At 42.6% G+C, this 126,770-nt stretch overlaps 3 protein-coding genes and 1 long non-coding RNA gene across 5 annotated transcripts; 2 read left to right on the forward strand and 2 right to left on the reverse strand.

Annotated features, from left to right (window-relative positions):
* Positions 1-12,292: 12,292 nt before the first annotated feature.
* Positions 12,293-31,298, forward strand: LOC119483625 (obscurin-like protein 1). The gene is given in 24 exon segments (XM_037761884.1): positions 12,293-12,704; positions 13,967-15,162; positions 19,141-19,410; positions 19,597-19,857; positions 19,956-20,261; positions 21,186-21,452; positions 21,542-21,817; positions 22,871-22,985; positions 23,580-23,734; positions 23,840-24,112; positions 24,197-24,472; positions 24,553-24,828; positions 24,936-25,211; positions 25,299-25,534; positions 25,536-25,575; positions 26,367-26,636; positions 26,727-26,993; positions 28,218-28,484; positions 28,910-29,022; positions 29,151-29,304; positions 29,488-29,649; positions 29,919-30,023; positions 30,107-30,373; positions 30,474-31,298. Coding segments are annotated over 23 exon segments (6,033 nt in total). The 5' UTR covers positions 12,293-12,704; positions 13,967-14,039; the 3' UTR covers positions 30,752-31,298.
* An 11,797-nt stretch (positions 31,299-43,095) lies between these two features.
* LOC119483754 (double-stranded RNA-specific editase 1-like) lies at positions 43,096-112,797 on the reverse strand. Of its 2 annotated transcripts, XM_037762163.1 has the most exons (11): positions 112,661-112,797; positions 90,495-90,544; positions 64,268-64,342; positions 57,836-58,770; positions 53,996-54,110; positions 53,283-53,451; positions 52,649-52,803; positions 49,728-49,896; positions 48,256-48,437; positions 47,677-47,855; positions 43,096-44,774 (listed from the first exon to the last, which is right to left on the reverse strand). In XM_037762163.1, exons 3-11 carry the CDS (start codon positions 64,269-64,271, stop codon positions 44,598-44,600), a joined length of 2,085 nt encoding a protein of 694 aa, XP_037618091.1. In that variant the 5' UTR covers positions 64,272-64,342; positions 90,495-90,544; positions 112,661-112,797; the 3' UTR covers positions 43,096-44,597. The 2 variants fall into 2 exon arrangements, with proteins under 2 accessions (XP_037618091.1, XP_037618090.1); XM_037762162.1 differs by lacking the exons at positions 90,495-90,544; positions 112,661-112,797 and adding an exon at positions 85,922-86,084.
* Positions 64,347-86,705, forward strand: LOC119483755. The gene is made up of 3 exons (XR_005205790.1): positions 64,347-64,362; positions 70,389-70,390; positions 86,402-86,705. It is a non-coding gene; the product is annotated as an uncharacterized LOC119483755 (long non-coding RNA).
* On the reverse strand, positions 101,188-102,534 carry LOC119484037 (protein TsgA homolog). The gene has a single exon (XM_037762596.1). It carries the CDS (start codon positions 102,532-102,534, stop codon positions 101,188-101,190), a length of 1,347 nt encoding a protein of 448 aa, XP_037618524.1.
* Positions 112,798-126,770: the final 13,973 nt, after the last annotated feature.

The raw sequence follows: 126,770 nt of genomic DNA on the forward strand, positions 1-126,770 counted from the left end.
ACTCTGTGCACAAGGTGGATTCCATCTCACAAAATGGGTGAGTAACAGCAGAGATGTTTTGGCTTCTATACCCAAAGAAGACAGAGCAAAAGAAATAAAGAGCTTGGACTTGGACTCAGAAGACCTTCCCATCGAACGAGCTCTTGGAATCCAGTGGTCAGTGGAAGATGACAAGTTCACATTCAAGGTTGCACTTAAGCAGCAAGCCTGTACTAGAAGAGGCATTTTGTCGGTCGTAAGCTCTGTTTACGACCCTCTTGGATTTATAGCACCATTCATCTTCACTGCAAAGCTAATCTTGCAAGAGCTCTGCAAGCTAAAATATGGATGGGACGAAAAGGTCCCAGATGGTTTCATTCAACCATGGCAAAGGTGGCTTGCAGATCTTCATACGGTTGAGAACTTCAGCATTAGCAGATGCATTAAACCACCAAGCTTCGACAAGATAAAATGGGCACAATTGCATCATTTTTGTGACGCGAGTGAGCTTGGCTATGGAACAGTGTCCTACCTGCGGCTCACCAACACACAAGATCAAGTGCATGTAGCATTTGTGATGGGAAAAGCCAGAGTAGCGCCCCTCAAGCAGATTACCATACCACGGATGGAGTTGACTGCAGCCATGTTAGCAGTACGTATGGAGAGGATGTTAACCTCAGAGCTACATCTGCAGCTAGAAAGATCAGTGTTTTGGACTGACAGCACCGCAGTCTTGAAGTATATTAAAAATGAGACCAAAAGATTCCAGACATTTGTGGCCAATCGAATTAGTGCCATCAGAGAAGTGTCAGATGTCAAGCAGTGGAGATACATCAACACTAAAGACAACCCGGCAGACTTTGCCTCTAGAGGTCTAACTGCTGAAGCCCTCATAAGATCAGATCTTTGGAAGAATGGACCGATCTTTCTCCAAAGAGCAGAGCAGGAGTGGCCCATCTTGACAACTGAACTAACTTCGATTTGTCCAAATGACCCTGAGATAAAGAAGGAACGAGTAATTGTCAATACAATAATGAAAGAACAACACAACAGCACTAGTTCTCTGATTCATTACTTCTCATCTTGGCACCGACTTACAAAGTCAGTCGCCTGGCTTCTAAAACTCAAGAAACTGCTTCGAGACCTGCATGTGAAAAGAAAAGAAGTTGTTGAAACAGTCCAGTCACAGGAAGCAAGCCAAGCAAAATGGAATGGACTAATTAAGGAAAAGATGGACAAGTTTAAAAGCTCCATAACATCTAATGTCAGGAGTGTACTGCTGAAGACAAAGACCAGCACTCTACAGCGGCCAATCAGCAAGATATGCCTTTTAGTAGAAGCTTCAGATTAAATCGAGATTTCAAGTGCACTCAAACACATAACACAGTTATGAGGTAGTACGATAAGAAACATATTTATTTATTTTTAGTTTGGCTCCATTTTTTTGTTTAGTTGAATTGTTACGTTTTGCACTTAGAACAATAGGGGCCGGTATGTAGGAGCCAAATGTTAAGAAAGGAGTAGTTGAATTCCTTATTATAAGAGAAACATTATGTTGATAGTAATTGGTATTTTTGCCCCATGTGGCCAACCACAGCATTGAATTGTTTATAAATTTGGCACCAGTTGATGCCGTCATCCTGTTGCCATCATCCTGATTTAGTATCAGCTGTGGAGAGCGCAGCTGTTTAAGGACGCCAAGAGCCGAAATAGTTTTTTAACGGGCTTTAATATAGTTTGTTCATTTCAATAAGACAAAGTTTAAGTTAATCTTTTTTCTTTACTTTGGGTTGCCGCGGCATATCCTGTTTTGGGTTGTTTGGGTTGGTTTATGTAGTTTAACACACACGCACACACACACAAAGGCTGCAAATCAATCATATGCATCCAATGACAGAAAGGACATCTAACCGTGAGTAAACCCATGAATGAGCGCAACTTTATTTAGTAGATGCCTTGTTGACACGTTTTCTTGGCGAAAGAAATATGGCTTAGAATAGAAATTAGAAGGAAGCCATAATAGCAATAATGATGACAATGTGCAGTCAGACACATATTGTGTGTGTGTGTGTGTGTGTGTGTGCACTATCCCCTAGGAGAAGTTTCACGCTATCATTATCTCCTCATCGGAACAGCACGCTGCAAGAAGTGGGCCAACTTTAATGAAACAGCGAGGAGGGAAGTATGAAGAGAAAGTTAAAAAGTGTGACTATATGTATGTAAAAAATATAATATGTATAATAATATGTCATTAATTTGATTCATTTTGATTAAATATCAGCAGGTTCAATCTTAGGTCCTGTCCTTACTTTAAATCTATAACCAAAACTGGACGCCAATCACTGCATGTACGCAGATGATACAGTGTTGTTCCTAGATGGAGTTTTGCAATGTTAAAACCCAGGACAAAACAGGCCATTTCATAAACTCACACTGAAACGGAGACCTGTAACGTTACTGGCTAGTGGCACCGAAAGCCCTCCGACAGGTATCGAGTCCAGCTGACCCAGCTCTCCTGTCCTCTCCCGTCTCTCTGATCACCTGTCTCTCCTCCTCTGCTGTCTCATTCAGACCGTTCAAAGACAAACAAAATAAACGCCAAAAGCACTACTTTATTCTGAAGCCCACGTTATAGCGTTTGCTTACGTAACTTGTTTTTGTACCAAAACTGACGCCACAAGTAAAACATATCTCCAGAGCAAACACTAGAGATATTATCGGCCTAATGTTACCTGTGTTCTCCTTTAACTGACTTCAGCATGTTTACATTTGTCATGTTTGCTATATACTTGTTCATTAGAGTGGAAATCCTTTTAGTAAACCGGCTGAACTTGGTTGACTGCTTCATTTCCACTTTAAACCAGAAGGCAAACTGTCTACTTTGCTGTTAAATCCACAGACATTAATATCTTCCGTTTACTGTACATTCTGAGAGATTGTCTTCCTTCCAGACTCTGCCAGCGTACCCACAGGATCTTTATTAGTCTCATCTGAAGGTAGAAATCCCAGATCTGGATCACCACCAGCAGGGAATCGATTGTTCCTTGGCTCAAGGCCGATCCATCCCAAAAAAAAAAAAAAATCATCGAAAATTGTTCAGATATTTGTGAGATATTCTGCTGACATATGCACTAGTGGGCAGTTCATCTAGTCCTGCATATTACAAAACTTCAGCATTACAGAATGGGAGTGACAGCTTCAGTTAAGTATCTGGCTCTCAGCAAGGATATTCAGTGAATAATGTAGCAGAATTGATGTTAACAAAAACAGCGCTTTAGGTTGTCGAGATCCTAGAGTGTGTGTCTGGATTTACTCAGCGCTAGACATTAAAACATATTAATTAGCTCAGAGTTAAAAGATGAATTTTCTTTTTACAGTTACAATTGAATTGTTTATGAATTACTTACTCTGTTAACTCCATCACCTAACATTTTTGTCAGTGTGGGAGGTAACACAAGCTGGCAACTTGAGTGGAAAAAAACATAAAAGCCTGTAATGTGACTATTTTTACTCAGGATAGGAGCAATACGTGAATCTGTGAGGTGTAAGTGTGAAGCAGTCTGATCAGAAAGTAACCGCGAGAGGGTTCATGTTGAGGACACTTTTGCTATAGCGCGTGCACACACAAATGGATTGCCATGGTAACAGCAGCTCCGCCATCAGCCTTAAATAACCCTTGTCTATATCCGACTGTCTGCCTGTCTATCAATTCGGAACTAAGCACCTTTATCCGTCCAAACAAGACAAGTTTCAGCTCTACGGGGAAACTTTTTCACCTCGTAGAGATCATTTCCACACTTCAACACGCTGTGTATGTAACAGGCATGTTTGTTGGAGCACACGCACGTTGCAGCAGTCACATTTCTCCCCGTCTTACACACACTCTCATTAGATAACCTGCCACTAATTAGAGACATCGGTTCATTAAGGCCAACTAACCGCATGGGCTTCACAATGAGCAGCTGTGTGTGTGTGTGTGCGAGCACATGATTGACATGCTGCCCAGTGGCACACATATAAGACTCCTTTACAAAAAAGCTCTATTTAGACACTTTTAAACTACAAGTTCTTGTTTTGAATTGTGAAAAAAAACACAGTGTTGCCACCGTCTCAAAGAGAGGAAGTGAGAGCGCGAAAGAGTCAGAGGAGACCGATCATCTGAAGCAAAGGGTCAGCAGATGGTTTGCCAGTGGCGACCCGGTGATGTGACGGAATGTCTTCCTCTCCGCGCATCTATCATAACGTCCCTCTGAGTGATCATATGTGATTTACATCCACATCTGCCGCTAAAGCCCTCTGTACGTTACGTGACTCCGCTTAAGCGCAAATGTCAGCGTGGTGTAAATCGCTATCGTCTCTGCTGCATCCAGGGCAGCTGACCTCCAGTAACAACACGTCACATTATTCACAGGGCTGGCGTGACAAATGTCATCAGTGGAGCGCAACAATTTACAGCGATGGGAACTGTAAAGCAACATGCAGATGGAGAGATTAATGCAACGGCGTTCATTGTGTAACTGAGCTTTCATTTACAGTGATACGATGCAAGGATGTATAGATTAGAAGGGTGGTTTTACTTCCAAATAATTTCATCAATTTTAGATTAGTGATGTAATTAATGGACATATAAGGCTAAACAAAGCACAAGGTATATAATGTATAAGTGTATTCCGTTATGGTGTCAGTACTGCCTCTATTTGAGATTAAACCAGATTCGGTCCAAACCGAGTATATGTCTGGACCGTGTACGGTCAGTCTGGGAATTTGTGGCTAAATTGTTACACGAATAGTCCACAGTCATCTGTATAATGTTAACTCCAACGGTACATAACCACCAGGTCCGGCGAGGACGCTAGGGGACGTGCTGCTCAAGCGGTGACGTCCCCTAACGTTGAATGCACCTGATTGGTCCCTGGTTTTCTGCTCTCCGTTTCAAAGAAGAAACAACATGGCAACAAACTTTCTGTTATTCCGTCGAAACAATCCACTATGGATGTCCATAATTAACCGTTTAACCGTTAACTGACATTAAGCATTTTAACCGATTAACGCTATCGGTGCAAACGATTAAAAGAAATGTTAATAATGAACTCAAAAGCTGAGCGGCTCAGAGGAGAGAAAAGCTGGTCCATATGGGTCTCCACTGCCCACTTGTGATCAGATCTCACTTCCCTGCTCCATATGCAAATAAACACGTACATCATTTCCGTTTGCAAAGACCAAACGCAGAAGAAAGAAAAGAAGAAGAAGGAGAAATCAAAACAGTACAGACTAGGTCAATTCCTTGGCGTGTTCCAGGCAAACTAACTCGCCCAAGATGTTTGACGCACTCGTAAAAATCAGACGTTGTGGACAAAGCCAGCTGAGGCGATGGAGAAAAATGGAGGAACAAAAGAAGAGCCGCGGGTTTGATGACGCATTTACCTGATACGTCCTTGTCATATATCTCAGAAACGCCTGGAGGGAATTTCTGCAAATTTGGCACAAACGTCCACTTGGACTCAAAGATGAAAGGTCACTGTGACCTCACAAAACACCTTTTTGGTCATAACTCAAGGATTCATGAGCTAATTATGACAATTTCACACAACAAGATGATGAAGAGATGACATTTTAGACAGACATGACCGCAAACTGCAACTTGACTGGTCGGCGGAGGCATTACAACCACACGGCATTAGGATGTATGTACTGTATGTCATTTGACCAGCGACCGACAGACATACAGCCACTCTAAACAATTTGTGTCATTAACTTTGATTGTCCACAACACACAAAACTCCAGCTAGAAAAAGCCATATTGCAAACTTGAAAACTGATTGATCCATCCAGTTATTCAAAGTGTTCAGAGGAGACGGAGTGCAGTCCTCCTCTGCCCTCTATCAGCTGTTTTCTCATCAGGGAGCCCTCTCTTTCACATTGCTCCACATCTGCTTCTGATCATGAAAAGTAACGCAATATTTATCCAACAAAACATCTGACTTTCATTATTAAAACAAATACAATATGGAGCTGAGTTAAAGGCCAAATCCCCAGATCGGAGTGTATCGGCTGAACGCGGCCGAACACTAAATACAGGTCGGAGTTTACACACAATACAAACTGTTGAGAGCTTCAGAGTTTAACGCTGGTGCTGCTCTGAGATCTTAACCTGCCTGCTGTGAGCTCAGTCAATAAGAGCAACTTCTGATTAAAAGTAAACAAGAGAATAAATCTACACTTGAGTTTCAAGTCCTCTTAATAATGCTTGTGAATACAAACTTTACAGACTGAAAAGATTAAGAGGATTTATTATTTTTAAAACAAACTGTTGCTCTGCCAGCGCAGCCCAAATCATGATAATGGAACATCTTGAAGGATGCAAAGGCTGGCAGTTTGAGATGGGAATATGAGAAGTGCTGGCACAGATTAAAGAGACTGTTCTGTAACCTGAAGGTCACATGTTTGCATGATTGTTATATGCCCAAGGTCAGAAGATAAAGGCTGAGGTCGGCATTATTCTACATTTTCTTATAAATTTCTTACCGTCCAATGAAAACACCAACAATGTGTCTCTGTGGCACTCAGTTCCAAACCCATTCGTTCCTAAAGATGCATGCATTATGTACAATCCTGAGGTTCAAAGTTCATTCTTGACCTTGGAAACAGCAGCTGACAAAATGGACCTTGAGGTGAAATTGTCTTGTCAACTGCTATTTCCAAGATCTAGATTGAAGTTGGAGCCGTACGGCGCCTTTAAATGAAACTCGTGAGCTCAAGTTTACGACATGGGAAGTCGTGTACAAGATATGCTCGGCGTTCGAGTGGTTAAGTCGTGAGAACACCGCTGCTAAGCAACGGCAATAGCCACTGAGGCTAACAATTTAGCAAGCTAGCAAGTGGGTAACATAATGCAGTAGGCATAATGACAGAGGAGAAAGATGAGGCCGTTGGGAATATCAACATTTTCCTCAGACATATTATAAAATTGCAGAAGAAAAGAAAATTACAATATATTCACTGATTATGCACCGAAAAATGGACTTCCAAGGCCTCCGCCATTTCTGACAACGTCAACAAACGTGTCACAACTCGTGAACTCTGAGCGTTCAGTAACGTTCCACTTACGAGGAGGGCGCTCATATGGACTCTTCTTGTGAACACCGTAAACACGACAACATTTGAAGGCACCATTCAATCAGTATGGACAAAAAGTCTTCCAAGTGCTTACAGTAGGAAAAAAATCTTAAAATCTACATTTCCTTGACAACTAGAAAACTCCTGCTGACCCAGAACAACTACTAAATGGAGATCGAGATGAGAAATCTTTAGTCTATAAGTACCATATTAATGCATTTAACCTTTATTTTACAGATTGTTTGATTTTATTAAGAGCAACTGGCTGCTATACCTCATAGTCCTCCGTCTCTACTAGTAGAAAATGTCAGTTTTCCACAGGAATAAAAAGGAAACTAAGGGTGCTTTCACAGGCCAACATTTAGTCGGTTTTAATCAAACTCTGGTAGTTTGGGCAGTTGTGAACGCAGACGAGAGGTGGTTTGGGACCGTTTCCAAGCGAACCTTAGTGTGGACTGTAGGGAGAACATAATTGCAGGTAGTGAACCAAACACAGGGGATTAGATCACGTTGTTTGTTGAGATGGACACAGGTAGACGACAGGTTAACATGAGAGGGAGAGGACTGATTTGGACTTCTGCAGAAGACCCATGTTTGCATACAGACATGCAGAATATGCGAAATTAAGTCCACAAAAATAGTGAGGTTTATAAAGTCATTTGAGATAAAGTGGAGGAGAAGGGATTCGTACGCACATCAGCAAATTATTAAAAAAAAAATCTAATAATAATTTTAAAAAAGGTGTGCTTGAAAACACGCACTCCCTCCATCATCCTCGCACACATACACACAGATGTTGTTTATATTTAATAAAAGCCCTCCTCCTGTCTTTCCCAGAATCCCTTGTTGTTTCTCCCAGCATGCTTGCTGGTTTGCAGGGAGACGAAGGAGGAGCTAAAATGTCAGAGGTCACCTGACAAAAATGTATCTGTCTTCCCTCTCTGCACGTCTCTATCATCTACCACCTCTCTACCTCCCTCTTTTCTTCCCGATATACATTCACTCACTTTAACATGGAGGGATGGGGTTTAAGCTCAAGTGTGTACGTGCGCTTTAACAAGCTTCTTCTAGTCTCTGGGGTCAGAAACCATTTTAAAAAAACAGCCAGACTTTTCCATTTGATAAGATCACAATGACAAGTAGCAATTTCATGGTGGAATCTGCACACTGCTCTCGGTTTCCATTTAATGCAATTCAATTCTTTTTTTAAAGAATGTCATCTGACTTCCCTTTCCTTCATCAAACTGATTGATAAAGGACATTTAAATTGAATTATGGTCTCAGGTCAAATGATTCGTCCTCTTAAAATAAATCTCTAGCTCCATCTAGTGGACTATAATGTGCGGGACAGTTCCACCTGTACACATGAGCATCTGTGTGTGAATTTTACATTCATCCTTAGATACAACTTTCATGAATGGATTATCCTTCCTCTCCTTTCCTCGCCAAAATTGAGTTTGGAGCATTATTTAGCCTCCTTCATGACAAGCTAGTATGACATAGTTGGTACCGATGGATTCCTTAGATTTTCTAGTTTCATATCATCACTTTAGCTTTAAAACTGAGCCCTCTACAACCTAAAAATTGCAAGTTGCGTTAATGCCTTAAAGAAATTAGTGGCGTTAAAACAAATTTGCATTGACACGTTATTATTGCGTTAACTTGGACAGCCCTAGTTCAAACACACGCACCACTAATTGAAACCCAACCTCAGGACAAAGAGCAGCCCTGTGCTTTTGATTCCTGGTGCAGTCATTGTACCTAACAGCTGCAGGGATGACTGCACGGATGAGAATGTCAGGAGGTACAGCCGCCTTAAATGGAGCCCCTAGTGTGGTGTGAGTCCTCCAAATGACTCCGCTATTCATTTAGCAAATTGTTTACTGACACATGCTCATTAGCTGTGTTTCTTTTACCTTTAAGATGACTCTGTTTATTCGTTCAAGGAAGTTTTAGAGGAAATCTGTTTGAGATGGTATGCCATACTTGCCATCCTTCCCGATTTTCCCAGAAGACTCCTGTTTTCCATTCCCCTCTCCCAGTTTCCTGTATTTCTCCCAATATATGACACATTTTCACCCCTTTTTTTCCTTGTTTCTGGTACTATACAGCGTGTTTAAGCTCTATTGTTTCCACCTGGATGACAATACAGCTCCAACAAATGTCTTTTTTCTGGCAGAAGAAAGCTGCTTGCGCTCACAGCACACGGCGCCCAAAGTTGGGCATTGCTTGACGCAACCAAAAGCCATCGTGGCGCGGCGCAAGCCGTTGGAAATAACGGGTGTCAGAGCGCAGTGGTGGTGTTGTTGCGTTGTGTCTGAAAAGACTTTCAGTCAGAGACGGGGAGAGAAATGGAGAGTACTAAAAGTAAGAAATACTTCAGCAGGGGTGAAAAATGAATAAAGGAATGAATTAAAACTGATTTTATGTCAGATTTACTTAAGTTCACGCCAGAAGGGTGAATTATTCTGTATTATTTCCTGGTAATTAAAAGTAAAATTATAAGTATCATGCTGTTGCAGTGTACTTTTCATTCTTTAAAAGTCTCCAGAATGCAGGAAACAGTCTCTGAAACTGAAATATTTCTGTGGGAGTACCACCAGATCCCCCCCCCCCCTTGGTTTCTAAATCCTCCCTATTTCTGAGTTCTCAAGGTTGGCAAGTACAGTATGTGGTATGCCAGGCACATTAATCCAGCAACCGCCACGAAGCGATGGAAGCTCTGTGACCAGCACTGAAGGTCAAATATCCATGACGACACTTTGCAGTGTGTGTGTCAGTTGCAGTGTGTGTGTCAGTGGCTTTGGCCGTCCAAAACACTCCACATGAAGAGATAACCTGGAGAGCTATTGTCTGAGAATGCAGGGGACGAGTGTCCACACCGGAACAGGCCATTGTTAACTTGCTAGGGGAAAAAACAAGACATTTTTAAAGGCTGTGTGTCCATCTATCCTTCCTCTCATATATACCTTCACACATACACAACTTGGAGAGGTGACTGATTCAGTGATCACAGTATCACAATACTTAAGTCACGATACGACCTTATTGCGTTTTTAAACATTTTGCGATATGCTGCGATTTATGACTTTTTTTTCAACTGAAAAATTATGCCTTTTGTCAACATCTGTTTCATCTAAAAAGATCCAGTCTTCACTCTGCTCATCTCAGAGTTTTCATTCACATATCTGGAGGTCAGAGGTCACCCCTTTGAAAATGCCAGTTTTTCCTCGCCAAAATTTAGCGTAACTTTTGAACATAATTTAGCGTATCTTACTGACAAGCAAACATGACACGGCTGGCTACCGATGGATTTCTTAAGTTTTTTAGTTTCATATGATGCCAGTATCTTCACTCTAGCTTTAAGGCTGAGGCCATCGAACTGTTAAGAGGTTAATAGTTTATATAATAAAAAATGTATACTTGGCATTCGTGTATCAATACAATATTGCCACGCAAAATATCGCGATACTATGCTGTATTGTTTTTTTCCCCAGCCCTCATTTTAAACCAGGGGTCAGCAACCTGCGTCTCTGTAGCTCCTCTCCAGAGGCTCCCTGTGGATTTATAAAAATGGAAATGATGAACTGTTTTTTGTTTACATTTTCATTTTTATTTATCATTGTTGTAGGTCTATGGTACGACGGTACGACGGAGTATTAGGGCCACATTGAGGAAAAAAAATAAATCGGAGATTTTGAGAATAAAGTCATAATATTATAAAGTAGTAATTTTACGTTTTATTTTCTTTTTTTCTCGTAAAGTTATGACTTTATTATCGTAATATTACGACTTTTTTTCTCGGAATATTACGACTTTTTTTCTCGTAAAGTTATGACTTTATTATCGTAATATTACGACTTTTTTTCTCGGAATATTACGACTTTTTTTCTCGTAAAGTTTTGACTTTATTCTGGAAATCTACTATATATACTATATACTTAGACTATAAACTGTGTTACCTTCATCACAATGATCAAATGTTTTGCGGCTCCAGACAGATTTTATTTTATTTTTTTTGCTTAAATTGGCTCTTTGATAGTAAAGGTTGCTGACCTCTGTTTTAATACATACATTTTAGATACAACTCATCCTTTTTTGATGTTTGCTGTGTTAAAGGAATACTTCACCAACAAAATGACCATTTGTATATCAATTGCCTACCCCGTGTTACCTTGAATTCTTGGAAGAAAACGTTTGTTCTTCTTGCACGCCTCCATGGTGAACAAACAATCAAAAAACGGCTTGTTTAAACCTGGACCTCATTTACTTCACTATATCAGGACTTTTCTCCGCTTTTTGATTCATGGTTCACCGTGGGGGCATGAGAGAAAAACAATGACTCCTTCAAGAATTCAATGGTACACTGGGTGAGTAATTGACATACATTTTATGGATCAAGTATTCCTTTAAATCATTACACAAACAGGCCACCTTCTTTCATGAAAATCTAAATGATAAATTCCCCGTCTGATTTTGATCAATCTCGGATTGATGATCTTTCTTTCCTGCCCCAAAAGAGTCCTGCGTCATCTCTGGAGTAATACATCTTTCACTTGTATTCCTATCCACATGGATTTTTCAGCTACCTGTTCAGACCTGCACCATCTATCAAAGTAAATGAATTAAAGGATGAGCTTTTTATCCTTCTTGTTTGAAATGCTGATCAGACATTAAAACTGTTTCCTAACACTCTGATAGTGAGGATTTCAGTTGTCAGATTATAATGGGTTTAAATGCCTCCAACACTTGGGCAATCTTTTCCTTATCAGTGTCCCATACATCACCGAGAAGAACCGCCTCAGTCTACACATTTCTCTTCATTTTTGTAATGCTGTCTTAAACTCTTGTTGTTTCTGTTCACTCTCCATTAGATCGCTGCTCTATAGAAATCATTTTCTAACACTGATGTGACTCTAACTTGACCTTATTTAGCATGACTCATGACTCAAGGAGCTCCGGCAGGTGGGGTGTTCTTTCTCTTCTGAGGTTTAACTGTGGATGTCTGAGTGATCCGTGGCAGAGCTCGGCCTCCCCTCTATCTTTAGTGAGCCACGCTCTGTGAATGGAGAGCCTAACTTTATCTGGCCCCCTGTCATCGAAGCTGTTGGTATTTTTAGGCGGCGGCTTGCAGTGGCAGCAGCTGCGAAAGCATTTAATGCCCCCCCCACCCCCCATTCCAACTCTCTCTCTCACTCTTTAGCTGTTGGACAATGACAGTATCGAAGCTGACGTATAAACCAAGCTCTGGGCTGATAGACCGCGGCCATTTCCTCTCTGCCACCTGCAAACGCCAAACCGAAGACATGCTACCTGTGACTGTAGGCCACCAAGTGTGACTGGAGGATTTACTTTTTCTCATTTGACTCTAAGTGACCAGGATTTGTGCCGAATGTGAGCCAGAATCTAAAAACAACAAACCAGAGAGACAAGGAACAAGAGCTGAGGAGTCTCACCGAGCAACAAAAGGAATATCTGCCGTTTCTACCAATCAAAGAATCATTTAAAGAAGGGCCAAAACTCATATGAATGAACATTTTGAGGACGTCGTTTTTAAGTAAACCTCACATCGTCGACAGAATGCTTTAAAGACAGCGACTCAGAAAGCGGTAAGTTTATCCTTTGACATTTCTGGTACGATGTTTCCTGTCTCACTGCGTCTCTTGACTCAGCTTCTCGACATTCAGGCCTGCTTAAAGGCAGGGTTGGTAATGTTGGGAAAGTAGCAAGAGTACACTAGATTTTGAAAACGATTCAACCGTAAAACCCAACCCAACTCTTTTCCAATGAAAGTAGCTAGCAGCACCAGCTCCAAAAGTCCCTAAAAGTCCCCCAAAATTATCATTAGAAGCATAATCATATTATAATGAACGTAAACAACATATCATTCGGGCCGAATGAAGTGATTGGACGGGCTTATTACAGTCCTGTGACAGCCACAGATAACAGAAATTTTTCCCATTTTTTTTGTCAGAGCATTTGATTTATTGATTGCTGTCGGGATGTGATGAGAAATTTCAACAAATATAACGAAAAAAATTATTTGAACAGCACTGCTAACCCTACCTTTAAGTAGAATAATGTCTACCCATGTGTTGACACAATGCTCGATGAGTAGTCATGTGTTTACTGAAATATCTGACATGCTACCCGAAGAGCTATTTTCTAGCCGTGAGCACATGACTACATGATCCATGCTGTTCAGAGCATCAGATGTGAGGGTGTGGTGGTGCGTCACACAGTAGAAAGATGGTGACAACATGAGGGAAACAAATGAGCCACATGAGAGAGACTCATGTTTTCTACTGGCAGCTACACGATCAAATCACGAGCTGTTGATTATCAAGAAAGATGAATTTAGCTTTAAATCATGAGGGGAGAAATGTCAACAATGCAAAGAGACAAAGACAATCCATCAGGAAGAATACAGCTGGCGTTCATGCTCCATACTAAACTGAAGAGTCAGTTTAGTCTGCGTTAGACTGCACAGTTTGTGTGTTGTGTGACACATGGGTCTTTTTTTGGACAGACTACTTTATAAATACACTCTTCAATGAGTTACAGCACCAGCTGAGAGAGACGACCGAGAGCGGTTTGCTCAAAACCTACTTTACTAAACCACCAAGCGTGTGATAAACACCTACACTAAACATGCTCAGTTAAGCCTTGGTGAATTCACAAACACTCCTCGCTGCACTGAATCATCTAGATCAGATTCTTAATCATAAAATAGTCATTTATATAAAAATATCACATTTGACATCATCTGGTCGGGGGTCAGGTGTAAACAGAAATGAACAGAGGACAATGTGTCCCTCCAGTCAAAGCAAGAAAACTGATTAAAGTCTGAAACATGTGCTTTATCTTACAGCTCCTTCACCAAAGATAAGAGGCTCTAACTGACGCGATCCCGCACCAAAAGAAAGAGAGAGGGTGACTTCATCATGGATATTTTTGGAGGTGCTCCTAGAGTTTTGGGCTACCCGCGCCCCGTGGTGGCACAGTGCGGCACGGACGCCACACTGAGGTGCCAGATTGGTGGGGACCCTCGTCCTGATGTGATCTGGGAGCGTAAAAACATCCAGATCTCGTCTGATGGACACTACGAGCTCTCTGAGGAAGGAAACGCGTATCTGCTGACCATTACTGGAGTGACTCTGCAGGATGCTGGCCAGTATATTTGCAAAGCCAAAAATAGCATAGGTGAAACTTGTGCAGCAGCTTCTCTCAAAGTGGAAGGAGAGGCCCAGCCACAGGAAGGGGGGCAATTAGGCGTGAATGGTATGCAGCAACCAACGAAAGAAAATGGAGAATTTGAAGGACACCAGAACGGCTACTGCACAGTGAAAAATGGCGACTGCGGGAAAGAAAATGATTTAACGTCTGATGATAGGCCGCGGTTCCTCATCAAGCCTCTCTCTCTGCGCGTGGATCGGGGAGAAGATGCTGCCTTCTCCTGCAAAATGTGGGGCGCTCCTCTGCCCGAGGTAACGTGGGAGAAAGACGGGAAGAAGCTCAACGACATCTTCGAGAGCGCACACTTCAGCGTGAGCGATCAAGACGGCGGCTGGTTCCAGCTCAAGATCTACAGGACGCGCATGCCAGACAAAGGCGTCTACACCTGCAGGGCCGTCAACTGCCACGGCGAGGCCTTGGCCGGCGCCGTCCTTCTCGTGGAGCCCGTACCGGAACGAGAGGAGAGTAAAATGTCAAACGGTCACACTAACAGCCAGTGGTCGCCTAAGCACAGGGGCGGAAGGCTGAGTTTGTCGAGGGTCATAGACGAGCCGCCTGTCAGAGCGTCTAAAGCCAAGAAGTTTGCAGTGGCAGAGGGGAAACACGCCAAGTTCCGCTGCTTTGTGACGGGGAAGCCCAAGCCAGAGATCATTTGGAGGAAAGATGGAGTTCCCCTAGAGCCCGGGAGGCGTCATCTGATATTTGAGGACAGAGAGGGTTACTACACGCTGAAGGTTCTGTACTGCAAGGTGCAGGATACAGGACTGTATGTGTGTGCAGCATCAAACGCTCTTGGAAACACGCTCAGCGCTGTTCACCTGTCTGTCAAAGGTAGGAGATAGCTCCCTGCTTTTCGGGCAACCAAGCCCCTAAATTTGGTACATTTTTGGTGGCCCAAATGTAAACGTATGTAAAAACCATACAGAAAAGGCAATTCAACGCCACACATAAAAATATATAATTATCTATTTAGATTGAAAACTCAAGTTCTTTTACTCTGTCACAGTCTAAATAAATGATCACATTTTTATGTTTATTATTATTATTATTTATGTTATATATTTATTTATTTTACTTTGTCTTCTTTATTTTTTTATGATTTTTTAATATTTGCTTTGATTTAAAAAAGTACAATTATGTATTTTAAGCTGCGTAGAGCTAACACTAGAGTTAGGAAGTTAAACAGGTCATAATTCCCTCTCTAACATGTATTTTATATTGCTGTGAAAACATCTCCTTCAAACTGTATTTATTCAGGCTAAAATACATTTTACAAGGTTACTGAATGCTAAAATCTAAATTCGCATTAGCATACATATGAACACATTATGATAACATATTATACACATATTATAATTTACCTTCGCTCAATATTAATTTTATATATATATATATATATATATATAAAGTCGTAGGTTTACGAGAAAAAAAGTTGTAGTATTATGAGAATAATAATAATATTATGACTTTCTTTTCAACCCTCGAACACCGTGGTGGACACCGGTGGTCAGGGAAGCCGTCCGACTGAAGAAGGAGGCCTTCCGGGATATGTTATCTCGGAGGTCTCCGGAGGCAGTTGCAGGGTACCGACGGGCCCGAAGAGCAGCAGCCACTGCCGTGACGGAGGCAAAGCAGCGGGTGTGGGAGGAGTTCGGAGCAGCCATGGAGAAGGACTTTCGGTCAGCACCAAAGTGCTTCTGGAAAACCATCCGGCACCTTAGGAGGGGGAAACGGGGAACCATCCAAGCTGTGTACAGTAAGGATGGGACACTGTTGACCTCAACTGAGGAGGTAATCGGGCGGTGGAAGGAGCACTTTGAGGAACTTCTGAATCCGACCAATACGCCCTCTATGGTAGAGGCAGAGCTGGAAGCTGATGGGGGACCATCATCAATTACCCTGGTGGAAGTCACTGAGGTAGTCAAACAACTCCACAGTGGCAAAGCCCCGGGGATTGATGAGATCTGCCCAGAAATGCTGAAGGCTCTGGGTGGGGAGGGGCTGTCTTGGATGACACGTCTCTTCAACACCGCGTGGAAGTCGGTGACAGTGCCTAAGGAGTGGCAGACCGGGGTGGTGGTTCCCCTTTTCAAAAAGGGGGACCAGAGAGTGTGTGCCAATTACAGGGGTATCACACTGCTCAGCCTCCCTGGTAAAGTCTACTCCAAGGTGCTGGAAAGGAGGGTTCGGCCGATAGTCGAACCTCAGATCGAAGAGGAACAATGCGGATTCCGTCCTGGCCGTGGAACAACGGACCAGCTCTTCACTCTCGCAAGGATCCTGGAGGGGGCCTGGGAGTATGCCCATCCAGTCTACATGTGTTTTGTGGACTTGGAGAAGGCATATGACCGGGTCCCCCGGGAGATACTGTGGGGGGTGCTGCGGGAGTATGGGGTGAGGGGGGCACTTCTCAGGGCCATCCAATCCCTGTACGCCCAAAGCGAGAGCTGTGTTCGGATCCTCGGCAGTAAGTCGGACTCGTTTCCGGTGGGGGTTGGCCTCCGCCAGGGCTGCGCTTTGTCACCAATCCTGTTCGTGATATTCATGGACAGGATATCGAGGCGTAGTCGGGTGGAGGAGGGTTTGCAGATCGGTGTGCTGAGGATCTCATCGCTGCTTTTTGCAGATGATGTGGTCCTGTTGGCATCATCGGTCTGCGACCTCCAGCACTCACTGGATCGGTTCGCAGCCGAGTGTGACGCAGTCGGGATGAGAATCAGCACCTCTAAATCTGAGGCCATGGTTCTCAGCAGGAAACCGGTGGATTGCCTACTCCGGGTAGGGAATGAGTCCTTACCCCAAGTGAAGGAGTTTAAGTATCTCGGGGTCTTGTTCGCGAGTGAGGGGACGATGGAACGTGAGATTGGTCGGAGAATCGGAGCAGCAGGGGCGGTATTGCATTCGCTTTACCGCACCGTTGTGACGAAAAGAGAACTGAGCCAGAAGGCAAAGCTCTCGATCTACCGTTCAATCTTCGTTCCTACTCTCACCTATGGTCATGAGGGTTGGGTCATGACCGAAAGAACGAGGTCGCGGGTGCAAGCGGCCGAAATGGGTTTCCTCAGGAGTCCTTGCTCCTTTGCGTCGAAAGGAGCCAGTTGAGGTGGTTCGGGCATCTAGCACGGATGCCTCCTGGGCGCCTTCCTTGGGAGGTGTTCCAGGCACGACCAGCTGGGAGGAGACCACGGGGAAGACCCAGGACTAGGTGGAGAGATTATATCTCTACTCTGGCCTGGGAACGCCTCGGAATCCCCCAGTCAGAGCTGGTTAATGTGGCCCGGGAAAGGGAAGTTTGGGGTCCCCTGCTGGAGCTGTTGCCCCCGCGACCCGATCCCGGATAAGCGGTTGAAGATGGATGGATGGATGGATGACTTTCTTTTCATAATATTACGACTTTTTTTCCCATAACATTATGACTTAATTCTGTAAATCTCAGATGTTTTCCCTCAATGTGGCCCTAATACTCCGTAGTACATTGTCTTTTTGGCCCTCACTGCATTAGACTTATATTCTATATACTTAGACTATAAACTGTGTTACCTTCATCACAATGATCACATGTTTTGCGGTTCCAGACAGATTGTTTTTGCCTAAAATGTCTCATTTGATAGTAAAGGTTGCTGACCCCTGCTCTAGAGAGACCCCATTAAACTTGGGGGCCACCTATAGAAGATATTTGGTGGCCACAGAGTAACTTTTTGTGGCCAAATGGTTAACGTCAAACCCTGAAATGTATTCTAATTATTCAAAATGCCAAAAGATTGTTAAATGGATGGAAAAGCGATGCAAATATAATTAACAACGAAAAAAATGATCTAATCTAAAAAGTTCAAACTTACAAATAAAGATGCCAAACAACAGCAGAGAGCAAATAACACATCACATATCAAGAGATTCTGTACCAGTGTCATTGTTAGTGAATATTTTAAAGAAACAACTAACGGTCCTAATGAATGAATCGCTGTGTCACTGATGCGTCCAACCACAAGCTGCACTTGTGTGTGTGTGTGCATTGTTGAAATGCATGGCATCACCCTTTAAAGTGGCTAATCATTTTGTCCTAATCCCGACATAATGGGCAGATAATTCTCAGGGTCACATGCCTTTTCATATGCACAGTCCTGCACTGGGCCAGCTGCCCTCTATCATTAAGTGTCAGTTTAGTCTTGGGGTCAACATGCCAGTACTTCATGGACAGATAATATGGAGTGGTATTACAGCAACTGAGCACGGCTTACAAAATATTCACTAGTGGCACGAGAGATTCCAGAGAACTGAAAGAGTACAACCGAATGAATAAGACATTTTTCAGGCGACCAATATGTAATAATTAACATTCATGACCTGAAAACACACTGTGAAAGTTGTAAGACGAAAATAGGGACAACTCCCAGACTGGACAACGCCGTGGTAGCGACCTGTCAATCACAAGGTAGCCCCGCCCTAAAGCATCCCCTGCTTTATGGTCTATCTGACTCTAAATGGGACCATCATTTACTAAATGAACATCATGCTGTATTGAAGAACACTTGAAACTAGTGATTGAGACCATAAACTCATGTTTACAATGTTTACTGAGGTAATAAATCAAGAGAGAAGTAGACTCATTCTTTCATAGACTTCTATAGAACCAGAGGAGTCGCCCCCTGCTGGCTGTTAGAGAGAATGCAAGTTTAAACTTCAGCATGATTGACGACTATATGTACACTCCTTATGTTATTACTATTACTATAACCATCCAAATCTGCAACTCATCCACTTGTTGTGAAGTTAAAATATCAACACTTACCCATTGCCCTTGTTCTTCAGGCCCAGCTGTGCGGTTCAGGCGTCCGTTAAGAGACGTCGAGGTGAGGGAGAGGGATGTCGCTGTGCTGGAGTGCGAGGTGCCCGACGAGTCGCTCCCGTCCGCCTGGTACCTGGAGGACCAGCGGCTGATGCCCAGCAGTAAATACGGGATGGAGCAGAAAGGAGCCACGCGAAGGCTGACCATCCATGATGTTGGGACCGACGACGACGGGGTGTATCTCTGTGAGATGCCAGATGGAGCAAAGAGCATTGCAGAGCTATCAGTTAAAGGTATGTGGGTATGCAGCATTTTACATTTGTGGAATAAAGGTCATTTATCATGTGCAATAAGACAGATATATGTATATATTAGTTGGTACATTTTCCAGCAATCAAGATTTTAAGGTACACCATCAAAGTTTAGCGAAAAAAATTGAAGTACAAACACAAATTAAAGTAAATAAAATAATCTTACAGGTACTATTGTTCGTAAACTTCCCCGGAAGCTGGAGGTCCTGGAGGGTGAGAATGCCGTGTTCTGCGTGGAGGTGGAGAGCGACGACATGGAGATCCACTGGTTCAAAGATGGTTTGAAGCTGCACGAGACTCAGCAGACCATCCTGAAGTCTTTTGGCAAAACTCACATTCTGGTCTTTGTCAACGTGGCCTATCAGGACTCAGGGATAGTGACCTTTGTCGCAGGAAGATCCAAGACCTCATCACGTCTCAAGGTCAAAGGTACATTTAGGAAATGTTTGTTTCACAGTTTCCAGAATTGATTTGCAAGACTTTGAGTTTTCTTATACATTCTATTCTTTGTCCTTTCCCACTTGTAGCCACAAGACATTGCCCTCCTATCTGTCCTGGGGGAATCAAAATGGACATGGATCAACACAACAGCGCCCTGCTCACCTGGGTTCCTGCCGCCAACAGCCAGACCTCCACCCGATCCATCTTTGTCGTGGAGAGACAGGAAGTGGGCTCCCAGGAGTGGCAGAAGTGTTTCACCTCAGAGACCGCCACTTCAGCTGAGGTCGGCGGCGACAGCGTGCCGTGCGAAGGCGACTACCGGTTCCGTGTCTGTTGCATCAACAAGTACGGGCGAAGCGGCCATGTGGAGTTTCCCAAAGCTGTCCATCTGGGTGAGGAATTGTTCATGTGTTATTCTATGTATTTCATTTTGAATGATCTGATTGAGTAATGGAAATATGCCAAATTGATCTTCACTTTCTCCAGACATAGCAAAGGCTGTCTTGAGATCTTTTTCTTGGTCATGAAATTTGAGTCATCTGCGTGACGAGTCAAAAGTATTTAGTGAAACCAGTAGTTTCTGGGGTTTAACCCTTTGAACTCAACAATAGAAATGGTCTGCCCTGTGCCTACATTGGTATTTTTGCTTATTGTGATGTCATTTCTTGGAGCATCTTCAAATTCTTCATATCCCTAAAATCTATCTAACCTAAGCCAAAAGGTTATAGAAGTAAATAAAGAAGAATAATTGACAAAAGTATTGAAATTGTGTCATCAATTTAAATAAAAAATACAAAAATCAGACTTTTTTTTCTCATAAAATGTTACTAAATAAAGACAAATTCCTAAATGTAGAAACATGAACAAAATATTTCTTCACACTCCAAAAGATATTTGCACATTTTTTAGTTTTTAAAATATATGCTCATTTTTATGAGCCGATCGAGTGCAAAGGTGTTTCGATCGTTTCGTTACGTTCTACACGTAACGAAACATAATGATCATGTTGTACCCTCGTGATGACGTGGAAGACAGAAGCCTCAGCTTTCTGCTGCAAAAAGAATGAATGCTCTCGCTGTTATGGTTTTTATTTCATGATTATGCAAACAACAGGTCCGTTTTTAAAGGGTTAAAGGTTGCTGTTCAGCAGCTGACTAAAGTCTCAGATGATGGACTGTCCTTGAACACACCAACGGGGAAAAGTTTGTATTGTAATGAGTGGAAACCAGTGACTACCAGGAAGGTAAAACTGCTTTAAAAACGAAGAATGAGAATATTTTGTTAACTTGTACTTGTACTTTTCCCATTTTCCTTAGTTCCTGGACCAAAGATTTGCAGTCGGCTCAAAGGTTGTGACGTTGTGGAAGGAGAAGACGCTCACTTCTCCATCGAATTGTCTGCCACGATGGTTGGAACCTGGTTTCTGAATAGCGCTCAACTGCAGCACGGTGGACGATATTCAATGAAACAGTCCCAAACGCGCCACTCATTGGTTATCTGTGAAACTCTCCCTACAGAGGACACAGCAGAGGTCACGTTCATAGCCAATGGAGTCCGGGATTCAGCTGTGCTCCGCGTTAAACGTAGGTGTAACAATCTGCTATTTCTGTTAAATTCAGCATGTGATGGATGTATTTCTTTGGAGTTTATTTGTGTGTTTATTTCTTTGCAGCTGCTGTGGTTAAATTCAATCCTCTGTCAGACGTAGACAGCAATAAGAAGGTGGACACTAGTGACCCCATTGTCCTCTACTGTGAAGTCTCCCACCCCTTCGCTAAAGTATCCTGGTTCAAAGATGGCGAGGAGCTCCAGGCGACCGACGGCATCAACATCCAATCAGATGGGAACATGAGGAGGATTGTGATTCAATCAGCAGATGCATCTCACTCTGGAGCTTATACATGTGAAACTTCAGGAGATGTCATCAAATTCAACGTGGACGTTGCAGGTAAAAGGTTTTGGAAAGTAGAACGATACGAAAATGCATATGTTTTTAGTCGATCGACTTCTTTTTATAGTTTTATATTGAATTAAGTGTTTAATAATTCTTTTATCCGGAAGAATTCTACACATTTTAAACTTCTCAAAAATGCTTTCCAATTCTTTTATATCATTATAAATTGAATGAACAAAATTAAATTGTGACGTCTGGCTCTTGTTAATCCATTTGGTTTTAGGATTTAAAGCTGGAGTGTGGAACTTTTGTCTCCCCCCTCTGGCAGTGAGAGTAATTACACATACACTGAACGGAGAGTTTTTTTTTTTACTCCAGAAACTTTACTTTGACGCTTCTTAGGATTTACTGCAATAGTTTCCCGCCATACTCCTAGCTGCTGCTCCACCGCTATGGTTTCTCCCTGGTTGACGCAAAATGCATCACTGGTGCACCAGTGCGTGAAAGTCGCCACAGACACCACAACTGTGGTGTACTTTCGGAGCTGCGGTTTTCGCAATTTGCTGCATCTTTTTTATTTTATATGTTGCTAGGCAACCACCAATTGAGTGCTAACGTTACCTTTTTACAAACCATGAACTGTAAGGGACCCAAATAGTTAATAGTACAGTTTAAATTAATGAAAACTTTCCCGAAATCTCAAGTACCGCACTAATGGGCCTCCTGCTGTTTTGTGTGTATCCAGCATAAGTCACCAAAATGAGAAAAAATGATAATGCAGTTGGCCGCTTTTCTGCTCTGAGTTGAATTGTTTCAACTCGAGACGTTCAGGGTGCTCTTGCAAAAAACGCGAGGCCCTCAGCAATGTTAAAAACGATAACGGAAAGCCGTCCCAGGCTGCTAAAATGCACTCTGTCTGATCGGGACATAAGCATTGTTTGAACTTGTTTGGCAAGGGCTTGAATGTAACGTATGTTCATTTATATGTACAATTCCCGCGCTCCAGCTTTAACCAGATTGTGTAGGAATATGTTGAATTTTAAGGAGGCATCCTCTGGTACCTTGTGTTCCAGCTGTTGACATCCCTCCCTCCTCCTGTTTGTTCAGGTCCTTCTGTGGAGTTCAGGCCAGTCCCAGAGGAGGAGCTCCATAAGAGCAGCATGGAGCTGGACCCTGTAGTGCTGCTCTGCCACGTCTCCATAGACGATGCCAAAGTCGTGTGGTAAGACGACAAGGAGCTAATTCCTGTTAGAAAAAAATGTTGTTTAGTTTTAGTTTTGACTTTTCGATTACATTTCTGTTTAGTTTTAGTGAATTTTCAGAGTGTGTTTGCTGGTTTTAGTTTAGTTTCAGTTTTTCAGAAAGGTTTAGTTTTTATATATTAAGTTTTACAGTAGTTTTAGCTTGTTTTTGTTAGGGCCAAGTAGAATGTTTCAGAAGTATGTAGCTATAAAAACATACATAGCGCCATCTCCTGGAATGTCCGTTCAATTTCTGTGGTTAACCGAGAGTTGACGGAAATTCATGCTACCTCCTTTTTTTCGGTTGTGATATAGTATAGCTAAAAAAACTCAAATGGAAATGAGTTTACCTTCATTTTTATTTCATTGTTATTCATTTTTTACCCAGGCAGCATCGTTTCAGCTTAGTTTTTTCTTAAAGGATAAAGTTTTTAATTTAGTTTCATTTTACTAACAATATTTTTCACAGCTTATTTTCATTTTCGTTTACTATTATAACCCTGGTATCTACATGTATTTTGTTATTTGAAACCCTGTGTTTTACAGTTATCTGTGTGTGATTTGGTGCGTCCCAGGTATAAGGACGGCTGTGAGATCCAGCCCAGTGACAACGTGCAGGCAGAGGGAACCATGAGGAGGCTGATCATCCGCTCGGCAGAAACCTCAGATGCTGGCAGCTACACCTGCCAGGCAGGAAACAACAGCATGGAGTTCACTGTCAATGTCAGAGGTACAAGGACCTTTCTGACTTCATCGATTTACATTTTTACACACATATAAGCATTAGAAATATAATTAATTAATATCACTCCTCTACCTCTATTTACAAACCCAGAGCATCCAGTGATGATTGTGGAACCTAAGGATGATGTTGTGATGGAAAGCTACATCTCAGAGGAGATCCAGCTGCAGTGCGAGTTGTCTCGTTCAAGTGGGAAGGTGCGCTGGTTCAAGGACGGCCAGGAGGTGGAGGAGAGCGACAAAGTCCAGCTGATATCGGAGGGTCCTTACAGGAGGCTGACCATCCTCAACGGCTCAGCGGAGGACGGCGGAGAGTATGTCTGCGAAACAGATGGAGACTCTGTCTTTTTCCAGCTTAGTGTCAAGGGTAAGAGCTCAATTTTGTGTAGAAATTCCACAAATTTATATTGTATTTAAAAGGTTACATTTAACTATCCTCCTCCTGCACCAGAGCCGCTGGTAAGAATCATTTCCCCCAGTGAATCGGAGCTGGAACTGACCCATTTGGCCCCCGAGAGGCTGGAGCTCAGCTGTGAGATCTCCCAGGCGGACGCCCCAGTCCGGTGGTACAGAGACAGCCTGGAGGTAGAGGAGGGTCCTAACTTGATCCTGGAGGTGGACGGCACCAAACGCCGGCTGGTTATACCCATGACCACTGTGGACGACACAGGGGAGTATATATGTGACACTGAAGATGACTCTGTGGCCTTCCTGGTCACTATTGAAGGTAAGCATGAGGACATAAGGGTAATTATTTAGCAACATGATAAAAGGATAATAATGACTTTATTCCTCCTTTTCATTTAGAGGCACCAGTGGCGCTTACTCGTCCCCAAAACACGCCAGACCAACTGGAGAGTATTGCAGGCAAACCAATCGTGCTGGAGATCGAAGTGTCCCGGCCAAGCGCTGAGGTCAAGTGGTGGCGAAATGGTAAAGAAGTAGAGGAGAGCAGTAACGTCACCATCACAGAGGACGGGCTCATCCATCGTTTGACCATCCACTCTCCCACCCCAGAGGATTCTGGGAAATACACCTGTGACGCTGTTGATGATAAAATTGATTTCCAGGTCAAAGTTTCAGGTGAGAGGCAATGTCAGGTCAGCTTTGGAGATGTCCCAAAATGCCATTTTAAAGAGCACAATAATGTCATAATGGCGCTCAATATAAATGTAATTCTGCATCATCAGAGCCTCCAGTGAAGATCCTAAGAAAGACAGAGATGAAGACGAATTTGAAATCCCTGATTTCTGATGACATTGTGCTGGAGTGCGAGCTCTCCAGAGCCAATGGCATCGCCAAATGGTACAGGAATAACTGTCGCATTGAGGGCGATGAAAGGTTCTGCGAAGAGGAAGAAGGTGCTTTCCGCTCGTTGGTCATCCTCAACGCTGAACTCGGAGACTCGGGAGAGTACTTCCTGGATGTCGGCGATGATAATATCAACTTCCAGGTTACGGTAGAAGGTAGGGTTAATTTAGTACATTTTATTGATTATGAATGATGCGGTTTAAAAACTGTTCTTTAAATAAATCATTTCCCCTTTGCTTTAGAGCCTCCAGTGAAAATCGTGGGCAACTCAAATGACACTGACTGCCAGGATATGGTGGCTGGGGAAGAGCTGATCCTGGCCTGTGAAGTGTCCCGTGCCAACGCCCCCGTCCAGTGGTACTGCAATGACGTGCTGCTAACCAGCGACTCCCGGACCTACATAGAGAGCCACGGCACTCTGAGGAAAATCATCATCTCAAATGTCCAGCCCTCAGATTCTGGGAAGTACGTGTGCGACAACTGTGGACGATAAGATGATCAGCGTTGTCAGGATTCAAGGTAAAAACTCACAGTGACGTCTCCAGAGATATGATTATCCAGAAGATCACCTAATATTTTGCTCTCTTTCCTTTTCCATCAAAGAGACTCCAGTTACGTTTGTGAACAAGGAGGATGATATCGTCGTGACAGGTTACGAAGCAGAGAGCGTGACCTTGACGAGCTACGTGTCCAAGGAAAGCGCTCAAGTGCGTTGGCTGAAAAACTGGACGCCTGTTGAAGACGAGCGTTCCCGAGCACTCATGGAGGGCCATAAGCGCACCCTTACCATCGAGCCTTTGAGGCGCTCGGATGCTGGAGAATACACCTGCGATGTCAACACGGACCAGATCCACTTCAGCTTGCTGGTGAAAGGTTAACATTTCAGTTTCATCTTGTCAGCTGATAAAATTGTAGAGAAGTTTGGACTGAAAAGCCATATTAACTTAGTTTTTTGGTATCACAGAAATGAGAATCAAGTTTGTGAAGCCACTGCGAGACACCGTGGCCCATGCCGACGGTATGGTGACCCTTTGCTGTGAGGTGTGCAAGCCAAAAGCAGACGTCCAGTGGCTGAGGAATGGCGTGGAGGTGGCTCCAAGCAGAAGGTTCTCCATTCGGGCGGATGGAGTTGAGCGAAGCTTGACCATCCACCGTTTAATCAGAGAGGATGCTGGCGAGTACGCCTGTGAGTCCAGAGATGACCGGACCGTGGCAAAGCTGAGAGTAGAGAGTAAGTACGCCTGTACTCAGATTATCTGTCTTTTCTTACGTGGGGTAGCAGGTTTGTGAACCTTCTTATGTCTCTTCAGTGCCTCGAGTGGTGGAGTTCCTCACAGAGCTCCACAACACCACCGTGCTTGAAGGAGAAGATGCCACCTTCAAGTGTGTGGTTTCCCCTGAGGATGTCCAGTTGGTCTGGCTCATGGACAATGAGGCGATCACCCTGGACGATCGTTTCCAGGCAAACCAGAACGGCCTGTGCCACACATTGGTTATCAAGAAGTGCCAGATGTTGGACTGTTCGAAGATTACAGCGGAGGCTGAGGGACAAATAAGCAAAGCCTGCCTCAAAGTTCAGGGTAACCATTTAATTGAGAAGAGAGGATGTGTTGTATTAACATAATTACCTGCAGTTCATTGTAACCGTTATCTCTCCTCATTATCTCCAGAGGCTCAGGTCATGTTTACTAAGAAAACGCAGGCTGTCATGGCGGAGGAGTTTGGCGACGCCACCTTGGAGACAGAGATCAGCCTTGAGATGGGAGAGGTCCAATGGATGAGGCAAGGGGTGGTCATCCAGCCAGGTTCCCGGCACACGCTGGCTCAGAACGGCTGTAAACGCAGTCTGATCATCCAAAACCTGACTCTGTCAGACCGGGGAACCTATCGCTGTGAGACTCTGCATGACCGGACGCAGGTCAAGCTCAATGTAGAGCGTAAGTCATCGGAGGTGGGGCGTGGATGATGCGTAGCCAGAGATGCTGAGACATGAATAGACATTAGCATCATAGACTGTATATAAGAAGTGGACGTAGTCACCTTGACGTTTGTGACTGCCATTTGAAAGCCTTGAGTTCGGCATTTTGGCCGTCACCATCTTGTTTTTTTGCGACTAGAAGTGAAACGAGAGGGCTGAATAAGGCACTTTTAGGCAAGCAAAATGTTACAGTTAACTTTCATGAAGTGAAAACACACTGTGAAAGGGTTAAAGTTGTAAGACGAGAACATGGACAACTCCCAGACCGGACAACGCCATGGTAGCAACCTGTCAATCACCAGGTAGTCCCGCCCTAAAGCATCCCCTGCTTTATGGTCTATCTGACTCTAAATAGGACCATCATTTACTAAATGAACATCATGCTGTATTGAAGAAGACTTGAAACTAGTGATTGAGACCATAAACTAATGTTTACAATGTTTACTGAGGTCATAAATCAAGAGAGAAGTAGGCTCATTTTCTCATAGACTTCTATACAACCAGACTTCTTTTTGCAACCAGAGGAGTCGCCCCCTGCCGGCTGGTAGAAAGAATGCAAGTTTAAGGCACTTCAGCATTGGCTTCACTTCTCAGAACCGAAGGTAGCTCACTGATTTGCATGTTTAATTGATAAATGACTTATATGATTTATCAATTTTCAACATTGTTATCAATTAATTTTCTGTGGACCCACAAACAGATTAATCAACTAATTATTTAAGCTATAAAACACACAGTGTGTACTATCCAAATACCTTTTTTGTATACTTTCAAATGTTTGGAGGCTTCTCCAAAGCTAATTCAAGTCAGTTCAGTGTATCACTTTGCGACTGGCGTCTCATCAAACACAGTTCTGGGTAACCAAAGAACAGTACATATTGCTGGTGTCTTTAACAGTATGTCACAAAGATACTAAGAATAGCAGGGCTAGACATGTACGTGTGAAATTGTACAACAGCCATGCTGTTATACAATAGTGCACTGAATGACACTGGGACGATGGACCATGGAGTTCCTGTAGGTGTTTGTTTTTGTAATGCGATAAACTGAGCTGGGTCTATATTTGAACCACCTTTTGTTGTCCTTGAAACACAGTGTTCTTTATCTGGATGGAATCATTTAATCCTGATAGTAAGAAGATGTATTTATAAAACATTCCTCTCCCTCATCTCTTCCAATCCAGCCCGTAAAATCTCCGTCCGTAAAGGCCTAACTGACCAAGAAACCGTTGAACGAGAGACCGCCTCCTTCGAGGTGGAGCTCTCCCACACAGATGTAGAGGGAATTTGGCAGAAGGACGGCATCCGGGTGAAACCGAACAACCAGTGGCGGGTGAGCACCAACGGGCTAGTCCATGGCCTCACCCTGTCCAACCTAACCCTGGAGGACACAGGCACTATCGTCTTCTCAGCCGAAGGGGTGCGCACCACCGCCAGGCTCACTGTCAAAGGTAAATACTGGCCTGTGGACTCGCTTATTAAGGGTCGTTTTGGATTTTGCATTGAAAAGATATTTAAATTCTACATAAGGGAGATGATGGTGAGAATGAAACCAAATCTATTTAGTTCGTTTAGTTGAAGTTATTATATAGACAGAGAAATATAACCATATGAGTGACTGATTTTTAGTCACTGATTATTATGTTTTTAATTTGTATAATTGTATTAATGACTTCTTTTACTGTATTTAATTTGTCTAATTTTAATATATTTTATTGCTATTTTATTGATCTAGTTTTTACGTCACACTGTTTTACTGCTATTGCTGTCACTACAGCTTTTAATACTATTTCAGGTGCTATACAAAAAGCTTGATTGATTGATTTATTAGGTTGTTGATTTGTTGGTTCATTGATTGGATTTGTTAAATTGACAGAGACTCCGGTGTCTCTCCTGAAAACACTGACTGATGTCCGTATGGAGGAGGAACTTCCAACCACTCTGGAGTGTGAATTCTCCAGACAAAACATCGAAGTCAGATGGCTTAAGGTAAAACAAACCAAAAAAATACTCTCATTTCTCTTGATTATGTTTTGGCTTATTGTAGAAAAATGCAAGATGTGATGGTTATAGACCCGTGAGGAGTTTCCTCTGTTCCTTTTGCTGCTGTGAATTAGAACGGGACGGAGCTGAAGCCGGGGACGAACTGTCGGATCTACTCCATGGGCCGGAAGCGGTTCTGTCAGATCATGCAGTGCTCCCGGGCTGACTCTGGCACCTACAAATGTGACACGGGGGAAATCAACACTTCCTGTTCACTGGAGGTTTATGGTAAGTATTTGAACACACATTAAACAACAAAGTTTGCACATAAAAATTAACATTTGTGTTGATAATTATGATCTCAGGGCTATTTATGATCATATACTGTAACTCCACCTAAAGGTCGCAATGAGAAAGATGCTTCTTCTGTTTTTAATGTTGCTGATCTAAACCTCTTTACTAACCTCACAGAGCATAAGTTGGAGATAGTGCATGACCTGGAGGACCTGGACATTCAGGAGGACCAGAATGCTGTCTTCATGTGTGAGGTTTCTCTGGAAGATGTTACTGGAGAATGGTCCAAAGACGGCCACAGGATCCGGCCCACTAGCACCATCAAGATCCGCACTGAAGGTCAGAAAAGGAGAGAAAAATAAATTCACTTAAATAGCAATTAGCTCAGTAACAAATGTACCAGAGGTGTAGAAACATGCAGCACATGTATTGTGCTGAAGGTAGGAGGATCTCTGGTGGAGACCTGGGAAGGAGCAGAGAGCTAAGATGTACATTGTATGAGTGAAAAAACAACAGATAAAAGTACATAAAGTGTCTTAGTAAGGTGCTGGACCACCTCGAGCCTCCAGAAAAGCAGATTCTACAAGTCTGTTGTTGTTCTCCTTCAGGGACCAAACACTTCCTACTGATGTGTAACGTCAAGGCTGAAGATGCTGGGGAAATCCGCTTTGTCGCCAGGGATGTTGAATCTACAGCTTACCTTGAGGTTGAAGGTAAGTCCATTCTTACCTCTAGAAGATCTTCAGCTTTCCGGATGTTAACAGCTTGAATCTAAAAACGTTTCTTCTCACTCCAGAACTCCCTGTTTCCATCGTGAAACCCCTGCGAGATCGAACAGCCCTGGAGAAACACCGCGTGATCCTGGAGTGCACCGTTTCCACGCCTCGCTCCAGCGCCACCTGGTACAAGGGCGAGGAGGAGCTGGTGGCCTCGGATCGAGTGGAGATCCTGGCCGATGGCTGCTCCCACAAGCTGGTGATCCGGCAGGTGGTTGTGGAGGATGAGGGCACCTACAGCATCGAGGTCGGGGAGCATACATCCAAAGCCAAACTCATGGTGGAAGGTAAGCTTGAGGTGGTTGGGTGTGGTTGGGTGTGATGGGTTGAAAGCAAAAGTCTCTCTTATTCCCCTTACCAAGATAACACTTCTTTCCCTCTGTGCAGCCCAAGCCCTTATAATGGTCAAAGAGCTAGAGGACGTGGAGGTAACTGAGCCTGAGCCAGCATCCTTCCAGTGTGAGGTGTCTGTTGCCATAAACAAGCCTCCCCTTTGGACTCTGAATGGAGACACCCTTCAGCAGGGCCCCTCTGTCCGCCTGGAAAACCACGGGACGGTCCACAAGCTCACCCTGAAAAACACCAGCGTGGACATGAGCGGGGTGATGAAGTTTACCACGGGCAAGGCCAAGAGCAGTGCCACGCTCAGTGTGATGGAAAAGTAGAGGAAAGAGAGAGAAAAGCAAGTGACTGAGAGACAGAAAGAAACTGACTGCAAAATTGCTCATGACATTGCATAACCTGCATTTCCCTGTTCTCAATTTATTTCAAATTGTGGGTATTGAGTGAAGTAAGAAAGCATTTAAAACCAATTCAAATAAGTTATTCCTTTTTTTACTGTGTAGATGATATTTACTTGCCTATAAAATATTTCTAATTGACTTTACATTCTTGTATTCTGATGAAAATTCCCCAAAAAATAAAACACAAAGCAACAGTGGTTAATTACATGGCTCACACAATGTTGTTTTATCAATCCATATATCAATGCTAAATAAACTGATACTTTTGCATAATTATTATAACTTGTAAAATAACGGTACGGGGCCCTCAACTTGATGAATTTACTGTTTATCAGACCACAAATGAGACATGGATTCACCTCAGGAGAGACTTTAACCAACCAGGGTAGTAAAGACACTCAATGACTTTAATGCCATATTTGATTTGATCTTTGGAATTAGCTACAATAAAATTCAAAGATGACTTGTGTTGAAGAGTAAGTGCAATGTGTGCGTGTGTGTGTGTGTGTGTGTGTGTGTGTGTGTGTGTGCGCGCTATTGGAGTCATTTTTGAGTCATTTGCTATCTAATTCCGATATTTCCCACAGTACTTGAAAGCGGCATGTGGTGTTTATTATTATTTCAAAATGACAGTATCCATAGTAACAGCAGAAAACATTAAAAAAATGTACATACAAAAGAAGCATAGCGAAAACATAATCAAAGAGCTGTGCCAAACATAAAAGGACAACAGAAATGAAACAAAACCAACATAAAAAAAACACAATAAAAATAAATAAATAAATAGATAATAATGATAAAAAAAAGACCACGCGAGAGTAAGACAATAATTTCCCTTAAAAACTTTAAAGATATTGCATACATTCATTGTTTTCGTTGCTTTTTTGTTTTGTGAGGAAGAAATTGTTGACAGATATAATTCCATTTCTCTCATAAATGCAAAGAAATTAGGCTTTTTTTGGTAAATTTACACTTGTGAATGTGGAACTTTGTGAGAATTAAAATTAAATTAATAAGAAAAAAATGCATTACTGTCTTTGTCACTGTAATCATAGCAACCAAATATAATATTTCTATTGTACAGTGCAAATCTGAGAAAATGTTAACAAGTATAAAATTATTGCCATCTTTCCACAATTCACATGTACATTTACAGGACCAGAATAAATGAGAGCAAGTTTCAGGATGTGATTTGCAGAAGGAACAATTTACATCTATGTCAATCTTTAACTTCTCTAAGAAATGTTTCACTGGATAGAATCTGTGGATCAATTTAAATGACACCTCTTTTACCTTATTGCAGTCGAGATTTAAAGCGTGTCTTGTAAAGACATCATCATCATCATCATCAAGCTCGTTGTTTTACCTTTCTATTGTACCTCTGCCTTGTGTGGCGCTAAAGTAGCCTACGCCGAACTTCATTTAAAAATCCACTAGTTTAATGTTTAGGTAACGTTAGGTTCACGCTAATTTGGCGCCTTTAACAAATAAACTCATGTACTTTTTGTTCCAGTAAACGATATTGTGAATATTTCTGCCATGCCGAATTGAAGAAGAGAACCTTATATACACTTTTAAATGCTATGGTTGAACTTCTGAACGTAATTGACAAAAGACGATGTTGAAGACATTATTAATACTAATGTTCAGAGGGGAGTTTGGTGGCAGGCGTCACACAGGCATCAGGTGCTAAAAGGACAACAATGAAACAACGTTCCTAACGTTCCTTTAAGAGATGTGGATTATTTCTCTGTTGTTACAATGCGAATTGGCATTATATTTTACATCGTTGGAAAGCCTGTTTATTTACCTTCACAATGATGTCCAACTTGTAAGGATCATGCATTTGTGGGATGAGCAGCACAGCTGATTATGTGGGGAGCGCCCAAGTAAAATTTGCCAAAATGCTCTGCCAATGGTAAACAGTGTATTCTCATAAGGCTACCAGGAAGCCTGCAATGACTGCCCTTCAGAAAAAGAAAGTTGTAATATTACGAGAATAAAGTCATAACTTAACGAGAAAAAAAATCGTAATATAACGAGAATAAAGTCATAACTTAACGAGAATAGAATGCAGGTTTAAGGTTCTTCAGCTTTTGGCTTCACTTCTCAGACCCGGAGGTTGCCGCCTGGTTTGAAGTCCTTGCTCCTGTTTCAGAGAGTGGGATTAGTGAAAATTCTGAGTTGGTTAAAGGTCTCATATTGTAAAAAGTTAGATTTTCATGTCTTTTACATTATAAAGCAGGTTTAAGTGCTATATAAATACTGTTAAACTATCAAAACGTTCAGTATATGGAGAAATACACACAGCCTGTATTCAGAAATTGTGCGTTTGAGACAAGCCATTAGGATTTCTGTCCATTTGTGATGTCACAAATATACAATATTTAGACCATTACACGGTTTAAACATTCTAAATGTGTCCCAGTTTGTTTCCTGTTGCAGTGTATGTGAATGACATCAGCTGACAGGAAGTAAACATGGACCCAAACTGTTGCCTAGCAACGCAATTCCGTTGAAATGCACTAAAACGGAGCGTTTCAGACAGAGTGTAAATACAGATATATTCAGGCAGACAGTATGAGGAAAATAAAGTTGTTTTTGAACATTACAGTATGTAAACATGTTCTAGTAGAAACACAAAACACAAGTAAGAACCTGAAAATGAGCACGATATGGGACCTTTAAATCTAAACTCAGTTACCATAGGAACCGAGTCTGTGAATCTAACTTGCTCTCCGGCAGGTAAAAATAATGCTACCGGTCTCTCAACCTCTATTGAATCTCCTGCTCATCATACCACCTGCAGCACCACATGCTGAACACGACAATACCACCCTGTGTGGAGTTAATGTGGTAAAATGAGATGGGTTGATGTTTCATCTGTGTTCTTGCAGTGATGCTGTACATCCAGCAGAGGGAGTGATCTGATTTTAAATGGACTGACCTTCCACCATGATGTGTGAGACATTTTATTATTTTTATAACATTAATTGTCTGAAAATCTTCTTGGTAAATCCAACATGCAATCAAATCAGAAATTAATCCCACCTGAACCAGACCTGAACTACAACCTTTCACAAAAGAATCTACAGCTTTATTTGGAAAAGACTTTGGTGACTTTTCCTCTTGCAGCACCAGCAGGTTGACGTTTTGGCTGTTGGATGGATTTCACCAGATATCCGTGGTCCCTAGAGGACAGAGGTCAGCAACCTTTACTATCACAAGAGACATTTTACGCAAGAAAAAAAAAATCTGTCTGGAGCCGCAAAACATTTGAGCATTGTGATGAAGGTAACACAGTTTATAGTCTAAGTTTATAGTATATAAGTCTAATGTAGTGAGGGCCAAGAAAAAAAGTCGCAATATTACGAGAATAAAGTTATAACTTTACGAGAAAAAAAATCTTAATATTACGAGAATAAAGTCATAACTTAACTAGAAAAAAAGTTGTAATATTACGAGAATAAAGTCATAACTTTACAAGAAAAAAAGTCATAATATTACGAGAATAAAGCCATAACTTTACGAGAAAAAAAATCGTAATATTACGAGAATAAAGTCATAACTTTACGAGAAAAAAAGTCAGAATATTACGAGAATAAAGTCATAACTTTACGAGAAAAAAAGTCAGAATATTACGAGAATAAAGTCATAACTTAACTAGAAAAAAAGTTGTAATATTACGAGAATAAAGTCATAACTTTACAAGAAAAAAAGTCATAATATTACGAGAATAAAGCCATAACTTTACGAGAAAAAAAATCGTAATATTACGAGAATAAAGTCATAACTTAACTAGAAAAAAAAGTTGTAATATTACGAGAATAAAGTCATAACTTTACGAGAAAAAAAGTCAGAATATTACGAGAATAAAGTCATAACTTTACGAGAAAAAAAGTCAGAATATTACGAGAATAAAGTCATAACTTTACGAGAAACAAAGAAAATAACACGTAAAATTACTACTTTATAATATTATGACTTTATTCTCATAATATTATGACTTCATTCTCTAAATCTCAGATATATTTTTTTTCCTCAATGTGGCCCTAATACTCCGTCGTACCGTCGTACCATAGACCTACAATAATGATAAATAAAAATGAAAATGTAAACAAAAAACAGTTATTTATTTCCATTTTTAAAAATCCACAGGGAGCCACTGGAGAGGAGCTACAGAGACGCAGGTTGCTGACCTCTGGTTTAGAACAATAAGGTGATATGAAATAAAACCACATACAGTATGAGGTTCATTACGCAATATAGAACATTTTGACCTATAGTATATTTTCCTAACATATCACTAGCAGCTGAATAATGATTTTTACATCTATTCAATGAGAATAAAAAGAGGATTCAAGTGTATTCTAAAGGCTATTATGAAATGAATGGTTATGAGTTGGAGTGCTGAATGAGCTCAGTGGTCCAGGTAGCACTGAGGTGATGTAATCACCTGTCATAAATCATACAGCACAGGTTAATGGGACCCTCGACTCCGTTCAAGGCCTAAATTTCCATTTTAATTTTCTGCTCAGTGGAGTTGATGTATGTGGGGACACAGTGAGTAGCCAGGCTCTCCACTCCCGTCTATTCCCCATTAGATGACCATGACCTTTCCTTTCTGGATCTGTAAATACTAGACTCTCTCACATGAGGGGACAGGCAGGTGTGCACTACAGACGTTTCCCATCCAGTGAAGACAAATGTCAGACAGTATGTAGGGTGAGAGTCACAACAGTGACTGAGCTTTAAGCCGGTCGATTCTTTCCCAGAGTTTCAAACAAACGGAGCCATAATGTTGGATCCTTTCAAAGCCATAAATGCATTCAAGAAAGTTTCAATATTTGAGGTTCGGCAGCTGAAGAGCATTGTATTGATTTGATAGACTGCTGGAAAATCAAATCCACAAACAGGAACTGGTTCTATGAAAATGATTATTTGAATTTTCTTGTATTAAATCTCAGCGGCATTCCTGTTTGCAACAACACAAAGAGAAAAGGCTAACTGTTCCCATTTATTTCCAGTCTTTGTGCTAAGCTACAGATCTGTTCTGGTTTTAGACATGAAGTTGATAACAACGTTCTCATCAGCTTTTAAATATATGCAAACCAAAGTGCACACTACAACCAAAGCTCAAAACACAGGTGTTAAGTCTTAAACTAAGATGTTGTTGCCCCCAGTCTCGTCCAGCATTGTTCAGTTGGTCAATGAGCCGTTTCTAACAGAGGTTACATGGAACATGGTAAAACCGTCCGAACATGGACAGGAAGTGGGTTGGCTTCATGCACTTCACAGCAGGTGTGGAAACAGTCCACTGCAGCAGCATTGTGTGTGCAGCCAGGAGAAACTGCCGCTCAGCATGAAAAGAACTGTGGCATAAAATCAAGTGAAAACAGACCTGTTTGTGTCTGCTGTCTTCCATGTTTACAAGCAGGTGACATGAATATTACTTTGGGAAAGTCATAATTTTACAAGAAAAAAAGTCATAATAATACGAGAATAAAGTCGTAATATTATGAGAATAAAGTCAGAACTTTATGAGAATAAAGTCATAATAATACGAGAATAAAGTCATTATAATACGAGAATAAAGTCGTAATATTATGAGAATAAAGTCAGAACTTTATGAGAAAAAAAGTCGTAATATTACGAGAATAAAGTCATTATAATACGAGAATAAAGTCGTAATATTATGAGAATAAAGTCATAATTTTACGAGAAAAAAGTCGTAATATTACCAGAATAAAGTCAGAACTTTACAAGAAAAAAGTCGTAATATTTTGAGAATAAAGTCAGAACTTTACGAGAAAAAAAGTCGTAATATTACGAGAATAAAGTCATTATAATACGAGAATAAAGTCGTAATATTATGAGAATAAAGTCATAATAATACGAGAATAAAGTCGTAATATTATGAGAATAGTCATAATTTTATGAGAAAAAAGTCGTAATATTACCAGAATAAAGTCAGAACTTTACAAGAAACTTTTTTGTAATATTATGAGAATAAAGTCATAACTTTACGAGAAAAAAAGTTGTAATATTATGAGAATAAAGTCATAATAATACGAGAATAAAGTCATAATAATACGAGAATAATGTCGTGATATTACGAGAATAAAGTCAGAACTTTACGAGAAAAAAAGTCGTAATATTACGAGAATAAAGTCATAATAATACGAGAATAAAGTCGTAATATTATGAGAATAAAGTCATAATTTTACGAGAAAAAGTCATAATATTATGAGAATAAAGTCATAACTTTATGAGAAAAAAGTCTTAATATTATGAGAATAGAGTCATAATTTTACTGTCATTCATAAAGTCTGTTCCATCAACCAAACAACACCACTGAAGCTCCATGGAAGGAATTAGAAAGATCAATGTTTGGGAAGGGAAGGATTGGTTACAGGACAGTGACTTGAGGCAAACCGATCACTAGCCATGGCTGTGCCAGGCGTCCTTCACTGTTAATGAGGCCAAGCGTCTTTGTGCCACATTAGATTCCAAGGATTCCTCATCACCATCACAGCAGCTTTTATGCTTTAATTGTCACTGACTTAGTGCAGATACCTGCTGTTTCTTTATTTCTGTCTGTTGGTGTAGTCCACAGCCAGGCGCTGTAAGCACTACGTTATGAATATTGAGTTGTTTATTCATCATCCTGAACAAATATCTTAAAGGAACAGTTACATGTTTGGGAAATACACATATTTGCTTCCTTTGTGGGAGTAAGATGAGAAGATTTCATGTTTTTTTTTTTCAAAATTTACGCGATAATAATTTAAGTGCACAAGACCTGTCGATTCAAATAGAATCAAACCATGCTGCGGCGACGAGTTAGCGATATCGGAAAAGGTGAAGCAGTCTGACACTGCCTGCTCACTGTCATGTCAGCACTGAAGAGCCTGTGTGCTTCTTCTGCAACTGAAGTGCTCCATGAGCAGGGGTCAGCAACCTGCGTCTCTGTAGCTCCTCTCCAGTGGCTCCCTGTGGATTCTTCAAAATGGAAATGAAGAACTGTTTTTTGTTTACATTTTCATTTTTATTTATCATTGTTGTAGGTCTATGGTACAACGGAACGATGGAGTATTAGGGCCACATTGAGGAAAATAAATAAATCTGAGATTTAGAGAATAAAGTCGTAATATTATAAAGTAGTAATTTTACGTGTTATTTTCTTTTTTTCTCGTAAAGTTATGACTTTATTCTCGTAATATAGCGACTTTTTTTCTCGTAAAGTTATGACTTTATTCTCGTAATATTACAACTTTTTTTCTCGTAAAGTTATGACTTTATTCTGGTAATATTACAACTTTTTTTCTCGTAGTTATGACTTTATTCTCGTAATATTACAACTTTTTTTTCTTGTAGTTATGACTTTATTCTCGTAATATTACAACTTTTTTCTTGTTAAATTATGACTTTATTCTCGTAATATTATGACTTTTTCTCTCATAAAGTTATGACTTTATTCTCGTAATATTACAACTTTTATTTTCTCATTAAGTTATGACTTTATTCTCGTAATATTACAACTTTTATTTTCTCATTAAGTTATGACTTTATTCTCGTAATATTACAACTTTTATTTTCTCATTAAGTTATGACTTTATTCTCGTAATATTCTGACTTTATTCTGTAAATCTCAGATGTTTTTTCCCTCAATGTGGCCCTAATACTCCGTAGTACATTTGCTCTTTGGCCCTCACTGCATTAGACTTACAGTATATACTATATACTTAGACTAGAAGCTGTGTTACCTTCATCACAATGCTCCAGACAGATTTGGGCTCTTTTGATAGTAACGCTTGCTGAGCCCTGGTGTATTCTGACACTGGTTTCACATCTCAGAGGAAAAGTAAACTGTGGTTGGAGTGTTTTTGGGACCATCTGCTGAGTGCTGCTGTTACTGTACGTACATTAAGTTCATGCAGAGGCCCATTAAGTGGCTAATGGGGTTTGATTGCAGGGGAAACGAGCCGCGACAAATGAGGAGGAGATGTCCTAATGGACGGACAACTTCGGCCACTGAGCCAGAGAGTTTGATGGAGGGGGACGGGACACTCTGCTTCTTCAGCTGCGATATTCTGTTTTCAACTAGGAGCGATCATTTAGCTCAAGTCACTTTTCAAACTTTTCGAACTGAATAAAAAGAAGGGGGTGTGGCCTTGAAATAAAATACAAAACTGCTGAGAAATGACTAGACAATTATTGAAATATGTGGAGGACAAAGTCCGTTTTGCACAGCCCCTGTCAGAGACTTAGCCTGGGAACCTAATTTGCAGTTAAATTGTGGAATTTGGAGAAGTATGAAGGTCTGTTTTCACTAATCCCACTTCACCTTGAAGCTCTTTTCTCTCATTCAGAGCCAGACTCTATCAGCTCAATCCTCACAGCCCAGAAATCAGCTTCTAAACTTTGCTCTTGTACGTGGACTAGGAAGGGGGGAATGGAGCCCAAAAAAAGAGCATATAGAAAGGTCCGTCTTTTTGCAGGAGGTCTCCCTGGTGATGCAGAGAGGACAGGTAATCCACAGTGAGATTATCTGGCTCTCTCATGTTGCACAGGTGCCGGTGGCTGATAGGACCGAGTAATAGGCCTCTAACAGCCCACGTAGGAGATGGCGGTCAGAGCAGCTTTAGATAGCAGCAGATAAACAGCAGCTACCTGGCATTGTGTCAACAACAACACAAGCCGAGCAGCATTCACCAGGTTTAACTCAACGCCATCATTCTAACATCATTACACCGTCACCGTCATCACATGTAGCAGCATAAAGCTGCCGTGTTGGTCAAATTAACAATACATGATGTTCTTAATCCCTCCGATTAGATCTATATAATGTCATACAGGATGTGCTGTGTATCATATGGATCTGACAAGTAGCTGAATGTTGTTATGAGGTTGTGTAAATAACTAAATAACCCTGATGATGTCATCATGGGGTCGAAAAGAAATAGGCGTTTAGGAGGTGAGGTTCCTGCTGCTCTTCACTTGTTGGAACCAACCGGACGCCTGTCTCTTCACCTGTTGGAACCAGCCGGACGCCTGTCTCTTCACCTGTTGGAACCAACTGGACGCCTGTCTCTTCACCTGTTGGAACCAGTCAGACGCCTGTCTCTTCACCTGTTGGAACCAGCCTTTCTCTTCACCTGTTGACCCCAGCCTGTCTCTTCACCTGCTGGAACCAGCCGGACGCCTGTCTCTTCACCTGTTGGAACCAACTGGACGCCTGTCTCTTCACCTGTTGGAACCAGCTGGACGCCTGTCTCTTCACCTGTTGGAAACAGCTGGACGCCTGTCTCTTCACCTGTTGGAACCAACTGGACGCCTGTCTCTTCACCTGTTGGAACCACCTGGACGCCTGTCTCTTCACCTGTTGGAACCAGCTGGACGCCTGTCTCTTCACCTGTTGGAACCAACTGGACGCCTGTCTCTTCACCTGTTGACCCCAGCCTGTCTTTTCACCTGTTGGAATCAGCCGGACACCTGTCTCTTCACCTGTTGGAGCCAGCCGGACGCCTGTCTCTTCACCTGTTGGAACCAGCCGGACGCCTGTCTCTTCACCTGTTGGAACCAGCCGGATGCCTGTCTCTTCACCTGTTGGAACCAGCTGGACGTTGTCTCTTCACCTGTTGGAACCAACTGGACGCCTGTCTCTTCACCTGTTGGAACCAGCCAGATGCCTGTCTCTTCACCTGTTGGAACCAACTGGACGTTGTCTCTTCACCTGTTGGAACCAGGCGTCTCCAGAACCACAGCGGTGCATCACGGCGCAGCACACAAAATGATCCCCTCTCCGCTGGCGTCAAATCTTGGGAATCGACCGGCAGGCTGGAGGTTGCTGAATGCCCTCCTCTGCGTGGTCCGCTCCGAGGCATCGGAAGCAGGCGTCGTGAAGATCCACCCCGGCGATGAGGCCGGGGCACGACGGACACCGGCGAGGTTCTTGTAACGGCGACTCCGTCCGTGGAGATGTAGCAGTTAGTGGGCAATCGCCGATCACTGAAGAGAAATGGATGAGTAGTCAGCGCTGGACGCCGTAATATTCAGTAGAGGGAGGAGCCTTTTACCGAATAGAACTACAGCTGCCTCCTGGTTGACCGTCCTGTGTTTGTTGGACCCATCCGCCTCCCCTCCCTCCATCAGCAGTCTCTCTCTCTAAATCACCATGTCATTCATACAATCATACATTCATCAATTTGTTTCTTCAACATATATTCCGAAGCACCACATCCGCAGTCCTTATTAAAAAGCAAGACAACCATACAAAATGACTGTAGTAACATTTTAATAAATCTCTAGCTCAGTGACTTGACTCAGTTTCTACATATTTTATATTCATGCTTTACAGGTAGAGCTCATGCATTAGGCCCCACAGTCTTGCTATAATAATGTAATGCATGAACCCATCAGAACTGTGGAGGCCCACCAAGCACCAACATATGGACATACAGTATTTTACCATTCATCCATTCACTTTTAATGGATAAAAGTCAGAGTTTCCCTTTTTAAAAAGTGCATATCCCGTGGAAACGTAACTGGCCGGCACCTCCAAAAACCCTGAGGGCCCGAGTCTGGAGCCAGGTAAGCTGAGACAGGAACAGGTCTGCACATGCTCAAAGTTAAGACATATTTTAAATAGAAGCAGAAGGATACACATTCAAAATATATAAAGAACTTATATTAAAAGTAAATCAGTTAAATATGCCCTGTGTGTGTGTGTGTGTGTGTGTGTTTGAGGCTGGAGGTTTACATCCAGAGGACTTATACAGCAAATAAAGATTTTAGAAAAATTTAAAACACATTTGGAAGTTACAGAAAAATGCTTTTACAAACATAGTCCTAAATACAAGCTAGATCAGGACATAGAGATTATTTCTGTGCTATAGAGGAAACAGCTCTTGTTTGGTTTGAGAGAGTAGAACATCACACATTTAACACCATTTCACACATCACCACAAGTAGTAGAGGCAGGTACAGTAATAAAAAGCAGTGTGTGGAAAACAATAATAAATAAAAGCTGTCAAAGCTTTGACAGATGCTGACATCATCTTTGGTGAGCTTTTACTGGTGCTAATAGTGAGTGAGGTGTTAACAGGTCTGGGTTTACTCTAGTGTACTTACTGCATAGGGACTATCGCTGGAGGAGAGACTCACACACTCTGACACGTTGATTTGTTTCATTGCATAAAGGTTGTTTCCCCCATTTAGTGCAGCAGGGTTCATAGTAGGAGAGAGTGTTTCCTCTGTTTGGTCAGATGGGAACGAGGCTATTCACACTTCAATGTGTCGGTCCCGTTTGGGGTCATCAACTTAGAGGAAATGAGCCCAAACTGCAAGGGTTAAAGGGTACGAGGAGACCGATTGTGACGGAACTAAATGATGCATCAGTTGGACCAACCACCATGGCTGAGTGCTTCAGTCCTGATGTGATGGATTAAACAGTCCTTACAGACCGTTGCTATGTATAACAGACCGTTGCTATGTATAGTAGACCGTTGCTATGCATAGCAGACCGTTGCTATGTATAGCAGACCGTTGCTATGTATAACAGACCGTTGCTATGCTGTGTATAACAGACCGTTGCTATGCTGTGTATAACAGACCGTTGCTACGTATAGCAGACTGTTGCTATATATAGCAGACCGTTGCTATGTATAGCAGACCATTGCTATGTATAACAGACCATTGCTATGTATAACAGACCGTTGCTATGTATAACAGATCGTTGCTATGTATAATAGACCGTTGCTACGTATAACAGACCGCTGCTACGTATAACAGACCGCTGCTATGGGCGCAGCTCTGACGTTTTTGTGTCAAAATATTGATTTCTTCAGTAAGTAGCCGTGTAATAAGTGGGATAATGTACAGCTAGCGGGTCATTGTTGTGGAAGAATCCCCTTCAGGGTGATGCGGTGATGCGATGCTGCAACGCGACGCTGTCGGGGATTATTTCACAACAATGACCGGCTCGCTGTATATTATCCCTTACTTATATACTGTACAAGCAGCAGCGTCATCATGCAGAAACGTCAGGTCACATGGGAAAAACCTTTTAGAAGGGCTTTGGAAAAGCGCATTTTTACACTAAAACATACGTACTAAGACCAAAATTTTAATGTTCGGACTCAAATACACAAGGAGCATCACTTGGAAGCTAAAGAATGATATACAAACCTAAACTTAAAATAATGGACCCGCCCTTTAAAGGGACTGTATATAAGTTTTTACACCTATAAACGTTTTTTTAATTGTTTTTTTTATAGACAATGTGTGAACTGGTTGTAAGACTGCTTTTAATGTGAAAAATGCGGGCCGGTTTTCTTGGAAAATTCAATGGATGTGACGTCATGCGCACAACTCAACAGAAACTCCACGGAAGCACACAAAAAACAAAGTTATATCTAGTGAAGCCCGTCTTGCAAAACAGGAATCAAAATTAGGATCAACATTGGCCGGGTCTTCGATTCACGGAGGGACCTTTGTCTGGTTATGAAAAACGGACCACGAACTGGCAAATTCCTATTGGACAGGTTAGCCAACATTACTGCCAAGCATGTGAAGTATATAGTGATATTGTGGTGATCTGTTGTAACCGATGCTCGCTCACGTCTACATAGTGCGAGCACAAGTGAAAGCAACAGGACGCTGACTTTCGTTGACTTAACGGCCACAGGTGTCACCGTTAACAAGACATTTCTGATTCTTACATAGAGCCCCTTTAAAATGTTCATTCAAGTGAGGTGAGATCAGGATCCAAAAGTACACACAGGCGCTACTGTGCTGAGACAACTATATAAAACATCAACTTGAACTTCAGGCAAACCAATTTGGCAGCAACCACGGACGCAAGCTTGGTCCGGACTCAAAGTGGAAGAGGGACAGTAGAGACCTAAGAGGCCACGTCTAGCTTTAACGCAACAATGTCGTATTTCTTTGATTGGCAGGTGTGTCATCCTACCACAGTCAGCCCTGATGGTCACTTCGCCTCTCATCAGGTGCACACTGGCTTCCTCCCCTTTGACCAAATTTGGATTTCCCGGCAAGACAGCAGCCTTTAAAAGATGTCTGTGAGTGATGCCACAGACACACAGTCTGGACCGACACATTGACAGTATAGCACAGGCCAGTCCACCATATTAAGCGACCCAACGCGGCAGGACTGTGGGCCCGTTTTGTCTGCACCACCACCGACAAAGAAAACACCTCAGAGTAAAGCTGTCTTTGAGCTGTGGATGACTAAAGTCTTTTCTGTGTGCGTATTCTCAGCTGGAAATGAAAGGAAATATCTTTGTGACCTCAGATTTGCAGCAAAGCGGAGAAAAGACAGTTTTACAAACTGCAGAAGGACATTCTCAAGTTATCACAACACTGTTACATGATAACAAACCTTTTACTGTTGACTTCCTACGGATTTGGTATAATCACACATGCAAAATGAATACATCACTATTCTGATATAAACCACTGAAACTAACAATTACAAGTTTCCATTCCCAAAGTCTGTTTTTACATCTGTCCTTTGTATAAAGTTGCATATCTGACGGAGTAATCCTCTTTTTTAATGTGCTGGCTGAGTAGCAGGAGGCTATAAAAATGACCGTGGAATGTTACCTCCATGGACTCTGACATCTGGATGTGGCGCCTCTCTGTTCCCAGTGAAACCAGTCCATCCAGTCCATGACGATCCAGAGGGAAACTATTCCACCACTGAAACTGACCCAGGAAATAAAGCAAGCAGTCTACCAGTGCCAGCTCAGGTGGTGAGAGCAAACTGGTCCTGCTCTATCGGTTTCTTCACCCAGGCGCCCAGCCCGGCTTTGTGGAAGGCTCTGAAGAGCGTCTGTTTGGCGCCGTGGTACTCCGCCGCCGCCTGCTTGGCCTCGTGGTAGCTGCCGGGCCTCACTGTTCTGATCCGGAGGGTGGAGCAGAGCTGCGGGGTCACGGACAGAAAATACACAACTAAGTTGCTGTAAAAGTTATAATGCTTGGCCAAACTATTGTTATTAGGGCCCGAGCACCGACAACGTCGGGCCAGCGAAGGCGCAATTGAAACTGTAGGAATTATTTTTATTTTTCTCTCAAATGAATCACTTTTTTGACGACCTTAACATGCTCAAAAAGTTGTTAAACTTGGCACACTTATCAGACGCAGTGAAAAATTTGATATTTTAAGGGTCTCGGGCTCGGGTGTTGCAAAATGCCTCGCTAGTGCCCGCTAAAAAATTGGAAAAATTGAGCCCCTCGCTCCAGTTTCACCTACATGTATTAGATTTGGAAGACAGCTTTAACATGTGGAGACGCACAAAAAAGCCTCTTGGAGGTATGCGCAAAACTCAACAGGAAGTCGGCCATTTTGAATTTAGTGTGCGATTTTCGCCCATTTTTTGCGTTTTATAGGACCTGTACTTTAACTCCTCCTCCTCCAAATTTGAAATCGACTTGAAATTTGGTCAGGACAATCTTAAGAACTTCAGGATGAAAAGTTATTCAAATGGTGAATCTTCACTGAACGACCTGACCGTGGCGTGGCGGCCATTTTGAGCCATTCGCCATGAAACAGGGAGTTATTGTAACTTCAGCATACTTTGTCAAATCTGCTCCAAATTTTCAGGCATGATAAGGGTCCGATCTTGAGGACATTTAAATGTCAATATAGACTCATAGCCCCGCCCCAAGACATTAACCACGCCCCCCTTTCATAACTCAAGAACCGTTTGTCATAGAGTCTTGTGGCAGGCGTCATTGCGCTCATCAGAGTTCTGGTTTCATTGTGCCTGGCCGCGTCAGTCGGCGTCCCGCCAGTAACCCCGACGCGCGTGAAGATGCGAGGGCCCGTTCATCGCTGCTCGCAGCTTTAATTTCACTTACATCTTTAAAAACGGTGGCCAGACACTGAGCACATGACTTAGATTCTGATGAGATTAATCAGATTATCAGACGATGTATAGTCTGCAGAAATAAATATACTCAAACCTGTATGACCTCTGAGGCGTCATGGGACCATTTAACTAATACATATTGTATTAACAGGGTACACAATAGAACGTACCACAAACAACACCAGTAATGATAAAAAACATAAAACTGGGGGATATATAATCAGAAAGATGTACAGAAACATATGCACCTAGCTGTGGAAGTGCATTAACTTCACAATAAGAGTTGCAGTATAATTTAACTCAAGTCTTGCCTGACAAGTTTTCTTCATCAGTGTTTAGGATCCTGATAAATGTGATGCCATCAGGGACCCTGTTGAAACTATTTTACACTGAAGGAATCAGGAGTGTGGCTCCATCTCTTATTTTGAAGGATTTAAACCTACTTTACAGGTACTCAGGTGACTGAACGGTTAATGTGTCCTATTGTTGCTGCATTCACCAACACGTGGTTGCTTATAGACAGATAATACAAAGAATGAGTCACCTTCTGTCTGGAGTAAAAGATGTGACTGCTTTTAAATGGAGTCACCCGGTCCCCATTAGTCTGACACTTTTTATTTCAGAGATTAATGACGTGATTGGAGCTGTAGAAATCTGCCCTCATACTGAACTCTAAACCGCAAGTAAAGCAGGTCTGCAGCAGAGTAGTAGCAGTAGTAGTAGTAGCAGCAGCAGTAGTAGTAGGCTTATTTACTGAAGGGGCTTCGTGTCCAATGGACTAAATTGCTTTTTCACATTGACAAGAAGAATTTCATCTCATTCATTCTCCTAATATTACGACTTTTTTTCTCGTTAAGTTATGACTTTATTCTCGTAATATTACGACTTTTTTTCTCGTTAAGTTATGACTTTATTCTCATTATATTACGACTTTTTTCTCCTAAAGTTATGACTTTATTCTCGTAATATTACAACTTTTTTTCTCCTAAGGTCATGACTTTATTCTCGTAATATTACAACTTTTTATCTCGTTAAGTTATGACTTTATTCTCGTGATATTACGAATTTCTTTCTCATAAAGTTATGACTTTATTCTAGAATATTACGACTTTTTTTCGCGTTAAGTTATGACTTTATTCTCGTAATATTACGACTTTTTTTCTCGTTAAGTTATGACTTTATTCTCTTAATATTACGACTTTTTTTCTGCTAAAGTTATGACTTTATTCTCGTAATATTACGACTTTTTTCTCCTAAAGTTATGACTTTATTCTAGCAATATCACGACTTTTTTTCTGCTAAAGTTATGACTTTATTCTCTTAATATCACGACTTTTTTTCTCCTAACGTTATGACTTTATTCTCTTAATATTACAACTTTTTATCTCGTAAAGTTCTGACTTTATTCTCGTGATATTACGATTTTTTTCTCCTAAAGTTATGACTTTATTCTCGTAATATTATGACTTTATTCTTGTAATATTACGACTTTTTTTCTCCTGAAGTTATGACTTTCTTCTCGTAATATTACCACTTTTTCTCTCGTAAAGTTATGACTTTATTCTCATTTTACAATTTTTGTTCTTGTAAAGTTACGACTTTATTCTCGAAATATCAGACTTTTTTCCCTTAAATGTGGCCCTAATACTCGTTTCTTTTTAAACATGAAGGTGATGTTGGAGACAACCCCGCACCAGTAACAACTCCAAAGCGTGTTGTGAGAAAATATGACCCAGGCGATGTGAGAGGGGTGATGGGGGAGGGGAAGCTGAATAAAAAAGCTTTCTGCAGGTCATTACAGCTGACAGTGGTATGACACATTAAAGTCATTTATTTTAGAAGGTGGTCGTTGGATAAAATGTTGATGAATCAGAAGTTAGAAAAGGTTGAGAACCCCTGCTATACAGTACAGACCTGTGAGACCAGAACCGTATGCAGTGTCAGCGGTGTTACCTTGCAGTGCAGGCGCATCCAGCGGCTGTAGAGGGCGTGTTTACAGAGCCTGGAGGGTCGACCCAGATCATCTTTCCCCGTGGTGGCGTTGATCACCTCTAAACCCTGGTCTCCCACCGTCCAGTTCACACTGAAGTTGGGTGCTTTTCCTGGCTGACGAGCCTCTGAGTTACTTATTCCTGCAGACGGGGGTTCAGTTCACAGTGGACGTAAACACGAGTGGAAACCCAATTCAGAAAACAGACTATTTAAAAAGCTTATTATATATATTATATTAAATAGGACATTCTGACATTTCACATATTATAAAAGATTTGTGGATCATCACACAGGGTCTCCACCATCATGAACTCTTCTGTGTTTAGAACAGGTAGCCTGAGCCCTAATCTCTGAAAGCAGGGTTGCTAGTGTTTGAAACATTTTTCTTATATCAGTTGAAATTTAAATACACAACTATCTCTGCCTGAAATACTACGTCAAACTTCCCTGATATTCCATATAGCCATTGGCCAGTGAGAACCCTGCTGAAGGAGCTACAGATGCAGTGTGGAACATAGATCAGTGTGAATCCTTCCTCACCGCTGAGCAGTGGTCGGTTCAAGTTGAAGGACTGCGGCAGGTCCTCGATCTCAGTGATCCTCTGGTACATGGCTCTGGAGAGGTGGTCGCCGTGGTACAGGCTGCCCAGAATGATGCTGGAGAAGTAGATGGCCTCGGTGAAGTAGCTCATCAGAGAGCCCTGGAACCCGACCACGTTCCACCTGAAGGGGGACAGAACCGACCATTCTATTCAATCAGGCACATCCAGTTTGTCTTCTTCCAGTCCTCTTGATGTGAACCGCTGAGACAAAGAGACGAAACCTGAGGGACCCTGAACATACAAACTCATTATTGTTCCCGCTAATTTGGATTCCGGCTCAGAGGAGTCCTGAGCTGTTAGCGGCCTCATGGAGATTCATCAAGCAGCCTAATCAGAGCTCCAGTGGCCTGATGACACCTGAGGACTGCAGCTGACAGCAGAGGCTCGTATGGAGTGACTGCAGCATGACACCGAGATAATTCAGCCTCTTTATGCATGAACTAACTGATCATCAGGATTCCTACTGTCTGCTCAAAAATACCCTTCAACACCTCCGATGGGTCTGCAGGGCTACGATGTACTATTACGGGTAATGTTGATTCTCTCACACTGGGTATTGTTTACTCCTATTGTATGTTTTGCTTTACAAAGACATTTTAAAGGTGCACGGGGAAATGTTCCATGTAAAAACACATTATTTGGTCATAAAGAGTGGCTGCAACAGCAAAGAACATCATTTCCCATGAGTCCACGAGACGGGTTAAACGTCACGGCTCCACAACAGAGGCGAGTCTATGAGCGAATGGAGGAGTCACGGCGAGCTCAGACACGTCTGTAACTAGAATGGCACTCAGAGAGCGCAAACCTTCGCCAAGCTGCCCGATCCCCCCCCCCCTCTCTCCGTGGTCCAACTCAACTGTGATTTCACTGAGTTTAATGTGAAAAAACGCTGAATCTACAGTTGTCCCCCCCCATCCCTCCACCCCCGCTCTCTCTCTGTCCCTCTCTCTGCAGGCAGAAGGAAAGAGGCTGGGTTACGCGTCATCAGTTATACTGCGAATGTGTTATAGCCTGTGAGATCCATTTATTTACTTTGTTTAGTTTAGTCAGCTTTTAGTCTACTTCATCATCATCGTCATTACAGCGCGCAGCTTTCGGTTGCTTAGTAACGGCAGGAGCGCAACCTCCCGAGCACCTTGGATAAAAGGTTGAAAGCCGCAATGCTGGGCGAAACCAAGATAATACCAGCACCTGCACTAGTCAATTGTCAGTGTATTTTTTCAAAGGTTTAAACTTCTAATAGCAACTGTAGTGGAGCTGATTTGTCTTAGAATATGGACAGTAACCCCAGGAACACGCTTGACTTTTTCAGAAACACGTAGACATGGTATTCTGTATCATGTTGTCTTTTTGTGTAGCTTCTGACTGGAGGAGTGATCTGTCCTGTGGACAGAGTGTGAACAACACAAACCTGGCTATCTTGTCACTGCAGGACATGGTGAGCAGCCTCTCCCCCTGAAGAACCCCGTCCCACGTCTGAATGGTGTTACTGGAGCGTACCGGGATGGTTCCTTCACCAGACTCTATTTTAGTGCGGAGCTGCCCACGAGCTTTTCTGTTCGGGTGTCTGTCCCCCTGATCTGAGACAGGAAGAGAGGCAACGACGGACGCTGTGAGGATCTTGTGGTTACCAACACATTTTCATGCAAAATATTTAGATTTCAGTGGTTTCTTCTTTCTAATCTGAGAACTTTTACATGAAAAATCTTCATCAGGGCCACACTGAAGGGGTCATTCCTATGTTCCCCAGTTCTACGTACAGTATGTCCTCTCTTGGGAACAAAGGACCCTGAGAACATAGGACCCTGGGAACATAGGACCCTGGGATCACAGGACCCTGGGAACACAGGACCCTGGGAACACAGGACCTTGGGAACATAAGACCCTGGGAACATAGGACCTTAGGAACATAGGACTTTGGGAACATAGGACCTTGGGAACATAGGACTTTGGGAACATAGGACCTTGGGAACATAGGACTTTGGGAACATAGGACCCTGGGATCATAGGACCTTGGGAACATAGGACCTTGGGAACATAGGACCTTGGGATCATAGGACCTTGGGAACATAGGACCCTGGGATCATAGGACCTTGGGATCATAGGACCTTGGGAACATAGGCCCCTGGGAACATAGGACCCTGGGAACATAGGACATTGGGAACATAGGACCTTGGGAACATAGGACCCTGGGAACATAGGACCCTGGGAACATAGGACCTTGGGAACATAGGACCCTGGGAACATAGGACCTTGTGAACATAGGACTTTGGGAACATAGGATCCTGGGAACATAGGACCTTGGGAACATAGGACCCTGGGAACATAGGACCCTGGGAACATAGGACATTGGGAACAGAGGACCTTGGGAACATAGGACCCTGGGAACATAGGACCCTGGGAACATAGGACCTTGGGAACATAGGACCCTGGGAACATAGGACCCTGGGAACATAGGACCCTGGGAACATAGGACCCTGGGAACATACTGCAGGACCTTGGGGACATAGGACCCTGGGAACATAGGACCTTGGGAACATAGAACTTTGGGAACATAGGACCTTGGGAACATAGGACCTTGGGAACATAGGACCCTGGAATCATAGGACCCTGGGAACATAGGACCTTGGGAACATAGGACCTTGGGAACATAGGACCCTGGGAACATAGGACTTTGGGAACATAGGACTTTGGGAACATAGGATCCTGGGAACATAGGACCTTGGGAGCATAGGACTTTGGGAACATAGGACCCTGGGAACATAGGATCCTTGGAACATAGGACATTGGGAACATAGGACCCTGGGAACATAGGACCCTGGGAACATAGGACCCTGGGAACATAGGACCCTGGGAACATAGGACCCTGGGAACATAGGACCCTGGGAACATACTGCAGGACCCTGGGAACATAGGACCTTGGGGACATAGGACCCTGGGGACATAGGACCCTGGGAACATAGGACCCTGGGAACATAGGACCCTGGGAACATAGGACCCTGGGAACATAGGACCTTGGGAACATAGGACCTTGGGAACATAGAACTTTGGGAACATAGGACCCTGGGAACATAGGACCTTGGGAACATAGAACTTTGGGAACATGGGACCTTGGGAACATGGGACTTTGGGAACATAGGACCTTGGGAACATAGGACTTTGGGAACATAGGACCCTGGGATCATAGGACCTTGGGAACATAGGACCTTGGGAACATAGGACCTTGGGATCATAGGACCTTGGGAACATAGGACCCTGGGATCATAGGACCTTGGGATCATAGGACCTTGGGAACATAGGCCCCTGGGAACATAGGACCCTGGGAACATAGGACATTGGGAACATAGGACCTTGGGAACATAGGACCCTGGGAACATAGGACCCTGGGAACATAGGACCTTGGGAACATAGGACCTTGGGAACATAGGACCCTGGGAACATAGGACCTTGGGAACATAGGACCCTGGGAACATAGGACCCTGGGAACATAGGACATTGGGAACAGAGGACCTTGGGAACATAGGACCCTGGGAACATAGGACCTTGGGAACATAGGACCCTGGGAACATAGGACCCTGGGAACATAGGACCCTGGGAACATAGGACCCTGGGAACATAGGACCCTGGGAACATACTGCAGGACCTTGGGGACATAGGACCCTGGGAACATAGGACCTTGGGAACATAGGACCTTGGGAACATAGGACCTTGGGAACATAGGACCCTGGAATCATAGGACCCTGGGAACATAGGACCTTGGGAACATAGGACCTTGGGAACATAGGACCCTGGGAACATAGGACTTTGGGAACATAGGACTTTGGGAACATAGGATCCTGGGAACATAGGACCTTGGGAGCATAGGACTTTGGGAACATAGGACCCTGGGAACATAGGACCCTTGGAACATAGGACATTGGGAACATAGGACCCTGGGAACATAGGACCCTGGGAACATAGGACCCTGGGAACATAGGACCCTGGGAACATAGGACCCTGGGAACATAGGACCCTGGGAACATACTGCAGGACCCTGGGAACATAGGACCTTGGGGACATAGGACCCTGGGGACATAGGACCCTGGGAACATAGGACCCTGGGAACATAGGACCCTGGGAACATAGGACCTTGGGAACATAGGACCTTGGGAACATAGAACTTTGGGAACATAGGACCCTGGGAACATAGGACCTTGGGAACATAGAACTTTGGGAACATAGGACCTTGGGAACATGGGACTTTGGGAACATAGGACCTGGGGAACAAAGGACCTGGGGAACATAGATACGTTCCCATACTGAACATGTGCAGTTTCTCGTATGGACTCTCACCCTCCATTCCAGCTTCATGAGGAGAGAAGATGCGGGCGTCTCCACAGGGGGAGGTGCTGATGTACAGGTGGAACTGGACGTTTTCCTTCAGCATGAAGCCTTGTCTGTTGTCACACCTGGTAAAGACGGATCTCTGCTGCTCCTCTTCTTGGTTACTGGAGACACAATTGAAAATCAAGTGATGTTATACCATATGGAACGCTATGGAAAGTTTCTTTAAACTAACATATCAGAAGGTTTGACATGCAGGATAATAACACTTGTGTTGCACGATAAGACTTTCATTTTTCTGGTTATCAGACATTTGGTTGTTGGTAAATGGACATGTTTAGAAGTTCTCCATAAATGTTACTCTCTCCTTATTTGTCAGGTCTTTACTCCAGTTGGGTAGAAATACTAAAACATGCAATGCTATGAATGTACATCAAGTTATAAGATACACAAAAAACAACTTCAATCCTCTGATATTTCTGAGAATTCAGACTTTCTCATTTTGGAAAAAAAATCCTTCTTTTCAAACTTGTTAAGGACCTGTAGTTAACGTTGTACACCTGGCAGGCAGGTGCATGTAAACGTAGGTGTAAATGGACAGTAAGGACACAGGACACCAGCTCTCTGCTGTACTGGGACTCACCTGAGGAAATGCTCCAGCTGCGAGTACAGGTACCTGATGAGTGAACGGCGAGCCACAATCTCAGCATGGCAGTCATTGAGGGCCAAACCTCTGTCGCTCATGTATTCACCATTGATGCACTTAGTCCCTGTGGACACACAGATGACCTGGGCCTCCTTCACATCGGAACCTGTACAAGAAGGTACGAGGAAAGAAATTGATCTGATGTCATCATACACAAACTGCTGTACAGAGACCCAAAGATTAGCAACCTTTAATGTTTCACCAACCTCGACCAGACTAAAGGTTTCCTGATCTTTCAACAGCTGATGGTCTACAGTTCTCTGGGCGCATTTAAAATACAACATTTCTGTGACAATGTTTTTAGTGAGAGAAACTGTGTCTTTGACTCTAAACACTGAGGTTTAAACTCAAAGACAAACTGGAGAGTGACTGAATGTGAAATTTAAACTGAGGTCAGAGTCGGGCTAGCTTCAATATTTTACATAAAAACAGGAATGCAGCTGAATCAGGTCCCTGCTGATCCAAACACAGCTGAGACACATGCTGTGCAGACCAGGCCCAGTAAACTACTCAGCTGCAGTCGTGCGGTGTCTATCCAATCTTCCTGATATACAGAGCTGCAGCTTCAAACAGAGCTTCTAAAATTGTCTTGGATGAGGGTTGAATGTTTTCAGAAGCAAATGTTTTGTCTGACAAAAAAAAAAAATCACCTGTTGTCATGACGACACCTGCCAGTACTTTCCGTCGAGCGTGTGGAGAGGTGAAGTTGTCCGTCAGTTCGCTGAACTTGTCGACGACCAGGCGAGTGACGGCGTCTGCCAGGACCTGAGGTGGCAACCGCAACAAATAGGTGAAAATGAACCGATTACTAGAAATGAAGCTAAATAATAAAATTATCTAAGATAAAGTCTCTGAACTAAAGAAAGCAGGTTGAAAATGTGGGCTGCTCTGACTCTCGTCATCAGATTTAATACGGGAAGGCAACAATGGCCACCTGTGATAAAAAGAAAGTGAAAGCTCTTCTTATCGGCACTGAAACTATTATTGAATATTTCAATTAGGAATGCTGCACTGGTGTGAATGACAGGCAGGGATGTGAGCAGCTTAAACCAGTGAAATCCTCTGCTCCACGGGCTGCTCTGGAAGTAAAGCAGAGTGACTTGGAAAGGCTGGTATAATGAACAGCAGTGTTTGAATAGCACTCAGAGGGTGATGCTAATTAAGATAACAGCTTTGTTATCGGTGTGCAGGGATTACAGGCAGGGATTAGTTCATGTGTAAATAGATTCCCAGTGTATTGAACTTGTCTCTCCTGAAGCTCTTCAATCAGACTTTGTCAGGTTGGCCATGAGCGGTGACGGCAGTAGACCAGCATTTCGTTTAGACGACACAGATCTATCAAGGAAGTGTTAGCTGCATATCATCAAACAGGCCACGGCCCCTTTCAGCCTATAAAACCTCATCTTAATATGGGACTAATTTATGCCTTTCTCTTGTATAGCTGATTTTGTAACAACTGACTTTTGGCTTTTGTGTTATACCAAGCTGTAATGTTGTACGACTATCATGAAATGTATCAGTGCTGATGCTAAAACAATACATGACTTAAAGTATCTTTGGTCTTAGATTATTTATATATATATTTATTATGGCATGCCATTTGGTTAATTACTATATATAGATATTATGTGAAACCTGAGAATATTGAATGAAATCCTGAGAATATGGAATGAAATGTGGGAATATTGAATGAAATACTGAGAATATGGAATGAGGGCGCCTGGCTAGCTCAGTCGGTAGAGCGGGCGCCCATGTGTGGCCAAGGCTCAGTCCTGGCAGCGGTGGAATTCGAATCCGGCCTGTGGACCTTTCCGCATGTCATCTCTCTCTCTCCCCCTTTCCAAGACACTGTCCTATCAATAAACGCTTAAAAAAAAAAAAAAAAAAAGAGAATATGGAATGAAATGTGAGAATACTGAAAGAAATCTTGAGAACATTGAATGAAATGTGAGAATATTGAATGAAATCATGAGAACATTGAATGAAATTCTGAGAATATTGAATGAAATGTGAGAATATGGAATGAAATGTGAGAATATTGAATGAAATGTGAGAATATGGAATGAAATGTGAGAATATTGAATGAAATCCTGAGAATATGGAATGAAATGTGAGAATATTGAATGAAATCCTGAGAATATTGAATGAAATGTGAGAATATGGAATGAAATGTGAGAATATTTAATGAAATACTGAGAATATTTAATGAAATGTGAGAACATTGAATGAAATCCGGAGAACATTGAATGAAATCTGACGTCATCAAGGCCTTGCTGCCATCCTGTGTTTTAGGTCATTATCCATACAGATGTTGGTGCTGCTAGACATGTGTCACTATGAGCGAGTCAGCACGAAATCTAGTATCATTAATCCTCAGTAATGAGGAGATAACTAACCGATCTAACCACCGTTAGAGACCAAACCCGTTTATTGTACCAGGCTGTGAACATGTTTATTTCTGTTGTAAAGTCGATCATTGTTAAATGGATGTCTGTGGGGATTGACTCCCTTTTAGAGCCTCAAGTGGCCGTTTGAGGAACTGCAGTTTTTCGGTACTTCCGTATTGGCTTCATTTCTCAGCATCGGAGGTTGCCGCCTGGTGTCTACATGTGTTAGGCTGAAACCTGCCTCATTGCCAATTCATGCTGGCATCCAGCCCTGAAAACTAGTTAAATCTAGTTCTGAACTAGAAGAGCAATTTTGAGAGATGGATGGATGGAAGGACAGATGCCTAATTATCATAAAAACATTTTTTTTATTTATTTTTTGTGGCGAGAAGGCAAATAGAAAACTGAATTGTTGAACAAACTGTGATGGTGGAGGACATGAGTCCACTTTTTCTTCTTCTAGTTCTATTTTCTGCAGTGTGATGCAACATTGGTGTTTTATTTTCCATCACCATCACATGACTCCAGGCCACCAGAAAGAATAGACTCCGTATGTATAGGCAGAGGGTGACAGAGCATAAATGCCATATTAAATGGGACGCTACAATGAAATGCTATAATGGAGCAGAGTTCCAGAAGAGGTGGAGAGATGGAAACCTGCTTCAAGTATATCTCTACCTCTGTGACTACTATGGTTCAGTAATGTGAATACTGAGACATCCAAATAAACTGCTCTGCCTCCCTTTTGACCAACACATTCTCACTCCCAATTCGTCGAATACCTACACTTGGTCGGCGATCCTACGGTTCAAACTATGACGCCCTAGGTTCCCCTCTAGCGTCAGTTCTGGATGTATCAGAGACAGTGTGTCAGTTTCCACCAAGGATGATAAAGACAACTGGATCCAGTGTTAGAGGCTGGGCCCCGGTCATTCCTATGAAAGTGTCTCATTGGCGCATGAAGCCTAAATGGCTCGACTTCCGTCTGGAAAAGTACCCGGATCTTGGCGTAGTAGCGTCCGAGGTGATTGGCGGAGTAGCGTCCGCTCGGTCACATGACTTGGTCACGGGGTCCTAACGTCACGCCGTCGTCACGGCTTGCGCTCCAGCCTCGGTCTGGGTCTCACTCAAATGAACGGAGGAAGGGAAATAACTCTGGATTCAGCTATTAGTGCGTTTTACAAGTTTAAAACTTAATTTTTTAAATAAGGACTATTAGAGTGTTCATACTGGGGAGTTGATTCACCTCAAAATAAATGATCCGCTGAGTTACAGACGTCTCTTTCCCTATGTAAGTCTATGGGAAAAAGTCTTTTTGGGCCAAATGCATCACGTGACTGACACGGAAGTTGCAGAACCGCCGTTTGGCCACTACGAAAGTCCGGATCCACGACCAGCGCACTTCCTTGGGGCTTGGTTTCCACTTGTTTGTTACATAACTTTAACTGCTATGAGCATCTATTAGGCTTACAGACGTAGATGGGTTTACTTTGGAGTTGGCTGAAAGCCCGGTGCATCTCATACAGATGGTATGAGATGCTAAGCTGACCAAGCGTCAGTATTTGACGGGTTGGGAGTGGGAGTGGCAGTGGGTTGCTTTAACAGGCACACATGCTGACTGCTTGTTGATTATTCACCCGTCTGGTTAATGACCAAACATCTGGTCAAGCTGCAGAGGTAGCAGATGACTTTATGTGCAAGCTAAGGCATCCGTCCTAGAAACTATGTAGAAAACACTATTTTGGCCTGCTCTTTTTAAAATGATAGTTATTGTGGGTTCCATAATATTAACATTCATCAGTCTCTGTTTACTATTCACATTATGCCTCAGGGAAACAGCAACACAACTTTAAAGTTGGGGCGTTGCATCACATATGTTCAACTCGTAGCACCCCGGGGAAGCAGAGCACAGAGAATAATTGTGATTGAAAAGAAGGAACTGAGTTGTTGGTGGCATTCATCAAGATGTCCCATGTGATCATACCTAAAGTAACACTCCTGCTATGCTATCATTAACTCTGTAGTCATTCTGACTGGTCAGATCTTTTAACAAGACAAGATGAAAACAGTGAAGTAAAGTAACGGGGGTTGGTCCATGCTTACCTGTGGCAGGTGGAGCTGCAGTCCCTCTCTGGGTATAGGCTGTCTTGATGGAGCCTGATCCAGCTGCATGTTAAACAGAGCAGACAGAGCAGCCTGGGCAGCCCGGGCCTTGGCCAGCTTCTTGTTCCGCCCAGAACCCTGGAAGTTCTGAGCATCTACTGTCACTGACATGACAAAGTTCTTGGCGTGGCTCTCCCCGCTCTCTGACACAAAGTCATACTTGAGGCCTGGTCGCAGCTCGTTGAGGATCATGACCGGGTTCTTGCCGCTCGTAGGGGAGATGAAGGTGGAGGGGGCTGTAGGTAAGGGGGCCTGGACCAGGTTTGGGACAGGGGAGGGTAGCAACGGGTACTCTATTCCCAGTGAGCTGAAGGAACCGTTACTGTTAGATGCGAGGTAAAACGGGTCATCTACAGGAGTGGATGTCTCAAAGGCATTAAAAAGCATGTCCGGAAAGTCAGCCTGGTCCGAGGTGAAGTCCGTGTGGACGGACAGAGTCCGGCCCATGGCCATGTGGGCTTCAGATGCGTTGGGGAACTGGACGAAGGAGCGCAGGGCCTTCTCGGCTGCGTTCAGCTTGGCCTTCTTCTTGGTCGGACCAGAACCCTCGAAGAGCTGCCCGTTGACCTCCACAGTCATCACGAAGACGGGTGCATGGACCGGCCCGGTCTGAGACAGCAGTTTGTACTGCAGCCCTGGCTTGATCTCATTCAGCTGCATTAGAGCATTCTTAGGCAGAATGGGCCCAGGGATTTTCTTACGTTTCTTGGGCCTGTACTTGGAATGTGCATGCCCATTATTGCCCTCCTCTAAGGGACGTTTCCTCCCACCCCCAGCACTCCCATTGGGGAGTTGAGCAGCCTCAGCTGCAACCCCCCCTTTGGAGAAGAGGTTGTCCAAGTTCCGATTTTCCTTAACATCTGTGCTGCATGAACCTGCGGTGCCCAGAAAGAGTAACTTACAATGCCTTCGTTGCAGGATCTTGTAAATGTAAAATTTAGAGATTCCTTTACCTCTCTTTGCAACTGAACAAGTGATGTGTGTTCCTTAATCATTACTGATGTGCTGACGTTATAAAAATATAGTGGCAGTAAATTATATTCATTCATTCATTAATTTATGACAAGAGAGAATATTTCGCACAACAGGACTAATCAGTGTACAACAAGAACAACTTGATGAAATTACATCTAAGCAATGACAATTATTTAATACTCTTAATCTTAATTAGTATGAAAATACTATTCAAATACTATACTACTTTACTATACAAAGAGCTCTGTCAATTTGAATTCATCTTTTAATCTTATTTTTAAATGTCTTTCTCTGGACGATGGTCTGTGTTTTGGGAACATATATCACCAGGCCCTGTTAACAAAGCTGATGGAACTTAATGTAAATTTCCATTTATAACATCCTCCAGCAAAAGCTCGATAGGTTACTCCTTTCGGTGCTCAGGACAGAAAACAATCCTATGAAATGCAGGTTTAGAGGGGTCGTGGGGAAAGACGGGGGTGCAAACTAGGGTGTCAACACCCAAAATAATTCTGTACTTCAACTGAGCCTGAAGAAAAATACCAGAGAAATTATATGAACTTTTAGCATTTCATTGATTAAATATGGCCACCAGCAGCTGCTGTACATTACAATACAGAAACAGAAAATGATACCTCATGTTTATTATCAGTCACAGTTCAGGCACTGCAGTGGAGTGTTTCAGCACGCAAAAAATAGGATGTCATTTGACACAATTATGTGTCAACTGTAGGGATGGGTTCAGACAACCGGTTCCATACTGGATCTGGTTCTGAATCCCTTATCGAATCTTTCATTCAGTCTGTCACTGAGACTCCAGCATCTGGAAAAAACTGGTGATGTGTAAAAACACGTGCTAACTCAGCGACACAGCTGTTAACAATACTGAACATGGCCGACCGCCTTAACTTAAACGTTCCAAGTCAACCAAACTACTGTGAACTGGGGGAACAACAAGTCCCTGTTTAAATATATATCTCCTGTCACTCATGTTAACATAAGAACTTGTGGTATTTTTGATAACTTGAGAAGGACGAGAGCTCGGCCTCAGCCTACTGCCGGTGTTACACCGGATTCTGTGACCTATAGCGGTGTAACAACCATTTCACCTCCAGGTAACGATAAGTGCATCGTGCATGCAGAAACATCTGCCATTTATTGAGTTCATATTTGCTAAAGGATAAAGTAGACTAATATTTCTACTGTGTTGTCTTTACTTCAGCAGTGATGTAGGACAGCCAGATTAGCCAGGCCAATAAAAAGCATGCGAGCGTGTCAGTCGGTAGAAGATGTAACGTCGAGCGCCACTTCACCAAAGTCCACGGCAACTTTTCACGGGACTTTCCATTTAGTAGCAGTCTATAAACGGAGAAGGTAAAGGAGCCGAAAACAACGCTTAGAAGACGACAGTCTCTGTTTACCAAACTGACGAAGAAGGCCAACGCTGCAGTAGAGCCTTCGTTTAGGGGTGCACATCCTAACGAAACAAACAGCCCTTCACCTATGGCGGGATTGTAATAGAAGAGATGACCGCGGTGGCTGAAACGTTATTAAAGGACCATGGAAGTAAGACAGAAATGATGTCTGCTGTTGGCGATGTACAACTTGGTGGCGCTGTGTGTAGCTCTAGGAAACATTGTCAAATTAGCTCTCAGAGGAAAAAAAGGTTGGAGACCCCTGCTCTACACCTCAGCCCAGTAGAATCCCAGTGAGTCTTCATTCTCCACCAAACATACCTGAAAAGATTCGATAAGGGACTAGAAAGGATTCAAAAGAGGATTCAGTTTTGATGAAATGCAATAGAACTAGGGGTGTGACGATGTATCGATTTATAGTCCTACGATCCAACTACATCGATAGGTACTCGGCAAGTTGTCCTTCACGGGAGACGTATATCGATATAAAATCGATTGTATGGATACTAAGGATTTGCACCTTGTATTTAAGGACGACAAAAGTTATATCAAAGTTTTTTTTACTCCGGTTCACTCTCCAGACATGCACCAGCTTGCCAGCTCTGCCCTCTGCAGCGCGAGCACGCATCCATGGCGTGCATGTGGACAAACGGCGCACTGGAATCTTCGTCGTTTTTTCATTCAGAGAAAATGACTTTCCTTTCCTCGTCATGATATCTACGTGAACGCAGCATCAGCCTCATGTATCCAGCTGGAGAGCAGACGATCCACGAGGCAGATTATCACGGGAGTAAAGTAAAAAACAAAACAGAAACTCAACTAACGTTAGTCTAACGTAGCTTTTTAACATGTTGTTCCAGATGTTTTCATGTATGAAAAGAGCCCAAATGAACACTGTAGGTGGACTACTGGATTACTATCAGCAGATTATTTAAACAGCGTTTGTAGAGGAATGATTCTGTCGCAAGCTGTCTGATCACTATCAGCTGTTTGATCAATATCAGCTGTTTGATCACTATCAGCTGTTGATCAATATCAGCTGTTTGATCACTATCTGCTGTTTGATCACTATCAGCTGTGGATCACTATCAGCTGTTTGATCACTATCAGCTGTTTGATCACTATCAGCTGTTGATCACTATCAGCTGTTTGATCACTATCAGCGGTTGATCTCTGTATTATTGATCTACCGTTTATATTGAAAATGAGGACAGAAGCAGCAGGTTAAACCACTGTTCATTTAACTTGAATAGAAGTTGGTTTATTATATGTAGTGTTAAATATTGCTCTGCCTTGTATCTTAAGAACTGAATCTGCAGGTCCTGCAGTTGCACTTTTTATTATTTTCTAATAAAAGCTGTATGTATTTGCCATTAATCGTTGTTTACTTGTTTATATCCATAATTAATTTATCCCCGATTCCCTTACAAGAAAAACTTTGAGGAATCCTGACCTGCTCTGTCCAGCATCAGATATTTATTTCACAGTCACACTGACTGAATTTTTGACAAAAAAAGTTGTATCGATTTCAAATCATTGAATCGTATCTTATCGCTCTAGATGAGCCAAATATCGTCTTTTAATCATATCGTATCGTATCGTACCGTATCGTATCACTCTAGATAAGCCAAATATTGTCTTTGAATCGTATCGTATTGTATGGTATTGCTCTAGATGAGCCAAATATAGTCCTTGAATCGTATCGTATCGCTCTAGATGAGCCAAATATCGTCCTTGAATCATATCGTATCATGTCGCATCGTATCGCTCTAGATGAGCCAAATATCCTCCTTGAATTGTATCGTATCGTATCATATCGCTCTAGATGAGCCAAATATCGTCCTTGAATCGTATCGTAGGGTATCGTATTGTATGGTATCATATTGTATCATATCGTATTGTATGGCATTGCTCTAGATGAGCCAAATATAGTCCTTGAATCGTATCGCATCGCTCTAGATGAGCCAAATATCGTTCTTGAATCGTATTGTATCATATCGCATCCATCGCTCTAGATGAGCCAAATAAGTCCTTGAATTGTATCGTATCTTATCGTATCGCTCTAGACGAGCCAAATGTCGTCCTTGAATCGTATCGTATGGTATCGTATTGTATGGTATCATATTGTATCATATCGTATCGTATCGTATTGTATCGTATTGTATCGTATCGTATCGTATCATATCGCTCTAGATGAGCCAAATATCGTCCTTGAATTGTATCGTATCATATCGCTCTAGATGAGCCAAATATCGTCCTTGAATCGTTTCGTATTGTATCGTATCGTATCATATTGCTCTAGATGAGCCAAATATCGTCCTTGAATTGTATCGTATTGTATCACATCGTAACGCTCTAGATGAGCCAAATATCGTCCTTGAATCGTTTTGTATCATACCGTACCATATCGCTCTAGATGAGCCAAATATTGTCCTCGAATCGAATTGTATCGTATCGTATCGTATCATATCGCTCTAGATGAGCCAAATATCGTCCTTGAATCGTACTGTATCGTATCGTATCGTATCATATCGCTCTAGATGAGCCAAATATCGTCCTTGAATCGTATCGGAACCATGGAAATCGTATCGTATCGTTGTAAAAACTCATCGTTACACCCCCTAAATAGAACCTCATCCCTAACCAACCATCATTATAAGTTTAGCTTTATGCATTCCAGTAAGAACTGTGCATCTCTTCCTTCTTAACCAACGTGCACAGTGCCTGGACAGAGCTGAGTTTGGTGATCAGTCACAGCCAGTTGACAACTGTAGGCAAAGTAAATAACAAGCATGCAAGAGGGGGACGCAACTCAAACATGACAAACACAATAGCAGATAATGCCCTGAGCAACAGGAGGGGGGTGGGGGTGATTATAGGTCTGTTGGGGAAGAGGGAACATATTGTACTCCACTGAAACAGCCAGCGCTGCAGCTCAGCAAACACCAACAGAAACAGAAACTCTCTTCATTAGACTGACGAGTGAATCCACTGGGCGTGTCCAACTGCAAGGTCAACTGTCTCTAGGTCTCAATGTGTCTTGGCGTGTCCAATTGTAATGTCAGTGCTAACTGCGTCACCTGGTATCTGATATGTGATTTATAATTTTAGCAGAGAGCCCTTGAATGACCTTGAGCACTTCCATCATCATGCTGTGACCATCTCTCCCTACACTGCCAGGCATAATCCACATGTGTCCCCCCCCCACTGGTTTCACTTTGGCTTACACAGAACCGGGACAGGATTACTGCTGTGTGAACACAAATAAAGAAGTGTTTAAAGAGGCCCCGTCGGTTAGCGTCGGGGTGAAGCGTCATCGGGCCGAATCACAAAACGAAATTGTCTATCTGGTTGACTCCTTTTAGCCGGCCCTGACAAACAGCCAGATTCGCTCACTCTTGAAAATGGAATGTCATCTCAGCTTGATGCTTGATCGTATCACTTTTTTTTTTTGCAAATAAATAGCCAACTTATCAAAGCACATTCCCTGAGAATCAGCCTTCAGAGGCACAAACAGACACATGAATGGAGCCTGAAGCTTTGTGTTCATTTGTTTGGCTTTGCCCTGCATATTAACTTCACTTAGAACCTTGTATATCCATCTTTTCCAAAAAACCCTATTGAGGCTTATCATGGGTCAGGTGGTTTAGGGCTGAAATAGACCTGCGTTCTGAATCCAGAGGTGGCTCTCAGGGGGCTTTAGGGAGCTTTATTGTTAAGAGCAGGGGAAAAATGGACTGAAATCTCACAGTAGATACACCCTGACCCTGGGATTAAGCTCTGATCTTGCCTCCTGAGCTGGCGAAAAGGGCTTGGATGGAACATTTTCAAGGACAGTCCAGAGATATTTAAGTTCAGGATTCTATACATGCATCTCAACCCAGTATAATTCTCAGGTATAGAAAAAGTTGCATGTAAATGCTTATGGAAGGGATCATAAATCGATGTCTTGTTTAGACTTGAAATGGTTAAATTGACTCACTCATGCTTTTGACTTGGCCCCCCTCTACGGTGAGCAGCCTCTGTTGATTTCGAGATGGCCGATCTCCCACTCGACCTGGAGGAAACACACACACAGTTCACGAGGTTCAGTCAATTCAGAGACTTCCCTGCAACACAGCTTCAACAGTATCCAACTTCTCTAGCCTTCACCTCCCGGCCTTCTGTCACTTCTCAACTGTCTTATCTGGTTAAATAAAGGTCAAATAAAATGAAATAAGAGTGACGAAATGGTTATATAGTTAGATTAGTTCAGGGTCAGCAACCTTTACTATCAAAAGAGCCATTTTAGGCGAAAAAAATAAAATCTGTCTGGAGCCGCAAAACATTTAAACATTGTGATGAAGGTAACACAGTTTATAGTCTAAGTATATAGTATATATTGTAAGTCTAATGCAGTGAGGGCCAAAGAGACAATGTAATACGGAGTGTTAGGGCCACATTGAGGGAAAACACATCTGAGATTTACAGAATAAAGTCAGAATATTATGAGAATAAAATCATAACTTTACGAAAAAAAAGTCGGAATATTACTAGAATAAAGTCATAATATATAAAGTCATAACTTTACAAGAAAAAAAGAAAATAACACGTCAAATTACTACTTTATATATTATGACTTTATTCTAGTAATATTACGACTTTTTTTTTCTCGTAAACTTCTGACTATATTCTCATAATATTGCTGGTGGTGGTGGTTCTTCTGGTGTTGGTGGTGGGGGTCGGCATCAGCAGAGTAAAGGGTCAGGCTGCACCTTACTGTCAGGATCAATCAAAGAAAATTGGATTTTTTTTTTTTTTTTTTTTAAATTGCATTTTTTGTATATATACTGTATATATATATATATATATATATATATATATATATATATATTTTTTTTTTAAAATATTTTTTCTGTCTATTGACCGTTGGGTAGAAGCCAGTGGGAAACCTCCAGGTCTGAGAATTGAAGCGAAAGCTGAAGAACCTTAAACCTGCACCTGTCTTCCAGCCAGCAGGGGGCGACTCCTGTGGTTGTATAGAAGTCTATGAGAAAATGACCCTACTTCTCTCTTGATTTATTACCTCAGTAAACATTGTAAACATGAGTTTATGGTCTCAATCTCTAGTTTCAAGTCTTCTTCAATACAGCATGATGTTCATTTAGTAAATTATGGTCCCATTTAGAGTCAGATAGACCATAAAGCAGGGGATGCTTTAGGGCGGGGCTACCTGCTGATTGACAGGTCGACACCACGGCGTTGTCCGGTCCGGGAGTTGTCTGTGTTTTCGTCTTACAACTTTAACCCTTTCACAGCGTGTTTTCACTTCATCACAGTTAATCATAACATTTTCGTCGCCTAAAAATGTCTTCTTCAGCGTTCAGTTGTACTCCGCCCTCTAGTGTCACTTCTGGTTCCACAAATCCAAGATGGCGATGGCCAAAATGCCGAACGTGAGGCTTCAAAACGACAACGGTATGAGGACTTGTTGATCTCCTGCCAGGAAACGCTCCTGTGGGTCGTATTAGAGGGTAGGAACAAGACACTTACAGTAGGGGTGGGCGTTCCTTTTTTTTTTTTTGTGACGTCACCCATTTGTTTGTGGACAGTTTTGAACCCTCGAGTTCGGCATTTTGGCCGTCACCATCTTGGCTATTTGCAACCAGAAGTGACACGAGAGGGTGGAGCTAAGCACAACCGAATGCTGAATAAGACATTTTTTTAAAAGATTATAGTTATGTTAAACAAGAAGGTTTCAATCCAGAAATATACTGCAGGGACTACAAGAATCATCATATTGGTGTGATTTTATGCATCAAAAGGGTTAAATCGAGCATTTATGAAGTGCTTAGAGGATATCTGAAAATATCGCGATACATATTGTCTATCGCGATATTGCCTAAAAATATCGCAATATTATTTTTAGGCCTTTTCGCCCCCAGCCCTAATTTACAGTATTTGGTTGTATGGTTTGAGGACTTCCCATCAGCCTCAGCTGTACATTGCGTTTACTGCTAATTAACATGCAAACACGCTTCAATAACTAAGATGGTTAACATTTTATATCTGCTATATCTACAAATGAGCATCGTCACTGTGAGAAAGTTGCTCTGCCGACATTTTGTCTGTTACTCTTTCTACTCTGCCGCCCACAAATCCCCTCATTTTCTGGAGGTGTAATACTAAATCACATCTTTTAAATTCAGCTTGTTTTGGCAGTGTCATGTGTAGAATAATACTATAACGTTACCTGAGCTACAGAGGTCATCATTTCTCATTTCCTTTGTGTGTGTGCTGCTAATTAGCAGACGTTAGTCTTTTTATGCAAAGACTTTTTTTGTTGTGCTTTATGGTGTTTCCCTCTTTTTTAGTGTTTCCCGTCGCCATTTCATACCTCCATTATTTTACTGTTTTTGCATAGTGAAGATAAAAAAGGAATAAAAAAACTTCATCGTTTCCATGATTACACAACAGCAGACAGACAAACGCACAGAAAGAAATGTGCTCCCTGCCAACACTAACTGGCAGCAGGTGAAACCATTCTGAGCAGCCTTTAGAGACGGACACATCCGACTAACCTTCATATTCTAACAGCTTTTTATTCATTACTTAAAACATACTGAACATTTCAAAAAAGGAAAGCTCCTTTCAGCATCTCGGCTGGATTTGATTTGACATATTTGAGGAACTGAGAGGTAAAAACAGGAAGCAGTCGTCACGGTCGAGCTGGTGGTCAAATTTTGACCGGTATCAGATCAGAGTGTGTCCACGCAGGACGAGCCCGTCTGGACGAGCCCGTCTGGACGAGCCCGTCAGGACGAGCCCGTCAGGATGAGCTCTGCAGTGTCATACCATCATGGACACACTGGCTTCTGTCATATCGTGAACCTCATCCCAGTTTAACAGAGGTTTAGTGAGATCTATTAGCCTCCACCAGATGTGCACCACATGTGCACCGTGTTAGTATCTAATTTCATCAGGTGGCGTATTTACTGATGGAGCATCGCTCTCCTCAGACTCATCGCGGACAGTTTCATAAAGAGAGACCATCTTTTTTATTCTTCTTCCTTGCAAAAACAAGGCGCCTATTACCCACAATGCACCTCGACCCTCGTTCCTCTATTCAATTTTTTTTTATGATATTTTTCTCCTATACAGTGCTAGTACTGATAGGAAAAATGAAAAGGAGATCGCATGAAGAGACACTTCCTGGTTGATATTTGGCTTCATGAGATCAGTGTAAATGACACACAGCAGAGCAGTCATGTCATCATAGTCAGTACAGATGTCTTTACAAACCGTTACCGTATCATTGACGTTTTCCTGTTGGAACCAATCCATCCCCTCCGCCCTCAACACCTCTCTCACTCATATGTCACAACTCATCACCCAGCTTATTCCGCCCTTCATCCAGCCTTCTCCTCCTCCAGCCTGCCCTAAGCTACTCCTGTCAGACAGAGGTACTCGTCTCTCGGGCTGATAAGAGACACTGAGCTGCCATTATTTCCTCCAGTCTAATTAGGAAACTGTCACTCAGCGTGCCATACCCGGACATAAATAAACAAACTGAGGCCGGCCGAAATGACGCAGAATTATGGATTTAAAGCGATGTGGTTTCACTCCTCTGGCCGGCTGTGACGCTCTGAGAGCACGTTTTTAGACCAACCCTGGCTTTTCATGTTGAGTGGACGGGGACGGACTGCAGCCTGACTGATGTTCTCACTTCATCATTCGGAAATTTCAAAAGAAAACTGACCAGAGGCCCGTACTACGAAGCGAATTCATCATACCCAGGGCCAATTAACAGTCTTATTAATTTAACGGAATACTCAAAAGTCAGATATAATTGTTTGGATATAAATAGCTCTAAAAAGTGTAATGAAAGAATGGGTTACACCTCATTATCCCCATTAACATAAATACGGCGTGTATGACTATTTCTTCTCTCAGCTGCCTCCCCGTCTCCGGCGGTGTGAAGCGGACTCAAGACAAAGTAAAAAAAATTTAATATAAAAACATAATTCAAAGCGGTAAACACCCACAGCATACAGCCAGCTGTCCTTCCTGCATCTGTCAGTTTAAACTGTGTTGTTTTTAGTCTGGATTATGACTTAAACTTCTTCATATGTGTGTGATATTATCATACGATCTGCTCTTCGAGCTCTGATTGGTCAGTAGGCGGTGCTTTTATACGAGTTGATCTCTTATCTGGAACATAACCTGCTCCGGAGCAGGTCAGCTGTTCAGCATCAGTTACCATGGCAATCTACCCTGGTAAGAAGTGAACCACCTTCGTAGGACGGAAAACCCTGAAGGGTTAACCCTGAAGTTACCTCGCTAACGCCAAATCCTGCTTCATAATACAGGCCTCAGGCTACTTTACTAAATGGTACATACAGTAAAGAACAGCAGCACATGCCAAAGAAACAATTCATTTTACACATCTTTCTAACATGAATTCATGATTCTACATGAAAACATTTATATCTTTACTCCTAGTCACTGAGCATATGAAGAGATTTGTGACACAAATAATTGGCTCGACTACAGTGATTTGGGGAACATGTCCAGTTTTGCCACCTTTAGACGGGTATTTAAGATAGATAGATTTCTGCCAAACAATGGCAGCGTACCAAACAAGATGTGTTTTAACATTATCCTCTAACTGAGTTTGGCTGGAGCACCAATAAATAAATGAAAGCTGCGAGCAGCGATGAACGGGCCCTCACACCTTCTGGCACGTCGAGGGTACAGGCGGGACGCTGATCGATGCGACCAGTGCAATGACGCCTGTCACAAGAGTCTACGACAAACGGTTCATGAGTTATGAAAGGGGGCGTGCTAACGTCTTGGGGCGGGGCTATGAGTGTATTTTTGCATGTACATGTGCTCAGGACTGGACCACCATCATGCCTGGGAAATCTGGGGCAGATCGGACTATGTACAGTTGAGTTACAACAACTTCCTGTTTCATGGCAAATGGCTCAAAATGGCCGCCATGCCACGGTCAGGTCGTTCAGTGAAATCTCACCATTTGAATAACTTCTCATCCTCAATGTCTTAAGATGGTCCTGACCAAATTTCAAGTCGATCTGATTAAATCTGTGGGAGGAGTTTGTTAAAGTACACGGCCTATAAAATGCTAAAAATGGGTGAAAATCGCATAGTAAATTCAAAATGGCTGACATCCTGTTGAGTTTTGGGCATACCTCCAAGAGGCTTTTTTGTGCATCCTCACATGTTACATCTCTCTGCCAAATTTCATACGTGTAGGTGAAACCGGAATGAGGGGCTCAATTTGTCCAACTTTCTAGGGGGCGCTAGTGAGCCATTTTGCAACACCCAAACCCGAGACCCTTAAAATATCAAATTTTTCACCGCGTCTGATAAGTGTGCCAAGTTTAACAACGTTTTGAGCATGCCCTAATAACTCAACAATAACGGCCTCACTAAGCAGGTATAAAATGGGGAATGTAAACAGCTCTGCCAGATATGCAACTCTATTATTTCAGCACCACGGACACTCTGACCTCACTGTGAGACAATAAGCACAGCACCATGGTGACCTCAGCAAAACAACTCTGTTCATTTAATGTCCCAAAGCATATTGATATGTTTACATGTGGACATTTTTATATACTCAGTTTATCACCTATAACTAATGCAGTCCACAACAGTCCTGTAATACGTGAAGGATATACTGTGGTATTATACAGACAGGTATTTCTAATATTTATATCAATAAGGGTAGGCTGAATAACAAACACCCCTTCTGTATAATGGAAAAGAGTTCAACAGCAGCACAAACTACATCCTCCTCCTCCGATTAGATACCATCACCATACTTGGGTGCCGAATCGATATGTATTATGATTCGATATTAAAATTCATTGTGATTTTTGTTAACTTTTTTACCACTAGACCTTTGGAAGAAGTTGAACCATACACTTCTAGGAACTTTTACTTTGAAAAGTCAAACTGAGTAAAAATATTTGATTGTCAGCATGTATGTAATCAGACTTCATGTCCTGAAGTCAAATATATCAGGATCATTGTCAGGCATTATTTATTATACAGCAACCCAAAAATCAAAGAATAAAGACATTTCCCTAACAGATTAGTGGTATTTTCTTTTTAATTTATAAGGGACATGTAATATTTTATACTTCTGGTGAATAGAATCCATCAATCTTATTTCCATAGATGTATTTTGCATATACAGTTCCCTTTGTTAACACCTTATTTTGAAAAGCAGACGTAGTCCCACGTGTCTACTTCCTCTAACTTCTCCAAGGTGGTCTCTAGCTCTCCCGTCAGCTCGAGATGAGAGTGACAGCCGGCTCGACCGCACGTTACCGCGATACCATAACGTTTCCTGCTAACTTTTTCTGACTTTTTTTTCGCACATATTTCAGCCTTATTTTTGGGGAAATATTTCAAAACATTTTCAGACTTTTATTCAGACATATATCAGCCTTTTTTCGGACATATTTTCGACTTTTTTGGACATTTTTTGGGCCATATTTCAGCTTTTTTCTGACTTTTTTCAGCCTTTGTTCGGACTTATTTTCAGACATATTTTGGCCTTTTTTAGAAGTTAGCGTGCAACTTTAGCCGTGATGTCTAGCTCTGCTTTTCCTGTCAATGTGTGAAACCCAAAGTGTTTCCATCCTTTACTGGATGTGTAGCGTTTACCACACTGGATTTAACATGGGAGGGTAGAGGTCGTATTCACGCTGACCCTCCAACGTTTTATACTTTCTCGACTCAGCTCACTGCGGTTTGTTAATATGACGTCACGTTACTCAGACTACAACAATAAAAGCGGTAACTTCCTTCCAACTCCGCATAGACTCAAATTAAACAAATATATCGATTCTGGGATTAAAATATCGATTTCAAAAATCGTTACAAAAACCGCAATACATAGGTGAATCGATTTTTATTCCCACCCCTAATATACACACAGCAACAAACAGATAAATAGATCAAATAACACACAAGCAGTTCACAAAATCTTCATGTATGTGCCAGCAAAGTACCTCCACTCATTAGATCCATGCTCTATAACGGCGGTGGTTATGTCAAAGCAAGCGACTAATACACGTATTTGGAAATTACCGATCCAAAGCATTTCACCGATGTTTCTGACTGCAAGTAGACATGACTTAGGTGTGTGACGCAACTATGTCATGGCCGGTGTATTGCTCAGGATAAAAGGAAGCTCAGTGTTGAGTGTGAAGTTGTTTGTATGAGTATTCAACCTGTTGTGAACAGGCATGTTTTAGCTTTTTATTAGCTTTTAAACTAGCTACTTATGAAACAACCTGGTCGTTACTTTACTCCAACTCCAGCGTCACGTCTCTCAAGAGGCTGAACCGTCATCAGACCGATAGCAGACGGGTTCCCAGACTGTAGTGACCATGACTGTAAACTGACTTAATGGGTGGAGTGCCCCTTTAACAGGTAGGCTGGAAGCCTTGGAGATGGCCAAAAACCAAGAAGGTGACGGCCAAAAACCAAGATGGTGACATCCAAAAACAAAGAAGGAGACGGCCAAAAACAAGATGGAGAAGGTCAAAAACCAAGAAGGAGACGGTATGAGTCAGTCTTATATAGTTATATAGTTTTAGCCATTCAGCTAGAACCACATTGTTGGAGTTGATTAAACTCGATCCATAAACAACTTTTCATGGCGAAGAAACCTTTTCAAATGTTTGCACCATTTATGTCTGCAACATGTCGTCAGAGTTGAGCCTATTTCATGTTTGTCTCTGTAGGAAACCCATTTATAGACATTGTTGGTTAACAATGTTTGCTATATTCAGCTACAAGTGAGAGGACCTCAATTAGACCCAATGAAATGGCTAATCAGCTTTCCTCTGGAAGGAGAACAGAGCGAGACTCCGAGCCAATGGGATTGACAGGAAAAGGCTTCATACTTGGTGTGTATAATCGCTCCTCTGTTGGCAGATATGGCCTCCTGCCCCGCTGCCACTCAGCTGTGTGGCTCCAAACATTAGAAATGACAATGTTATCAGGCTTCTGTGGCTCTATTGTGTGAGACAGGTGGAAGGAGAACAGGGCTTAGGGTTGCCTGTCTCGAGATAATGGAAGAAGAAAATGAACTCAGGAAGTAAAATGTCAACAAATGGAGTTATCAGCCAGGCTTGTCACACGAACAGAAACTTTTGAGGGTTTGAATATTGTATTATGCTCATTCAGAAACCTTGTTTACCTCATAAATGACTGTCTGAATCACATATATGGTGACTTGTTGCCGTTTGCTACAGAATCTGATTTATCTGATCCAGACAGTGTTTAACATGCACTGTTTCATACATTCACTGCTGTTCTAAAGTTCAGAATAACCTGTTATATTTTATTCTTTCCTTTAATAAGAACTATTCTAACAGAGATAAAAACAGAATCATTCAGACAACAATGGTTTTATTACCATTGAACAGCGTTTTGTTCTCCATCTACTAAACTAAATAACATCTATACGTAGAGAGGGTTTTCTAAAAGACAATTCAGACATATAGAGTCGTCCTCTCACACATCTGACTGGACTCAATCCAGCTTTGTGGCAGCACATTACTAACTGTTGAGCGGCGGTGTACATGCATATGGCACATTATTTGTTGAGCAGTAATACAAGGAGCCATCAACAAATTGGAAAGACAATGAGATTGTGGAGGATAAACAGCCGGCAGGAATGGAAAGTGGCATGTATATTAAAGGAATCCGTGGCCTACCATCCATGTCGTATGGAGAATAAGTTTATCAGACAAGCAAGGCAAAATAAATAAAAATCTATTTAGGCTGCCTACTGCCACGCTCGACACACTGCTGCCTCAGATCATGCATCACAGCACACTAACCACAACAGCCTGAAACACTGAGAGGAGACGGCAGAGGCTTAGCAGCAGGCACAGGAGGAAATCAACCATCATATAGAATAAACTGCATTATTAACTCTTTCATGTTACTTCAAGTAAAAACCAAGCAAGTCACAAGGCAGACATGTTTAGCTCTTTCCCTCTGCAGAGACGTGACATTATGTTATGTATGTATTATGCTATGAATCTGTGGGCTTTTGTCTCCACTGTACCTTGATCTAAAGTTGGGCTTTGCTCAGGAGGTGGTATTAAAACTAAGTGCTGGGTTCTTTCAGGGCTCGCTGGCTGTGCTGTCAATCATGATTGGTCAAGAAGATGTGTTGTAGAAGGCGACGGCCAAAAACCAAGAAGGGGACGGCAAAAAACGAAGGAGACGGCCAAAAACCAAGACAGCGACGGCCAAAAACCAAGAAGGCGACGGCCAAAAACCAAGAAGGCGATGGCAAAAAACCAAGATGGAGACGACCAAAAACCAAGATGGTGATGGCCAAAAACCAAGATGGAGACGGCCAAAAACCAAGAAGGCGGCGGCCAAAAGCCAAAATGGAGACGGCCAAAAACCAAGATGGAGACAGCCAAAAACCAAGAAGGAGACGGCCAAAAACCAAGAAGGAGATGGCCAAAAACCAAGCTGGAGATGGCCAAAAATCAAGATGGCGACAGCCAAAATGCTGAACTCAAGGCGTCAAAACTGCAGTCCACAAACCAATGGGTGACGTCACCGTGACTTCGAACTCTTCTTATATACAGTCTATGTATTTTCCCTATAACTAGTACCAGCTGACGTCCTGTAGTCCTTTCCAGCACACTTCAGACCTATTAAATAAAGTGTTGCCATATAATGATGTGAATGTGGTCATTTTTTGCATTAAGAATATGACTTTTAACAGACAGTTCAGGAACTTGAGTCTAATTTTCATAATTTCTATCAGTTTTGATATGACGGAACTTACCAAAGCAGTATACTAGCATATATCTGGTAACATGCACAAAACACAGGTCCAACCGAGCAGAAAACAAGAGCAGTTACACGACCAGACAGGCTGTAAACAGACCAACAGTTTATCCAAATGATTGAACCACTTTATCTGGAGGTCAAACTGAAAGTCTTTCTAATTCATTGCACAAGAAAAGTCAGGAAGTCAGTCTGTAAACTGTGATGGATATAATCTTACTGTTCACTTTCATTTTCTCCTCCAAAGACGTTTAACTAACGTGGAGGTTTGTTTCCAATCTGAGTGTTTAACTGCTCGAGGTTCTTGAGCTGTTGTGTGGTGTAATCGAAGTTACGCGTGACTTCCTAGATGTGAACACACAAGAGTTACGAAGCTGAAGCCATAATTAACTTAGTGAGTACAATGTTGTTATTAGAGATGGACTGAGGACCAAAAATAAGAGCCAAGACTTGAGACTTTAAATGTCAGATTGTTTTTGAACGGCTGAATTTGCAAATCAGCCACAACTAGATGAATAATACAGATGATATATATTATATTACAGGTGAAATGAATTTAAACTAACTGCTGCCTGGAAAGCAAATCAATCTGAGGCTTTGAAATGCTTCATTGTTATTAGGCATGCAAAATCAATTGGTCTCATTAAGTGGGTAGTGGCTCTACCTTGTGGGGGAAGACATTTAAATACATTGGTAGACATGTCATAAACAGCAGGGCCTCAGCTTATACGTCAGGAAACCGCATCAACAAGAACACAGAATTTGGACACCAGCCATTAGTGGTAACTAGTGGCTGAGCCGACAGTGATAAATGGATTTTGGAGCCTTTTTCTGGTGCTTGAGGCAAGTTACAATCATAGCCCCGGAGGGGAAAACAACTGCAAACAGCTGTCAGAGAACTCTTTTAGTGGCCTAATGCAGATGGATCGATCCTGAGCAGAAGCAGACAGCAGAGAGGGGAAACGGTGGCCTCAAACATGTGATGCAGACACACACAAAAAAAAACTTTCTTCAACATCGCCGGCAGCACAATGCTTTTCTCACACACAAACTCCATTTTCTGCCCATGAAATGACATTTTGAGACGTGCAGAAATTGGACCCTGACGGGCCAGGGTGTGACATATTGATAGGCCAAGAAGAGGTGATGAGATGGGGGATGAGAGCAGAAACATGGACACATTGGAGGGAAGTTTCTCACAGTCACATCAGGTGGAGAAAATGATGTTTGTCCTTCTAAACTAATTTAGTTAAAAACACAATCACAAAATGAAGACATTTCAGTAAAGTTTGCTCCATTCATGGAGATCACTGCCTGAACTGTTCAGCTTGGAAGGTACAAATAGAAAAGCTTATTAACCTGCACCTCTCTGCTTTAAATGAACTCAACTTTTCACAGGCTTCTGGAGCCGGATGGAGATGTGACATTTACAGCAGATTACAAGAAAGTCATAACAGAATCTGCCTAATGTAACTGCTAACCCACTGTATTCAATCAATTACACCCCACAGAAAGGTGCTAACTAGAACCAACCTAGGGGGTTCTAGAATCCTTTTATATTCCATGGGTTTCATCTAGAACCCACCCAGGGGGGGGCTACCAAGAATCCTTTTATATTCCAAGGGTTTCATCTAGAAGCCACCCAGAGGGTTCTACCAAGAACCCTTTTATATTCCAAAGGTTTCATCTAGAACTCACCTTGGAGGTTCTACCAAGAACCGTTTTATATTCCAAGGGTTTCATCTAGAACCCACCCAGGGGGTTCTAACAATAACCGTTTTATATTCCAAGAGTTTCATCTAGAACCCACCCAGGGGGTTCTACCAAGAATCCTTTTACATCCCAAGGGTTTCATCTAGAACCCACCCAGGGGGTTCTACCAAGAATCCTTTATATTCCAAGGGTTTCATCAAGAACCCACCCAGGGGGTTCTACCAAGAATCATTTTATATTCCAAGGGTTTCATCTAGAACCCACCTAGGAGGTTCTACCAAGAACCCTTTTATATTCCAAGGGTTTCCTCTAGAACCCACCCAGGGGGCTCTACCAAGAATCCTTTTATATTCCAAGGGTTTCATCTAGAACCCACCTAGGAGGTTCTACCAAGAACCGTTTTATATTCCAAGGGTTTCATCTAAAACCCACCCAGGGGGTTCTACCAAGAATCCTTTTATATTCCAAGGGTTTCATCTAGAACCCACCCAGGGGGTTCTACCAATAATTCTTTTATATTCCAAGGGTTTCATCTAGAACCCACCCGGGGGGTTCTACCAAGAATCCTTTTATATCCCAAGAGTTTCATCTAGAACCCACCCGGGGGTTCTACCAAGAATCCTTTATATTCCAAGGGTTTCATCTAAAACCCACCCAGGGGGTTCTACCAAGAATCCTTTATATTCCAAGGGTTTCATCTAGAACCCACCTAGGAGGTTCTACCAAGAATCCTTTATATTCCAAGGGTTTCATCTAGAACCCACACAGGGTTCCTTGTGAGAACCCTAAAGGGCCAAGGCTGATGTGGTGCAGCACAACCCACAACAATCAGAACTCTCAGTCACAGGTTTTTGGGGGTGTGACTGGGAGGATCTTTTCCATGCTTTCAACAATCCTTTAAGAACTCTTTCTTCCAAAAAGGGTTCCTAATAGAAGAAGATGTTCCCTTCATGTGTCTCTGTAGAGAACCGTTGGTATTCAGTGTCGTCTCATTCAGCTGTGTTGACTACAGCATGAAGGAACTCCTCCCTGCTTCCCGAGGACACTCGCAGGCTTCAGCCACCTCTCTAACATTTTCACAGCGGCTCTGTGAAATCTTTATGACGGCTTTAATTTGCTGCGTGGCCCTGGCAGTAGCTGGAGGGGGCAGGGTGAACGCTGTATCAATTCAACACGCTAATGCGACTCACTTAACCAACAGGGCTTCCATGCAGACCACCACCCCCCCCCATCCCAGAGATATTTGTGCTGCTGACAGCAAACCGCTGTAGTGCCCTCTCCACTGGGGGCCAAGGAGAAGAGCCAGCCGTCCTGAAGGTAAAGCAATTAAGTGGATTATCTGTTCCCACGGGGAGAGAGAATGCTTGGGTAGCGTATTGTGAATGAAGCCTCGGGGCCAACAACCACAGGACTCATTTATGAAATACAGCTCAAGGTCATCTGAGGTGGATGCTACCTGGAAGTTAGCACTATAAATATTTCTCTGAGAGTCAATTCAATGTTTAGCTGTGCAAAATGGACCTACTTCTATTTAGTGTAAAACAGAATGAAATTATTTTACATGTAATAATCTCTCGACTGTCGCTTCCCCGTCTGAAGTCTTGTAAAAATGTAAAAAGCCAATTAGAAACTCCCTCGCATGTATCTATCCATAGGAATCATTATTCTCCAGAAGGCATAGTTGGGTTTCCTCTCAGTTCCTCACCATGATTACAGAAACATGACATTTAATGCATCACATAGCTGACAGAAACCCAATTACTTAAGCATTTCTAAACACAGCGATTGGGCCTCTCTGCTCTTTTTAAGACAGCTTTTCACCATTTCTGTTTTCCATGTTCTTTCCCACTCGGCCAAGCTGACCTAATCTTGACAGAGTCACAGGGTGCAAATATACTTTAATTCAACAAGACCAACGCAATGCTCCTTTCTGGATACAAAGGAAGGGACCAAATATGCATAACTGCAAAACAAAAACGTTGAGCACATCCCTCATGGATGGATAAAATTAGGGATGCACTGATACCACTTTTTTCAGACCGAGTACAAGTACAAGTACTTACATTTGGGTACTCGCCGATACCGAGTACCGATACGATTACTTCTCTGTGCCAAAAGACCCTCGTTAACAACCTGCTGGAGAGTGACCGACACACGGCAGGCTGGGGAGTCCCGCATACGAGGCGGTGCGCTGCGACCGGCTCTAGGTCGGCTCGGAAAGGCTCGGGGCGAAGGTGCTTCCCAGGGCCGTGGCCACAGTGTCACTGGAGCGGACTGTCCTTAGTACGCCCCAACCGCGTCGTGCCCAGGGGCACGCGCCAGGGGTCTGCAGCAATGTCTGCAACCCACCCGACCCGTCTTGAAAAACAGACAAAGGAATCTAACGCACGCAGAGTCAGAGGGTGCAAGCAAAACCCTGTGGCGCAATGAAAGTGAGGGCCGGAGCGCGCCGCCTGAAGCGGGATCCCGGCCCCGCGGGGTCGGGTGCACCACCGGCCTGTCTCGCCCCGCACTGTCGGGGAGGTGGAGCGTCACGCTGCAGTAAAGTGGTATCGGTGCCGTTGTATCGGAGCCGTTTTTGCGAGTACGAGTACAGTATCAGACCCGATACCCGATACTGGTATCGGTGCATCCCTAGGTAAAATGGTAAAATCCTCCCTTAATCTAGACCTATACTACTAAAACGCTGGTATTTATAAGCTTTCTGTAATTGAGACTGCAGCTGTGAATGCTGACATGTTGCAGTGAGATATTTCCCTGTCAGCCTCAGGACTCTCTTCTCCCCCTCCCCTCCCACCCTCCCACTTTTCCCCTGGCACACTCTCTCATTTTCATTTAACGCTATCACAGGTAGCCGGGCCTCCTGGGCCTCCTGGGCCTGAACATTGCTGCAGACTACATGCTTGTGGAGGCTCTGCTCGTGGTGGCCAACTGGGACACGGAGCCATGCATGCTGAGGAACCAGTAGAGCAGGAATGTCTTCCCATAGGACTACATCTCCTTACAGGGGTAACTTTACTATTCTGGCTTGGTAAATGGAAAATAAATGGTTTTTAGCCTTCATTTTCTTGTTCCTGCTCAATTGAGGAGTTTATGGGCCCTAAGGTTGTTTTCTCTGCTAGACGAGGGGCTACAATTACATAAATGAAACAAGAAGAAGTATTTAACATGTGCTGAAACCAGAAATAAGATATCCTTTTGGTTTTAGGAGCAATGAGCTTTTACTTTCTGTGACCTACAGTAGCTTGGCTCAACACAACCTGGGAACCCATCAGCTGTCGGTCTGACAGTGGTTCAGCCTCTGGGGGCAACGGCTAACATCTCTGGTGTTCTGGTGTAGCCAGCAGATGGATGTATGAAGAGAACTGGATCCAGCGTTGGAGGCGGGGCCCCGTTCAGTCCTATGAAAGTGCCTCAGTGGCGCATGAAGCCTAAATGGCTCAATTTCCGTCTGGAAAAGTACCCGGATCTTGGGCACATGGAACATGCGCCACGGCTTGCGCTCCAGCCTCGGTCTGGGTCTCATTTAAATGAACGAAGGAAGGGAAATAACTCTGGATTCAGCTATTAGTGCGTTTTACAACTTTAAAACTTAATTTTTTAAATAAGGACTATTAGAGTGTTCATACTGGGAAGTTGATTCACCGCAAAATAAATTGTCCGCTGAGTTACAGACGTCTCTTTCCCAATGTAAGTCTATGGGGAAAAGTCTTTTGGGGTCCAATGGCATCACGTGACGGACACGGAAGTTGCAGTACCGCCGTTTGGCCACTATGAAAGTTGGGATCAACGACCGGCGCTCTTCCTGGAGGCTTGAGCCAGCAGATATCTGGGCCAAAACTTCCTCTTCTGTTCACCTGTTATTGTTAACAGTCTGATAAGCTACTTGAGAGGCAACAATGGATTTGTTGCATCCCTTTTAAGGGATACTCCGTAAATAACAATATTGTAGAGCAGATATGTAGAGAGCTGAGGGGAAGAGACGAGAGCTTTGGAAGTTTCAGAGAGGTTTAAAAAACTGATCTGAAAGTCGTGTGAAATGCAGCTGTTCATATTCAGAAACAATTTAAAGAGATCTTATGTGACCGCTCTCGAGTTCCTGACCTTGTAGCCACCAGTTCAACCTCTGACCAGGTGATCTGAGGCGACAGGCTTCAACTTTGTTCGAGCTCAAATGACTTTTTCATTTTCCAGAAGGTGTCAGGAGGTCGGCGTGAGAGATTCCAGGTTTCCCCTTGCGGTCGCTGACCCTCCTCCACCCCATTGTCTCTGCATCACTGGCCTCGCCGTGCACAACAGATGGCTATCACTGTTCTCTTCACCCCAGTCAAAGCCGGGCCGGGTCCTCTGCTATCTCCCAGAGAGAGACGGCTCAGGGCTGATGTTGAATTTCACACCCCATGGCATCAGGATTAGCGAGAGCAGGAGCTGATGGACAGGCAGGTGGAGGAGGTGGAAGGGTGGAAGGTTGGTGCTGTCTACTGATGCCTAACAAGAAGCGGATGTCTATGCACGCCTCACAGTTACTGTCCGTGCTCTCAGCTGGCTCCAGCTTTCACAGGTATAGCACATTAATGAAGTAGTGTGTTTCCAGGAATAATAATCACTTTCCTATCGCGTCTACGCTCCTTAAAGGACACATGTTCACATGGATGCTGATTTATGGACCAAAGATAAGCCACAAAACTAAAGCATCTACAGCAGCATTTGAACAGAATATAGACAGATTATTGTGTCATGTGACTTGTTACTGAAGATGGTGGAAACAGTGGAAATGTGAGTGAGAGGTGGAGAGAGGAGTGGCGGTGTCGGAGTTTGTTGTGTTGGAGGACAGAAAGCGTAGCTTAGTGTTATCTAAAAGATTTTCAATATCACGGCTGAATATTTAGATGATTTCTACAACGTGGATGAGACGTAGTAGTCATTTAGACACAAAAACATGTGGCAACAGGGTCCAGGCTGAAAAATAGTGAAGTTAACCTTTAAACCTTTAATGATCTGATTCCTTCTTGCAGCGCTGTACAGGAGTAGTAACAGCAGGGATGCACCCATACCACTTTTTTTCAGACCGAGTACAAGAACTTACATTTGGGTACTCGCTGATACCGAGTACCGATACGAGTACTTCTCTGTGCCTAAAGACCCTCGTTAACAGCCAGCTGGAGGGTGTGAGTGACACACGGCAGGCTGATGGAGTCCCGCATACGAGGCGGTGCGCCGCCACCGGCTCTAGGTCGGCTTGGAAAGGCTCGGGGCGAAGGTGGCTCGCGGCCGCAGCTTTACAGCACTTCCCACCCGGACTGGTACCGGTGCATCCCTATTACAAATCTTGCATTGAATCTGGCTTAGATTAAAAGTCAACATAGTCAACGTAGAAGTGCTAGATGAGTGTGCCCTTCATGCTGCGGTTCTCTACCTGTGTGACGGACTCACAGCCTTGAGCCCTGAGGAGAGTCGGGTTATCAGCAGAGCTTCAGGCCGACCTGGCTGCAGGGAGGAGGGGAGCTGGGGTGCTCTATCAACTCCTCCACATCACAGAGCGCCGGCTGTTTGCCAGACACAGATCTGCGGCTGCGGTTTTGGGCCGACAGACACATCCCTTAGCGGCGGCGTGCCGTACACGCCTCACAGAGCACATCGGCTTATACCTCGTCTGGAATTCACTTTTGCTCCCAGTAGATTAAACTCACACTTCAGTTCATCTCACAACACCCCGCTTAGCAGGGACACGAAAATGATGGGCTTCTCACACCCGCCCCGCATGCAAAATATGTACAATGGCTCCCGTCTTTTTACACATTAGTACTGTTTACCACACTCTCCATGAATAACAGTTCAAATTCAATTCTCCCGAGTGGGATAAAAAGATGAAAAATCACTGCTGCTGTGGCTTTTTGTGGCGATAGCTGGGATGTGAATTAATGTGAGGATTAAGTGCACTTGATTTCAGCAGCTAGTGAAAATATTAGCAGAGGTTTGCGATCGTGCACGGAGCAAATGAAGCACGATGAGACGGAGTTGAGCGGATCTGTAGTTCTGCTCTTTGCCTCAGAAGCAAGCTACAACAAACACTAAATATATACATGTCTGACATTTACTGAGAGAGGAAGTAAACGCTTCTGCAGAGTGTTTTCTTATTAAGGATTCATTGACACGTCTGGCACAGTTAGACGATACCAACAGTGTGAGGAGATGCAGGGACACACCTCTGAGCTGAAGTCAAACACAACTCAACATCTGTCATGAGAGAGGTAATTCATCCAGAAAGAACAAACAGTCTTAATGACTCTATATATTATTTATATTATTATATACGACAGAGTATCAGGGTCACATTGAGGGGAAAAAAAACAGACATTTTGAGAATAAAGTCATAACTTTACAAGAAACAAAGTCGTACTATTACGAGAATAAAGTCATATCTTTAGGAGAAAAAAAGTTGTAATATTACGAGAATTAAGTCATAACTTTACGAGAAAAAAAGTCGTAATATTACGAGAATTAAGTCATAACTTTACTAGAAAAAAAGTCGTAATATTACGAGAATAAAGTTCTGACTTTACAAGATAAAATTCGTAATATTACGAGAATTAAATCATAACTTTACGAGATTAAAAGTCGTAATATTACGAGTATTAATTCATAACCTTAGGGGAAAAAAACTGTAATATTAGGAGAATAAAGTCATAACTTTAGGATAAATAAAGTCGTAATATTAGGAGAATAAAGTCATAACTTTAGGATAAATAAAGTCGTAATATTAGGAGAATAAAGTCATAACTTTAGGATAGTAAAGGTCATCTCCTCCTCCTCTAAAGAGTCAGTTCCTCCATCAGGTCTGTGTGGTTCTTTCTTCAGAATAAACTCAGTTTCTTTCACAATCTTTTCCAGGTCCTGATACTGATGATAATGTGCTGCTGATGAGCCAAAAGATGAAGGATTTGGTTATTAGTGAAACCTAAACTAAAGTAGAACTTCACAAGCTGCTCCACGTTCCTCATTTTCACACTATTTCCCCTCTAAAATAACACGTACAATTACTACTTTATAATATTATCACTTTATTCTCATAATACTACCACTTTTTTCTCTACATTTCTGACTTTATTCTTGTAATATTACGACTTTATTCTCGGAATCTCCGATCTTTTTTTTTCCTCAATGAGGCCCTAATACTCCGTCGTAATTATATATACACGTGGTGGAGGAAGTATTCAGATGCTTTACTGAAATAAAGGTACTAATGCCACAGTGTAAAGACACTCTGTTAAACACAGTCAAAATCCTGCAGTAAAAGTATGAAGTATTAAAAGTAAAAGTGTCCCATGTGACTGTTATTCTATGTTCTATCAGTAGATTATTATTACTCATGCATTCATGTAAAAGCAGGATTTAACTGTTGTAGTTGGTTGAGCTCCTTTTCAACTATTAAACTCATGATTATTTTCATTAATCTGCTGATAATGTCTGTTTTGTCCAGTTCAAACCTCAACATTATTAAAACATACATCTGAATTATTAAAATAACTAAAAGGAATCAGCTCATCCTCATCTGTGAAGCTGAAACCATGAAATGTTTTTGTATTACATATGATTGAAACGATCACAATAGTTGCCAATTAATCGTCTGTTTATCGACTTATCGATTAATTGCTTAAACCGTGAAGTACACAAGTACACAAAATACACAGTAGTTTGGTTATCTGAACATATCCAAGTGTTTTGTTTCCATCTACAACATTAATCACGTGTTTAAAACTGTCTCAAACTGCGACTTTAATCCTCGTTTTCCTCCAAACGTATGTTGGTTCTGTAGTTTAGTTTAATGGGAACGTGATTTTGTTTGGGTGGCGGGGGGGGGGACACATCCAGAACCAATACTAATCACATTCTCAGCTACAGAAGAGAGGTTTAGAATTGTGAATCGATTTCTGGAGTTCACTTTGGAAGTAATCGTTATTGTACAATAATTATTATTATTGTACAATAGGTCGATAACGTAGTCGTGTCCATGTGTAGGCCTAATTGTGAGGTCTTATACCAGGGGTCAGCAACCTTTACTATCAAAAGAGCCATTTTAGGCAAAAAAAAAAATCTGTCTGGAGCCGCAAAACATTTGAGCATTGTGATGAAGGTAACACAGTTTATAGTCTAAGTATATAGAATATAAGTCTAATGCAGTGAGGGCCAAAGAGACAATGTACTACAGAGTATTAGGGCCACATTGAGGGGAAAAACATCTGAGATTTACAGAATAAAGTCGTAATATTACGAGAATGAAGTCGTAATATTACGAGAAAAAAGTTGTAATATTATGAGAATAAAGTCCTAACTTTACGAGAAAAATAGTCGTAATATTACGAGAATAAAGTCGTAACTTTAGGAGTAAAAAGTTTGTAATATTACGAGAATAAAGTCGTAACTTTACGAGAAAAATAGTCGTAATATTACGAGAATAAAGTCGTAACTTTAGGAGTAAAAAGTTTGTAATATTACGAGAATAAAGTCGTAACTTTACGAGAAAAATAGTCGTAATATTACGAGAATAAAGTCGTAACTTTAGGAGTAAAAAGTTTGTAATATTACGAGAATAAAGTCGTAACTTTACGAGAAAAAAGTCTTAATATTACGAGAATAAAGTCATAACTATCTCAGATCTTCAATTTATTTTTTTCCCTCAATGTGGCCCTAATACTCCGTCATACCGTCATAGACCTACAACAATGATAAATAAAAATGAAAATGTAAACAAAAACAGTTATTCATTTCCATTTTTAAAAATCCACAGGGAGCCGCTGGAGAGGAGCTACAGAGACACAGGTTGCTGACCCCTGTCTTATACTGTTAGTATGCCCCCATTACAGTGCACTCAAACTCCTGTTAAACCAAGGAGCAGCTCACAGGGAGAGCTGAGCAGCTCCTGGTGCCTCCAGTTCATCGTTTAGTGCTGCTGTTGGTTGAATATTAATGATAAAGGTGGTATTGTTATTATTACTGAACACAAACTCTTCTGATTATAAACAGTATGAAAACAATATCAGTATAATATATCTTTTATACAATGAATGTCAGTAATGAGGTAAATTCAGGGTGATGCTGATAGAACGTGTCCCACCCACAGCTGAGCAGGTCTGATCTGCTTCTACTAAAACTGCAGATGAAATGACTTTTTGTTGGTTTTATACGGCTATAGCAGCATTTTCATTGCATTTGTTTATCTTTAAAAATGACATTTCATATGTCAAATATTTAATGTTTCATGCGTCGCTCTTGTCCATTAAAAGAACTTTTATTTCATTTAAATGGAGAGAAATTCACAGAGATTGTTGAAAGTCCACATTTACTGTGAATGGACATCTCAGCCGAGTTTTTTGGGGGGGGGTTTCTGAGAAGGTCCGTTTAAAAAATGTCAACCTTATGTGTTCATGTTATCATAATTTTAATCTCTAAAATACTGATAATGTCTCAAAATTCCAGCATCTGTCAGGCTCTCGTATTATTTTCTTTTCAATTCTGAGGACAGATTTTTGGATTCCTCTTTGTTATTTGACTCCTTGCAGTAAGTTACGTACTAACATAGTGATCAAGATCTTGTTCTGGTATGAAGAAATAACTGACAGAATATTAAAAGTGCATTCTTTAGCCCTCTTTGTGTTTAAGTTCTGATGTTTCAGAAGACATCTTAAGACCTTCAGTACATCAAGTTTGGATTAAAACATGTTATTCACCACAAGAATCCAGCAGAATTTACACTTGAAATCTATTATATTTTGTGCTATTTCCATAAAGAAAGATGATGCCTATAGAGCTCAAAGAAAAAAGAAAAAAGTTAAATGTGAGATCCTTCAGAGTTGTGTCTTGTTCTAACCAGCACATCTACGTAGAGCACATGGAGTCATCAGGACAACAAGTAGCTTCATCTGACCTTCCATGATGACAATCAACCAATCCAGTCCATGAACAACACCAACACAGTCCTCTGAACAGCAGCGCTGCTCCAAACTCCCTGTTGTAGGTCCTCTAACACACACAGACAGACGGAGTAGACGGAGTATAGAGCAGCAGGCAGAGGACGGAGGTGTACCTTTGCGCTCGGAGCGTTTCTTCCTCCTCCTCCTGCACCTGCGGCGGACCAGGCAGTAGTAGGCTGCTGTCGGGGGTGAGCTGTCCAGCAGCAGAGCCATGGCTCGGCCTCACTCGCTCTAATCTGTCCCCCTCAGCTACCCTGCAGGCTCCGATGTGCTCCTCACTCCCCCAGCCTAATGCTGAGGACTGACACACAGTGTGCCTGGACAACTTTAGACAGAGGAGGGAGGGGATGGGAGGGAAGGGGAGGGGAGGGGAGGGGAGCGGCAGTCAGCCGAGCACATGAAGCAGCCACAGAGCTGCTGTCACATAGATGGGCTGGGACGCCTTCTGCTCTCCTCCTCTGGCTCCCCCCCCTACTCTCTGATCCACAACTTGGCATAAAAGCGCTCTTGAAAAAATACCAGAAAGGACCTTTTGAATATGCACCTGACACTACATGAGACAGTAACTGTAAAAGTGCTAAACACCATTACAGGAACAGCCGATTACACTGTTGTCAGGCTATTAAATAGGCGTTATCAGACCCTGTAAGCCCCATACATGTGGGTCAGAAGGGACCTACTACACTCATTAGTAGGTTTTATCATCTATTCACATGGTAGATCACCGAAAGAAGAAGACGACAGTGACCTCTAGCGACCGTAGTAATTATGACAGGAGCAGAAAAGGAAGTCAGACACTGTAGTATTGACAGGGTGAAACCAACTTTGTGTTTGTAGTATATGAGCCCAAAACAGAGTGTTTTCCCCTAAACTTAATTGTGTTTTTTTTGTTTCCTAAACCTAAAGGAGTTGTAGCTTTAAACCTAAATGAGTTATAGTTTTAAACCTAAAGGAGTTGTAATTTTAAACCTAAAGGAGTTATAGTTTTAAACCTAAAGGAGTTGTAATTTTGTTGTATAAACCTAAAGAAGTTGTAGTTTTGTTGCCTAAACCTAAAGAAGTTGTAGTTTTATTCCCTAAACATAAAGAAGTTGTAGTTTTATTCCCTAAACCGAAAGAAGTTGTAGTTTTGTTGCCTAAACCTAAAGAAGTTGTAGTTTTATTCCCTAAACCTAAAGAAGTTGTAGTTTTGTTGCCTAAACCTAAAGAAGTTGTAGTTTTATTCCCTAAACCTAAAGAAGTTTCAGTTTTGTTGCATAAATCTAAAGAAGTTGTAGTTTTGTTGCCTAAACCAAAAGAAGTTGTAGTTTTGTTGCCTAAACCTTAAGAAGTTGTAGTTTTATTCCCTAAACCTAAATAAGTTGTAGTTTTGTTGCCTAAACCTAAAGAAGTTGCAGTTTTGTTGCCTTAACCTAATGTTGAGGATTGAAACAAAAACTTTAGGTTTAGGCAACAAAACTCCTTGGTTAGGTTTAAGATCATGGTTTGGGTTAAAATAAGTAGCCTATGTTTGTAACTTGTGTACGTGGCATTAGTTAAGTATATGTAACTAAAGTACAGTAAAATAAGTGACTTTTGGTTTCACAAAGGACACAAACAGAGGTGAAAGTCCTGTGTTTGTTAGACCCGTCCATCCTCCCTACGAGGACTTTGTCTCTCTTTATACTACGTCACCTGACTGAGACAGCCCTGACGTCCTGGCTCACCATTACCTGGGTTATATACGAATTAGTATTACTTTTCAGAAGTGTAAGTAGGAGCAGTGAATGGGAACAGGTTGCCCTGATAGATCATTGGATGGAGGAAGAAAACATGCAGAATATGTAGTGATACTAGGCAACTATAACTAGTGGTGCCCTCCACCACAGACAAAAGTCTGAGAAAATAATTTCAGCTAGAGCTGGGTGACTCCTAGTGGTAGTGTGGAAGAAGACAGCACTGCCCATATACCCCATAAAATAATAATTAGATTAATATAAACCTGAGAATGTTTTATCTGTCCACCTGCTTTAAAGGTCCCATATTGTAAAAAGTTTGATTTTCATGTCTTTTATATTATAAAGCAGGTTTAAGTTCTATATACTGTGAAAGTATCGAAGCGCTCAATATACGGAAAAATACACACAGCCTGTATTCAGAAATTGTGCGTTTGAAACAAGCCGTTAGGATTTCTGTCCATTTGTGATGTCACAAATATACAATATTTAGACCATTACACGGTTTTATACATACTAAATGTGTCCCAGTTTATTCCTTGTTGCAGTGTATGGGAATGACATCAGCTGACAGGAAGTAAACATGGACCCAGACTGTTGCCAGGCAACGCAATTCTGTGGCAATTCCGTTGAAATGCACTAAAACGGAGCGTTTCAAACAGAGGGTAAATACAGGTATATTCAAGCAGACAGTACGAGGAAAATAAAAGTTTTTTTGAACATTACAGCATATAAACATGTTGTAGTAGAAACACAAAATACAAGTATGAAACTGAAAATGAGCACGATATGGGACCTTTAATTTCAACTGTGAATTCTGAAGTTGTATAATATCAGATTTGTGTGTAACATTGTGAGTTGAACATGAAGGGTGAAGAGTGTGAAGAGCTAAAGGGCTGGTTAGGATTGTCCTGCTAATATATCATCACCACAACTCTTCTGTGCATATCTGTACAATATGAATTAATGGTATTCTATTCATTCAATGCATTCACTCAATGTTCAAAGGAAACTACAGTGTTGCTACGACAGTTTGAAGGTCAGCACTGCCCCCTGGTGGGCTATGCTGGAACTACAACACCACACACTGTTTCTTCATTACCCAGGTATAATGATGATGAGCAGAGAAATGAATGTTAAACTATAATGGGGAAACACACAGCAGATATTTGGAACAGAGGCCCAGGAGGAACTAATGTGATTAACAGAGTCCATCAGCATCATTATTAGTTACACCCGTGCTTTTCCCTCTGTGGCAACGTAAAATAGAGTAAAGATCTACTGGATCCTCACTAACCAGAGAGGCTGTGATAGGCTGGAGACCTGATGGGCCTTCAGATGGCCCTCTCTGGGTACCAGACCCTCCACAGACTACATTAACACCTTAACAAGCTCCTTCTCATCACAGCTCTATACCGTCTGCTGTGGCTGTGTTGTCTACAATTCTACAATTTCATTTAGCAGACGCTTAAGTCCAAAGTACGGATGCTAATTTTGGAGAAAAAAAACGTTAATTATTAACATCCCTAGTTCAAAGCGACGTACATCTGAGAGTTCCTACAACACAAGCAAGGATCTAGATAGGAGGGAACAACGTGAGTAAGAGGCAACAACAGCTTCAAGTGTGATCAGACACATGGTGCCGACAGGCCGTGCACAGAGGCAACGCACATGGTCGATAGAAGCAGACTTTTATTTTTTTTGTCATCGACATCATTAACATTATCAACAGCGCCAACAAGGTCATCATCATCATCATGAATATCCTAATCGACATCAGCAACATCCTCAATATCACCAATATCCTCAACATCCTCAATATCATCAATATCCTCAACATCCTCAATATCATCAACATCCTCAACATCCTCAACATCCTCAATATCATCAACATCCTCAATAAGTTCAATATCATCAATATCAATAGCATCCATAGGCTCGTTGGAGATGAACTGCGCCTCGCCTGGAAAGTAGAGGAGATCAGGCGGCGGCAGCGGGGGGCCGAGACTAAAAGCTGCAGTCAAGTCGGACAGTTTCCAGCCGTTTCCTGCAGCCTTCAAAAAATTTACAGGAAGTCACAGAAAAAGTGACTTCCTGTTAGATCCGATCTGTAGGCCACTTATAGTTTTCAGATCACATTGGGATTTATTTATATTTGTTTGTAAATCTATGTGGAAATGTGCGTGTATCTGGCATTGGATTCTATCCTTTATTATTTTTATGTCCACCCTGTTTTGATAAGTGTTATATAAATACCCTTCATTATTATAGTAATTATTATTATCAACCACACAAGATGTTTGTTAACAGATGAAACCTTTATTGCACAACATGAAACTAATACAATCTAGCGTTAAATATTACAATTACACAGAGAGTTGTGACTTTCTACAACACGTGGTGTTTGCTGTGAAAACTAAGAGCCAATCAGCTCTTTGATCAGGCGCGAGCCAGGCGTTTCCCATAATGCCCTGGGTCTTGCAGTCAGCGGAGAGCAGCTACGGCGCCTGGCTCTAAAAACTGCGGCCGCCTCATCGTTGCCCACGTTTGCACGACGTCAGAGCGAGTCGGCATAAAGTCGGACACAAATCTTACCGGCATGCATTGCGCGGTGATTGCCGATGATCGCTTCTATGCAGGTCATGCTCATCTCCAACGAGCCTAATGATGCTTTGTCAAGTCGGAGGAAATAACCTTATGATGTCATAGTGATGATGAGGCACATTTAGAACTGAAACCCCGGCGTCCCACACTTGATGAAGTTTGAAAGATGTGGATATTTGTTAGGCAGAGGATTTAAGAAAAAGATGCATTATGGGAAATGTAGGATCCAGACTAAAAGTCTGCTGCTTCAACTTTGACCGTTCTTTTCTCTCTGCCACCGTCTGAGGTCCCTGCCTCTGTAGGAACACTCTACTCATCTGCCTCTTTAATATTAAAACATAAATATAGAGTCAGAGGGTCAACCAACCTGGTTTATGTCTTCTTCAGGGTCTGGAAGGACTTCACCAATATTGTGCTCTGAAATAAAGAAAACACGTAATGATATTTATGATGAAATTGCAGCTCACAGACCTAATATTAATATGCATTTGTGCAAACAAAAAGACATATAGCTATATATAAAAATAAGTTTAGCTGGTGAAAATGTGATCACAAATCAGGTCGGCCCACCTCTGATATGGACACAATGTAGTTTGATTGATTATGTATTCATTGAAAAGGCTTCAGCCCGTTAACACATAATGATTCAGTAAAACATCTACATCTGAAGCAGCTGAGGTTCCCGTGAGCGGCCTGTAGGTGGAGCAGCTGGACTCTACATCTCTACACTGAGCACTCCTTCCTCCTCCACTGCTCCCTGTCCTCCCACTCTGCTGTGCATCCCTACATTCATCACCGCTGAAGGAGCTTGTTATTAGGAAGAAGCACATTCCTGTACCCCAACATACAGAAGGAAACAGCGCAGTCAGTACATGATAATATTCAACGATTACACGATGATCTACGGAGACGCAGCTCAGAATCCTTCAGGGTGTCACAGCATCTCACTGAATGACTTCATTCAGTTTAATCAAGCTAAAGAAAAGCCTTTGTGATGTCTGTTAGGGTGAAAATCCCTCCTGAAATACGGAGTCTCAGCTGTCATCACTGAGCTGAGTAAATGAAGATAGTAGAGTAGGGAACCGCTCCTAGTGGGGATATCCTGGAGCCCTGGGTGACCCAACATGGACCATGACTATGGGCTTGTCTGACGTCTATGGGCTGGTCTGACGTCTATGGGCTGGTCTGACCTCTAGCTCTCTGTGAGGTGAAGGTTGCAGGTGCAGACATTTACTGTGCTGCAAAGCTTCAGTGAGAAACATTCAGGTATTTGAAGCTTCGTGGTGCAGCGCAGCAGGCTGACATGTTCTTCTTCTGTCTGTCTCCATCTCCCCCGTTTCAGTGCCGCTACACACACACACACACACACACACCTTTACACACAACAAACAGCCATATCTGTCTGAGAATAACTCATAATAATTCATGCTGAATATGAATAATGTGGGATTATTCCTTATTTCATGGGCTAATTTGGGATTTATACTTTATTATTACATTTTTACTTTTATATAAAAAACCCCCCCGAAGCATTCTGATCTGGAGGTCGATTACCATGGCAACAGTCGGAGCTTCAAAGCATTCAGGTAAGCCCTATTATAGTATAGATATAGATATAAACTATATAAGTCATTATAAACTGCTTTCAATGCTTTATGATTATTGTTATAATGCATTATTAATATTTATTTAGTGTTTATAGCTATATTTATATAGAAAGCGCCACCAATATTTCTACAGTATATGTATATAAATAAAAGTATGAACCTGAAGATGACGCCGTAGTCACTATGAGTAGATACTGTATTGCATGTACTGTATTGATTTGAACATCTTTGCGCGTTGCCAGACACAATAACGAGCATTTCTTCATTGTATTATCTACAGTGCTGGGTCAACTTTTTAGCTGGACGACTACATATTGTTGTTGGAGCCTCATTAAGTGCATTTCTATGAACATTTTAATGCACATTTTCAATTTGTGCATTAGCAGTGTGTGTACAGTTTATTTGTCGGTGAATAAATGCTACGAGGCTACAACTCCTCCGCTCAAGCGAGCTCAAGACCCGAGCCAACTTCCTGTATCTGTAACTCCGGCTCAGACTCTCTTAAGGTGGGCCAGCTTTTCTCCTTTAAATGACGAGTTTTTCTCAGCTTTTTAATTAATTATTAACATTTCTTTTAACCGTTTTATCCGATAGTGTTAATCGGTTAAAATGCTTAATGTCGGTTAACGGTTAATTATTAACATCCCTACCATAAACCAACTCCTAATAATCAATTAACAGTGGTGGATGGAAACATGCAATCATTCACAATAAATCTGTTGTAGATTTTATGGAAATTTGTGCTAAATTTGGATGGAAACCTGACAGTTGAAATGAATGAGGAGGCTGCGTTGTTTACGGTTTGTCACGACATAAACGACAAAACAGGTCCTTTGACTGCAAAATGCAGCACAGCTGGATCCAGGTATAGGACCACATGAACATCCCTCTCTACCTTCTGAACCCAACCGACCAGTAGCTTCCAAAATGATTCCCATCTGCCAGACGGCCACCTCTACGGTTAAAGTAAGTTTTGCCACCTGTAACTACTGTACGTGGTCGTGGCCGGTGAAATATGGTGGTCCTGAGACTGAGTCTAGGGATGATCGAGGTCCGATACTGTGCTCATGTACTTGTACTCGCTAAACGGCTCCGGTACAACGGCACCGATACCGTCCCTCCCCGGCGGGTAGAAAGGGCGCAGTGAGCACTTTGGCCACGGCTCCGGGAAGCACCTTCGCCCCGAGCCTTTCCAAGCCGACCTAGAGCCGGTCCCGGCGCACCGCCTCGTATGTGGGACTCCCCAGCCTGCCGTGTGTCGCTCACACCCTCCAGCTGGCTATTAACGAGGGTCTTTTGGCACAGAGAAGTACTCGTGTCGGTACTCGGTATCGGCGAGTACCCAAATGTAAGTACTTGTACTCGGTCTGAAAAAAAGTGGTATCGGTGTAGCCCTAACTGAGTCCTAATGTATCCTCTGAATCATCAGGTCTTTACATTAAAAACAACTGAGGAGACAGTTCAATATAACAAAGCTGTCAGGAAAACACACTAGCACTAGCTCCCATCAGGGATCATACAGCGTGGATGACAGTGACGGACTGAAAGCTTGAAGTTTAATAAAAATCTACCATGTGCATGTGTACGAGCAGCACTGAGGCAGCAGCAGTCTCCTCGTGCCGGAGCTGCAGGGGGGAATGCATCATCCTCAGAGCTTTCTCCTATTGACCTTAACTGTCCTCCGCAAACCAGGAGGGACGCTCCAGCTTCAGCCATCAGCCATCAGCCATCAGCCACCGCTAAGACTCGCTCCGATACACACCCCTGGTTATCTGTGACATCTACCAGGCCACGCGGTCAGGAAATCCAATGTCCGAATGTGATCCAGCCGTGAGCAAAAGAAGAGGAGCAGTGGCGGACCGGAGGCTGGAGCGTTTCTTTCCTCTTTCCAAATCCCACAGCGCAGACGGAGGAGGGGGGGTGTCTGTAACCTACTTTCATACATTTGCATATTTTTCAGAGGGGGAAGAGGCAGTTTTAGAGTGGGGGTTTATGGGATGGAGGATGGGGGAGTTTAGGGGCCTGACAGGGACGAGACAGGGTGGCTAGAAACCCAAAGTCAGCATTTCAAACCTCTTGAGGATGCTAGGATAAAAAAAAATCTATTTCAAACCAAGCAACACCAAACCTCCATCCCAAAACCTCTTCAGATTACAGCATGTTTGTCCTGCAGTGGTAAATATTTCAGCACAGTTCAGCACGTGAAAAGGACAATGCAGCATAATGTTAGCCCCATCATCTAATCTGTTTTCTAGAATCACTCTCAGAGCAGGCAGATTAGGTTGGAGAGGTGACGGAGGCTGACGGAGACTAATAATAACCACACACACCACGCTCGTGGTCTTAAAGGTCTAAATCAGATCTCATGTTTATTCAGAGCTTGCGGGGGAGTGTGTTCCTGTTTCAGTGTGTTAGCGTCACCTCTCCGACTTCTTCACCTTTCCACGAGGACACAACGTGCTCTCTGAGGGGCGCTCAGGTCAATCTACTCGGCATGTAGAAACAGTTCAGTGGTGTCTGAGATTATAAGCCTGGTGATGCCACCGTCGGAGGAAAAACTGTATGTAAGAAACTGTATTAAATGTGGAAGCTTCCGTTGCATGGTTATTAATCTCTATAAACTGATGGATGCAGAATCTGGAGCAACGGGAAAAGACTTGGGCATCAGAAGCGTTCAGGTTTCCGTTTGTAGTCCGAGTGGTATTGACCAATCAGGTTGGAGCAGGCTTTAGTTGAATGCAGGTAAACAGACCGTGTGGAGAGTAAAGAGGCGGAACGCGTTGACTGGGTATCCAGCAGTTATCGTCTGACGATGATTTCTCTTTTTATTAGCTAAAAAATTAACCGTTAACTGAGTGTAAACTGGCGTCTAGTGAAACAATGCAGTCGTAGACGTCGTCTAATAAGTCGCACGGAGGGGGAGGTCTCGGTCGGAGATCTGCCGGCTACACCAGAACACTAGAGATGTTGGCCGTGGCCCCCAGAGGCTGAACCGCCGTCAGACCGACAGCTGATGGGTTCAGAGTGTTCCACCACGAGCCTTGAAGTCATCGTATGAACAGACTAAATTAGGTACGTATTTGGAGAGGTTAGTTAACAAGTAAAACTAGACACAAACAAAAGGTGGAGCTCCAATGTTTGGATTTGCTCATATTCATGGTCTATACCAGGGGTCAGCAGGCTTTACTGTCAAAAGAGCCATTTTAGGCAAAAACACTAAAAAATCTGTCTGAAGCCGCAAAACATTTGAGCATTGTGATGAAGGTAAAACAGCTTCTAGTCTAAGTATATAGTATATACTGTAAGTCTAATGCAGTGAGGGCCAAAGAGTAAATGTACTACGGAGTATTAGGGCCACAATAAGGGAAAAAACATCTGAGATTTACAAAATAAAGTCATAACTTTACGAGAAAAAAAGTAGTAATATTACGAGAATAAAGTCATAACTTTACGAAAAACAAAGTAGTAATATTACGAGAATAAAGTCATAACTTTACGAAAAACAAAGTCGTAATATTACGAGAATAAAGTCATAACTTTACGAGAAAAAAAGAAATAATAATCTCAGATTTATTATTTTTCCTCAATGTGGCCCTAATACTCCGTCGTTCCATAGACCTACAACAATGATAAATACAAATGAAAATGTAAAAAAAAAACAGTTATTAATTTCCATTTTTAAAAATCCACAGGGAGCCATAAATGTGTAATTTTACAAAACACGTATTTAATCGACTTTTGACATACCTACAAATCTGCGCACATCAGCAAGCAAGCTGACGCAGCCGTTTAGTGTCAATGAATCCATCAGTCTGACAATGTTTCTAACAGGCTACTGCTGCAAAAGGAAATAACAGGACAGCACAACTGGAAAACTATCTGTCATGGAAACTCTCTTCAAATGAGCGGCGTGCGACGGGAGAGAGAATGACAGCCGTGCTCATGGGTCATATTCATCAACATCACGGAGGTCACGAAGGAGGTCACGTGACAGGAGACCCGTAAACACAGACGTAGGATCCATGTTTTGCTCTCCGGAAATGAATTAAAATGAGACTAAAACCAACAATAGTAGGAGTCAAAATGGTCAAATGATCTCACATTATGGCTCTTTTGGCATTATTGATCGTACAATACAATAATAATCGAACAAATACAATAATTATCGTACAATACAATAATTATCATACAATACAATAATTATCGTACAAATACAATAATAATCGTGTAAATACAATAATTATCATACAATACAATAATTATCATACAATACAATAATTATTGTACAAACATAACAATTGTACAATACAATAATTATCGTACAATACAATAATTATCGTACATCTGTCAATGCTGCAGGTGGATGAACAGCTTCATACAGCTGATGTATTAACTACTGAATACTTTTTTTTGTGTCATTAACTGTCATGCTATTTATCTTAAGACATATCTAAAGAAGTTCCCATCTGAAAGGACAGAGATTAAAACACGTTTAAGATTTAAGATGTTGTCAGTTTCACCTTGACTCATCTTCATCCTTGTTCTTCCTCAGAGTTTCCCTCCTCTGAGTTCTGCACCGTCTGAGACGAAGCAGGCAGCTGAGCTATTTTTACTCATCTGATCTCATCCTAGCACTTGTGTTGCTGCTTCTGACAGTGTTCAAGTGTTTGGAAGGTTAAATTATGGCAATTATTCTTCAGGTTAGCAAAGCACATGTGGATGCCCTAGATATACGGTCCAAAACAAGACTACGAGTCAGAGTCGCTGCCAGCGGCCCCCGGAGTGTGCAGAGGTCTAACTGGAACTTTCCTTTAATGATCAAAAACAAGCAGCAGCATTTAAAAAGAGCTGATTATTCTGTTAAACCAACAGTTAAAAAGGCCACAATATCTGATGTGTAATGATATGAATAAACAAGAAAATCCTCACATTTCAAAGGTAGAATCAACCAGTGTTGTTAGGAATTTCAATTGATCATTTTTTTTTTTTTTTTTCAACTGTCAAAGCATTTAAATATACCTGACATGGTGGGCCACAGCTACTGAGCGCATGGCCTCTGGAGTTATTCTGGCCTTGATTTAAAAACACTGATTTTATGGGCTGATTCCTGGAAATTTGACATTTATTTTTGATTACTTTAGGCTAGGGATGCACCGATACCAATTTTTTTCAGACCGAGTACAGGTACAAGTACTTACATTTGGGCTACACAGCCCCGTACGCAACAAACTGCGATGCACTGTGTGTTCTGACACCCTTCTATCAGAACCAGCATTAACTTTTTCAGCAATTTGAGAAGGGATGCACCGATATCAGTATCGGGTATCAGGTCCGATACTGTGCTCATGTACTCGTACTCGCAAAACGTCTCCGATACAACGGCACCGATACCACTTTACGGAAGCGTGACGTTAACCTCTCTGTGGCCGCTGTGGGGGCACGACGCGTCTGAGGCGCACTAAGGACAGTCCGCCCCGGTGACACTTTGGCCACGGCCCCGGGAAGCACCTTCGCCCCGAGCCTTTACCAAGCCGACCTAGAGCCGGTCGCGGCGCACCGCCTCGTATGCGGGACTCCCCAGCCTGCCGTGTGTTGCTCACACCCTCCAGCTGGATGTTAATGAGGGTCTTTTGGCACAGAGAAGTACTCGTATCGGTACTCGGTTTCAGCGAGTACCCAAATGTAAGTACTTGTGCTCGGTCTGAAAAAAGTGGTATCGTTGCATCCCTAAATTTGAGCTCCAGTAGCTCTTCTATTGGATCGGACAACACGGGCCAGCGTTCACTCCCCACGTGCATCAATGAGCCTCGGGTCTGACCCTGTCGCCGGTTCCCCGGTTCTCCTTCCTTGGACCACTTTTGGTAGGTCCTGACCACTGCAGACCGGGAACATCCCACAAGAGCTGCAGTTCTGGAGATGCTCTGACCCGGTCGTCTAGCCAGCACTATTTGGCCCTCGTCAAAGACGCTCACATTCTTACGCTGGCCTATTTTTGCTGCTTCCAACACAAAGCTCAAAATGTTCACTTGCCGTCTAATATACCTCTTTAACTGTGCTGGGTTATTGTGACGTGACTGAGTGTGTGGGGTGTCCTTCAGAATAAAGGTATCATTATCAAGCCTCTCTCGGTGTCCCTCGTCCTTTCAGGATTTTGTCTTCATGTTGGGAGCTTTTATCTGTGCAGCCACTCCGCTGAACGAGTCCCCAGAGCGTTGTTGAATTACGCCGGCACACGGGGCCGTTCGATTGGCTGTCTCTTACTGTATTGGAAAACGTCCGTCTCGATGGAAGCGGCCGGGCCGGGGGGACACTTTGCTGACACAAACTGCCGGCCCACACGGTCGCACATAAACTGAGAGCCATTTCCTCTCCCACTCTCACTGCCATGCTTTATTGACACTGAGATGAAACCCCAGGGGGACACGGTGCACTAGGACGGGGTCACATTCCTGCGACCTTCAACGTTACAACACATCGATCGCACACTCCCCTACATTCTACACCAGAAATATCCACATCTAATGGGACATCATTCTGATGTATTATTATGTATTATTTATTGTTGCTGATAAGGCCAAAGGTGCCACAAGACTATCTATTGTCTTCTGTTCATTCTGTGGAGTGAAACGTTGGACAATGAAAAATATGAGATTCATTTCATTGTTATATTTTCGGACATATCTACACCAAGGAAATGAGCAATGTACAACAAAATCCCCATTAGAGCCCTCCACTGATGTATCAGTACTCTCCTGTAACATCGTCAGACTCACGATGGACGGTTAAAAACATGGATCAAATTGAGATATCATCTTTTATATCAACACATTCTTGGCGCTTACATTACCCACAATGCAGCTTGAATGCTGACAGTTGAGTCAGGTGTGATGTAATGTGTCCTGAAGCAGAGGTCTGCTCACATCACTCCTTTCTAACTCCACGCCTCCTCATCTATTCTCTCTCTGACTAGTAGTCTTCAACCGACGCCGACTCAAGTGACATCACTTGAGGCCGTTTCTCAGACTTCACACAGCTCCCTCTGGAGACACTAAAGGCTGAACTAAACACCTGAAGACACACTGGGATGTGGACAATCAGCTACATTCAGCTGTGCAGCAGCTGCTGTCAGACTGGTCACATGACCGCTCACGGTGGCTGGCTGTCAGTAACACAGGCTCACCTGCCAGGTAAAGCCCGAGTACTTCTCGCTGTTCAATCAGCGTGCTGTTACCCATCTCTTGTTTCAGCTGGCTATCTCCTCCGTGAATACATTAAAATCAGACTAGGAATCATCTCTCTCCCCGCATCAACTCAAACACCTTTCATGGTGAACTTTAATTAGAAGATCATTTGACTTTACTTCCTATTTTACCCAACGTGAGCTCACAGAAATACGTGAAATGACCACGACTGAAAGGATTCCGGTTCAGGCAACGACACTACTTGGTTAGGTTTAGGAAAGGAAAGACCATGGTTACGTAACTTAATGTCTTTGGTTTCACATGGGACACCAACAGCGGTCTCCTGGGTAGGTTTGTTTTATCCATCCGTCCACCCCTGACCTCCTCCCTACACTGAGTCTGATTCAAAATAAGTGCCAGTACTCCCTTATTCACATGTTGCCGTGTGTATCGGCCGGTATCAGCAATCATTATTACATTCTGAATGTCTACGGTGAATAAAAGATACTAGGAGATAGTGGCTTTGGGGGTCTTTCCCCCTAAAAAAAATGATGGTTTTTGACTTAAAACTATGCAATTTTACATAATTTTCCCCCCCAGGCCAAAAGACTTTTGAACAGATAACTCATACAACTCTCTCTCTCACTCACACAAAAAGTGCAATAAACAAGTGCAATACTTCAATCAATGCAATATGTGCAATATAAAAAAATAATAATGCCTGTGCAATATTTTTATAGTATGCAACCTTTACTGCTCCCATATATATACATATATATATATATATAAACTAAATAAAATGGATTTCATTCCATATTCTCAGTTTCATTCCATATATTCCGGATTTCATTCCATATTCTCAGTTTCATTCCATATATTCCGGATTTCATTCCATATTCTCACATTTCATTCAATATTCTCAAATTTCACATTATGTATTTAATAATTTCCTGAACGGCATGCCATTATATATATATATATATATATATATATATATATATATATATAAATAAATAAATAAATAAATAAAGGCATGCCTGCTTCTATATTTACCATATACCAAGTATTTCCTTTATTATTATTTGTAAATACAATTTTTTTTAAATTCTATTACTGTAAATGTATTTTGTTATCGTTGTCATTTATTATTATTATTATTATTATTATTATTATTGTTATTATTATTATTATTATTATTATTATTAATAAATTATTTTATTTTTTGCTACTTAACTTACTGTTTTCTTAATGGAGCTTCCCAGCAAAAACTATTTCACACGATTGTATCTGTATAACCGGTGTGACAATAAAAAATCTTAAATCTTGACTCATTTTGGACCATTATTATTACTGTCGTTTAACGCCCAAAAAGCTTATAAAGACAAAACTTGCTATGGTTAAATTTGATTATTTAGTCCTACACATACCACAGCCTTCGTCTGAACATTTCATTCTTCTGGAAATGTTTGTCCTGTAAAATCAGATTCTTTAAATCAAAAGAGCAGATTCAGAAAACTTTTAAATCGCGTTTCATTAATTATATTTGTTCACAAATAAAAAAAAATTATGATGAACAGTTCCCCCTTGTTCTGGGAGAGTGTTTGTTCAGTGTTCCTGCAGTGTTTGAAATGTTCCTGATTTTTATGATGACAGTAGTTTAGCAGAGTTTCCAGAGGACAACATGTCCCCTCCATCCCCAGCAGGAGGGTTGTGTCTGTCTAACACCTAGTACGTACCGAACTCAAACCATGACTCCTAAAGCTCGTGGCTTCTGTGTACCGTCACACCGCTGGTATGTTAAACCCAGTGGTTTTGGGATGACTTCCTGCGTCAGGGTGCACGTGAAGAACAACGAGCTTCAGCTTAGCTTCACACCGAGCAACACAACTCCATCTACAGCAGACAGGAGGGACGCGATCTCTGTGTGGCCGCCGGTCATGGAGGAGGAGGAGGAGGAGGAGGAAGAGGAAGAGGAAGAGGAAGAGGAAGAGGAAGAGGAAGAGGAAGAGGAAGAGAAAGAGGAAGAGGAAGAGGAAGAGGAAGAGGAGGAGGGAGAACGAAAGCTCGGCTTGTCTCCTTGAGGTGTTGCAGTGCAGACACTGACAATCACAAGGGTGCTGTTGTAAAGGGTGATGTTCTAAAGGGTGATGTTATAAAGGGTGATGTTGTAAAGGGTGATGTTCTAAAGGGTGATGTTATAAAGGGTGATGATATAAAGGGTGATGTTATAAAGGGTGATGTTCTAAAGGGTGATGTTGTAAAGGGTGATGTTCTAAAGGGTGATGTTGTAAAGGGTGATGTTATAAAGGGTGACGATATAAAGGGTGATGTTGTAAAGGGTGATGTTGTAAAGGGTGATGTTGTAAAGGGTGATGATGTAAAGGGTGATGTTGTAAAGGGTGATGTTCAAAAGGGTGATGTTGTAAAGGGTGATGTTCAAAAGGGTGATGTTATAAAGGGTGATGATATAAAGGGTGATGTTCAAAAGGGTGATGTTGTAAAGGGTGATGTTATAAAGGGTGATGATATAAAGGGTGATGTTCAAAAGGGTGATGTTGTAAAGGGTGATGTTATAAAGGGTGATGTTGTAAAGGGTGATGTTATAAAGGCTGATGATATAAAGGGTGATGTTATAAAGGGTGATGTTGTAAAGGTTGATGTTATAAAGGGTGATGTTATAAAGGCTGATGATATAAAGGGTGATGATATAAAGGGTGATGTTCAAAAGGGTGATGTTGTAAAGGGTGATGTTGTAAAGGGTGATGTTATAAAGGGTGATGTTATAAAGGCTGATGATATAAAGGGTGACGATATAAAGGGTGATGTTGTAAAGGGTGATGTTCAAAAGGGTGATGTTGTAAAGGGTGATGTTCAAAAGGGTGATGTTGTAAAGGGTGATGTTATAAAGGGTGATGTTATAAAGGGTGATGTTGTAAAGGGTGATGTTATAAAGGGTGATGTTATAAAGGGTGATGTTATAAAGGGTGATGATATAAAGGGTGATGTTCAAAAGGGTGATGTTGTAAAGGGTGATGTTATAAAGGGTGATGTTGTAAAGGGTGATGATATAAAGGGTGATGATATAAAGGGTGATGTTCAAAAGGGTGATGTTGTAAAGGGTGATGTTATAAAGGGTGATGTTATAAAGGCTGATGATATAAAGGGTGATGATATAAAGGGTGATGTTGTAAAGGGTGATGTTCAAAAGGGTGATGTTGTAAAGGGTGATGTTCAAAAGGGTGATGTTGTAAAGGGTGATGTTATAAAGGGTGATGTTATAAAGGGTGATGTTGTAAAGGGTGATGTTATAAAGGGTGATGTTATAAAGGGTGATGTTCAAAAGGGTGATGTTGTAAAGGGTGATGTTATAAAGGGTGATGTTGTAAAGGGTGATGTTATAAAGGGTGATGTTGTAAAGGGTGATGATATAAAGGGTGATGATATAAAGGGTGATGTTCAAAAGGGTGATGTTGTAAAGGGTGATGTTATAAAGGGTGATGTTGTAAAGGGTGATGTTATAAAGGCTGATGATATAAAGGGTGATGATATAAAGGGTGATGATATAAAGGGTGATGTTGTAAAGGGTGATGTTATAAAGGGTGATGTTGTAAAGGTTCATGTTATAAAGGGTGATGTTATAAAGGGTGATGATATAAAGGGTGATGTTATAAAGGGTGATGATATAAAGGGTGATGTTCTAAAGGGTGATGTTGTAAAGTGTGATGTTCTAAAGGGTGATGTTCTAGAGGGTGATGTTATAGTGATGTTCTAAAGGGTGATGTTAAAATGATGTTCTAAAGGGTGATGTTCTAAAGGGTGATGTTATAAAGGGTGATGTTCTAAAGGGTGATGTTCTAAAGGGAGTCAAAGTCATGTCCTCTCTGTTCCAGTGTGCAGCAGTGAGAAAGTCACCTTGACTCCCTGCAGTAGCAGCACCCAGGGGTCCAGTCCTGTCACAGCGTGGCCCCTGCTGGCCCCCATCTGACGCCCTTGTTCCCAACCCCCCTCCCAAAATAAGCTTGGCGACATCCAGGCAGCGGAGCCTCATCTGCTGTGATGTGATTGTGGCTGACATCGTTCCACAGACATATAACAGATAATTCCATTTCATGAGTCCGGATCTAATTTATTATCACGTTGCGAAGCTGAGGTTACACTGACACGGTAACCCTGCTGTTCTCAGGCTCCACTCCAAAACACAAGAAGATGCTCGAGAAGTGTCAGGAGCAGCTTTGATTCTCTCTCTTTAACAGAGGAATGCATCGTGTCTGATTCACAGCATTTCATCCCTTAAAAAAGTGAAAGAAAAGCTCCAGAACAATGAATCAGTAAGCCAGACTTCATGTTCAGTAGGTAAATCCTCAAACTGCTTTGATTCAGGTGGACCGACGGCTCCTATCAGTCCACACGGTGACAACATCACCACATTGCTCTCAACTGCACTCGTTTGTTGTCAGAACTGATTAGACCTTCAGTCTGCAGCGGTTGCGTAAGCAGCTTGTGGCAGTGTCCCGAGTTAACCTCGTCCTCGCTGCGCTATCCGACTCCAGCATCACCATCTGCAGCCCTTTAAATCCACCTGCAGGCTCCCACTGCTATCACAGTGGAGCAGGCCCAGGATCAGGGGGCCAATCAGGAATTCTTTGCTTGACGTCTGACAACCTCACGATGATGCAGACGGATTCATCTCGAAATACATAAGATCCACTGACGCCACGGGACGCTGTGACCTCAGTGATGGTGAAAGAGGCAGAATTGAACTGAAGCGACCGACTGTCTGCTGAACACAAGAACACGACACAAACTACTGCAGACTGCTGGTCAATGGAAGATCAATACGAACTCACTATTTAACACCAGCTGTTATTAAAAGGACTTCTTTCAGATCAGACCCATTAGACTATTTCACATGGCGCCACACAACTTTACAATTTCTTCTTACATCCGGCCGGCTAATGATTCTTTTATTTTTTTCCCTAGTCTGTTATTTTAATAATCATTTAATTTTCCAACAGCACGGAGAAATCAGAGCGGAAAAGTTGACTTCATGTACGACAACATTTATTCCCGGAGTCTGTTTCTTTTTTTTTTTTTAGACCAATATTATATTTTATATCATACACTACGGCTACACGATATGAGGAAAATATGCGATACCATTGTTGGATATCGAGATTACAATATTACTGGCAATAAACAAACCGATATTAAAGTCTACTCAGTTTGGCTGCTTAAAAAAATGAAAAGAAATTTCAACACTCTTTTCTTGAACAAATTGAATACTGAACACAAAACACAATGATAGTTGATAATAATAATAATAATAATAATAATAAGTTACATTTTAAAGTGCAGTTTTGTACTGATTCTCTCTTTTAACTAACTCAAAAATCCCTGAGAGCAACATCACTGTTTTTTGCGATGTGTTTATCGCACAAATTGACATTGTGATGACGATAAAAAAAACAATATATTGTAGGGGTGTAACGATTCATCTACTACATCGATATATCGATTTATTTTCCTACGATCCAACTAAATCGATAGGTACTCGGTGAAGTTGTCCTTCACGGGAGTCGTATATCGATATAAAATCTGTTGTATGGATACTAAGGATTTGCACCTTTAATTTAAGGACGACGAACGTCATATGAAAGTGTTTTTTAGCACTTTTATTAGTAAAGAAATGTTTAACGTTACTCCGGTTCACTCTCCAGACATGCACCAGCTTGCCAGCCTTGCCTCTGTAGCGCGAGCACGCATCCATGGCGTGCATGCAGACGAACGGCGCACTGGACTCCTTGCTCTCTCACGTGACAGGTAGCGGCGTGGAAGGAGATGGCGCTGCGGTGCCGAGGATCCGGTCGGCAGAGTTTCAGACGCTATCAATCCACTTGACGAGGGCGGCTTCACCCACAGGAGCTTTCCCCGTGCGCTGTCGTTTTTTCATTCAGAGAAAATGACTTTCCTTTCCCCGCCATGATATCTACGTGAACGCAGCATCAGCCTCACATATCCAGCCGGAGAGCAGACGGTCCGCGAGGCAAATTATCACGAGTAAAGTAAAAAACAAGGTGTATGTATTTGCCATTAATCATTGTTTACTTGTTTATATCCATAATTAATTTATCCCTGATTCCCTCACAAGAAAAACTTTGAGGAATCCTGACCTGCTCTGTCCAGGATCAGATATTTAATTCCCAGTCACACTGACTGAATTTTTGGCAAAAAACGTTACTGTTTCGATTTCAAATCATTGTATCGTATCGTATCGTATCGTATCGTATCGTATCGTATCGTATCGTATCGCTCTAGATGAGCCAAATATTGTCCTTGAATCGTATCGGAACCATGGAAATCGTATCGTAAAAACGTATCGTTACACCCCCTAATATATTGTGCATTACTACTATACACAAGCAATGAGGTCACGGCAGTTTGACGCGGCGGCGCTACGGCGATCAGCTGAGAATCCCGCCTACACTGAGAGGGTACTATCTGCAGAGGAAAGGACCAGGTAGCAAAAGTGAACCGAGTCAAGTCGAACCATGCAGTGGAAATGCGGCAAAAGTGAGTTTTGAAAGCATAAAATCTCATCAAGTAATGGTCCAGTCACTGGTATTGATCTACAATTCCCAGCAGATACATTCTGATATTATAATCATTTTCTGCAGTGAGGGAGTAAACGTGTGCTTTTATTGGTCAGTCGGTGTTTCGGCTTTAGGACTCTCAGCAGCCTCCCGATCACTACTGAGGAGGTGTTTACACTCCAACAGTGATTCATGGCGTGCAGCTGAAGGTAGCGCTCGGCTGGCTTTGTGTTGTATTGTAGCTAATGAAATCATCAACACCTCCAAATATCTCACCACAGATCATAAAGTGTCGATGCAGCGCGGCGCTGCTATTACATGCTCACTTTACATCTGCTGCAGTCTGCACACTAACTCTCTCCGACACACATAACTGAGGTAAACTGCGAGCGTGCAGCCCGTCTTGGTGTATCTGTGGTAAGCCGGCGCCTGAATGCATTAAAGTGCAGGTGACTGATAAATGATGGTGCATCTAAGCACCGACTCCCATTAATGAGGGCCGGCGTTCTCTCTGCTTCATCAAAGTGGCGACCTATGAAATATTAAAGTGAGCTTGACAGCAGCACAACGCGGAGCAACAGAGGGCTGGGCCTGACCTCCCACAACAAGAGAGAGAGGAAGGAATGAAAAGGGAGAGGGGAGAAGCAGCAGCGCTGACTGGAGGAAGGATTCTGGGAATACGCACATCAGCGACTCAGAAACTGAGGCAGCAAAACGAGTATCGACACAAACGGCTGCAAAGACGGAGACGAGGAGAGGAGTCTGATAGATTTAGAGATATGGATCAACACGTTCAACGATGTCACTGAGCACTGAGCATTTCATATTACACATCAACACCCTCACGATGAACTCTAAGAACTTTGGTGATCCTTTACATGAGTTTACATTTAGCGCCATCATCAGGTCAACATCTTCATTTCTGCAATCCTCTGCTTTAAGACCCAATACCTGCAGAACTACTGACATCTACTAGTAGTACCGGGAACGGCAGGAGCACGTGGCGGCTGCGTTACCTGTTGTTTTTTATTTCGGCGTCCTTGTTAACAGGTTAGAGCAGCTACACTGCCCGCGTCCCACGGGCAACAACAGACAGTGAAGGTGATCTATTAACTGTATATTGACATCATATCAGCAACATTACTACACTTTCAATATCTGTATCTGTAGAATATGTTACGGAGATGAAAAAAGTAAAAAAAACTTTTTTTAAATCAACACTTCCTGCTTTCATTTAAAAATAAAAGCCCTCAAGCGTTTTTTCTGTTGACAGAATTCCTTCATTTGTTAACACAAAGCTTTTATTCTGAAATATGTGCCGGACAGTGTTGTAGAACATGCAGTGGCTTGCAGAGCTCCATGAATGAATAAAGTACGGAGTTTTAATGGTGGATTATTACTATCATTTATAATTACCACACGTTTCTTAACCTTTCTCGGTCTAAAATAAATATGAATTACATTTATAATGAAATGAAATGGCCATTATGAAAGGCAAACTCTATGTAGAAAGAAAGGGCTGACAGCAGCAGAAACGCAGCTGGTGTGAACACCCGATGCGTGAATAAGGAGCCGCGACACGCCGCAGCTGACGCAGCCGCACGCACTCCTGTCGTTCCCAGTGTGGACGAAGTGTTATAGAAGATCAATATCTATCACTTTATTCCCATCTCTCCTTATCTTCTTAGAATAATCACACAGCCTCAGTCCCAGTCTCCAGGGGTCTCTAGCCTCCAACATCTCCTCTCCTGCTGCTGACGCATCCGCTCACAGTGGCTCAACAGCACATTCCCACCTGTGACGGTGTGATTTTAAGCCATCTGCCGTGCCGTCAGCACCCTGCTCCTCCCTCTGACTTACAGCGCAGATCTAATATTAGCTCCGACTCTAAGCAGGGCTCTATCACTCTGCTGTATGATGAGGAAAATAATGAGGTCTGGAGGACTGATGGAGTCGGATCATAATGAATGATGAACAAATACAAACACTATGCCTCATTCCTGTAGAGTGTTCTCTCTGCAGTAACCAGTCTACCTGGCAGTCACCTCGCTGCACTTTGATCATGAACGCCCTTCAGGATCACAGACACATCTCTAACCTCTTGTCCTCCGTCTAGGCCACTCAGAGATAAGGACACTTCGTCTTTGTCCAGGCGTGGCCCCGGGACGAGGCTGTCTTTAAGATAAAAGAGGAGTGCTTCCTCGACACTCTGCTCTCACAGTGTGTCGGGTTCAAAGGTGCATTGTTGAGGCGGAGAGGGAAATAGTTTGGTTAAGGATGGCGGGGGTGTTGGACAGGGAACAAGAGCAGAGGTGGATTCAAGCCCATATTTTAGTACTTGTTCTTAATGTCTCAATTACTGTTAGACTGAAAGCAGTGAAGAAGTCACGGTCCACACGTCGACCAGCTTCACTCCCATTCGCTTTATTTCCATCTGCTGATTTAAACCCAACACAATGTCCAACCCTTCAACTTGATTTCAGCCTTTCACAAAGAGTTCAACTGACGCTTCAAACTCATTACAGCAAGATGTACAGTTAAAGCTTAAATCAACATGACAGCATTGATTAACTAGAAGGGCCCTCATATTAACATGACAGCATTGATTAACTAGAAGGGCCCTCATATCAACATGACAGCATTGATTAACTAGAAGGGCCCTCATAGAGCACAGACCTCCGCCAAGACCAACCCGCTCCAACATGTAATAGGTTCCTCCTTGGCCCACGCTACACCACCAATACCATGACCTCAGTGGTGGAGGTGATAATTAAGTTGATCCACAAGATCCCGACCCAGTCACACTAGACCTTCAGTCCAATTTGGTCCACAACCCACCAGTTGGGAACCACTGCCTTTAACCATTATGTGATAAAACACACTGGGCTACACTGGGCTACACTGGGCTATACTGGGCTACAGTTACACTGGGCTATAAAGCATCATGTCATTAAGCGCTGCCTGAATGTCTCACAGTGGGATTCAAAAGGACATCAGTGAAGAGTCACAGTGAATGTTGTCAAGCCTGACATCAGCAGACAGTCCCTGATGTAGATTTGTCTGTGAGGTTGCTCCCTCTTCAGTCCACGTCCTCATGAATCTGTCTGAGTCATGTAAGACACAGGGTTAAGCTGAAGGAACATTAATTGTCTAAAAGAGGATTCAGCCGTCTAGGAAGTGGTCCGACCACCCAGTCTGCCCCGCTAATCCCCGGGAGTGGAGCCGCTCGGCCGGGATTCAGTCCAACATACCACAGAGAGACTACCAGTAGAGAGTGATGTCCAGAGACAAAACTCAAATCACTTTCTATCCCTGTTGTACCTCCAGTACACTCACTGAGTGGAAATACCACAAGGACAGATTCATCACAATGACCATCACCAGTAGAGGCAGCCCTCCGTTGTTATGTAGACGGTGCAATCTACCTTTAAGCACAGACCCAGGGTCAGTAGATAAATGAATACACCAGATGAATATTGTAAAAGGATTAGTGTTAGCAGACGTACATCAGAACACCACGGACCTCCTGCTGGTAGTGTTCCTCTATAAACTACACAAAGGACACAGCAATGGATCCAATATGAACTTCATTTCTACGAGTTCTAGTGTCTCTCTTCCACAGCTCCTGTCTCAGCCTGATGAAGACACTCAGTGTTACAGTCTGCTTTTAAGGACAGAAGTAGGAGCTGGGAGAATAAAGGTTCACACCTCTTCTTCTTTCACACCTCCACACACTTGACCAATCACTGCGTGATGCACAGAATTAAAAAAAAAAACATTCTGATAATCAACTCTGACAGTGAAAAGAAGAGACGGTTCAGATGCTGTTTCAGACCAGCGCTGCCATTGAATCAGACCTCAACACTTAGAAGCAGCTGGGTGTTGGACCCTGGGTGGACCTCAGACCCTCTAGGGGGATCTGGGTCATGCTTTCTGTCCATTTTAAAGTTGAATGCATCAATCTGGTTCACTAGTGCTAGATCTATGGAGAACTCTGGGCTTTAATTAGGGATGCACTGATACCGATACCAGTATGTGGTATCAGGTCCGATACTATGCTCATGTACTCCTACTCGCAAAACGGCTCCGATACAACGGCACCGATACCACTTTACGGCAGCGTGATGTTAACCTCTCGTCAGCATCTTTCAGGTCCTATCGCACGGGCTCACGCTCAATCCTCTCGGACGGTGCGGGCGAGAGGATGCCCTGGGGGCACGACGCGGTTGACTGTCGACAGTTGCACCGGGAGCCCCGTCCCTCCCTGGCGGGGAGAGAGGACGCAGTGGGCACTTCGGCCACGGCCCCGGGAAGCAACTTCGCCCCGAGCCTTTCCAAGCCGACCTAGAGCCGGTGGCGGCGCACCGCCTCGTATGCGGGACTCCCCAGCCTGCCGTGTGTCGCTCACACCCTCCAGCTGGCTGTTAGCGAGGGTCTTTTGGCACAGAGAAGTACTCGTATCGGTACTCGGTATCAGAGAGTACCCAAATCTAAGTATTTGTACTCGGTCTGAAAAAAAAGTGGTATCGGTGCATCCCTAGTAGTGAACAATTTATTCATAAACACATTATCTGTATACATATGAACGGTGATGACACGGCGTGGTGAACACGACGGGCTCCGTGTCTCAAGACGGGTGGGGGGGTCGGGGGTTGCCGGCATCGCCGCAGACCCCTGACGCCCTGAGGACAGTCTGCCCCAGTGGCCCCGTCCCTCCCCACAGGGAGAGAGGACACAGCAAGTCCACGGGAAGCGCCGTGGCCCCGGGCGAGGGGGTGCTAGACTTGGCCCGCCACAGTCTAGGTCAGGGGTCTGCAACCTGCAGCTCCGGAGCCACATGCGGCTCTTTAGCCCCTAAAATGGCTCTTTTGAGAGTAAAGGTTGCTGACCCCTAGTCTAGGTAATTAACACTAGAACCTCAACCACAATGTGTTTGTAGCACTGAGCAGCTAAACTGTCCAGAAGTCAAAGCGGACAGTTTTAGACTGTACTTGTTGTTGAACGGCTGCATTTGAGATCTTCTCAGAGATATCCACCAACATATTTCAATATGTTCAATATTTCAAACGAAGCATTGGAAGGACCCCTGATTTGTCTTTGTGTTCAACTCTTGTTATGCATGTTAGTGCCCTAGATGATAGGGTGTATTGTTCTAGACTTCTAACAATTTATCATTATTTATTCATGTTTATTTTTTTTTTTTTTTTTTTTTTATTATTATTTTTTTTAACTATGACTATTTTATTTTATTTGTATAGTTGTGTGTATTTATTTAGTTTTTATGTATTTAGTTTTTAGTTGAGTGCCCTCTGGGTATTGTCAGTCCAAACATGTTTGTGCAGTGGATTGTCAAGGTTGTATTAACAAAATTCAGAAATAAACTCTGTTAAAAAAACGAGATATCCACCACCAGACTGTGTTGCTTGTTGTACCGGCACTAGCGTTCTTAAGCTGGATTCGTAGTAAACACAACGAGATGCCCACTGATTGAGTCACACTGCACCGACTCTCAACACACATGCATGGAAGTGAACATGCATTCTGTCATCCGCCTTTTTAGTTCTATTTTAGTACATGTAGGCTAAGTGGAAGACAAGAGCAGAAAAAAAGCCTGGGGCGAGCTGAGCCGAGCCGAGCCGAGCCACGCGGAGGCCAGAAGTAATCGCAGCACAAATGAATTTGCCAAATAGGCGTTCTGTTGCAGCCGAAGGCAGTTCCCCCCCCTCACAGGGGAACAACACGGGATGATCCGTCTTCATACAGTCTAACTTAATGTGTGATGCATAATTGATGCCTGTTTCCAAGGAAATGGATGTTTAACACACCCATTCTTAAAGATACCAGGCGTGAATTTACAACTTTAATGTTGAATCACAGCGACGGGGCTTTTATTTAACGTTGGCTCTCTCTGCATCCGTAAAACGGGGAAAACATGTCTGCATTAGGTCGGATCTGAAACGATGACAACCTCCTAAATGACTAATATCATGTTGATTTTAAACACTCATTATCCATTAGGATTACAGGCTACCACAGCTTGTCATTAGGGCCAGCAGCACGGCGCTGAGGATGCACACAGATGAACAACATGTGGGCTGTGACATCCCCACCAGAACCAGGAAGCAGAGGACAGAGCCGGGAACCTGTGATAATAGATAAATGATGGTGTGGAACGACGAGGTGGGAGATCAGGGTACCCTGGAGGCCTGTTTAAGGGGGGTTAAGGCCCGATCGTGGTTCAGTCCAGCTGGGAACTGTGTTGTATCTTCCCAATGGGTCTGATCTAGAGGAGGCAGTAAATGTTGCTACTATAAAATTCTACTTTAATGAACGTTTCTCCTTTAATCCAACACAGACACACGGCCTGTGTTCCTGATAGAGTAATTTACTGTAAGGCTCAATAGGCTATGAGCACACCTCATCCTGGTCCACAACAGTTTCTGAAAGTTTTTATAATTTCCTGTCAGCTAGTTTTGATTAAATGTTGAGCTTTTCATAGACTTTAGTGTGATAAAGGATAGAATGTAATTTGGTTTTATAGGCTGGAATATGACGCGTCTTGTGTGACAGTTTTCTAATAATATAATATCATTTATCATTCTTCAAATATTGCGATATACAGTAGGTTATATTTTTTTTTGTGCTTTCCCTCATCAAGAGAAAGACGCGCCAAACTTAATAGAATAAGCCATTGATTTACGGAAAACTTTATAATCGGCCCAATCGTATTTGACATAAATGAAGTGAAGAGCCTGTGTTCTTCAGTCGGACTGACCCTTCGATTCGGCGTACAGCTACAACACACTGCAGCAGCGGATCCAATAATACAACCGTTTTTCCTGTTTGCATCACCTGTTTAATTCCGCCTGATTCACCGGGCTGCGCTGCGGTGAGTCGACCTCTTAACGAGGTTGTAATTTCATACAGATAACTGCTTCTCACCTCACACACATGCCGAGTTAATCAGAGAGATGTGTGTGTTTCAATAACACTGTCTGGTGTTCCGTGAGCCGTCTGCTCGCGACGTTACGGTGAAGAAGGCTTAAATTGACTCATTTTGCAACGGAGTTTTGAACTGGTGAAGATGGACATCGCTATACGTGTGTAAAGCAAAGAAGATAGGACGTGAGAGCGAGCCGTTAACGGGGAACTTACGGTGTAAAGGAGGTTCCGGTCAGAGGGGGGTGGAGGTCTAGGTACAGGTGGCACAGCTCCAGCTCCAGCTCCTGATCCAGCTCCTGCTCCTGGTCCAGCTCCTGGTCCTGGTCCTGGTCCTGATGGAGTGGAGGAGGAATCACTGGGCGAGGTGTTTCCTGGCTGCTCCACGAGCTGCCTCTTCTCATTGGACAGGAGCGGAGAGGTAGGCGCACACTAATGAGGCCACATGGGCGCATCCAGTGTGTCCTGATTTATAGAATAAATCCCGGAGACCAGACACACATCTCCTACATACACATTTCATAAGACTAATATGTTATGATGTATTATTAGGGGAGATTCTACAGGTGAGTTGAGTCCAAACTAGGACACTTCCCCCAGCTGATTACTGACAATAAGACAGTTCTTTTTTGTATTACAAGTTTTTCTGAAATGTTATGTTTAAATATGCAAATGAGGCAATATCTTATTAAATATGTGCTAATTTGCATACATTTCCAGAACAGATTGTCTTTGCATCACTCCATAAATCAGAAAATTGCCTGCTGCCCACAGCCATAAAAAAATGAATTCTCAATATTTAGGGATGAAATGTATTAATCAGGCTCTGAATTATTATTATTATATATATATATTGTGTAGAAACCTTCAGGAATGAAACTGGAGAGTTTGGTGGATGGAAGTGCTGCTGAAGATTTCTGGCTCAGAGTCTGTAAGAAAAGGGCCAATAAACATATGGATTATACACTGATCAGCCGTAACATTATGACATATGGACATTTTCAGACTTTTTTCGGACATTTTTTTGAAAATTTTGAAGACTTTTTTTCTGACATTTTTCTGACTTGTTTTTTGACATTTTTCGAACTTTGTTTTCCACTTTTTTCAGACATTTTCTGACTTTTTTCTTTTACATTTTTCCGACTTTTTTCTGACTTTTTTTTCCAAACATCGATCAGCCATAACATTATGACCACCTGTCTAATATTGAGTAGGTCCCCCTCTTGACCCGTGGAGGCATGGACTCCACTAGACCTCTGAAGGTCTGCTGTGGTATCTGGCACCAAGCTGTCAGCAGCAGATCCTTTAAGTCCTGGAAGTTGCGAGGTGGGGCCTCCGTGGATCGGACTTGTTTGTCCAGCACATCCCACAGGTGTTCCACAGCCTTCGCTCCCCACGTGCATCAATGAGCCTCGGGTCTGACCCTGTCGCCGGTTCACCGGTTTTCCTTCCTTGGACCACTTTTGGTGGGTCCTGACCGCTGCAGACCAGGAACATCCCACAAGAGCTGCAGTTCTGGAGATGCTCTGACCCAGTCGTCTAGACAGCACTATCTGGCCCATTTTCATCATGAAACTTCCCCATGATTACTTATGAAAAAACGTTTGGTGGACAAAACAATACAATATGATGACAGTCGGGTTCCACTGTGTGTGTGATGATGCTCATTTCAGTCTGGTTGGTTATTCTAGTTGTTTATTTCTATCATCACATTTTGACTAGTCACAATTTAAACTTCAGATATCTGTAATTACATTCTGACCAGTAAGAATGAAGCGTTGATTTGTGAGGAGAATGTTATCAGATGTATTACTAGTCTGAATCCAACAGTATGTGAAACTAGAGTTATACTATAGTATAGTCGATAGTAAACAGGTGATCATTTCATTGTGCACGGAGAGGATATTCATGTATTTTATTAAGCATCACAGTGTGTTTTACATCCTCGTTATGTTACAGCATCCACTCCTCCTCATGTGTCTGTGTTCACTATCAGGCAGTGATGGCTCACATATCATAGTGTCACTTTATCACATCTGATGACAAACTAACACTTTTATATTTCCTCTGAATTATCCAGGAAGCAGCAGTTGAATGAACTTACTTGTTAAACTACAAACCAAACAGCAATCAGAGGTTGTGATTTACTGTACGTTGTCGTGCTGGGAGAGCGTTGCCCCGTGAAAACTGTGAACCAACACATCTCTCTCTCCACATCTGGATTTACTAGCTCTTATTAACATTCCTCCGTCTCCTGGAGCCGTCGATTTGGACCTTTGAGGAAACTCGTTAGAATTTAATAGTTTCAGACGTTCCACATTAACATCATTTAGGAGGGCTGAGGTTGTGATAATCAGAGCTACACATGACACCCCCGTCACCTTCTCGCCTCTTATCTTTAACAACAGCTAGGACTTTTATTAATATTAATATGAATGGGATTAATACACAAAAGCTGTAAATGAAGCGCATCATAAATCTTTTAAACTCCAAGTTTCACAGCGATGGAGGAAAGAATAAACTATTCAAAATGTAACTGAATGTGGTTAACATCTGTGCTTATTGTGTCATATTTCATCCCCATTTTGACTTTTATTTGCTGCTGCATCACATCAAGCTTAAAGGAACAGTCCGACATCGTCAACACACATTTTCTTCTCTATCTGTATGTGAAACTTGTTTTCTCTGAATATTTTCATTTATTATATCATTGGAATATTGTTTATACCAGCGTGGTCTCATTCCCACGGCGTCAAATACCAACGTTTAGTCATGTCCCTCAGCACCGAGGCACCCTTTAGCGTCCGTATGAGACACACCGGGCTTTCAACTAACTCCAGTGTAAACCCATCTACAGCAGGGAGGACGGGGTGGACGGACGGGTCAAACAAACACAGGACTGTCACCCAAGAGACCGCTGTTCATGTCCCGTGTGATACCAACAGTCAACGCTGACTTATTTTCAGTTACCTACGTTAAAGTACTGAAGTTACGTACGTTAAAGTACTGAAGTTACGTACGTTAAAGTACTGAGGTCACGTACGTTAAAATACTGAACTTACGTACGTTAAAGTACTGAACTTACATAAAGTACTGAACTTACGTACTTACGTAAAGTACTGAACTTACGTATTTACGTAAAGTACTGAATTTTCACACTTACGTAAAGTACTGAAGTTACGTACGTTAAAGTACCGAACTTACGTACGTTAAAGTACTGAACTTATATGTTAAAGTAATTGACTTACGTACGTTAAAGTACTGAACTTACATACGTTAAAGTGCTGAACTTACGTACGTTAAAGTACTTGACTTACGTACGTTAAAGTACTGAATTTACGAACGTTAAAATACTTACGTACGTTAAGGTACCGAACTTACGTACGTTAAAGTACTTAACTTACGTACGTTACAGTACTGAACTTACATACGTTAAGGTACTGAACTTACGTACGTTAAAGTACTTGACTTACGTACGTTAAAGTACTGAACTTACGTATGTTAAAGTACTTGACTTACGTACGTTAAAGTACTGAACTTACGTATGTTAAAGTACTTGACTTACGTACGTTAAAGTACTGAACTTACGAACGTTAAAGTACTGAACTTACGTATGTTAAAGTACTTGACTTACGTACGTTAAAGTACTGAACTTATGTATGTTAAAGTACTTGACTTACGTACGTTAAAGTACTGAACTTACGAACGTTAAAGTACTGAACTTACGTACGTTAAAGTACTTAACTTGCCGGGCCATACAGCAATGAGAGCAATATAGCAAGATATATACAGTACATATATATTTTATGGCATGTCGTTTAGGAAATTATTATATATATAATGTGAAATTTGAGAATATTGCATGAAATCCTGAATATATGGAATGAAATGTGAGAATATGGAAGGAAATCCTGAATATATAGAATGAACCCTGAGAATATGGAATGAAATCCTGAATGAATATATATATATATATATATATATATATATATACGCTATAACACGCTTTGGGGCTGAATACGTCCCAGACTGATAGAACACAGAAGCAGCTGCTGAACTATTTCTGAGTATACCTGTGGAACATGTGGGACCTTTACTCCGCTTCCTGTCAGACGTTACCTCTACTGGGACGTGCTCAGGTTCATTCTGGTTCCCAGTGACTCATTTACTGTGCACAGTGTGTGTTTTAAAGGAGGCAGCAGGCGAGAGAGAGAGAAAAAGAGAGAGAGAGAGACAGGAAGCCCTGCAGCAAACTTTCATCTGCTTAATCAACAGCAGCACTCAGCAGGCCTGGGATCAGTACCTATCATCAGGAATGTTCCATTATTCACCCAGCAGGTGTTGATCTGAGGATAGAATCCCAGCATTGTTGGTTTTGTTCCCAGCATCCCGCAGCACATAGCAATGAGTCATGTTATGAATGAGAAATATGTGACTGAGCTGATCTGGAGTCAGACAACAAGTGTACACAGCGGAGGAAGAAACACACTGAGGTGGTCCTTCACTCCGCTCCTGCTCCTCTGCAGCAGCTCAAAGGGACATTTAATAAATACTAGTCATGTCCTCGGAAGGGTGACCAGAGGGGCCAGCACAGAAAAACAACTCATCATAGTGCGCTCCATTTACAACAGGAAAATATTCATTTTAGTCAGACATGTTGTCTTCAAAATAACAGACAGAAAGCTGTGAACGTCATTTAGAAACGATATGATTCCTTTCTAAAATATGATACATTACTACTGAACTCTATCCAGTAACGCTATAATCTATAATCTAACTCCATGTACTCCCACCCACAGTCGCGATAACATTGCATTAAAGAGCGGCTAGTTCAGCTCAGACTGTCCTTGCTGTGACAGCTGTCACTGTTTATTTAGGATGTGTTCACACTGTAGTGCACGTGCAGCTGATAGCAGCCAAACAACATCTGTGAATCTATTATCTTGTTGATCCTAACAAGTTTAGTGTATGCATTAAATAATGTGGATTAATCCGCCGCTGGAAATAGTCCCCAATAAACGCACTAATTCCTCCCGTTTGCTGTTAATGTCGGATGAAACCACAGCTGTTTTTAAATAATGAAAGTGTATATTTGTGAGGTCTTCAGTCGGAACCAATGAGCTGAGAGCCTCAGAGAGAGGAGGGAAGTATTGCGGGACGGACCAACACATTAGTGGTTAATAGTTTTTAGTGTTTTAGTGACGAGAACAAATACTAGAGAATAACAGCAGCTTCATCCTATATTAATATTCATTATGTGAGTTTATAATGTGCTCACGTGGTGCGAGTGCAACATGAATAAATTATATTAATTATGATTTCTTCCCACTGATTCTCACAGCTCAGTGAGATGAACTAAAAGCAGCGTGGAAGAGGGAATCTTATGTCAAAACTCGGAGGAGATGAAAGCATGTATAATAATGTCTAAAGCTGCTCCAGCAGCCTCATTAGACACTAAACAAGGTGTGGATCCACAGGGGAGGGGGTGGGGGGGAGGCAGGTCTTCATCAGGTCCTGTTTGATCTGACAGAGACCCCCCACGTGGACTGAAACACTGTTTGATGCTCTAATAAATGTGCTGCTGCAGGTTGTAATAAATAGGGGGAAAGATATGTAAATTTAAATGTATACGTTGAGAAATATAACCCTATAACAGAAATATTCAGATTCATAGTTTGCGACTGGTGAATACTCAATAATATAATGTTTGTGTTATTAAATGTGGTCCAGCAGGTGGATTCAGGGTGTCTCAGTCACCCAGTACAGACTCCCATTCCTCCAGTCTCTGTCATCAACGCTGGCACTGGAACCATTGATCCGATAACAAACACAGATCCATCATTTACAGCGACCAAAAACGCCTTTTTGTATCAATCCGTTGAAGACGCTGTTAGCGTTGGAGCTATCTGAGCAACTCACACATTGACTTAGCTCTGTTCGTCACTCATTACCCCCGCCAAGGCCTAGGAAGGAGGTTATGTTTTCACCGGTGTTGGTTTGTTTGTTGGTTGGTTTGTTTGTCCGTTAGCAGGATTACTCCAAAAGTCCGAGAGGGTGGCGATCCGGATCATGATTCGGATTCAGGAATTTTTTTAGGGATTCCGATCAGCCAGAACATTAAGACCTCTGGGTATAACACAAGCGCAGTGTAACTGATGACGCGTTGATGACCGTTGATGACACGTTGATGACCGTTGATGACCGTCGATGACCTTTAATGACCGTTGATGACCGTAGATGACCGTTAATGACCGTTGATGATGCGTTGATGATGCGTTGATGACCGTTGATGATGCGTTGATGACCGTTGATGACGCGTTGATGACGCGTTGATGACCGTTGATGACCGTTGATGACGCGTGACCCCGCCTCTTTCCTTCCGAGAGATTGACAGAGAGAGAGTGGGGGGGGGGAGGGACAACAACTGTTGATTCTGCGTTTTTTCACATTAAACTTGAGTTGGACCAAAGCACACTTGGTGATTGTTGGAAAGAGTAACGACGACGGTTTAAGTGAGTTTTATTTTGTTCCTGTCCAGTTTGAATGAAGTGTTTTATGCTGCTCCGCTACGTACAGCTGATCTCAACATAAACAAAAATACACGTGGATGATGGCGCAAGCTGAACGGGGGGTGGGGGGGGGGGGGGGAATTGTACTCGGCCACCTTGGAGGAGGTCTGCGCTCTCCGTGTGCCATTCTAGTATTGTGTTATGGTTTGCGTGTAGCCAACGATTAGACAGACATTTGGGGAAAAGTGTCAACCAGTAAAGTCTATTATAGCCTTTTTCTTAACAAAAGTGCCTTTAATTGTATTTAGTGTGACTGTTCCTGTCTGTAACCTGCTAAATCAGTATTCATTTAGAACAGGGGTCAGCAACCTTAACTATCAAAAGAGCCATTTTAAGCAAAAAAAAAATTAAAAATCTGTCTAGAGCCGCAAAACATTTGATCATTGTGATGAAGGTAACACAGCTTATAGTCTAAGTATATGGTCTATAAGTCTAATGCAGTGAGGGACAAAGAGACAATGTACTACGGAGTATTAGGATCACATTGAGGGGAAAAACATCTGAGATTTATAGAATAAAGTCAAATTATTACAAGAATAAAGTCGTAACTTTACGAGAAAAAAGCCGTAATATGTCGAGAATAAAGTCATAACTTTAGGAGAAAAAAAGTCGTAATATTACGAGAATAAAGTCATAACTTAAAGGGACTGTTTGTAACTTTTTAAGCGTATAAATGTACCGGGTCGGGACAAATGCGCGCTCGCATATGCGTGTTCGTGTGTGGCCGATGCCTCTCCTCCTCTGCCTGCTTGCCTTCACTCAGACAGCGCGCGCGTTCTCGCTCAGCTCGCTCCACCTCTAGACGTGAACGCGCGCTCACTCCACACTGCAGAAGAGTTAGTTTAGCTCTGAGAATATCTAGTGAACGTACAGTGGACATTTTGGCAGAAATAAATGCTGCAGCTCCTACAGACCAACAGAGGTTTCCCGTGTCTTGTGAAGTGACGGAGCTCCTCAGCGAGTAACGTTATCGTCTCGTTACCTACCGGTGTCTCCCTGCTCTCTCCGGCTGCGGGCGGAGAGAGCAAGGAGACACGCTGCAGAGCCCCCCTGCATCAGCCGCTGAGGCAGGAAAAGCCAACACTAAGATCAGATCTAAATCATGTTCATGGAGAGACCTTCGTCTGGTCAGCTAACATTACTGCCAAGCAGCTGAAATATAGAGTGATATTGTGGTTTTAGCTGACGTGTGTCTCCTCACTGTTTTGAGTGATGCTCCTTCAGGTGTATTTAAAGGGAGCAAGCGCGAGCTCGACGCTGACTTTCGTTGATTTCACGGCCACAGGTGTCGCTGTTAATAAGCAATTCTGAAAGTTACAAATAGTCCCTTTAACGAGAAAAAAATCGTAATATTACGAGAATAAAGTCATTACTTAACGAGAAAAAAAAGTCGTAACCTGACGAGAATAAAGTCATAATTTTACGAGAATTAAAGTCATAATATTACGAGAATAAAGTCATAACTTTACGAGACAAAAAGTTGTAATATCACGAGAATAAAGTCATAACTTTACGAGAAAAAAAATCATAATATTATGAGAATAAAGTCATAACTTTAAGAGAAAAAAAGAAAATAACACGTAAAATTACTTCTTTATAATATTATGACTTTATTCTCTAAATCTCAGATTTATTTTTTTCCTCAATGTGGCCCTAATACTCCGTCGTACCGTCGTACCATAGATCTAAAACATGAAAAATAAAAATGAAAATGTAAACAAAAAACAGTTATTCATTTCCATTTTTATAAATCCACAGGGAGCCACTTGAGAGGAGCTACAGAGACGCAGGTTGCTGACCTCTGGGTTAGGCAAAAAGGTTTATTAAAATGTAAGTAACAAATACAAACTAAATAGTGCATTAAAACAAATCAGTAAGTAAAAGAATGTAAAAGAAAGGGGAAAACCAGCTATATACTGTATCTTTTAACAGTAAATTAACTGTAAAATACTGTAAAATTAATCAAAAAGTGTATTTTTCATTTACAGTACAAAGCTGTAAATTGTAGTGATGGTATAATAATGTTAATTTTACAGTAACAGTGAAAACCCTTCTGCCTGGGACAGGTCTGCTGCCTCATTCATGGGAGATTAGCTTTAATATCTAACTTACTGTTTTGTAATTCACCAACAATGTGTACGTTCTTTGTACGTGTTATTTTAGTGCAGAAGAATGTGTTGATATAAAGACGATATCTCTGGTTCTGCTGCATCAGTTTGGTCCTTTTTAATAACGTTCCATCGTGAGTCTGACGATGAGAAAGACAACAAGAGAAAAACATTTCCCCGTCTATGGACTTCCCACAACCTTGTTCAAATGTTGTTATTTCTGATGACAAATGTTCCTGTAATCCATTTAAAGCTGACATATTTAGTGATGTCATGTGGTGGACCTGTGCAGCTGTCCACGATTATGATTTCTATGTTTGGAATTCTTTGTCAGATGTTGAGAGTTCCAGCAGAGAGACTTGTTGCAGCCTGGTCCTTTAATCCTCTTCCTTCCTTCCTGTCTGCGTCTGCTGTTGACTTAAGGTCGTCCTCAGCTGTTGACAAGACACGCGCAGTGTCTCTGTCATGTCTCTGTCCAATGTCAGCTTCTGTCTGGCAGAGCAGGAATGTAGGACGGCCGACATGTCCGTTAACACACTCAGAATACGTCTGCACCTGTCTGAGAGACAGTCTGAGGACGACCTAAACCTTGTCCATTGCTCCATATACTTAGTATACACCAACGAGCTCTGATTACGTCTCATTTGACACTGTGCTCTGCTCATAGTCTCCATTATTAATGAGTCCTAATGGCAGCACTGAAGCCGCCGGTATTGATTAGGTTTTTCTTACCTCTGATCTAATCATAGCCAAGGCTTCGTCTCTTCCACACCTTCTTCTATCCATGGAGCAGCTTCGTCTCTTCCACACCTTCTTCTATCCATGGAGCAGCTTCATCTCTTCCACATCTTCTTCTACCCACGGAGCAGCTTCATCTCTTCCACATCTTCTTCTATCCATGGAGCAGCTTCGTCTCTTCCACATCTTCTTCTATCCACGGAGCAGCTTCATCTCTTCCACATCTTTTTCTATCCATGGAGCAGCTTCGTCTCTTCCACATCTTCTTCTATCCACGGAGCAGCTTCATCTCTTCCACATCTTCTTCTATCCATGGAGCAGTTTCATCTCATCCACATCTTCTTCTATCCACGGAGCAGCTTCATCTCTTCCACATCTTCTTCTACCCACGGAGCAGCTTCATCTCTTCCACATCTTCTTCTATCCATGGAGCAGCTTCGTCTCTTCCACATCTTCTTCTATCCATGGAGCAGCTTCGTCTCTTCCACATCTTCTATCCACGGAGCAGCTTCGTCTCTTCCACGTCTTCTACAATCCACGCATCAGCTTAGTCTGTTCCACATCTTCTTCTATCCACGGAGCAGCTTCATCTCTTCCACATCTTCTTCTATCCACGGAGCAGCTTAGTCTCTTCCACATCTTCTTCTATCCAAGGAGCAGCTTCGTCTCTTCCACGTCTTCTATCCACGGAGCAGCTTAGTCTCTTCCACACCTTCTTCTATCCATGGAGCAGCTTCGTCTCTTCCATATCTTCTTCTATCCATGGAGCAGCTTCGTCTGTTCCACATCTTCTATCCATGGAGCAGCTTCGTCTCTTCCACATCTTCTATCCATGGAGCAGCTTCGTCTCTTCCACATCTTCTATCCACGGAGCAGCTTCGTCTCTTCCACATCTTCTACAATCCACGGAGCAGCTTAGTCTCTTCCACATCTTCTTCTATCCACGGAGCAGCTTCGTCTCTTCCACATTTTCTTCTATCCACGGAGCAGCTTCGTCTCTTCCACATTTTCTTCTATCCACGGAGCAGCTTAGTCTCTTCCACATCTTCTTCTATCCAAGGAGCAGCTTCGTCTCTTCCACATCTTCTACAATCTACGCAGCAGCTTAGGCTCTTCCACATCTTATTCTATCCACGCAGCAGCTTTGTCTCTTCCACATCTTCTTCTATCCACGGAGCAGCTTTGTCTCTTCCACATCTTCTTCTATCCATGCAGCAACTTCGTCTCTTCCACATCTTCTTCTATCCACGGAGCAACTTCGTCTCTTCCACATCTTCTATCCACGGAGCAGCTTCGTCTCTTCCACATCTTCTTCTATCCGCAGTGCAGCTTCGTCTCTTCCACATCTTCTACAATCCACGCAGGAGCTCAGTCTCTTCCACATCTACTTCTATCCATGGAGCAGCTTTGTCTCTTTCACATCTTCTTCTATCCACGGAGCAGCTTAGTCTCTTCCACATCTTCTTCTATCCACGAAGCAGCTTCGTCTCTTCCACATCTTCTTCTATCCACGGAGCAGCTTAGTCTCTTCCACATCTTCTTCTATCCAAGGAGCAGCTTCGTCTCTTCCACGTCTTCTATCCACGGAGCAGCTTAGTCTCTTCCACACCTTCTTCTATCCATGGAGCAGCTTCGTCTCTTCCATATCTTCTTCTATCCATGGAGCAGCTTCGTCTGTTCCACATCTTCTATCCATGGAGCAGCTTCGTCTCTTCCACATCTTCTATCCATGGAGCAGCTTCGTCTCTTCCACATCTTCTATCCACGGAGCAGCTTCGTCTCTTCCACATCTTCTACAATCCACGGAGCAGCTTAGTCTCTTCCACATCTTCTTCTATCCACGGAGCAGCATCGTCTCTTCCACATTTTCTTCTATCCACGGAGCAGCTTCGTCTCTTCCACATTTTCTTCTATCCACGGAGCAGCTTAGTCTCTTCCACATCTTCTTCTATCCAAGGAGCAGCTTCGTCTCTTCCACATCTTCTACAATCTACGCAGCAGCTTAGGCTCTTCCACATCTTATTCTATCCACGCAGCAGCTTTGTCTCTTCCACATCTTCTTCTATCCACGGAGCAGCTTTGTCTCTTCCACATCTTCTTCTATCCACGCAGCAACTTCGTCTCTTCCACATCTTCTTCTATCCACGGAGCAACTTCGTCTCTTCCACATCTTCTATCCACGGAGCAGCTTCGTCTCTTCCACATCTTCTTCTATCCGCAGAGCAGCTTCGTCTCTTCCACATCTTCTACAATCCACGCAGGAGCTCAGTCTCTTCCACATCTACTTCTATCCATGGAGCAGCTTTGTCTCTTTCACATCTTCTTCTATCCACGGAGCAGCTTAGTCTCTTCCACATCTTCTTCTATCCACGAAGCAGCTTCGTCTCTTCCACATCTTCTTCTATCCACGGAGCAGCTTAGTCTCTTCCACAACTTCTTCTATCCACGGAGCAGCTTAGTCTCTTCCACATCTCCTTCTATCCAAGGAGCAGCTTTGTCTCTTCCACATCTTCTACAATCCACGCAGCAGCTTTGTCTCTTCCACATCTTCTTCTATCCACGCAGCAACTTCGTCTCTTCCACATCTTCTCCTATCCACGGAGCAGCTTCGTCTCTTCCACATCTTCTATTCAGGAGCAGCTTCGTCTCTTCCACATCTTCTTCTATTCGCAGAGCAGCTTCGTCTCTTCCACATCTTCTACAATCCACGCAGTAGCTTAGTCTCTTCCACATCTTCTTCTATCCATGGAGCAGCTTTGTCTCTTCCACATCTTCTTCCATCCATAGAGCAGCTTAGTCTCTTCCACATCTTCTTCTATCCACGGAGCAGCTTAGTCTCTTCCACAACTTCTTCTATCCACGGAGCAGCTTAGTCTCTTCCACATCTTCTTCTATCCACGGAGCAGCTTCGTCTCTTCCACATTTTCTTCTATCCACAGAGCAGCTTAGTCTCTTCCACATCTCCTTCTATCCAAGGAGCAGCTTCGTCTCTTCCACATTTTCTTCTATCCACAGAGCAGCTTAGTCTCTTCCACATCTCCTTCTATCCAAGTAGCAGCTTTGTCTCTTCCACATCTTCTTCCATCCATAGAGCAGCTTAGTCTCTTCCACATCTTCTTCTATCTACGCAGCAACTTCGTCTCTTCCACATCTTCTTCTATCCACGGAGCAGCTTCGTCTCTTCCACATTGTCTTCTATCCACAGAGCAGCTTAGTCTCTTCCACATCTCCTTCTATCCAAGGAGCAGCTTCGTCTCTTCCACATCTTCTACAATCCACGCAGCAGCTTTGTCTCTTCCACATCTTCTTCTATCCACGCAGCAACTTCGTCTCTTCCACATCTTCTTCTATCCACGGAGCAGCTTCGTCTCTTCTACATCTTCTATCCAGGAGCAGCTTCGTCTCTTCCACATCTTCTTCTATCCGCAGAGCAGCTTCGTCTCTTCCACATCTTCTACAATCCACGCAGTAGCTTAGTCTCTTCCACATCTTCTATCCATGGAGCAGCTTCGTCTCTTCCACATCTTCTTCCATCCATAGAGCAGCTTAGTCTCTTCCACATCTTCTTCTACCCACGGAGCAGCTTCATCTCTTCCACATCTTCTTCTATCCATGGAGCAGCTTCGTCTCTTCCACATCTTCTTCTATCCACGGAGCAGCTTCATCTCTTCCACATCTTCTTCTATCCATGGAGCAGCTTCGTCTCTTCCACATCTTCTTCTATCCACGGAGCAGCTTCATCTCTTCCACATCTTCTTCTATCCATGGAGCAGTTTCGTCTCATCCACATCTTCTTCTATTCACGGAGCAGCTTCATCTCTTCCACATCTTCTTCTACCCACGGAGCAGCTTCATCTCTTCCACATCTTCTTCTATCCATGGAGCAGCTTCGTCTCTTCCACATCTTCTTCTATCCATGGAGCAGCTTCGTCTCTTCCACATCTTCTATCCACGGAGCAGCTTCGTCTCTTCCACGTCTTCTACAATCCACGCATCAGCTTAGTCTGTTCCACATCTTCTTCTATCCACGGAGCAGCTTCGTCTCTTCCACATCTTCTTCTATCCACGGAGCAGCTTAGTCTCTTCCACATCTTCTTCTATCCAAGGAGCAGCTTCGTCTCTTCCACGTCTTCTATCCACGGAGCAGCTTAGTCTCTTCCACACCTTCTTCTATCCGCAGAGCAGCTTCGTCTCTTCCATATCTTCTTCTATCCATGGAGCAGCTTCGTCTGTTCCACATCTTCTATCCATGGAGCAGCTTCGTCTCTTCCACATCTTTTATCCATGGAGCAGCTTCGTCTCTTCCACATCTTCTATCCACGGAGCAGCTTCGTCTCTTCCACATCTTCTACAATCCACGGAGCAGCTTAGTCTCTTCCACATCTTCTTCTATCCACGGAGTAGCTTCGTCTCTTCCACATTTTCTTCTATCCACGGAGCAGCTTCGTCTCTTCCACATTTTCTTCTATCCACGGAGCAGCTTAGTCTCTTCCACATCTTCTTCTATCCAAGGAGCAGCTTCGTCTGTTCCACATCTTCTATCCATGGAGCAGCTTAGGCTCTTCCACATCTTATTCTATCCACGCAGCAGCTTTGTCTCTTCCACATCTTCTTCTATCCACGGAGCAGCTTTGTCTCTTCCACATCTTCTTCTATCCACGCAGCAACTTCGTCTCTTCCATATCTTCTTCTATCCACGGAGCAACTTCGTCTCTTCCACATCTTCTATCCACGGAGCAGCTTCGTCTCTTCCACATCTTCTTCTATCCGCAGAGCAGCTTCGTCTCTTCCACATCTTCTACAATCCACGCAGGAGCTCAGTCTCTTCCACATCTACTTCTATCCATGGAGCAGCTTTGTCTCTTCCACATCTTCTTCCATCCATAGAGCAGCTTAGTCTCTTCCACATCT

The sequence above is a fragment of the Sebastes umbrosus genome, chromosome 24 (genome assembly GCF_015220745.1).
Source record: "Sebastes umbrosus isolate fSebUmb1 chromosome 24, fSebUmb1.pri, whole genome shotgun sequence".
Taxonomy (NCBI): domain Eukaryota; kingdom Metazoa; phylum Chordata; class Actinopteri; order Perciformes; family Sebastidae; genus Sebastes; species Sebastes umbrosus.

Coding starts and splice junctions, on each gene's coding strand:
- LOC119483754 (XM_037762162.1), bottom strand. CDS start 86,021: ATGGCTCTGCTGCTGGACAGCTCACCCCCGACAGCAGCCTACTACTGC. Junction 48,438..49,727: donor TGCAGTGACAAGATAGCCAG/GTTTGTGTTGTT, acceptor GTCCCCCTTCAG/GTGGAACGTGGTCGGGTTCC. Junction 44,775..47,676: donor GGATGCGCCTGCACTGCAAG/GTAACACCGCTG, acceptor GTGACCCCGCAG/CTCTGCTCCACCCTCCGGAT.
- LOC119484037 (XM_037762596.1), bottom strand. CDS start 102,534: ATGAACCTTTACAACATCACCCTTTATAACATCACCCTTTACAACATC.